The sequence below is a fragment of the Amaranthus tricolor genome, chromosome 1 (assembly GCF_026212465.1).
Source record: "Amaranthus tricolor cultivar Red isolate AtriRed21 chromosome 1, ASM2621246v1, whole genome shotgun sequence".
Classification (NCBI taxonomy): domain Eukaryota; kingdom Viridiplantae; phylum Streptophyta; class Magnoliopsida; order Caryophyllales; family Amaranthaceae; genus Amaranthus; species Amaranthus tricolor.
The window spans coordinates 16359837-16479836 of NC_080047.1; the positions used below are offsets into that span (position 1 = coordinate 16359837).

Genomic DNA, 120000 nt, shown 5'->3' on the forward strand with positions numbered 1-120000 from the left:
TAAAATCGCAACTTAACTTCTAATTTCTAGCATATGGCTATTATTTTCAATTCTAACCATTTCAACACAATAATATATGCCAAATAGTGTTGTGTGCCAAGTTTCGTGCATAACAAACAAAGTTTGAGCTACTTTACGCGCGAAATTGACAAAAACGCTTAAAAACCCTTAAAATCGCAACTTAACTTCTAATTTCTAGCATATGACTATTATTTTCAATTCTAACCATTTCAACACAATAATATATGCCAAATAGTGTTGTGTGCCAAGTTTCGTGCATAACAAACAAAGTTTGAGCTACTTTACGCGCGAAATTGACAAAAGCGCTTCAAAACCCTTAAAATCGCAACTTAACTTCTATTTTCTAGCATATGACTATTATTTTCAATTCTAACCATTTCAACACAATAATATATGCCAAATAGTGTTGTGTGCCAAATTTCGTGCATAACAAACCATGTTTGACCTACTTTACGCGCGAAATTGACACAGCAGCAAACTAGTGACCAGACCACCTTGCACGACACGTGGAGACCAAACCTATGCATCCAGGACCTAGGCTAAAGTGGAAATGAAATCTTGGTACTTGGATCTAGCTATCAAGGTCCTAAAACCATTCTAACAATCCCCGTGGACTCCTAGAAGCTGAGCTGAAGGAGGGCTGCTCGACGCACAACATTAATCCTTACATAACCAAGGCCTTAATCAGCCCCGGTTTCGCATCAAAACCAAGGTTGAGTACTTTACGCGCGAAATTGAAAAAAACGCTTTAAAACCCATAAAATCGCAACTTAACTTCTAATTTCTAGCATATGGCTATTATTTTCAATTCTAACCATTTCAACACAATAATATATGCCAAATAGTGTTGTGTGCCAAGTTTCGTGCATAACAAACAAAGTTTGAGCTACTTTACGCGCGAAATTGACAAAAACGCTTAAAAACCCTTAAAATCGAAACTTAACTTCTAATTTCTAGCATATGACTATTATTTTCAATTCTAACCATTTCAACACAATAATATATGCCAAATAGTGTTGTGTGCCAAATTTCGTGCATAACAAACCATGTTTGACCTACTTTACGCACGAAATTGACAAAAGCGCTTCAAAACCCTTAAAGTCGCAACTTAACACCTAATTTCTAACATATGACTATTATTTTCAATTCTAACCATTTCAACACAATAATATATGCCAAATAGTGTTGTGTGCCAAGTTTCGTGCATAACAAACCATGTTTGACCTACTTTACGCGCGAAATTGACACAGCAGCAAACTAGTGACCAGACCACCTTGCACGACACGTGGAGACCAAACCTATGCATCCAGGACCTAGGCTAAAGTGGAAATGAAATCTTGGTACTTGGATCTAGCTATCAAGGTCCTAAAACCATTCTAACAATCCCCGTGGACTCCTAGAAGCTGAGCTGAAGGAGGGCTGCTCGACGCACAACATTAATCCTTGCATAACCAAGGCCTTAATCAGCCCCGGTTTCGCATCAAAACCAAGTTTGAGTACTTTACGCGCGAAATTGAAAAAAACGCTTTAAAACCCATAAAATCGCAACTTAACTTCTAATTTCTAGCATATGGCTATTATTTTCAATTCTAACCATTTCAACACAATAATATATGCCAAATAGTGTTGTGTGCCAAGTTTCGTGCATAACAAACAAAGTTTGAGCTACTTTACGCGCGAAATTGACAAAAACGCTTAAAAAACCCTTAAAATCGCAACTTAACTTCTAATTTCTAGCATATGACTATTATTTTCAATTCTAACCATTTCAACACAATAATATATGCCAAATAGTGTTGTGTGCCAAATTTCGTACATAACAAACCATGTTTGACCTACTTTACGCGCGAAATTGACAAAAGCGCTTCAAAACCCTTAAAATCGCAACTTAACACCTAATTTCTAGCATATGACTATTATTTTCAATTCTAACCATTTCAACACAATAATATATGCCAAATAGTGTTGTGTGCCAAGTTTCGTGCATAACAAACCATGTTTGACCTACTTTACGCGCGAAATTGACACAGCAGCAAACTAGTGACCAGACCACCTTGCACGACACGTGGAGACCAAACCTATGCATCCAGGACCTAGGCTAAAGTGGAAATGAAATCTTGGTACTTGGATCTAGCTATCAAGGTCCTAAAACCATTCTAACAATCCCCGTGGACTCCTAGAAGCTGAGCTGAAGGAGGGCTGCTCGACGCACAACATTAATCCTTGCATAACCAAGGCCTTAATCAGCCCCGGTTTCGCATCAAAACCAAGTTTGAGTACTTTACGCGCGAAATTGAAAAAAACGCTTTAAAACCCATAAAATCGCAACTTAACTTCTAATTTCTAGCATATGGCTATTATTTTCAATTCTAACCATTTCAACACAATAATATATGCCAAATAGTGTTGTGTGCCAAGTTTCGTGCATAACAAACAAAGTTTGAGCTACTTTACGCGCGAAATTGACAAAAACGCTTAAAAACCCTTAAAATCGCAACTTAACTTCTAATTTCTAGCATATGACTATTATTTTCAATTCTAACCATTTCAACACAATAATATATGCCAAATAGTGTTGTGTGCCAAATTTCGTGCATAACAAACCATGTTTGACCTACTTTACGCACGAAATTGACAAAAGCGCTTCAAAACCCTTAAAGTCGCAACTTAACACCTAATTTCTAGCATATGACTATTATTTTCAATTCTAACCATTTCAACACAATAATATATGCCAAATAGTGTTGTGTGCCAAGTTTCGTGCATAACAAACCATGTTTGACCTACTTTACGCGCGAAATTGACACAGCAGCAAACTAGTGACCAGACCACCTTGCACGACACGTGGAGACCAAACCTATGCATCCAGGACCTAGGCTAAAGTGGAAATGAAATCTTGGTACTTGGATCTAGCTATCAAGGTCCTAAAACCATTCTAACAATCCCCGTGGACTCCTAGAAGCTGAGCTGAAGGAGGGCTGCTCGACGCACAACATTAATCCTTGCATAACCAAGGCCTTAATCAGCCCCGGTTTCGCATCAAAACCAAGTTTGAGTACTTTACGCGCGAAATTGAAAAAAACGCTTTAAAACCCATAAAATCGCAACTTAACTTCTAATTTCTAGCATATGGCTATTATTTTCAATTCTAACCATTTCAACACAATAATATATGCCAAATAGTGTTGTGTGCCAAGTTTCGTGCATAACAAACAAAGTTTGAGCTACTTTACGCGCGAAATTGACAAAAACGCTTAAAAACCCTTAAAATCGCAACTTAACTTCTAATTTCTAGCATATGACTATTATTTTCAATTCTAACCATTTCAACACAATAATATATGCCAAATAGTGTTGTGTGCCAAATTTCGTACATAACAAACCATGTTTGACCTACTTTACGCGCGAAATTGACAAAAGCGCTTCAAAACCCTTAAAATCGCAACTTAACACCTAATTTCTAGCATATGACTATTATTTTCAATTCTAACCATTTCAACACAATAATATATGCCAAATAGTGTTGTGTGCCAAGTTTCGTGCATAACAAACCATGTTTGACCTACTTTACGCGCGAAATTGACACAGCAGCAAACTAGTGACCAGACCACCTTGCACGACACGTGGAGACCAAACCTATGCATCCAGGACCTAGGCTAAAGTGGAAATGAAATCTTGGTACTTGGATCTAGCTATCAAGGTCCTAAAACCATTCTAACAATCCCCGTGGACTCCTAGAAGCTGAGCTGAAGGAGGGCTGCTCGACGCACAACATTAATCCTTGCATAACCAAGGCCTTAATCAGCCCCGGTTTCGCATCAAAACCAAGTTTGAGTACTTTACGCGCGAAATTGAAAAAAACGCTTTAAAACCCATAAAATCGCAACTTAACTTCTAATTTCTAGCATATGGCTATTATTTTCAATTCTAACCATTTCAACACAATAATATATGCCAAATAGTGTTGTGTGCCAAGTTTCGTGCATAACAAACAAAGTTTGAGCTACTTTACGCGCGAAATTGACAAAAACGCTTAAAAACCCTTAAAATCGCAACTTAACTTCTAATTTCTAGCATATGACTATTATTTTCAATTCTAACCATTTCAACACAATAATATATGCCAAATAGTGTTGTGTTCCAAATTTCGTGCATAACAAACCATGTTTGACCTACTTTACGCACGAAATTGACAAAAGCGCTTCAAAACCCTTAAAGTCGCAACTTAACACCTAATTTCTAGCATATGACTATTATTTTCAATTCTAACCATTTCAACACAATAATATATGCCAAATAGTGTTGTGTGCCAAGTTTCGTGCATAACAAACCATGTTTGACCTACTTTACGCGCGAAATTGACACAGCAGCAAACTAGTGACCAGACCACCTTGCACGACACGTGGAGACCAAACCTATGCATCCAGGACCTAGGCTAAAGTGGAAATGAAATCTTGGTACTTGGATCTAGCTATCAAGGTCCTAAAACCATTCTAACAATCCCCGTGGACTCCTAGAAGCTGAGCTGAAGGAGGGCTGCTCGACGCACAACATTAATCCTTGCATAACCAAGGCCTTAATCAGCCCCGGTTTCGCATCAAAACCAAGTTTGAGTACTTTACGCGCGAAATTGAAAAAAAACGCTTTAAAACCCATAAAATCGCAACTTAACTTCTAATTTCTAGCATATGGCTATTATTTTCAATTCTAACCATTTCAACACAATAATATATGCCAAATAGTGTTGTGTGCCAAGTTTCGTGCATAACAAACAAAGTTTGAGCTACTTTACGCGCGAAATTGACAAAAACGCTTAAAAACCCTTAAAATCGCAACTTAACTTCTAATTTCTAGCATATGACTATTATTTTCAATTCTAACCATTTCAACACAATAATATATGCCAAATAGTGTTGTGTGCCAAATTTCGTACATAACAAACCATGTTTGACCTACTTTACGCGCGAAATTGACAAAAGCGCTTCAAAACCCTTAAAATCGTAACTTAACACCTAATTTCTAGCATATGACTATTATTTTCAATTCTAACCATTTCAACACAATAATATATGCCAAATAGTGTTGTGTGCCAAGTTTCGTGCATAACAAACCATGTTTGACCTACTTTACGCGCGAAATTGACACAGCAGCAAACTAGTGACCAGACCACCTTGCACGACACGTGGAGACCAAACCTATGCATCCAGGACCTAGGCTAAAGTGGAAATGAAATCTTGGTACTTGGATCTAGCTATCAAGGTCCTAAAACCATTCTAACAATCCCCGTGGACTCCTAGAAGCTGAGCTGAAGGAGGGCTGCTCGACGCACAACATTAATCCTTGCATAACCAAGGCCTTAATCAGCCCCGGTTTCGCATCAAAACCAAGTTTGAGTACTTTACGCGCGAAATTGAAAAAAACGCTTTAAAACCCATAAAATCGCAACTTAACTTCTAATTTCTAGCATATGGCTATTATTTTCAATTCTAACCATTTCAACACAATAATATATGCCAAATAGTGTTGTGTGCCAAGTTTCGTGCATAACAAACAAAGTTTGAGCTACTTTACGCGCGAAATTGACAAAAACGCTTAAAAACCCTTAAAATCGCAACTTAACTTCTAATTTCTAGCATATGACTATTATTTTCAATTCTAACCATTTCAACACAATAATATATGCCAAATAGTGTTGTGTGCCAAATTTCGTGCATAACAAACCATGTTTGACCTACTTTACGCACGAAATTGACAAAAGCGCTTCAAAACCCTTAAAGTCGCAACTTAACACCTAATTTCTAGCATATGACTATTATTTTCAATTCTAACCATTTCAACACAATAATATATGCCAAATAGTGTTGTGTGCCAAGTTTCGTGCATAACAAACCATGTTTGACCTACTTTACGCGCGGAATTGACACAGCAGCAAACTAGTGACCAGACCACCTTGCACGACACGTGGAGACCAAACCTATGCATCCAGGACCTAGGCTAAAGTGGAAATGAAATCTTGGTACTTGGATCTAGCTATCAAGGTCCTAAAACCATTCTAACAATCCCCGTGGACTCCTAGAAGCTGAGCTGAAGGAGGGCTGCTCGACGCACAACATTAATCCTTGCATAACCAAGGCCTTAATCAGCCCCGGTTTCGCATCAAAACCAAGTTTGAGTACTTTACGCGCGAAATTGAAAAAAACGCTTTAAAACCCATAAAATCGCAACTTAACTTCTAATTTCTAGCATATGGCTATTATTTTCAATTCTAACCATTTCAACACAATAATATATGCCAAATAGTGTTGTGTGCCAAGTTTCGTGCATAACAAACAAAGTTTGAGCTACTTTACGCGCGAAATTGACAAAAACGCTTAAAAACCCTTAAAATCGCAACTTAACTTCTAATTTCTAGCATATGACTATTATTTTCAATTCTAACCATTTCAACACAATAATATATGCCAAATAGTGTTGTGTGCCAAATTTCGTGCATAACAAACCATGTTTGACCTACTTTACGCACGAAATTGACAAAAGCGCTTCAAAACCCTTAAAGTCGCAACTTAACACCTAATTTCTAGCATATGACTATTATTTTCAATTCTAACCATTTCAACACAATAATATATGCCAAATAGTGTTGTGTGCCAAGTTTCGTGCATAACAAACCATGTTTGACCTACTTTACGCGCGAAATTGACACAGCAGCAAACTAGTGACCAGACCACCTTGCACGACACGTGGAGACCAAACCTATGCATCCAGGACCTAGGCTAAAGTGGAAATGAAATCTTGGTACTTGGATCTAGCTATCAAGGTCCTAAAACCATTCTAACAATCCCCGTGGACTCCTAGAGGCTGAGCTGAAGGAGGGCTGCTCGACGCACAACATTAATCCTTGCATAACCAAGGCCTTAATCAGCCCCGGTGTCGCATCAAAACCAAGTTTGAGTACTTTACGCGCGAAATTGAAAAAAAACGCTTTAAAACCCATAAAATCGCAACTTAACTTCTAATTTCTAGCATATGGCTATTATTTTCAATTCTAACCATTTCAACACAATAATATATGCCAAATAGTGTTGTGTGCCAAGTTTCGTGCATAACAAACAAAGTTTGAGCTACTTTACGCGCGAAATTGACAAAAACGCTTAAAAACCCTTAAAATCGCAACTTAACTTCTAATTTCTAGCATATGACTATTATTTTCAATTCTAACCATTTCAACACAATAATATATGCCAAATAGTGTTGTGTGCCAAATTTCGTACATAACAAACCATGTTTGACCTACTTTACGCGCGAAATTGACAAAAGCGCTTCAAAACCCTTAAAATCGCAACTTAACACCTAATTTCTAGCATATGACTATTATTTTCAATTCTAACCATTTCAACACAATAATATATGCCAAATAGTGTTGTGTGCCAAGTTTCGTGCATAACAAACCATGTTTGACCTACTTTACGCGCGAAATTGACACAGCAGCAAACTAGTGACCAGACCACCTTGCACGACACGTGGAGACCAAACCTATGCATCCAGGACCTAGGCTAAAGTGGAAATGAAATCTTGGTACTTGGATCTAGCTATCAAGGTCCTAAAACCATTCTAACAATCCCCGTGGACTCCTAGAAGCTGAGCTGAAGGAGGGCTGCTCGACGCACAACATTAATCCTTGCATAACCAAGGCCTTAATCAGCCCCGGTTTCGCATCAAAACCAAGTTTGAGTACTTTACGCGCGAAATTGAAAAAAACGCTTTAAAACCCATAAAATCGCAACTTAACTTCTAATTTCTAGCATATGGCTATTATTTTCAATTCTAACCATTTCAACACAATAATATATGCCAAATAGTGTTGTGTGCCAAGTTTCGTGCATAACAAACAAAGTTTGAGCTACTTTACGCGCGAAATTGACAAAAACGCTTAAAAACCCTTAAAATCGCAACTTAACTTCTAATTTCTAGCATATGACTATTATTTTCAATTCTAACCATTTCAACACAATAATATATGCCAAATAGTGTTGTGTGCCAAATTTCGTACATAACAAACCATGTTTGACCTACTTTACGCGCGAAATTGACAAAAGCGCTTCAAAACCCTTAAAATCGCAACTTAACACCTAATTTCTAGCATATGACTATTATTTTCAATTCTAACCATTTCAACACAATAATATATGCCAAATAGTGTTGTGTGCCAAGTTTCGTGCATAACAAACCATGTTTGACCTACTTTACGCGCGAAATTGACACAGCAGCAAACTAGTGACCAGACCACCTTGCACGACACGTGGAGACCAAACCTATGCATCCAGGACCTAGGCTAAAGTGGAAATGAAATCTTGGTACTTGGATCTAGCTATCAAGGTCCTAAAACCATTCTAACAATCCCCGTGGACTCCTAGAAGCTGAGCTGAAGGAGGGCTGCTCGACGCACAACATTAATCCTTGCATAACCAAGGCCTTAATCAGCCCCAGTTTCGCATCAAAACCAAGTTTGAGTACTTTACGCGCGAAATTGAAAAAAACGCTTTAAAACCCATAAAATCGCAACTTAACTTCTAATTTCTAGCATATGGCTATTATTTTCAATTCTAACCATTTCAACACAATAATATATGCCAAATAGTGTTGTGTGCCAAGTTTCGTGCATAACAAACAAAGTTTGAGCTACTTTACGCGCGAAATTGACAAAAACGCTTAAAAACCCTTAAAATCGCAACTTAACTTCTAATTTCTAGCATATGACTATTATTTTCAATTCTAACCATTTCAACACAATAATATATGCCAAATAGTGTTGTGTGCCAAATTTCGTGCATAACAAACCATGTTTGACCTACTTTACGCACGAAATTGACAAAAGCGCTTCAAAACCCTTAAAGTCGCAACTTAACACCTAATTTCTAGCATATGACTATTATTTTCAATTCTAACCATTTCAACACAATAATATATGCCAAATAGTGTTGTGTGCCAAGTTTCGTGCATAACAAACCATGTTTGACCTACTTTACGCGCGAAATTGACACAGCAGCAAACTAGTGACCAGACCACCTTGCACGACACGTGGAGACCAAACCTATGCATCCAGGACCTAGGCTAAAGTGGAAATGAAATCTTGGTACTTGGATCTAGCTATCAAGGTCCTAAAACCATTCTAACAATCCCCGTGGACTCCTAGAGGCTGAGCTGAAGGAGGGCTGCTCGACGCACAACATTAATCCTTGCATAACCAAGGCCTTAATCAGCCCCGGTGTCGCATCAAAACCAAGTTTGAGTACTTTACGCGCGAAATTGAAAAAAACGCTTTAAAACCCATAAAATCGCAACTTAACTTCTAATTTCTAGCATATGGCTATTATTTTCAATTCTAACCATTTCAACACAATAATATATGCCAAATAGTGTTGTGTGCCAAGTTTCGTGCATAACAAACAAAGTTTGAGCTACTTTACGCGCGAAATTGACAAAAACGCTTAAAAACCCTTAAAATCGCAACTTAACTTCTAATTTCTAGCATATGACTATTATTTTCAATTCTAACCATTTCAACACAATAATATATGCCAAATAGTGTTGTGTGCCAAATTTCGTACATAACAAACCATGTTTGACCTACTTTACGCGCGAAATTGACAAAAGCGCTTCAAAACCCTTAAAATCGCAACTTAACACCTAATTTCTAGCAAATGACTATTTTTTTCAATTCTAACCATTTCAACACAATAATATATGCCAAATAGTGTTGTGTGCCAAGTTTCGTGCATAACAAACCATGTTTGACCTACTTTACGCGCGAAATTGACACAGCAGCAAACTAGTGACCAGACCACCTTGCACGACACGTGGAGACCAAACCTATGCATCCAGGACCTAGGCTAAAGTGGAAATGAAATCTTGGTACTTGGATCTAGCTATCAAGGTCCTAAAACCATTCTAACAATCCCCGTGGACTCCTAGAAGCTGAGCTGAAGGAGGGCTGCTCGACGCACAACATTAATCCTTGCATAACCAAGGCCTTAATCAGCCCCGGTTTCGCATCAAAACCAAGTTTGAGTACTTTACGCGCGAAATTGAAAAAAACGCTTTAAAACCCATAAAATCGCAACTTAACTTCTAATTTCTAGCATATGGCTATTATTTTCAATTCTAACCATTTCAACACAATAATATATGCCAAATAGTGTTGTGTGCCAAGTTTCGTGCATAACAAACAAAGTTTGAGCTACTTTACGCGCGAAATTGACAAAAACGCTTAAAAACCCTTAAAATCGCAACTTAACTTCTAATTTCTAGCATATGACTATTATTTTCAATTCTAACCATTTCAACACAATAATATATGCCAAATAGTGTTGTGTGCCAAATTTCGTGCATAACAAACCATGTTTGACCTACTTTACGCACGAAATTGACAAAAGCGCTTCAAAACCCTTAAAGTCGCAACTTAACACCTAATTTCTAGCATATGACTATTATTTTCAATTCTAACCATTTCAACACAATAATATATGCCAAATAGTGTTGTGTGCCAAGTTTCGTGCATAACAAACCATGTTTGACCTACTTTACGCGCGAAATTGACACAGCAGCAAACTAGTGACCAGACCACCTTGCACGACACGTGGAGACCAAACCTATGCATCCAGGACCTAGGCTAAAGTGGAAATGAAATCTTGGTACTTGGATCTAGCTATCAAGGTCCTAAAACCATTCTAACAATCCCCGTGGACTCCTAGAAGCTGAGCTGAAGGAGGGCTGCTCGACGCACAACATTAATCCTTGCATAACCAAGGCCTTAATCAGCCCCGGTTTCGCATCAAAACCAAGTTTGAGTACTTTACGCGCGAAATTGAAAAAAACGCTTTAAAACCCATAAAATCGCAACTTAGCTTCTAATTTCTAGCATATGGCTATTATTTTCAATTCTAACCATTTCAACACAATAATATATGCCAAATAGTGTTGTGTGCCAAGTTTCGTGCATAACAAACAAAGTTTGAGCTACTTTACGCGCGAAATTGACAAAAACGCTTAAAAACCCTTAAAATCGCAACTTAACTTCTAATTTCTAGCATATGACTATTATTTTCAATTCTAACCATTTCAACACAATAATATATGCCAAATAGTGTTGTGTGCCAAATTTCGTGCATAACAAACCATGTTTGACCTACTTTACGCGCGAAATTGACAAAAGCGCTTCAAAACCCTTAAAGTCGCAACTTAACACCTAATTTCTAGCATATGACTATTATTTTCAATTCTAACCATTTCAACACAATAATATATGCCAAATAGTGTTGTGTGCCAAGTTTCGTGCATAACAAACCATGTTTGACCTACTTTACGCGCGAAATTGACACAGCAGCAAACTAGTGACCAGACCACCTTGCACGACACGTGGAGACCAAACCTATGCATCCAGGACCTAGGCTAAAGTGGAAATGAAATCTTGGTACTTGGATCTAGCTATCAAGGTCCTAAAACCATTCTAACAATCCCCGTGGACTCCTAGAGGCTGAGCTGAAGGAGGGCTGCTCGACGCACAACATTAATCCTTGCATAACCAAGGCCTTAATCAGCCCCGGTTTCGCATCAAAACCAAGTTTGAGTACTTTACGCGCGAAATTGAAAAAAACGCTTTAAAACCCATAAAATCGCAACTTAACTTCTAATTTCTAGCATATGGCTATTATTTTCAATTCTAACCATTTCAACACAATAATATATGCCAAATAGTGTTGTGTGCCAAGTTTCGTGCATAACAAACAAAGTTTGAGCTACTTTACGCGCGAAATTGACAAAAACGCTTAAAAACCCTTAAAATCGCAACTTAACTTCTAATTTCTAGCATATGACTATTATTTTCAATTCTAACCATTTCAACACAATAATATATGCCAAATAGTGTTGTGTGCCAAATTTCGTACATAACAAACCATGTTTGACCTACTTTACGCGCGAAATTGACAAAAGCGCTTCAAAACCCTTAAAATCGCAACTTAACACCTAATTTCTAGCATATGACTATTATTTTCAATTCTAACCATTTCAACACAATAATATATGCCAAATAGTGTTGTGTGCCAAGTTTCGTGCATAACAAACCATGTTTGACCTACTTTACGCGCGAAATTGACACAGCAGCAAACTAGTGACCAGACCACCTTGCACGACACGTGGAGACCAAACCTATGCATCCAGGACCTAGGCTAAAGTGGAAATGAAATCTTGGTACTTGGATCTAGCTATCAAGGTCCTAAAACCATTCTAACAATCCCCGTGGACTCCTAGAAGCTGAGCTGAAGGAGGGCTGCTCGACGCACAACATTAATCCTTGCATAACCAAGGCCTTAATCAGCCCCGGTTTCGCATCAAAACCAAGTTTGAGTACTTTACGCGCGAAATTGAAAAAAACGCTTTAAAACCCATAAAATCGCAACTTAACTTCTAATTTCTAGCATATGGCTATTATTTTCAATTCTAACCATTTCAACACAATAATATATGTCAAATAGTGTTGTGTGCCAAGTTTCGTGCATAACAAACAAAGTTTGAGCTACTTTACGCGCGAAATTGACAAAAACGCTTAAAAACCCTTAAAATCGCAACTTAACTTCTAATTTCTAGCATATGACTATTATTTTCAATTCTAACCATTTCAACACAATAATATATGCCAAATAGTGTTGTGTGCCAAATTTCGTGCATAACAAACCATGTTTGAGCTACTTTACGCGCGAAATTGACAAAAACGCTTCAAAACCCTTAAAATCGCAACTTAACTTCTAATTTCTAGCATATGACTATTATTTTCAATTCTAACCATTTCAACAAAATAATATATGCCAAATAGTGTTGTGTGCCAAATTTCGTGCATAACAAACCATGTTTGACCTACTTTACGCACGAAATTGACAAAAACGCTTCAAAACCCTTAAAATCGCAACTTAACACCTAATTTCTAGCATATGACTATTATTTTCAATTCTAACCATTTCAACACAATAATATATGCCAAATAGTGTTGTGTGCCAAGTTTCGTGCATAACAAACCATGTTTGACCTACTTTACGCGCGAAATTGACACAGCAGCAAACTAGTGACCAGACCACCTTGCACGACACGTGGAGGCCAAACCTATGCATCCAGGACCTAGGCTAAAGTGGAAATGAAATCTTGGTACTTGGATCTAGCTATCAAGGTCCTAAAACCATTCTAACAATAATCCCCGTGGACTCCTAGAAGCTAAGCTGAAGGAGGGCTGCTCGACGCACAACATTAATCCTTGCATAACCAAGGCCTTAATCAGCCCCGGTTTCGCATCAAAACCAAGTTTGAGTACTTTACGCGCGAAATTGAAAAAAACGCTTTAAAACCCATAAAATCGCAACTTAACTTCTAATTTCTAGCATATGGCTATTATTTTCAATTCTAACCATTTCAACACAATAATATATGCCAAATAGTGTTGTGTGCCAAGTTTCGTGCATAACAAACAAAGTTTGAGCTACTTTACGCGCGAAATTGACAAAAACGCTTAAAAACCCTTAAAATCGCAACTTAACTTCTAATTTCTAGCATATGACTATTATTTTCAATTCTAACCATTTCAACACAATAATATATGCCAAATAGTGTTGTGTGCCAAATTTCGTACATAACAAACCATGTTTGACCTACTTTACGCGCGAAATTGACAAAAGCGCTTCAAAACCCTTAAAATCGCAACTTAACACCTAATTTCTAGCATATGACTATTATTTTCAATTCTAACCATTTCAACACAATAATATATGCCAAATAGTGTTGTGTGCCAAGTTTCGTGCATAACAAACCATGTTTGACCTACTTTACGCGCGAAATTGACACAGCAGCAAACTAGTGACCAGACCACCTTGCACGACACGTGGAGACCAAACCTATGCATCCAGGACCTAGGCTAAAGTGGAAATGAAATCTTGGTACTTGGATCTAGCTATCAAGGTCCTAAAACCATTCTAACAATCCCCGTGGACTCCTAGAAGCTGAGCTGAAGGAGGGCTGCTCGACGCACAACATTAATCCTTGCATAACCAAGGCCTTAATCAGCCCCGGTTTCGCATCAAAACCAAGTTTGAGTACTTTACGCGCGAAATTGAAAAAAACGCTTTAAAACCCATAAAATCGCAACTTAACTTCTAATTTCTAGCATATGGCTATTATTTTCAATTCTAACCATTTCAACACAATAATATATGTCAAATAGTGTTGTGTGCCAAGTTTCGTGCATAACAAACAAAGTTTGAGCTACTTTACGCGCGAAATTGACAAAAACGCTTAAAAACCCTTAAAATCGCAACTTAACTTCTAATTTCTAGCATATGAATATTATTTTCAATTCTAACCATTTCAACACAATAATATATGCCAAATAGTGTTGTGTGCCAAATTTCGTGCATAACAAACCATGTTTGAGCTACTTTACGCGCGAAATTGACAAAAACGCTTCAAAACCCTTAAAATCGCAACTTAACTTCTAATTTCTAGCATATGACTATTATTTTCAATTCTAACCATTTCAACAAAATAATATATGCCAAATAGTGTTGTGTGCCAAATTTCGTGCATAACAAACCATGTTTGACCTACTTTACGCACGAAATTGACAAAAACGCTTCAAAACCCTTAAAATCGCAACTTAACACCTAATTTCTAGCATATGACTATTATTTTCAATTCTAACCATTTCAACACAATAATATATGCCAAATAGTGTTGTGTGCCAAGTTTCGTGCATAACAAACCATGTTTGACCTACTTTACGCGCGAAATTGACACAGCAGCAAACTAGTGACCAGACCACCTTGCACGACACGTGGAGGCCAAACCTATGCATCCAGGACCTAGGCTAAAGTGGAAATGAAATCTTGGTACTTGGATCTAGCTATCAAGGTCCTAAAACCATTCTAACAATAATCCCCGTGGACTCCTAGAAGCTAAGCTGAAGGAGGGCTGCTCGACGCACAACATTAATCCTTGCATAACCAAGGCCTTAATCAGCCCCGGTTTCGCATCAAAACCAAGTTTGAGTACTTTACGCGCGAAATTGAAAAAAACGCTTTAAAACCCATAAAATCGCAACTTAACTTCTAATTTCTAGCATATGGCTATTATTTTCAATTCTAACCATTTCAACACAATAATATATGCCAAATAGTGTTGTGTGCCAAGTTTCGTGCATAACAAACAAAGTTTGAGCTACTTTACGCGCGAAATTGACAAAAACGCTTAAAAACCCTTAAAATCGCAACTTAACTTCTAATTTCTAGCATATGACTATTATTTTCAATTCTAACCATTTCAACACAATAATATATGCCAAATAGTGTTGTGTGCCAAATTTCGTGCATAACAAACCATGTTTGACCTACTTTACGCGCGAAATTGACACAGCAGCAAACTAGTGACCAGACCACCTTGCACGACACGTGGAGACCAAACCTATGCATCCAGGACCTAGGCTAAAGTGGAAATGAAATCTTGGTACTTGGATCTAGCTATCAAGGTCCTAAAACCATTCTAACAATCCCCGTGGACTCCAAGAAGCTGAGCTGAAGGAGGGCTGCTCGACGCACAACATTAATCCTTGCATAACCAAGGCCTTAATCAGCCCCGGTTTCGCATCAAAACCAAGTTTGAGTACTTTACGCGCGAAATTGAAAAAAACGCTTTAAAACCCATAAAATCGCAACTTAACTTCTAATTTCTAGCATATGGCGATTATTTTCAATTCTAACCATTTCAACACAATAATATATTCCAAATAGTGTTGTGTGCCATGTTTCGTGCATAACAAAAGAAGTTTGAGCTACTTTACGCGCGAAATTGACAAAAACGCTTAAAAACCCTTAAAATCGCAACTTAACTTCTAATTTCTAGCATATGACTATTATTTTCAATTCTAACCATTTCAACACAATAATATATGCCAAATAGTGTTGTGTGCCAAATTTCGTGCATAACAAACCATGTTTGACCTACTTTACGCGCGAAATTGACAAAAACGCTTCAAAACCCTTAAAATCGCAACTTAACACCTAATTTTTAGCATATGACTATTATTTTCAATTCTAACCATTTCAACACAATAATATATGCCAAATAGTGTTGTGTGCCAAGTTTCGTGCATAACAAACCATGTTTGACCTACTTTACGCGCGAAATTGACACAGCAGCAAACTAGTGACCAGACCACCTTGCACGACACGTGGAGACCAAACCTATGCATCCAGGACCTAGGCTAAAGTGGAAATGAAATCTTGGTACTTGGATCTAGCTATCAAGGTCCTAAAACCATTCTAACAATCCCCGTGGACTCCTAGAGGCTGAGCTGAAGGAGGGCTGCTCGACGCACAACATTAATCCTTGCATAACCAAGGGCTTAATCAGCCCCGGTTTCGCATCAAAACCAAGTTTGAGTACTTTACGCGCGAAATTGAAAAAAACGCTTTAAAACCCATAAAATCGCAACTTAACTTCTAATTTCTAGCATATGGCTATTATTTTCAATTCTAACCATTTCAACACAATAATATATGCCAAATAGTGTTGTGTGCCAAGTTTCGTGCATAACAAACAAAGTTTGAGCTACTTTACGCGCGAAATTGACAAAAACGCTAAAAAACCCTTAAAATCGCAACTTAACTTCTAATTTCTAGCATATGACTATTATTTTCAATTCTAACCATTTCAACAAAATAATATATGCCAAATAGTGTTGTGTGCCAAATTTCGTGCATAACAAACCATGTTTGACCTACTTTACGCACGAAATTGACAAAAACGCTTCAAAACCCTTAAAATCGCAACTTAACACCTAATTTCTAGCATATGACTATTATTTTCAATTCTAACCATTTCAACACAATAATATATGCCAAATAGTGTTGTGTGCCAAGTTTCGTGCATAACAAACCATGTTTGACCTACTTTACGCGCGAAATTGACACAGCAGCAAACTAGTGACCAGACCACCTTGCACGACACGTGGAGGCCAAACCTATGCATCCAGGACCTAGGCTAAAGTGGAAATGAAATCTTGGTACTTGGATCTAGCTATCAAGGTCCTAAAACCATTCTAACAATAATCCCCGTGGACTCCTAGAAGCTAAGCTGAAGGAGGGCTGCTCGACGCACAACATTAATCCTTGCATAACCAAGGCCTTAATCAGCCCCGGTTTCGCATCAAAACCAAGTTTGAGTACTTTACGCGCGAAATTGAAAAAAACGCTTTAAAACCCATAAAATCGCAACTTAACTTCTAATTTCTAGCATATGGCTATTATTTTCAATTCTAACCATTTCAACACAATAATATATGCCAAATAGTGTTGTGTGCCAAGTTTCGTGCATAACAAACAAAGTTTGAGCTACTTTACGCGCGAAATTGACAAAAACGCTTAAAAACCCTTAAAATCGCAACTTAACTTCTAATTTCTAGCATATGACTATTATTTTCAATTCTAACCATTTCAACACAATAATATATGCCAAATAGTGTTGTGTGCCAAATTTCGTGCATAACAAACCATGTTTGACCTACTTTACGCGCGAAATTGACAAAAGCGCTTCAAAACCCTTAAAATCGCAACTTAACACCTAATTTCTAGCATATGACTATTATTTTCAATTCTAACCATTTCAACACAATAATATATGCCAAATAGTGTTGTGTGCCAAGTTTCGTGCATAACAAACCATGTTTGACCTACTTTACGCGCGAAATTGACACAGCAGCAAACTAGTGACCAGACCACCTTGCACGACACGTGGAGACCAAACCTATGCATCCAGGACCTAGGCTAAAGTGGAAATGAAATCTTGGTACTTGGATCTAGCTATCAAGGTCCTAAAACCATTCTAACAATCCCCGTGGACTCCTAGAAGCTGAGCTGAAGGAGGGCTGCTCAACGCACAACATTAATCCTTGCATAACCAAGGCCTTAATCAGCCCCGGTTTCGCATCAAAACCAAGTTTGAGTACTTTACGCGCGAAATTGAAAAAAATGCTTTAAAACCCATAAAATCGCAACTTAACTTCTAATTTCTAGCATATGGCTATTATTTTCAATTCTAACCATTTCAACACAATAATATATGCCAAATAGTGTTGTGTGCCAAGTTTCGTGCATAACAAACAAAGTTTAAGCTACTTTACGCGCGAAATTGACAAAAACGCTTAAAAACCCTTAAAATCGCAACTTAACTTCTAATTTCTAGCATATGACTATTATTTTCAATTCTAACCATTTCAACACAATAATATATGCCAAATAGTGTTGTGTGCCAAATTTCGTGCATAACAAACCATGTTTGACCTACTTTACGCACGAAATTGACAAAAGCGCTTCAAAACCCTTAAAGTCGCAACTTAACACCTAATTTTTAGCATATGACTATTATTTTCAATTCTAACCATTTCAACACAATAATATATGCCACATAGTGTTGTGTGCCAAGTTTCGTGCATAACAAACCATGTTTGACCTACTTTACGCGCGAAATTGACACAGCAGCAAACTAGTGACCAGACCACCTTCCACGACACGTGGAGACCAAACCTATGCATCCAGGACCTAGGCTAAAGTGGAAATGAAATCTTGGTACTTGGATCTAGCTATCAAGGTCCTAAAACCATTCTAACAATCCCCGTGGACTCCTAGAAGCTGAGCTGAAGGAGGGCTGCTCGATGCACAACATTAATCCTTGCATAACCAAGGCCTTAATCAGCCCCGGTTTCGCATCAAAACCAAGTTTGAGTACTTTACGCGCGAAATTGAAAAAAACGCTTTAAAACCCATAAAATCGCAACTTAACTTCTAATTTCTAGCATATGGCTATTATTTTCAATTCTAACCATTTCAACACAATAATATATGCCAAATAGTGTTGTGTGCCAAGTTTCGTGCATAACAAACAAAGTTTGAGCTACTTTACGCGCGAAATTGACAAAAACGCTTAAAAACCCTTAAAATCGCAACTTAACTTCTAATTTCTAGCATATGACTATTATTTTCAATTCTAACCATTTCAACACAATAATATATGCCAAATAGTGTTGTGTGCCAAATTTCGTGCATAACAAACCATGTTTGACCTACTTTACGCACGAAATTGACAAAAGCGCTTCAAAACCCTTAAAGTCGCAACTTAACACCTAATTTCTAGCATATGACTATTATTTTCAATTCTAACCATTTCAACACAATAATATATGCCAAATAGTGTTGTGTGCCAAGTTTCGTGCATAACAAACCATGTTTGACCTACTTTACGCGCGAAATTGACACAGCAGCAAACTAGTGACCAAACCACCTTGCACGACACGTGGAGACCAAACCTATGCATCCAGGACCTAGGCTAAAGTGGAAATGAAATCTTGGTACTTGGATCTAGCTATCAAGGTCCTAAAACCATTCTAACAATCCCCGTGGACTCCTAGAAGCTGAGCTGAAGGAGGGCTGCTCGACGCACAACATTAATCCTTGCATAACCAAGGCCTTAATCAGCCCCGGTTTCTCATCAAAACCAAGTTTGAGTACTTTACGCGCGAAATTGAAAAAAACGCTTTAAATCCCATAAAATCGCAACTTAACTTCTAATTTCTAGCATATGGCTATTATTTTCAATTCTAACCATTTCAACACAATAATATATGCCAAATAGTGTTGTGTGCCAAGTTTCGTGCATAACAAACAAAGTTTGAGCTACTTTACGCGCGAAATTGACAAAAACGCTTAAAAACCCTTAAAATCGCAACTTAACTTCTAATTTCTAGCATATGACTATTATTTTCAATTCTAACCATTTCAACACAATAATATATGCCAAATAGTGTTGTGTGCCAAATTTCGTGCATAACAAACCATGTTTGACCTACTTTACGCACGAAATTGACAAAAGCGCTTCAAAACCCTTAAAGTCGCAACTTAACACCTAATTTCTAGCATATGACTATTATTTTCAATTCTAACCATTTCAACACAATAATATATGCCAAATAGTGTTGTGTGCCAAGTTTCGTGCATAACAAACCATGTTTGACCTACTTTACGCGCGAAATTGACACAGCAGCAAACTAGTGACCAGACCACCTTGCACGACACGTGGAGACCAAACCTATGCATCCAGGACCTAGGCTAAAGTGGAAATGAAATCTTGGTACTTGGATCTAGCTATCAAGGTCCTAAAACTATTCTAACAATAATCCCCGTGGACTCCTAGAAGCTGAGCTGAAGGAGGGCTGCTCGACGCACAACATTAATCCTTGCATAACCAAGGCCTTAATCTGCCCCGGTTTCGCATCAAAACCAAGTTTGAGTACTTTATGCGCGAAATTGAAAAAAACGCTTTAAAACCCATAAAATCGCAACTTAACTTCTAATTTCTAGCATATGGCTATTATTTTCAATTCTAACCATTTCAACACAATAATATATGCCAAATAGTGTTGTGTGCCAAGTTTCGTGCATAACAAACAAAGTTTGAGCTACTTTACGCGCGAAATTGACAAAAACGCTTAAAAACCCTTAAAATCGCAACTTAACTTCTAATTTCTAGCATATGACTATTATTTTCAATTCTAACCATTTCAACACAATAATATATGCCAAATAGTGTTGTGTGCCAAATTTCGTGCATAACAAACCATGTTTGACCTACTTTACGCACGAAATTGACAAAAGCGCTTCAAAACCCTTAAAGTCGCAACTTAACACCTAATTTCTAGCATATGACTATTATTTTCAATTCTAACCATTTCAACACAATAATATATGCCAAATAGTGTTGTGTGCCAAGTTTCGTGCATAACAAACCATGTTTGACCTACTTTACGCGCGAAATTGACACAGCAGCAAACTAGTGACCAGACCACCTTGCACGACACGTGGAGACCAAACCTATGCATCCAGGACCTAGGCTAAAGTGGAAATGAAATCTTGGTACTTGGATCTAGCTATCAAGGTCCTAAAACTATTCTAACAATAATCCCCGTGGACTCCTAGAAGCTGAGCTGAAGGAGGGCTGCTCGACGCACAACATTAATCCTTGCATAACCAAGGCCTTAATCTGCCCCGGTTTCGCATCAAAACCAAGTTTGAGTACTTTATGCGCGAAATTGAAAAAAACGCTTTAAAACCCATAAAATCGCAACTTAACTTCTAATTTCTAGCATATGGCTATTATTTTCAATTCTAACCATTTCAACACAATAATATATGCCAAATAGTGTTGTGTGCCAAGTTTCGTGCATAACAAACAAAGTTTGAGCTACTTTACGCGCGAAATTGACAAAAACGCTTAAAAACCCTTAAAATCGCAACTTAACTTCTAATTTCTAGCATATGACTATTATTTTCAATTCTAACCATTTCAACACAATAATATATGCCAAATAGTGTTGTGTGCCAAATTTCGTGCATAACAAACCATGTTTGACCTACTTTACGCGCGAAATTGACAAAAACGCTTAAAAACCCTTAAAATCTCAACTTAACACCTAATTTCTAGCATATGACTATTATTTTCAATTCTAACCATTTCAACACAATAATATATGCCAAATAGTGTTGTGTGCCAAGTTTCGTGCATAACAAACCATGTTTGACCTACTTTACGCGCGAAATTGACACAGCAGCAAACTAGTGACCAGACCACCTTGCACGACACGTGGAGACCAAACCTATGCATCCAGGACCTAGGCTAAAGTGGAAATGAAATCTTGGTACTTGGATCTAGCTATCAAGGTCCTAAAACCATTCTAACAATAATCCCCGTGGACTCCTAGAAGCTGAGCTGAAGGAGGGCTGCTCGACAGTTTTCTAGATCAGAATTTTGTTTAAGTGTTTGTGGTTGTTTCGTGTTCTTTTCATGATCATTTGTAGTTTTTGACTGTGTCATTAATCAAAGCTTACGCACAACATTAATACACAACTTTTAAACATATATACTTAACGAACTCTAACTAACCACAAAATTAAGTAATTATCATTCATTTAACACAAATTAACCCAAATAATAACACAATGTTTTTTAAACTGTCCAAATGATGTTTATTGTAGTAACCATAATTAATATTCATATAAAAACAATAAAAATAAAATTACATTCATAAACTTGGACAACTAATTAACATTCATATCAACAACGCATTCATTTAACCATAAACAACCCTAATTAAACCTAATTTACAAAATAGAAAAAAAATTACGATAAATTTAAAACTTAAAAACCACACACATTCATAAATAAAATGAAGAAATTACTTAAAAACTAGGGCAGCAAATTATTTTAATAAAGGTAAAATAAGATTCTGCTTCATGAAAGAAACCAGAAACATATAACTATGTAAGCAAAGATTTATGAAGATTGGGTAATGTTTCTTATAAATACAGTTCTCAGATTGTTTCTTCATTGACGCACAAGACCTTCTATCAACATATTCATCCTATTTTTAGGTCAATGGGGTAGAGTTTTATGATATCACATAAGAGAATTGCATTTGAGATGCTCCACCACAGGTTTTCTGATACGTTGTCTACTAGGAAATTAAGATCAAGACACACTAGGTTTCTTTCTAGAACAATTTAACATTTCAACCAAAAAGGACAAGAGAAAAAAACTTACAAAAAAGTCTACAGAAAGATAATTCATCTATCACATCCTAAAATCAAACATAATAAGAGATAATAGATGGACTAAAAAAACAGTTTTCACATTGCATATCTTGTACAAAGAAATCGAAATCATAAGTGAATACATATGCAAATGCAAATAAATTTAAAAAAACATTTGTTGCTTCCAATAATATAAGCAACGGTCCAACCTTGAGGATGCCACAACAAAATCTCCGCAATTGAAGTTCTTGTTGAACAGGAATTTTATCCCCCAACACATCATCATTGGTCATTGTTTATATTGTTGAACAGAAGCAACAAGAACAGAAGCAAATGCGACCAGCAACAAGAATAGAAGCAACAATGAGATATTTCAATGCTTATTGAAATTAAAAAGAGAAATAATACCTTAATTCGTGAGTTTTGAAGATGAACAAGCAAATGCCTTTGGTTTCAAACGGTTTTGAAGAATGCACACAGTAGAACAAACAAATGCACAAAACAAGCAAACGTTTGTGAACACAATAGAACAAGCAAACGTTTGATTTCTGGGTTTGTGAATGAAAATGAAGATGAACACGTACAGTAGAACAAGCAAACGTTTGATTTCTGGGTTTGTGAATGAAAATGAAGATGAACACGTACAGTAGAACAAGCAAACGTTTGATTTCTGGGTTTGTGAATGAAAATGAAGATGAACACGTACAGTAGAACAAGCAAACGTTTGATTTCTGGGTTTGTGAATGAAAATGAACGGTTTTTCAATGGGTTCGTTTGAGAGAACAAAGCAGCAGTTTAATCTTTTTGTGAAGGGTTTTGTGAAGGGTTTTGTGAAAAAATAAACTGATGGCGGGTTTTCAATTAAAATTCCAACAGTCATTTGCTGCGGTTCAAAGGAAACCGGAGCAATTAAGAAATTTTGAAGGTTTATTTGCTGCGGTTCAAGCAAAACCGGAGCAATTAAGAAAATTATGAAGAGCTATTTGCTGCGGTTTTGCTTTAACCGCAGCAATTAATGTGTTTTTGAATGATATTTGCTGCGGTCAATTGGTTAACCGCAGCAATTAAATTTTTTTTTCCTAATACATTTTCCTATTTATTGCTGCGAATATAAAATAACCGCAGCAAATAATGAGCAGCAAATACAATTTTTTCCACTAGTGTTAGGGCTGTGTTTGATTCTTATTTATCTTCATGGCGTATTGTTACGTTCTTGTGTATTGAGTAGTGACACTGTTTCAGCTGGACGCATTCACCTGACATCTTCAGTCATTAACAATGTCATTAGAATGTGTGTTGCTAAAGACCCATCCATTAAGGTATATGTCGTATGGCAAATGGTTAAAGATCGTTTTGGTGTGGATGTGAATTATAAGCGAGCGTGGTGTGCAAAGCAACAAGCCTTGTTGTCCATTTACGGGACCTGGGAAGGTTCTTACTCACTCCTTACACGCTTTTTAGAAGCTTTGCAACATTCCAACCCAAGGTTAGTACTTGAGTGGTATTTTTATGAGGACAATGACACGGGTGTATATGTGAGACCTAATAATAGGACCTTCGAACGTGTCTTTTGGGCCTTTAAACCTTGCATTGAAGGCTTCAATTATTGTAAACCTCTTATCGCCATTGACAGCACACAATTATATGGTAAATATCGTCATACCTTATTGACTGCCATTGCCCAAGATGGTGATAAGGAAATCTTTCCATTAGCCTTTGCCTTAGAGTATAAGTGCATGGTCGTGGTTCATGGCTTGTATTCGTAAGCATGTCTCATCTCCTGCTTATGACTATCATTTGGATGAGATGGACCATTCATACCCCATTAACGTTGCGGGGACCTCGCAAGCTGGGCCATCACAGCCATCACATTACCAGTCCCCTCCACTGCCAGAGCGACACCCGAATGCCTCTTACTACCGTAGCAGGCGTAGGAGACCAACTCAGTTGGATAGGGTAGATGAGGGTCGTGAGCGTTAAATTGTTTAACTTTTGTGTATTTGGATCGACTATATGTGTTTACTTATATATATATATATATATATATATATATATATATATATATATATATATATATATATATATATATATATATATATATATATATATATATATATATATATATATATATATATATATATATATGTTTATTTAGTTGTATATTTCAAACATTTGTATACATTTTGTTGTATATATATGTTTAATTACTTTATCATAGCCTCCAAGCTTTCACTTACGAATGATCGGAGTTTTGGCAATGAATCATGCCGCCTGAAACATACATTGACTTGTAATTACTTATTCTAATGTCTCTAATGCAAATAGAACAAATAACAACTCAAAAATTAGCAAATATATATATATATATATATATATATATATATATATATATATATATATATATATATATATATATATATATATATATATATATATATATATATATATATATATATATATATATATATATATATACACATATATGTACATAGCTGTTCGCAGTTAGTAACTGGGAACAGCTCCAAACCTCAGGTTTGGGATTTTCACGCTTACTTTTAAAATATTTTTGAAACTTGGTTTATTTGGTTCATTTTTTTTATTTTTTCACTTATACATTTCATGGTCTAAATCGCAAACTAAATTAGGTAAAATCGTAATTTTAGTATTTACTTTGGTTTATGGTTTAAACGGGTAGGTCTGGTTTTTTAGATATGGTTTCCTATTTAGTCTTGTTTTTTTATTTTTTAGACCAAATCAGACCGCAAACCATAAATTTTTTATAAAAAAATATATTTCGAGATGTAGTTATTTTTATAGTAATGTATACTTGAATGATGTTGACGCAATCGACTAATTAAATTATTATATTTGGTGATTGTGGGTACAAATTATTTGCATAAACACATGTATTATTTTGGAAAAAAATAAAAGTAAAAAAATGCTTACCAAACCTGACCAATTCATTGTAGAATGATTTGGTTTCGATTCATTATGATAATTTAACGATTCGGTCCGAGTCGGAAATTTTCATACCGGAATTTTGGTTTGGTCTAATTTTAGTGTCAAACCAGACCGAATCGGACCGTGTGCACCCTACTTGTGTTGTCTTGGTGTGATACCCATCCAACATGGTTTTTAACTTAAATCAAATAAAATTTTTTAAAAATTCTGGTTAATTACAACTTTTTAAATTTAAAAATCTAAATTTTATAGTTGTATAATTTTAAAGCACTTGATTCATTAGTGATTGATAGAAGAAATAAAATATCCTATGTGGCATTACCTTATTTTCCCCAAGACCTTCGAACCACACCCCTCCATTCAAACCTCACTTAGCCAAAACACCAAAACCACCATCGTTCACCTTGGTTTCAACAATCAGCCAGACCTCACTATTTTTTTAGAAGCTCGAATATTTTACTCCAGTGACTCAATACGTTGTTGGTTGGTGGAATTACCCTTGGATTTGTTCTCATACGAGAATGTGAAGTACGTGTAGGCAATTGATGAAGATAAAAGCAAATTGTACATGTAAGCAATCAGGTATAGTCAAATATTAGTGGTATTCCACATGGTAGCAAAGAAATTATTACTTAATGTGTGTAAAAGATTAGCCATGAGTGATTATGATAAAAGATCGTCTGCAAAGGTTAGATTAATAGTAATTTGGGAAAAAATATTTAAATTAGATAGCCATCTGGCAACATTCATCTGGGAAGGTCAAAATGACATTGTACGTATGTAGTAATATTGGTGCATGGGAAGCTAACGTGCGGTTAAGAGACACTTGTCCACTATGATGGATCATTATGAGATAGTGGGACACATGTTCGAAGGAGAAGCTAAGAATGCTACAGAAAATAAAAGAAAATCCACTAGAGTAATTTGATGGACACATTCAAGAAAAGCACGGTGGCAATGCAGAGAATTTTGGGGAATTAGTAAAGTATCAAGAGAATGTTTTGCACTCACAATGATGGGCTATAAATAAAGAACAAGAAACACATAAATAAGGTAACTAACTTCTACTATTAAGAGAGAAACATAAAGAACTCAAAGTAATTTATTTCTAAGCAATTATTACAACTGAATTTCAAGGACCCACTTTGATTTCAGAAGGATATTAATACTATTGTGATAAACCTAAAGTAAGAATAATTGTCTTGTTTGATACTCAGCGCAACAGTTAATAGTTAAAAGACCTCACGTCTAAATAAGTCCTAAGTAGTAATCCACCCTGCAGACACAGTGCTTCTGGAAGGATCTATTAGGCAAACTTGACTTAAACTGATACTGACTTGGGCGTAAAAGTGGGTTCTCGAAAAAACATTCCGGGCCTTGCTAACCCCTTTATTGCATTTTGCAGGAACAATCATCTTCTCAGACAGTCTTATTGCATAACTTGGCAAGATATCAAGAACAAGTCTCCACCAACATTTAACCTTTTGACTAATCACTAATCACTAATCACTAATCAAGAGCTTAAGTTTTTCGATTAATTATTCTATAAAATAACACAGGTACACTTAATAAAAACTATAGCATTTTTGAGCAAATAATTAGTATTTTAACGCTAAATGAACTTTAAGTAAGATAGGAGAACTAATTTACCTATTTACCCTAGTAATTAGCTCCCGCATTATAAAAAATCTTCATATTCGGTTTTCTCACCAATTTCAACTCTTATCTTCTTCCTAAAACGTGATTTGTGGGACACATATGACATTGAAAAAGTCGTAGAGCAACAAGGATTTTATCATCCATATCCCATAAACTGAGGTTGATCGTTATAATAACCTTAAATTATGAGCGCAAACATTAATTTGAATTTAATAATACTCAAGCGAAAGTTCAACAACCAACGTACAAGTAAACACTTTGACTAAACCAATCAAATGCATCACAAGATACATAAATGAAATAGAATTCTTAATTGTCCAAAATAAGGAAAATCAACCATATCGAATAAAGTCTCAAAAGTTCAAATTACAACTTTAATAAATATAAGTCTCTCTAATGAAAAGCATTTATTAACAATAATGGGCTCCTACTCGATCTCAAGTTCAATCATAAGTCCTCTTCTAGTACTCTTCCGAGGTAGCATGAGTGTTTAAAATAAAATCATTGAAAAGAAACACACAAAAGCATAGCATCAAGAAAAAAGACTGATATAATCATACTAATATCTGTTAAACAAGTTTATAAACCTTGGGTTGCATAAATTCATTTTGAAAATTTAAAAGTCTTCTAAGTCACTATTAAACTTGTAACCGAAAGGTCATGACTTAAACCAATGGTTTTCAAGCTTTTCAAAGCATTTTAAATCAGACTTCATGAGATCATACTTGTTTCAAACACTAGCTCACTTTATGACCAAAATTTAGTTTGTCACGGGTGCAATCATCTTTCGACTAGTGTTGGCATTTTACCGTCCGCCACATGTGCACAAAATATATGTTAGAAAAAAATATGTTAAATAATTCAACTTTTTATTGATTTTCCTACAATAATTCTAATTTTTATTAAACATTAATATCCCGGATCACTAACCTAAGAATATTATTGTCCTAATGGTGACTGATTTTTACAAGTTGTTGCTATATATATATATATATATATATATATATATATATATATATATATATATATATATATATATATATATATATATATATAAATATTAAAAGTTAAAATCAAAAAATAAACTTACTCTATTTCTTATTTTAATATTTAAATTTTAATCATTTTTTTTGGCAAGTAAGAGAAATATATTAACTCCTGAAAACCTCTTATAGCCAAGGCTATAAAAGGGAAAAGAACACTTCCCTAATTTTTTAATTTTTTATAATTTAGTTTAATATTTACTTTTTTATTATGTAAAATGACTTATTATATAGGTAATAGGTTACCTTGGTGTATTCTTAACAAGCAATCTTTATAAGTGAGATTATTTATGTTTAATTAAAAGTTAAAATTATTATAAGAAAATCAATAAAATATTAAATTATTCTAAATAATTTTTCCTATATCATTGTAAAAGTGAACAACTTTCAATTGTACATATATATATTGATACATGTGCACAATTCTACTTATCAATAATGAATTTTGTAACATATAAAAAATAAAATTAAATGTCTGAAACAAAATATTGAAATTCGCCACATAATCTAATACGAGTTGAAAAAAGGGTTATTCGCAATAGATTGTACAAATTCCAAATAATGAGAAAATAACATTCAATTTTTACATATAAAAGTGCCACTATTATCAACTCAAATACATGCTAATTAATTACAAAAAATAACTAATATTAAGTTATATTAAGTGAGAGAGGAAGAAGGAAGGTGGTCTTATTGAAAGTGAGAGTTGAAGAATAATGGTGGTCAGATAAATGCCAAGAAAATGGTAAGAATAAGGTAGAGAGCTAAATTAAGGTTATTATTGGAGTTTTCAAAAATTAAGGTTATTAATTGAATCTTAAAATTGTATAAAAGTGCCCACAAAAAGCTGAAGTTACAAATATACAAAAAAATAGAACTCTCTTTAATGATCAAACTTGCCCCACCAAATCCCAATCAATGTCCATTAGAGACACTTATAAATATTTATTTTTAAATGACATTTCACCTGCCTAGTATTACCTAATTCTATTTTAAGCTTCTCTTTATATCTCTCTTTAAACGTCCATAGCCAAACACCAAGATTTGAACCTTGAAACCCAAGCTTCTTATCCGAAAGTCATCCTATCTTACTTCGTTTCAGATCTTAAACTTTATGACTAACTTGACCATTAGACGAGATTTTAGAGAGATCACCCTGGACAGCTTTTCTTTGTGTGTGTAGATGATATTCTTTGGACATCTAAATCTTAGACATCAACACATATAAGTGGATTATTTTACATATATTATTATTTTAAACTAGACACATTTTATATTTTTGGACTGTACTTTTGTTTGAAGTTTCATATCAAAACAACACCAAACGTTGAATATTTAACCAGAACATACAAAAGAAGAAAAATGCAATTAATTAATAGTGGACAACCACCAATGATTAACAAATCTAGTAGTACCATATAAGCAAAACTTTTAATACTTTTTTTTTTAAGTAATTTTAAAACTAATTTAATAGTTAAATGGTACAAGTAAACCAATTAAATATGTATTGTATAAATATAACAAATTAATGATTAGTAGGAGTGCAGTGGTACATGGTGTGCCGCCCCAAAAATTAGTGGAGGCCTTCTTGTTCGTCCTTTTTATCTTTCTGTCTGGCGGGCAGTTTTTATTTCTGTTTTCTGTTTGCTTGTCTTTCCAAACAGGATTCCCGGATCATGTTGCCTTTCTTAATTGCAATATTCATTTTGACTTGCCCCCTGTCCCTCTCAACCCCTCTACACAATAATTGATCACATCAAGTATTTGTTAGCCAAAGCCGGCCAATAGACTAACATCATCAATACGCAAACCACCTAAAATATTTCTCCAGAATATTGAGTTAGTCAAGTAGTTAAGTAGGGTCGGTTTTTTTTTTTTTTTTTTGGCATAAACAGGGTAGCTGACCTTATAAGGGCTCCAAAAAAAATCTTAAATATTAAATGGTGTTATTCAGGCTTGTTCTGAGCAATATTTTTAAATAATTTGGTTGTTAATCTTTTTTATATTTTAAATAATTTTAAAATATAATGTTACTATATATCTTGTTTTGATTATTTTTCTTGAAATGAAATTGTTTTTATCTTTAGATATAATAAAGGATCTCCATTTTAAAAGACATCATAAAAATAAATAGGTGTTCCTATATTTGTCGTCGTCATCATCTTTATCATACCCAGTGTATCCATACCCATAAAGGAGAGCTCGACCAAAGGAATTCCCCGGCTCGAGAAAATTAATAAGACGTAGTTACACGGAAAAGATAAATGAAGTGCATATAAATAAAATAAATAAGTAGAACTAACTACACAAGAAAACAAAAAATAATACAAAACTAATAATAAAAGAAACGAGAGAAGCAAGATGGCAAGAACATCCAAAGGTAACCTAAAGAGACATCAATAGTCTAAAACATGTATATGGCGCCTCTAACTACCCCTATCCCTAGTCCGGCCCTCAGAGAGGTTTAACTCGTGTAAATCAACTCTTATTTGCTCATCCCAAGTTCTCCTGGGTCTTCCCCGACTCCTCTTACCCTCTACTATAATGCTTTGTGTGGGACACAATTATTTAAGAAATACATCAAGATTACTCCAAAAGTTATCCTTTTGCAAGGATTTAAACTAGATTAGAGGTTTGTTCTTGCTATCAAGCTGGATATTACAGTAAGACCACTCTTCCAAATGCCCTTATTAACTGCACAGACAACACGGGTTAGGAAGGCCCGAAATGATTTTTCGGGATCCTACTCCAACGCCCAAGTTAGTGTTGTACGTAGAATATAGGTTGCCTAAGAAGTCCTTCTAATTGCTCAACGGTAACAAGGTGAATTATTGCTTAGAGCTTGTTTAGCGTGAGACTTTTTATGAATTTAATGAATAAGACCTTGACTTATTCAATAAATGTTCTTAAAGTTTCAATTGTCTTTTGAAGATCAATGAAATTTAATAATTAGTTCTTATGCAATGCACAACTAATAAATTGTTGTTCTTTTATACTTGAGTGAAATTGTCTCTTTTGTAGAAAATTATCTTATTTATGGCATAAAATGGAGTATTTATAGCCTATTCTTGGTCTATTATGGAATGTCCTAAATACACTTAGCAGATGTCCACATCAATCCCAAAAATTCCTCCTTGTTTAGATTACAACATCTACTGATATGTTGAAATATTATTAGTCTCTCAGCGGTGCATTTAATGCCATAATTAGAGTTACTCTCCTTAGCGTCTGACATGCGTCCCACTATAGTAATATTTTGGCATTACCACTTGAGTGACTTATGTAATATAGAGGTACTTATGAGACAACTTTTAATTAATGCACCGTTCTTTTATCTCTCTTAAATTAAACCCCAGTTAAGTAATTATTTATAATCCCAGAATCTGGCAGACTAGCACCAAACTTAGTTCCCTTGATTATCTACTAATTGCTTCCTCTTGAATTACCTTATCTCAGAATTAGAGACCTAATCTTAACACATACAATAGAATCTCCAAAATCTTTATTTCATCCCTGTAGTTAAGAGTTTTCTTTGAGTATCACTACCAGCAAAATGAATTTATTCACTCTACCTTTTCCCTTACATTTCTCTAGAATACCCCAAATAAAAAATAATAATAATCCCCAAAAAAAATTCTCAACTAAATTCCCATATATATATATATATATATATATATATATATATATATATATATATATATATATATATATGGGAGGGATCCAATGAGAAGGGGTATGAAAATGAGAAGGATTTTGAGCCGTCGATTTCTCAAAGATCTAATGGCCTGGATAATGAACCAGAAAAATAGGGCAAGAAAAAAAAAGGTTGATTCGGTTTTTTTGAAGAACAATAGCGCCTTTCTCTTCCAAGCTATACTCTTCGAAAAACCTTTAATTCTTCTGCGAAAACATTCCAACTAAGAGAATTTATCCAGATCATATAGCATAAAAATGCAATAATTAATAATTTCATCATTTGTATTTCGCATGACATTGCCTATAATTGTGATAATCGCAGAATAAAACCAAATGATAAAACCTAAAAATCAAATACCAGAATAATACTCAAATAAACACCTAAAAATCGAAGAATAATCCCTAAAAACAAACGAATAATCACCAGTAAACAAACGAATAATCACAAACCAGTAAACAAACGAAGCTTCGAAGAACAAAAAACAGGGTAACCTTGAAATTGTAAACTAAAAACTCAATTACCAACCAGTAAACGCTAAAAAATTGCAGAATAAACCCTAAAACACAAAATAATCGAAGAACGAAGCTTAAAAAGCCTAAAAACTCAAAAAGAAAAAAAAGCAATAATCACACACCAGATCAATAATGGACGAACCTACAAAGCTTCGAAGAACAGAGTAGCCTTGAAGATAATCACACACCAGTAAACAAACGATCTTTAATCTGGATGGAAATAGAAGAGGAAAATGTAAAATTCAAGATCAAGAAAACGGTGAGAATGAAAATCGCATGAGAGAGAGAGAGAGAAAAGGAAAATCGCACGAGAAGGAAGAAAAATAAAAGTGAACCGCGTGCAAGGTTAAACCGGTTTGCTGAAAAAAATAAAAAAACCGGTTATAAAAGGCCATGAACCGCGTGCAAGGATCAAACTCATCCTGACCACCGATCTTTAATCTAAAGGGATGAAATTCCTTCTCACCCTTCTCATTTTAAGACCCCTTCTCATTTGATCCTATATATATATATATCTATATATATATATATATATATATATATATATATATATATATATATATATATATATATATATTAAAAAAACTTGTCACTTCATTATCACATAACATTATTCAAAAGTATAGAGATATAAAGCGTCCGTAAAATTTGTGCAAATTCCTTAAATTGTTATGCACAAAGCTAAAGTGTCACTAAACTCCCCACATTGTTATGTGCAGAGATAGAGTGTCAATAGATGTTAAATCACCTTCATATTCCTCTCCAAAACTCCCATCCTCTCCCCTTCACCATAATCAAAAGCACCGTAAACAACCCACACCAAATTCTACAACCACATATGATCCGCCATTGACAAACCACAACAAGCTCAATTCCTACACAGCTTCTTCTTCAGCATCTCACTCTAGCCGCCATTCTATAAGCAGTATTCGCAGCTCTCTTCCCGATAGTCCCCATCTCTACGACATCTCCGAAATCCGCACGGCTACCAACAATTTTCTTGCAAAAAGCCTCTCCAAATCTTCAAGATGTTGGCGAAGCGAATTGCACGGGAAATCCGTGGTGATTTTCCCAAGGAAATCGCACATTTCGGGTGTTTTACGCCCCTCGATTGTTCGACAAAAGCTTTCTTCGATCTGTAAATCTCACCATACTGCCGTCATAAATCTGCTGGGAGCATCGATTTCAGGGGATTATATATACCTCGTTTATGAATTTGTAAATGGGTCTAGTTTATCTGATTTGCTTGGAAATAAGAATAACCCAGAATACACTGTTCTTAATACATGGATGTCGAGGATGCAAATTGCTACGGATTTAGCAAATGGGCTTGATTATATTCATAATAATACTGGATTGGATATGAAATATGTGCATAATCATATAAAATCAAGTAGTATTATCGTTACAGAGCCGTATTTCAATGCTAAGATATGTCATTTTGGGACTGCGGAATTATGCAGTGAACCCACGGATGATAGAGAAAGAGATGAATTTGATAGCAAGTCTTCTCACAAATTGGAGGACATTATTGATGAAATTGAGGAAAATGCGATGGATTCATTTTTGTCTTCAACCGAGAAGAAATCTACTAGGACTAAGAGTGTCAAATTTAACGGCACTCAAGGGTATGTATGGTCCATTTTATTACTCTCATTTATTCAACGTTTCATCTTACTAAACACATTTAACAATGTACGTATTTTATTATTATTATCTTTAATTGCATATAATTAAAAATTATATTAATGATCTTTGGTCGAAAACAATCAAATAAGATTTTTCTTGATTATTTTATAATTTATTGATTAAAAATAAAATATAAGTTAAGAATGATTGATAAACAGTCTTAAAAATCATATGGGGCTATTAGGATGAACAGAAAGGAGTTCCTTTTAATTCTTTTAATTTGTCCCATTTAGTTTTCTAACTTTATTTATCGATTACTTTTAATTTGTATTTTATTCTTAATCTAAATGTTATAGTCAAGTGAGATCTTGTTTGATTTGTCTCAATGTAAGTTTTATTAATATTAAATTTTTGTAATCTTTAATTATATATAATTAGAGATATTTAAAATTAAATTAATGTATTGAACAGTGTGTCAAAATTAAAGGGGGCAACTTATAAGAATTAGAGGGAGTATGTTGCTATATTCTCACAATTTGTTTTTTATTTGTCTATATACAAATTTTAATTAATTTATTTATTTATTTAATTCACTAAATAAATTTAATAAATTAAATTGATAATTTTACAGCAAATTTAAAGAGACTGAGAGTGTTTAATCAAATTGACGCTACGTTGTTTAATCATGAAGTAATAATTTGGATGTATACAGTGAATTATTCATTAATTAATAATTAATAAGTAGGAAATAATAGGAGTATGTGATTGTTTAAGGGGAGATTTAGACTTTAGATGAATAGAGTTTAAAAAACTAAAGTCAAATTCACATCATTTGGAATATTATGTGAGAGGTAATATTTATTTTGTTTTATTTGTTATTGTTGACAATCAGTAAATAATTATTCATCAAATCTTGTTAAAAAGTGTTCACGAAGATAAAGAAAAATAGAATTTTTTATATAATAGATGTATTATTTTATTAAATAATATTTTGATGGAGAAAAAATAAAGAAAACATTGAAAGATATTAAAAGAAAGTTGGTGGAGAAATATTGGAGACCACAACTAATAAACAAATAATTTTATAAAGTTTGTGAGAAATATGTGGTTAGATAATCATTATAAAAATATTAAAATGAAGTTAGTGGAAGATATATGGGGATGTAAGAATTATTAAAATATATTAAAATGAGGATAAAAATGTTATTTTTTGTGCAAAATTTGTGATATAAATAGAAAGATTTTTTATTGGTACGAAACATCCCAAAATAACAAATAAAAACTTGTTTAAGAAATTGTGGGAGTATTATGTAAAAAAAATATAAATTATTGTTGAATTCAATTGGAACCTATCATTGTAAGGATCAATCTCGATCTAGGGAATCTTTGGCCGCATTCTCCTTCATGGGCATGGGATACCGCCTTTTTTCCTTCCCTAGACTCTGATTATGGTTTTCTATGGGCGAGATACACCGAGTACGATGACGATGGTTTGAGTTCAATTCAAGTTAATATCAATTTTGCACGTAAACTAAATTTTTTGGACTTTATAAAACGAGAGCCTTGGACGGTAGCCGATTTACCCTTATTAATCGATGATCATGCAGGTACATGTCGCCAGAGTTTCAGTCGACGGGGATAGGCACACGAAAATCAGATGTGTATGCCTTTGGAGTGGTGATGTTAGAGTTATTATCAGGTGAAGAGGCGGTGAAGTACAAGTATGATAAGGCTAAGCGAGAGTATATCAGAGTCTCTGTCGTAGATGCAGCTAGAGCAATCTTGGACGTAACCGGGTTAGACAGAGAAGCGAAGTTACGAAAATGGATGGATCCGCGACTTAAGGATTCATACCCGGTTGAGATTGCGGATAAGTTGACTCGCTTGACTGTTGATTGTTTAGATGTGGATCCTGACAAACGACCTGATATGCGACGTGTTGCGGGGAAGATTTCACGGCATTATTTAGAGTCTCAAATTTGGTGCGACAAGTTGAAATATCCCACAGATATTACGGTGTCGTTTGCTCCTCGGTAGATACTCGTGGAACTGTAGTGTCCGATCGTCATGGTGTGCTCTACTTATTATACATGTATATTTGAATAGCAAGTGCTATTGGTTGAGTTCATTAAATCTTATTTATTATTGTCCTTAGATATTTTTATTTAGTCGTGTTTGCAAATGGGGCTATACTATTGTCCTCTCTTTTTACCCTTTTAACCATGCCCCCCCAAATCCACTAAGCCTTTATATTATTATTATTTTTTTTAACTTAACCCAAACAAAATTCAACCTAAGTTCAATTTCTAAACTTTTTAGGATGTTTGGTAAGTAGAAATGAAAATTTAAGGATAAAAAGGTGAGATTCAGATTGGAAATTAATATATGAAAATTGTTAAAATATAACTCAATTTCTTGCTTGGTATGTTAATGGAAGTAATCTAAAAATTACAATATTTCTTGTTTGATAAGTGGGAATGAGATTGAGAATAAAATAAAATTTTTACCTATATACCCTTTTTAAAAATAATTTAAGAATTGCTATATCTCTTATTTGATTCGTAAAGTTTACAATTTACAAGAATATACATGTCTTTTACTTTTTTCCCCCAATTCCCACCAATCTAATACTACCCCTGATAATAAAATCATGAGAATTGGCCAAGATTTTATTCCATTTCTAATCCTAATTTTAATCCCATTCCCATAAACAAAACATGAGATACTTATACTTAAGAATCTTTAATCCACTTTCCACCCGTTAATCACTCCTACCAAACACAGCCTTTAGGTAAAAAGGCTTACATCTCTTATAATGACTTGTCAAAAACTTTCTTAAAATAATAATAACAACTTATTGTTACTCAATAATTTTTCTAAAGTTTATGAGTAATATTTTAAGAATTTCAAATATATAAATAATATCTATTAATACTTATCATATTAATACTTATCATATTAAGTCGTTAAATAATAGAGTTTTACATATATCCAATACCATCTCCATCCATCAACCCGCCTCATATCAACCTCATACACACTTCATTTCTATTTCATACTCACTTTATACATACCTCATATCCATCTCGCAACCACTTTAGCTTTATTAAGAAAATTAAACATTCACCTTTTTGATACTTAAGAATCAATTCTCCCATTCCACCTATATTATATCACTAATGTTTTTCTAGAGAATACCTCATCAAAATTCTCCCACTCCACCTTCCATGCCACGCCCCCCCCCCCCCCCCCCTCCATACCTATATTACATAATTTATAAAAAGTGATAAAATAAACACACTAGTACATAATTTATAAAAAGTGATAAAACAAACACACTAGGGTTTAAAGTTTCAATCTTTATCCCTAAAATACATCTAAGATCAATGGCAAGGGTGTTCAATGCAAGTAAACAACATTTCAATAATAAGCAATGAGAAACAATAAGAAACAAAGCAAAATCAAAGACACAAGATTTACGAGGTTTACCCCAATGTGGGCTACGTCCTCAATGCTAGTTAGCTTGCTTGATTATGTGAAAAAACAATGGACTTCTCAAGAACTCTTACAAAGAAGTATTACACTTGGAGAAAATAAAGAAGATGGGTTTGTGTTTAGCTAGGGTTTTAATCAATATTGAAGTGAGTGTATGAGAGTCCTATTTATAGTAGTAGCCGTATACCAATGATTGGGCAAAGGCCCACATTAAAACATTCCCGTAAAACTTATCGCGTAAGAAAACAGAGAGCATTCTGGACCCTCGCTCGACCGGTCGAGCGAAATGGCCTTGGTCGAGCGATTTGTATTCCAGTCGAGCAGCAGATCAGAATGCTCAGTGATTTGGTCGAGCCAATTGGATCGGTTGAGCATGCTACAATGTGGGTCGAGCGGCTCATCAGAAAGTCTATAATGACTTCCACATCATTATACACACACATACACACATCCACACAGCACCAACCTCATCATACACCATTGCTATACTCAAAGTCACACCAAAACTCCAACAAAAAGTTAATTTTGTATTAGTGTAATTCATTTTTAGAACATTGATCTGATATGTTTAATCGGTATAAAAAAGTTTTACTCAATTCGATTAAAAATATATAATTCCTTAAAAATTCATCACAATAACAAAACAAGAATACCAAAAGCATTAATCCGAAAAAATTGAGCTCGACTACATGAACAATATATCAGTTTTAATGGTCATCCATATGCATTTTTCTTCTCTATCCATTTTGTTACTCTTGATCTCAATTTGTAAGTCAACATCTTTTATATCATTTCCTACTTATGTCCTCTAATTTATCTTTAGTGAAGACAAAAAGTTAGAGTTTGAGAGATTTAAAAAAGGACAAGAAAGTTCAAATATGACTTGGAAGACAAAAATGGAAAAGGATATGAACGATCCGACGACTCGATATTTACTTGACCTTATAATTGAATTCGACTTTGACGCAACTATAAAATGAATTTAACATTGTAAACATCTACATTGATACAAAACTCAATATGAAATCGATTAGAAACACTAAATCCTAAATTGATCCAATATTCTAAACTCCGAATAATGGTTATGGATAGGGATGGGGCATGGATTGGATTTGGATCGGGTCCAACGAGACTCAGATCCAAATCCTATTATGTTTATTGGACTTTCACCCGAATCCTGATCCATAGGATATTGACAATTTGAGCTCAAGGTCTGGCAAGTCTAGGGTCTGGATTTAGATACAAAATAATAAATTTTTTTCTTAAAGCTTTAAAAAATATATTCTACAGTTTTCATTCATTCTAATAAAATTATTTGAAAATTTTCAACTAACAATGATATTTTAATACATTATACTAATTGAACGATCAAATATATAAAGCTTTCCAACATTCAAATTCATAAAACAAAATAATCATCAAGTATTTTGATTTTTTTAAAGTATAAATACAATGATCATATTTCAAATTACATAAACTGACAAACTTTCAAATCACCTAACTTTTTAAAATATAACAAAGTTTCAAATCTGACCAACAACAGCCTTTGACTTACCTTTGACTTATCTTTTTTTTTTTTTTTTTTTTTTTTTTTTTTTTTTTTTTAACCAACAATAGCCTTCAACTTAGCAAACATGACATCGATACAATTAGTTTACCCCAATCTGACCAAATAACCGGCTGAACCCTTTGACTTACCTTTGACTTATCTTTTACCTACCTTATTACCTTTGACTGAACCATAGTTAATACTTAGAATCCAACTCACAACTACCCATTAATTTCACAACTCTTTTTAAACCGCCATTTCACTCCTCTCATTTTCCTACTTCATCTTCTTCATTTCAGGTGCATTAAAGACGCCATAATTACATGTAAGTTCTCCCAACCTCTGTTACTGTTCAATTTAGGTTTAATCTCACATTAGGGTTTATTCACCTAACCATTCCTCTTCTGTTATTCTCTTTTTTTGAAATTAGGGTTTTTTCTTTAACAAATGTCGACATCCTCATTGAATTACGAAATTAATTCAAATAGAATGCTACTGTGGTTATGATGTATCTATGCAAAGGGGATGGACTGTTAAAAACCCAGGTAAAAGATTTGTCGCCTGTCCCAACTATGATGGTTATAACAACATAAGAAGCTGTAACTTTTTTCGTTGGGTAGACAAGCAAATGACTGATTGCCAAAAGGAGGTCATATTGCATCTTACGGATAAGAGAACAAAGCTGCAAAGGAAAGTTGATGCATTGAAAAGGAAACTTGATTGGGCCAACAACAAGATTAGGAAGACAACTTTAGAATCGGTCATGATGAAGCTGCTCTATCCTCAGCGGGTTTGGAGATGGGGATTGGTTGTTAACACATTCCTTGGTTTGATCATTGTGTCATGAATAGTTAGTTACTGTGTGTAAGATTTGCTTAAGAATATAGGTTTAGCATGATGTATTTTGGCGCTTGAATGTGGAACATCATGCTATAGCAAGTTGTAGAATGAGTGTAGGTAATTATGTATTTTGGATGATGTAACCATCAACTGTAAACTTGTTATTTTGAATCATAATATCAGTAAATGGAACATAAGCTTTATAATCATCAAATGTGCATCATAATATCAATGCTAACTGTCCATTCCAAATATTTCACCACAAAATGACAGTTAGTTAAAGCTTACAATACATAATACTTAAACAAGTTTAAATGCTAACAGTGTTTGCACAAAATAAATTACAACCTTTAAGCTAAACACAAATTGGTGTTGGGCTATCAGGGTACTCATTACTATTTAAAACATTTGATGCTTGGGATGCTTTTGTTACTGTTGATGCTTTGGTTGCTGCTACTTCTTGTTGTTTCTCTCTTCACACCCTTAACCTCACAATTCAGTCATCAGTCAATGGTGGCCTTCCTCCCTTCTTCTTTGGCTCAAGAGGTGCAGGTTTAGTGCTCTTGCACTTTTTTTGTTGTGTTCTAATTGCTTGGAAAATGAGCACTTGATTTGCTTACCAATCTCCCTCCCTACCTTATCAGCACTCGAATACCCTTTCTGCTTCTTACCCTTACTTTTCTCACTATGCTCCAATATCCTCTTTTTCTTTGAAGGCCTTCCAGACAGCCTTTGATTATTGGAGCATACGCCTTAGCATAACTGGCTCTGCTATAGTACTCATGTATGAACTCCTCACAATTTCCTCTACTGTTCATTATTGTTGCATATGTATGATGGCAGGGAATACCTATCAGTTGCCATCTAAAGAAGCTACAAGTCCTCTTATCCAAATCCACTAAACAAGTTTGGTCCTTAAAATCAACCTCAAACAATGTGCTACTAACTACTCTAACAATACAACTTTTGTATGCCTCAGCAAACCATTCAAATTGTTTTTTAACATAAGGCAAAATACCACCCTCTATTGAATTTAACCCTTCCCTTTTCTTATGGTGTCTTTGCATGATAAATCTCCTTATCTATTCCATATGTGTCAACACAACTTTGTCTCTACATGATTTCAACACAGCATTAAAAGACTCACATATATTGTTCAACAACATGTTTGACTTACAAACAGTGTCAAATGCATACCTACACCATGCATTTGATGGTATTGAAGCCATGTACTCATAAGCCTCTGCATTAAGGTTCTTCAGTTCATTCATCTTCTCTTTCAACTTTGTCTGCAAGCCAAAACAATAACAAATAAATGCCAAAGGTAAATATCTAAATAGATTGACAAAATAAATGCAATAGACATAATTATACCTCAGTGGTTGCTTTGGCAGCAGCCCATAACACAAACTTGTACGCATCTCCTGACCATTTCTGTTTGAAATTTCCCCAAAGACGCCTCCAACAGTACCTTGTATGTGCCTCAGGTACAATCTCATCAAAGGCTCTTATAAGTGCCTACAATGACATGTTGTAAGTGCAAACCAAAATGTTAACTTCAAATCAATCAATAAAATATACTAATGAAAAAATAACTTGAGACACGTGTCACACTGTCATTAAAAATTTTCCTGCATTTTTTCTATCATTGACAGGGAAACTTTTGATATTTGACTTGATATTTAAGGAAATAATTAACTCGTTAAAAGATATAATATTTGTTGATTCACTATAACTACATGTGATGATGTATTGAAATATTGTATTTCCTTGTCAATAAAATATACTAATGAAGAAATAATTTAAAACATGTGTCACACTGTCATTAAAAATTTTCCCGCATTTTTCTATCATTGACAGAGAAATTTTAGATATTTGACTAAATACTTAAGGGAACATACAACTCATTAAAACATGTAATATATGTCAATTGACTATAACTACATATGACGATCTATTAAATACTGTGTTTTCTTATATAAACCAAAAAAATATACATGTAAATATTTATTTTAACTTACATAATAAATCATTATCACATAATAAATAAGCAAACTAATTTGGCTATTTTTTCAATTAAATCCTACTTCCTATCTATCATGGTTTAAGACTTTTTATGTATATTTGTCTTAATTATCAATAATTACTGTGAGCGAGTGTTTTAATGACTAGTTTTTTAAATTTAAAAGTGCATTTAAACTATATCACATTATTATATAATAAAAAGTAAGACTCAATCCATTAACATTATGCATCTAGCTTAGCTTAACTTACATTTAAAGTGTATGCCCAATTTGTTGCTATTTGTAATTCTTTTCCTCAGATTGATGAATAATTTGTGCCCCCTCATTCGAACACTTTGGGAATTATAATCTTCACAGGTTTTTCTTTAATTTTCCTTTTTTGGTTTGCTTTTTGCTTGAGTTAATTAGGTCAAGTTGTATTAATATGTGAGACCATTTTAAGTATTTGGATCTATATTAATCTATTATGATATTGTTGATCACTTTATCCAAAGTAAACAAACATTAAAAACCTTGCGAAATAGAATTCAATATCATATATATTCACAAAAACTGATAGAGTAATTCGTGAATATCAAGGCTTCTAAAAAGTGGTTTCATATATTTTATGTAAGCTAAATCAATGGCTTATAACTACATAAAATCAGAATGACCATAAAAAGGGTATGACAGGGATTAACCCTATCCTATAAATTTGTAGCATCAGAACGACCATGTAATCATTTAAAAAGGATATGGTGAAAATTTAATTTAACTTCACTTCTTATGGAGTAAATCACTATTAGGGGTGTAAATAGAGGTGTCCAAACGGAAATTCGGATCGATTTCGAAAGAGTAAAAGATCAGTTCAAGTGAAATTCAATTTGGTTTCATGTTTTCATTCGGTTCACTTCCGACCGTTCTTTTCGAGTAAAACACAACCCTAAAAGTAGGAAGGATATTATTTTTTTTGAATTAGAATTGGTTACTCACATTTTTTTAATCCTTTCTCGTTATTTATAGAGCATGTTTTAATTAGTGGATGATCAAAGTCAAATTGCCGTTAAATGAGATAAAATAATAGTATAAAATATTAAGTAATCTTTATAATTAATTTAAGATTAATTTGTTCAAGTTTTAGATCTATAGTGTATTACCCATAAATTATACGCAAAAAATAATAGTATTTTCAATTATTTATTTTTTAAAATTTAAAGTTCAAATTTGATTTTCAAATTATATTTTAAATTGAAAAGATTTAATTAGTCAAATTTATTTTGAATTATTCTTATAATTCTGAATAGTAATAGAAGAAAAATAAGGAAATTCAAATAATTAGAAGTGTCACATGCACGCATACAAATTATAGACGTTGTATGCTACTCCTAATTAATTAGAAGTCTAATTAATCTCAGCTTATTATTCATTCTTTGTCTTACCAAATTTATCTTGTTTTGCACACAAATTGTTTTTTCAAACGAGAACATTCAAATTGTGCAAGACAACAATCCTCGAATCGCTCCGAATTAAGGTATATATTATCCTATGAGTTTATGTGACTATATAATACGTGATGTTGAATGTTATTTTGTAAGAAACATTTTTTCCATTTGTAGACTAAGGACCAAATTCTTCGATAAATTAAGTAGTTATCAAGTGTTTTCAAAACGGAAATGGTGATATCTGTTTTATAAAAATTAAAAAAAATAAAAAAGTGGTCATTATATTATCAATAACGTATATTTAACAAAAATTTAAACCTTTTGATTAGCGAGTGGAAAAGCTAAAGCTTAGGGTCACAACACGAATTACAAAAACATTTGTCGAACACGTAGAAAAGCCCAAAAATTTAGGGCTAATTTTTTATATATTGTTTTTGACTACGTATTTCAATAAGTTTAGTGATATTAAACTCGACTATTATTAAATAACAATTCAATGGTTTATTGGTATCTAAAAAAAATAAATGTCACTCAACGTAGTTAAATTAACTGTCTCATTATATACGTACCAACTTAATAACCTTAAAATACCTACAAAATATTCAATTGATAAAAAATACTAATCCAACTCATCATTTAATTCTTTGTTTTGTTGAAAAATTTAACAAGGCAATTAGTTATAGAGTAGTTAGTCGCCCCTCTCCATTGCAACTGATGATCTCTATGTATTTCAACATTTTCTATATAAGATAATCTTTACAAAAAAATACGTTTCTAAATAAATATAAAATTACCCCAAAAAGTAAGATACGTGTTAACTATGTAAGCCAATGCATTTAATTCATCAGCGTATAATTTTTTTTAAAATTCTATATATTGTTTTTGACATAAAAATGATTCGTAGATACAATAATTAAGTGTTTGTGTTGTAGTACCCAAATTTTATCAAACGAGGAAGTTCAAACTGTACAAGACAGGTTCGAATTAAAGTATATATTATCCTATCAAATTATGTGACTATATAATACGTGATGTTGAATGTCTAGTTTTTTAATTTGAACTTACATTTGAAGTGTTTCACTATATTATACTAGGTTAAAAAATTCCGAAAATCTCTCCTGACTTACTTTCAAGGAGTACGAGATCGAAGAAGAATATAATGGAAGAAAACAAAAAGGATAATTCACAAAAGAAAGTAAAGAGTTGTACAGTATGCAAACATCGAAGGACGAAATGTAACAAGGATTGTCCATTAGCCCTATATATACTTCCCAGCAGACAATCCCCAATTGTTCAATAACGTCCACAAATTTTTTGGCGTTACTTATATGACAAACGCTCTTAGATCAACGCCTCCTGATTTGCGTGATGATCTTATGACATCCATTATCTATAGTGCTAATGCCCACGTTATAGATCTCGTTCGTGGGTGTTTAGGTGAAATTCAAACTTTGCTTTCGAAAAATACGCACGCTCGGACAGAGCTACATTGTTTGGTTCTCTGATTCAACAATTTGCTAATCAAAACGATCAAAATCAACGCTTTGATAATCAACACTTTGAGAATCCACAATCTATTCCCTCGTACCACCAACCTCAACCAGTGAATACTCAACACAGGTTTTTCTTTCTATTTTTTTCCTTAATTGATATTAGCTTAGCTTAGTTTTTGTGATTTTATTTAATTAATTAAGGTCTTTTTGTTGCAGAGCCAGTAACGATGTTCCACTTTTTCTTGATGATTACGTTCTTGATGAAGCCGTTTTCGTTGAAAGCCCTAATCAACAATTTCAAAATCAACACTTTGAAAATCAACAATATATGCCAACATTCCACCACCATATCATGGGAATAACCAATGCAGGTTTTCTTTCTTTTTGTTTCCTTAGTTATTGGCTTAGCTTAGCTTTTGAGATTTTATTAAAATACTTAGGGTTTTTTGTTGCTGCAGTGACATTGACAATGACCCTCTTCCTTCTTATGATTACGTCACTGAAATTGATTTATTTGGACGCACTAATCAAGAATTTCAAAATATACAATCTATGCCCTCATCGTTTCCCCAACTTCAACATGGGAATGCTCAACACAGGTTTTTCTTTCTATTTGTTCCTTAATAATTATTGGCTTAGTTTAGCATAGCTTTTTGTGATTTTATTAAATTAATGCGGGTCATTTTTGTTGCAGAGCCAGTAACGATGCTCCACTTTCTGTCGATGATTACGTTGTTGATGAAGATGCTTTCTTTGAATGCCCTGACCAACAATTTCAAAATCAAAACTTTGAGAATCAACAATATATGCTATTATTCCAACAACACACAACATGGGAATAACCAATACAAGTTTTTCTTTCTTTTTATTTCCTTAGTTCTTAGCTTAGCTTAGCTTTTGAGATTTTATTGAATTACTTAGGGTTTTTTTTGTTGTTGCAGTGCCATTGACAATGACCCTCTTCCTTCTTACGATTATGTCACTGAAACTGATTTATTTGAACGCACTAATCAATAATTTCAAAATCAAAAATCAATGCCCTTATCGTTTCCCCAACCTCAACCTGGAAATACTCAATAATTAAGGTTTTTCTTTTCTCTTAGTTTCTTTTCTTAATTATTAGCTTCGCTTCTGAGATTTTATTTAATTAAATAGGATTTTTTTTGTTGCAGTGCTGGCGCGATAACCAACTTTCTTCTTAATTACAATTACGTTGTTGAGTATCAAAGTTATTAATATAATAATTTAATTCTATTATTGATTGATTGTATTACAAATTAATTAAATTAAGTTAGTTGTTATTGTCCTTTTTCATTTGTTTTCCTTGTTCTTATAATACGAATTTCTTTTAAAATTTAAAGTAATATAATGGAAGTGAATTGGTATACTGTTAATTGTCCTCGTTTTCCTCTAATCCTCTTTGTTTACTTACTACTCAAGTTTTAGTTGTTGGATTATCAAAGTCAAAATTCTTTACATGAGATAAAATAATTGAATAAAATGTTAAGTAACTTATGATTAAGTTCAAATTAATTTTGTTCAAGTTTCACATACACTGGTTCATAACCTGATCATCCTTAATTATAGTGTATATCACATAAATTTAGCTAAAAATTTATAGTTCAAATTTGATTTTTAAAATTATATTTCAATTTGTAAATTTTGAATTAGTCAAATTTATTTTGAATTCTTATACATAAGGTGAGAGTTTGAATCTCGGATATAATTAGGAAAAAAAATCTCAATTAAGTTTTAATAAAGTTAAAATCTTTAGGTTAAAAATTATAATTTTAATTTATTAAACCTAATGTTTTTAGGCTATTAATGTTGTAGTTGTTCGTATGCTAATCAAAAGTCTGATAAATTATAGTTGTTTAAGTTTTAAATTTAGAAAAAACAAAGTGAATTGGAAAAGTTTATTTTGATCAAAAGAACAAAAGAACTAAAGAATGTCATGTGGGAGTTGATTGTTCCTTTAAATATATTTTATACCGGCAATATCTTAGTCTCAAAACATTATAAACAGCTAGATGCCAATGTATCATTTACCAATTTCAATAAATATGTTTTGAAAGTAACTTTTATAAGCACATACATTGTTTCATACTATTAGCTAAAGTCAAAGTAACAACAATTAAAAAAAAAAAAAGAAAAAAAAAACTTTATAAATATAAATATAATATTAAACACAAACTTATCCATATAAAAATGAAATTATGTTCGCACACTAGTTTTTCCAATATTTGCATATGCAATAATGCTATCTAAAATTGTTAGGTCATGAAAAACTATAACAAAATGATCTCTTAAAGTTAGTGAGTCATTATATGAATGTATTTCTTTTGTAATTTTAATGAAATACGACGTGTATATACTTTATCATTCAACGAGATATCATTCCAAAATTATATTGTTATGGGAGTAAAGGTTTTAATAACTTTTAAAATGTATACACCATCTATAATCAATCAACCAATAAGATTACAGATTAACACAAAAAATCTTGCTCTCTTTTCTCTCCTTTTTTTTGCCTCAAAAAAACTCTAGCCTCTATTGTTAACTCTGGGGTTATTATCAACCTTATGGTTGATGATAAGCCCCTAATCTCTTTATTTTTGTTTTTTTTTTCTGTTTAATTACTTATAAAATTTATTTTCTTTATATTATAGAGTTATTTTATCTATTTATTGGATTCGATATATCCATATATATTGGATTTTAAAGTCTCTCATAGTGAGTGTTTATAGTATATCATAACTACATACTTCAAACAATATAGTTCTTATTCTCTTCACTCCCTTTTAGTATTGGCAAATCCTCACTTTATAATTCTCATATATACGACCTTCTCTAAAACAATTTGTAGAAATGACAATCAGTCAATCACACGTAAAACACATTTATGTTATAACAATGATGTCTCTTATCGTAAAACCTTACAAGTAATGATCTACAGTCATCCACAATGGTATTCTATTGGTTGTTTCTGTTAAATGTTTCCTATTATCCGTAATTTCTCACGATTACGTTTAAGTTTAATTTTTTAAAAAATTAAAAATTTTAATATTTATAAATTTAAAATTATTTTATTTTATTATTATTTTTATTCCAATAATCTACAAAATCCGCCTAATATTTTATTATTTAATTTTTTTAATTGTAAATTCAAATTTCTAATTTCTCAATCAACAATTTCACTAGTCTTCAATATCTATTCTATTGCTTACTTAATTAACTAATTGAATCAACAGTAACTCATTGAAGTGGGTACAAAGCATTATAGTAAAGGGCAAGAGGTAGAGGGTAAGAGGAATTGGTTATCCATTCATACATATTCGAGTTCAAACAACTCTAGGAATTAACCACTCCATAATAAAAATAGCATTGGCAAACTAAGAATGCTTCTGAAAAGCTTTGTGCGTTTTACTTCAGTTTTCAGGTGGCCAATGTTATGCCTTTTTGTTTAACTGCATTAGGCAGCTTACTAGCAAGCGCAAAACTCTAGCGAAATAACTTGGGTGTTGAAAAGGTTCGTGCAGGAGGGAATGTAGTGTTGCTGTATGCTGCTAAATACCACGGTGTTCATAGAGTTGTTAATATTTCTAGTCGTTTTGATCTGAAGAAATGCATTGAAGATCGCCTGGGCAAGAATTATCTGGAGAGGATGGCTAACACTGGATTTATTGACATTTTTAGTAAAACTAGTAAGCTAAAGGAAATATTATTTAGATTGCCGATAAACTGATTTTGTTATGAAAGATTTTGTTTATTTGCTCTTTTTGGAATTCATTATAAATTGTAGTTGTTGGTCTTTTATTGGTAATGTACTTTTTAATTCAGTATTCAACTTAGTGGTGTCTTCTTGATGGGAAATTTCAGTACCGTGTAACTAAGGAGAGCTTAATGGATCGCCTTTCAACAGATGTTCGAGCAGCATGCTGTTTAATACCCGAGAATTGTAGGTCAGTGTTGTGTAAGTTTGATAATAGTTAGCGATTTTCATATCATAGCTGCTGAATTATTAGCTTTCCAGGCTTTCAGCAATTGATCCGTCTTCGTGTAACAATGAAACCGCAATTCTTTTTTTGAATTTGTGTTTCTAAAATGATAGTTATTGCTCATCTGACTGGGGTATAGGTTAATATTAGGCCATTAGGGTATGATATTGGCGATCTGGAAGTAAGGTTTTGATATTCAACACTTGTGTAAAGACTTGAAGCGAACGCACACCCTTGTGGGTTGGGTTCACCATTCACCAGAACAATACCAAATCTTTAATCTCATAATATACAAAAATTAATTGCTTGGATACGTTGCAGTGTCCAAATTTCTTCAAGCGACGACGTTTAAATAACTGATTCAAATCAGGACGTTCTAACTTTGATAACTAGACAATAAATAATCGAATCAGTCCGAATGAAAATATATACATATGTATTACCCTATGGATTTATGTGACTAGCTAGCTATATAATAGGTGATGTTAAATAATGTTATTTTGTAACAAATATTTTTATCAAGTAGTTATTAATGTAGTATGTATTATTTTGCGATGTAGTACTAATAACAGTAGTGTAACAAAAGTAGCATGCTATTTTTGGTGACTTCATCGTCATACGGCGAGTATATAAGATAGTTACACAATTTTAGTGCTTTGTATTACCCGCTTGTTAAATAGGATGAGAATTTTAGTTACCTTCTTTTTTTTAAAATTTCTACTGAAAATTAATTGACGTGTCAACATATTTCAAACAAGCTAGTTTAATTTACATTTTATTGATTTTTTATTAATCAAAATATAAATAGCTTATATTTTCATAATGTCATAATAAATAGTTAAGATATTGAGGGTGTTTGACAAATAGCTGATAGCTATTAGCTGATAGATAATTACAGTGTCTGATTTGACCAGCAAATTTTATTAACTAGTTTGACCAGCTAATTTTGAAACCTCTGTTATGAGCAACTTGTTTGAAAGTAGCTTATTTATATCAATAAGTTGTTTCAACCAACGAGTTTATCAAACATTAAAATTGACTGATTTGACCACTCAATCCTTTATTTATATCAAACTAAGTTAAAATTGGTCAATAATCCATTTTGCCAAGCACCTCGGCCCATTAGTTTTACATGTAAGCTTTAGAATTTCACTTGACAATTGTGTGGAAATAGACTAACATACACTTGATAGGCGGAGGGTCCAATTGTGACTATAGTACTACTAGTGTCTCATATACACTTATAATGTCAAATTTACTCAAACCTCAAATTCACGAAGATTTATTTAAGATTCCATTAAATCGATTATCATCAATGGCATATACTCACTAAATCAAAGTCCTGACCCTGGGTAGGCCCAAGGGGCAACCGCCCAGAACCCATATTCAAAAATTAGTATTAAAGTAATATAAAAGGGCTCGTAAGAGAATTATTAATACTCCCTTCTATTCACCTTAGGTGTCCCATTTACTTTTGAGACACTATTCATTTATCACTCTTAAATTGCATTTTATTATTAATCTATAAGTTAAAACATAGTCATGTGGGATCTTATTTGATTCGTTTTGATGTAAAGATTATTAATATCAACTTTTTATAATTTTTGATTATACAGTTGTGCTTAATTTTTTGTGTTTAATTATTTTGTTATCAATTTATGTAATTAGTCTACTTTTATTTTTATTTTTTTTCAATTTTTTTACAGTTGCTCTAATCATATTGTTAATAAAGGCCATAATTTAAGAGCACAAAAGATAAATTTATTTACTTTGTATTTTAATGTGATATAATAATTTAAAGGGCCCTAAATTACCAGTTTGCCTAGGGCCCCGAAAAGTTCAGGACAGGTCCTGATTACCAAATTGATAGTCATAGGATATCATGATGATCATCCTCAGTGTAAAATAATAGTTTAATTAAAAATATTCTCCTCAACAATAAATAGAATTTTAGTGTTCTAAAAAGATTTATTTTGAAAAGTTTATGATGTTAGTAAAATGAGATTTATCTTTATTCTTTTGAACTATGCATTATATTTCTGATTTTGCATCTCAATAACCCTCTTATTATCCTTGGCATTGTTTTTTTTTTTTTTTTTTATATATATAGTTTTGTATGTACTATATGATTTTCATGACCCAGAGAAGTGGATATGTATTATATAATTTGATGATCAATAGTCTATGATGTTAATTAATCATAAGTGTTGATGTTCTTAATAATTTATTATGAAAAGTGAATACAAATCTATTCATATGTGATCATTATGGTTAAAAGGGCAATGATATTATTAATAATATAAGATAATTTATATATTATCTAGAAATAAAGATTTATATTGTTGGGATGGGTTATCCTACATCGACAAATTGAAAATGGTGTGCACACTTTATAAGTTATTAGAGTCTTTTTTCCCATTGCCATATGGTTTTGGGATGTTATATATCTTCTTGGCTTATGAAGTGTGTGCACCTCGTGTTTTCCCATTAATATGCTGGTATTCACAATAAGTCTAACCTAATTTAACATGGTATCAATGCCGAGAATTCGATCAAAATTAAAAATGGTAGGTTCGAAAAAAATAGCATTCCTACCCTAATTGATTACTCCCACATGCGAACTTGACGAGGGTTCATATATGAGGGGGTGTTGAGATGGGTTATCCCACATCGACAAATAGAAAATGGTATGCACACTTTATAAGTTATTAGAATCCTTTTTCCTATTGCCATATGGTTTTGGGATGTTATATATCTCCTTAGCTTATAAAATATTGCACCTCATGTTTTCTCGTTAATATGTTGACATTCACCATAAGTCCAGCCTAATTTATCATATATTATATCCAATAAAAAGCCTATACCAACAAAAATAATTATTGAAGGTAATGAAATTTAAGAAAAAATGACTTGCTGCAAATAAATAGATTAAGTCACTTAATAAAGACTCTCTACAAATCGACAATCCCATTAAACTTAAATTTGGACGTACATTAGAAGTATATCCATTATTATATTCTCTCTAATTCTTTTAAGTTGTTCAATTTAGTTTTGTCACACTATCTAATGCACTAATCAATTCTAAATTATTTCTAATTATGTATAATTAAAAATTATAAAAATTTAATATTAATAAAATTTATATTGAGACGAATCAAACAAAATCCCACTTGACTATATTTTAACGTCCAGTGACAAAACAAAAATCCAACAGCATCAGCAAGTTTGTCAAGGCCAGCTTGAAGGCAACCCTTTAATTCTGAATTTCTGATTAAAACCAATTTCTTTTGTGGATACTCTAATTATAATAGTCACTATAGTTGACGAAACAAAAATCTTTTTCATCCTTTTTATTTGATCTTTTATATATATATATATATATATATATATATATATATATATATATTTGTTGACAACATGATTGCTGATGTTATTTCCTATAGATTGATAAAGGGTACATATCTCCACAGTTCATTACAAATCCTGAAAAGGCAATTGTTGAATTTGAAAATGCAAGAGTGCTGGTTACTAATCAGAAGATTAACCCACTATTGAAAAAGGCAACTCAAATGCGAGCCCCTTTGCTAATTATTGCTGAGGATGTCACTGGTGCGGCATTGGCAACTCTTGTTGTAAACAAGCTGCGGGGTATTATCAATGTTATTGCTATCAAGGCACCGAGTTTTGGTGAGAGGATAAAGGCCATGCTTTAAGATATTGCTATCTTGATAGGTATTGTGAGATATGGTTCAAGAGTAAAGTTTCAAGCTGGTATATTAGTTCTTATAGACGATTCAACAAATTGTGATAGCTTAACAGCTACACATATTTAATTTCATTTCTATTTCATAGTATGAATTTAGTTATTTCATGATTTCTTTTTCTCATGTTCTTTCTTCCCTTTCTTTGTCCTTCTAAAGCAATCTAGTGTTCTAGCATTGCTCGATAGATACCATATGCCAATAACAACATGGAAATAAATCAGGTGCGGAGTTTCAAGCCAGTGATTTAGGATTGTTGGTGGAGAATACATCTGTTGAGCTACTTGGTATAGCAAGGAAGATGACAGTTACCAAGGATTCCACCACCCTCATTGCTGATGTCGTATCCAAAGATGAGCTTTAGGCTAGGATTGCACAACTTAAGAAAGAATTGTTTGAAACAGATTATGTCTATGATTCTGGGAAGCTCGCTGAGAGAATTGCAAAACTGTCTGGAGGTTTTGTAGTTATTAAGTTTGGTGCAACCACAGAGACTGAGCTTGCGGATTGTAATTGCGTATTGAGGATGCAAAGAATGCAAGTTTTGCTGCCATAGAGGAGGGCATTGTGCCTGGTGATGGTGCTGCTCATGTTCATCTCTCAACTTTTGTGTTTGTCATCAAGGAGAAGTTGGAGGATGCTGATGAAAGTTTGGGTGCTAATATTGTGCAGAAGGTATAATTCATTTTTGTATCATGTACTGGTCTTTAGTATTATTCTTATCTATAGGATTAGGTGTTAGCATATTGTTGGTTAAGTTCTGGACCTGGATATAGTCATGTAGTAATGGTATTGAGCAGATGTCTATATCATAGGACAATCCTGACAATTGTGTGATATAATGAATTAGGGTGAACACTCTGCATTAGGAATGGGCACGGGTCTTGGACCCTAAGGCGACGCGACCCTAATTTTAAGGGTCTGGGTTCACCTATTTTTAGACCCAATGGATCTGGGTCAGATTTGGGTTCATGACCTTAGGGTTTGGATCCGGTTCTACACATTTGAGACCCAGATCCGACCCATGGACCCAGTTTTACATTTTTTTAAAAACATAATATGTTAGCTATTATGTGTATTTAATTGTTTGATTTAAAATTTTGTTATATTTTTGAACATTGCGTGATTTTAAATTTTGTCGGTTCATGTAATTTAAAATGTGTTCATTTCGTTGTATCCATACTTTAAGAATTAAAGACTTGATAAATATTTTGTTATAAAAACTTGAATGTTGAAAAACTTCATATATTTGGCTAAATAAGTATAAAGTATTAGAAGATCCTTGTTAGTCGAAAATGTTTAAATAATTTTATGCGAATGGTCAAAAATTGTACTGCATAATATATTTTTAAAAAAATTTTAGGAAAAAAATAAAATTGTTCCGAACCCAAATCTAGACTCTAGACCTGCCAGACCTTAAATCTTTGAATCTAGGACCCATGCACATCCCTACTCTGCGTAATTGGTAATTACGGCTATAACTTACATTGTGTTACATTATTTGGTGAAATTTTATGTTAGGCTTTGGCATTGTTTTGTATCAACTATTTGGAAAGTATCTTGTCGGGATCAGAGCATTTAAAATGTTTTCACTTCAATATGCGTCAATAATTTGTTGCTTGCCTTGGTGTGGGCGAATTTCACTGTACGAAGATAGCAAACCCCCTTGATAATTCTTTACTGTAGACTCTAAATATGCTTCCCCATTAATGCAGGCACTTGAAGCACCAGCATTTCTGATGCCTACAATGCTGGGGTTGAAGGAGATGATTGTGGGGAAGGTGATGTCTAGCGAGTGAGAGATTGGTTTCAATGTAATGACCTACAAGTACGAGAATTTGGTAGACTCAGGAGTAATTGACCCTGCTAAGGTGATAAGATGCGCTTTGTAGAATGCTTCATCTGTTGCTGGAATGATATTGACAACTCAAGCAATCGTAGTGGAGAAACCCAAGGTTAAAGCTGCAGCAGCAGCTGCTCAACCAGGTTTGACTGTATAAGGTTTAGGATTGTTTAGGCCACAAACGGTAGGGCATCCACAATCCATATATTGTTTTGTAGTAATTTGTTGGAAAGTTTTTTGTATTGAGAATAATGATTATTGAAAAGAGTAATTAATTAGTGATTGATTTTTAAAGCTTTCAACACATCGGTTTAGATGTGGCGGTGTTAGGTGTTAATGTTAATGTGTTTTTATAATGAAAATCCACTTATTTTTCATCAGATTCTGATTTGAACTTTGTGGGTTTTAGTTGATTTGAAGGTTTTTTTCATGTTGTTGGGAAATAAGCAATTGCCTTTTCTAAACCACCCACAACTTTAAAATCCTAAATAACCATATATATATATATATATATATATATATATATATATATATATATATATATATATATATATATATATATATATAATATTAAATTAAATTAAATTAAATTAGAAAAAGATAAAATAAAATATCAGAAACCCTCCTATAAAATGGGGACATATAAGGGTGATATGCTACTTTCATAAAAAAAACGTTATTAAAATTATGTAAAAAATCAAATCAAATCGGACCTTTTGGTATTCGATCAATCATAAGTATTGTAATGTCCGTGAAACTGATATTTATCTGATCTTATAATCGAATTTGATATTGATCGATTTTAAAATGATATTAAAATTATGTAAAAAAATAATGTTGATATATATATAATTATGCACCGATCTGAGACGTTCAATTCAAAATGAACCATAATGATCTAAATAAACACCTCTTCTTATAATGACATTTAAAAAGTGAAGAAACCAATAAGCACAAGTACATCATAACTATACTAAATGAATTAATGAATATCTTATAGTAATATAGATTTAGTGCACACTAATTTTATTATTGTGCACTACTCTTAACTCTCTATTTTATCAACTCATATGCGTTACCTCACGATTCACTAACCTATACTTCTACTCTCCACTTCTCTAGTTTATTATCATATTAAGGTTGGTGTACTCTATTTAGTATGCGCTAAGTCAACATAAAACTTTCTCACATCAAGAGGGGGAGGAGTGTCGATTTTGCTGCAAGTGGTAAGAATTAGACTTCATTATAAAAAGAACATGTAAGTTTTTTGGTGAAAAACCAAAAACCAAACCAAAAAAAATTAAAGTAATTAATTTGGTTGGTTTTGTTTCCCAATTCGGCTTAGTTTGAATTGAAAAAAAAAATTATTCTGGCTTTTGTTTTGGATTTGGTTTTTGTACAAAAATAGAACAATGTATCAGAATTTTAAAATTTGTCTAGTTTGGTTTTGTTTGGATGCTTTAAATTTTAAGTATTTTTTATTGTATCAATTTTTTGATTAATTATTTGAGAATTAGCTTAATTGTTATAATTTTTATATTTGGTTGTGATAATTTGGTTTTATGGTTTGATTTGTTTTCTATAGGCTAATTCGATTGAGTATGGTTCGGTGTAGTAAAAATTTGTTTTGACTTAGACCGAAAAATCAAAAACCAAACTTAATGTGGCTTGAATTGGTTTTTTATCAAAACCAAACTAAAAACAAAGCTTTCATTCATAATAAGTGTGGAAGAAATAGTCTTTAAACATACATCAATTATCATTTTTGAAAGGGTGTGTTCGACATAACAAGTTAAGTAGTTGTGATTATTCTCAATAAATTTTTTCTAATTTTTAATTAAATGATTACGTGAATGATTTGTAAGTTAATAATGATATTTCAAAACTTTTGAGATTTTTGCATTTTCAAAAAAAATTTGATTCATATTGTCCAAACACCGGTTTAAATACAGAAGTGGAATCTGTAGTTTACTCTTATTTCTGGAAGACATAAATAATTAGTAATGAATTGGTGAACAATAATACAAATTTTCGTCAAGTATAGTTAATTTGACAGTTTACTTCAGGTCACGGTTTAAACCCGCTATAGACATGCAACTGCATCTGCTGCTAAGGTGTCATAGACCAAGAACAATCGCATCCCTTCAATCCAATATTTTCTTCCCTGTTCTCTCTCTGTCAAAACGTTCCTTTAATACGAATGCAAACCAACGTCAAACAGATTTTATCTCCAACGACAAATCCTGCTCAGACACATTTTTATGGATTTCTCACCATTCACACCCAGAAATATCTCAATTCCGTGTCAATGGTTTCTCCAAAATCACCAGCAAACTCACTGGAAAGGCTTTGCATTGTCTTTTTTTAAAGGGTATGATCCCTTTAAGCATATTCCATTTAAATACTTTGATAAGCATGTATATGAGATTTGGGTGTGCAAATTCTGCCTACCATGTGTTCGACAAAATGGCGCTGAGAAATGAAGCTTCTTGGAACACTTTAATTGCTGGAGTTGTAAAAGCTGGTTTATATTTTGATGCTTTTGAATTATTCAATAAAATGAGGATTTCTAACTTTGATTTAAATGGGTTTGTGATTTCAAGTTTGATTTCTGCTTGTAGTAAATGGGATATTATGGTTATTCAAGGATTTCAAATACATGGGTTTGCTCTTAAGTCAGGTTTATTGGATGATGTCTTTGTTTCTACGTCTTTATTGCATTTTTATGGATCAGATAGGTTTCCATTGGAAGCGAAGATGCTTTTTCAGGATATGCCTTATAAAAATGTAGTTTCATGGACTGCATTGATGGTTGTGTGCTCTAATAATGGACAATCCCAGGAAGTCATTGAATTGTATCGAAGAATGAAGCAAGAGGGGCTAGACTTTAATGAAAATACGTTTACTATAGTGATCAGTTCTTGTGGGATTCTTGAGAATCAGAATTTCGGTCTGCTTGTTCTTGGGCATGTTATAAAGTCTGGGTTTGAGTCGAATCTTTCTGTTGCAAATTCTCTTATATCGATGTTTAGTAACTTTGATGATTTGGATGCTGCGTCTTATGTGTTTGATTTAATGGAAGTACATGATACAATATCTTGGAATTCTATGATTACTGCCTTTGGGCATCACAAGCTTTGTGCAGAAGCCTTTGGATACTTCAGGCGGATGCGTTTTGTTCATAATGAGGTTAATTCTGTCACACTTTCTAGCTTGTTATTGGCTTGTGGTTCTATTGGTAGTGTAAAATGGGGCAAGGGTATACATGGTCTTATACTTAAATATGGACTTCAATTAGATGTTTGTGTTTTTAATACTCTCCTTACCATGTACTCTGGAGCAGGAGAACTTAATGATGCTGAGTTTTTATTTATGTCAATGCCAGAGAAGGATTTGATTTCATGGAATTCAATGATAACTTGTTATGCCCTGAATGGCATGTGTATAGATGCATTGCGGACATTGAGCGGCCTCTTAAGGGCCAAGAAATCAATTAGCCAAGCCACTTTTGCCAGTGTTATAGCAGCATGCTTTAACAATGAGTTCCTTGCTGCAGGCAAAGTTGTCCACGGTCTAGCTGTCAGTTCTGGTCTTTACAATAAATTGATTGTTGGCAACTCATTGATCACCATGTATGCAAATTGTGGCTTAACAATGAATGCTAAGCAGGTTTTCGATGTCATGCCTGAGCATGATATAGTCACATGGAATGCGCTGATTGGGGGTTATGCTGTGAACGAAGAACCCGATCAAGCATTTGGAACTTATCAGTTGATGAGAAGAAGAGGCTTGCAAGAAAATTACATAACCATTGTGAATCTTCTTTCTTCGCTTTCTTCTGTTAGTAGTCTATTAAAATATGGGAAGTCTGTGCATGCTCATGTCATTTGTATAGGTTTAGAGTCAAACGAGTATGTGAAGAATTCTCTTATAACTATGTATGCCAAATGTTCTGATCTTGACTCGAGTAATGTATTATTCAATAAATCAAAGAACATAACCCCTGTCACGTATAATGCCATAATTTCTTCTAATGCTCGACAAGGACGGGGAGAAGATGCTTTGCATATATTTACAAAAATGTATAGTAGTGGTATATGTTTAGATCAATTTACTTTCTCTAGTGCTTTTGCTGCTGCAGCTAACTTGGCAACGTTGGAAGACGGTAAAATGCTTCATGGTTTGACTGTGAAAATTGGGTTTGACTTGAATTTGCATGTATTAAATGCTGCTATGGATATGTATGGGAAATGTGGGGAATTGAAAGATGTCTTGAAGTTACTTCCACAAAAAGTTAATAGGTCAAGGCTATCATGGAATATTCTTATTTCAACATATTCAAGGCATGGTCTTTTTCAGCAAGCTCGGGACACTTTTCATGAAATGATTCGTGCAGGGATACAACCTGATTTTGTGACCTTTGTCTCTCTTCTAACTGCATGCAGTCATGGGGGCCTTATTGATGAGGGTCTTGAGTATTACTCTTCCATGACAAGGGATTTTGGAATTTTGCCGAGAATTGAGCATTGTGTTTGTGTAGTTGATCTTCTAGGGCGATCTGGAAGATTTTATGAGGCTGAGAAATTTTTAAATGAAATGCCAGTTCCTCCAAATGGTTTCATCTGGAGAAGTTTATTAGCTGCTTGTAGGGTTCATGGTAATGTTGAACTTGGTAAAAGAGCAGCGCAACAGCTAATTCAAATGGGACCCGATGATGATTCAGTTTACGTTCTCTACTCAAACGTATGTGCATCATATGGAAATTGGGAGGATGTGGAGAGTATAAGAAATCAAATGCGATTGGGCCATGTAAAGAAAAAGCCAGCATATAGCTGGATGAAGTCGAAAAATAAAGTCAGTTCTTTTGGAATGGGAGATCAAACTCACCCACAAGCGAAACTGATAGCTAAAAAGCTCAAAGAAATTAAGAAACTGATCACTGAAGCTGGTTATGTCCCTGATACAAATTTCTCTCTGCATAACACTGACGAAGAGCAGAAGGAACACAATTTATGGAACCACAGTGAGAGACTAGCGCTTGCATATGGATTAATTATTTATCCTGAAAGCGCAGTCATAAGAGTATTCAAGAATCTTCGTGTTTGTGGCGATTGCCACTCTGTTTACAAGTTTGTAAGTGCAGTACTTGCTAGGGAAATTCTATTGAAGGATCCCTACCGGTTTCATCATTTCAAAGAAGGCAAGTGTTCATGTGGGGATTTTTGGTAGTCAAGACGCAATTGTGTAGATTCACAATTTCACTTACGCGCTCTAATTTGTCGAGGACTCTCATGTAGTGGATGGTAAGAAAAACATTAATTCAATTGCCTTTATACTTGCTACTGTTGCTTAGTGCTTTCTCACATAATTTAACATCTTGAGTTGGGTTATAATCATAATGAATAAGGACCATTAATACTTTATAGTTTTGTGTATGCTTGCTACAGACTATTGCAACCTTGTACTTTAAGAATTCTGAATGAACTGAGCATACAGATATGGCTAAGGGTTCTAATTCTTGACTAAAATGCATGGATACTCATTCATACTTCTCAAACAATGCTTTTATGTAAAATTATAAAGAAGGGATGGTTAACATGGTTTGTGGCATTGATGCTTTCATGCTAACAGCCTTGTAAAGCTACGAAGAATCGCCTGATAGCTTTTATCACATGGCTGTAGCCTTGTTGGGCTATAGGGACTGAGATTTGGGTTAAGATTTTGCTAATATCGATGTGTGTATTCAGTATATGAGCAACCAAGAATTAGGTGTTCCAAGTAATTCAATTATTTAACTAAATTTAGGGAGTTCTTGTTCTATTTCTCCAATTTAACCTTCTAACTCTGTTTCGTACATTATATAAGAAATAAATATTAATTCTTACATGTATGTTTTCAATTCTCTATTTTTTCGGCCTATCGCTTCAATCATGTTTTGTCTAATAAGTGATATTCAAATCGCCGAAAGTGTAACTTTTCCTGAAAGTTAGTATTCAATGAAATGAAAGATCACCATTAGGCATACATAAGCTAGCATGTTGTGTTAGGATTTTGACCAGAAATGCTGAACCTGATGAGGGCAGATCTGAGGCCTTTCCATCTTGGATTGCTTATGTATAATCTAAAGTATGAAGTATGAACATGGGATGACTGTGCCCTGAAATAGCTGAATTTTGGCATACATGACTTGTGGATTACCCACCTAGCATTTTTCCATACCAAATTGCTGACTATTTTAGTTGCACTTTTTAATGTTTTTCCTTAATAGCATACCGCATTACTGACCTGATACAGCCATTAATCCAAATATATTTACTTAATGAAGGTGTCCTGGGGAGAGGATATATTTAACGACATGTCTACCAACTGTTTATTTAAATGGTTTTTCAGATTCTTAGAAGTTATTAATTATGATCTTAGATGTAAATGTAAAGTAACTCGGACTGGCTGCAAATAGCCGTAAAATATATAACATTTGCAGTTTCCTGAACATCAATTCTGTGAAGGTTGATAGGTTAAAAGCACTACGGGAATTCTGCTACATGAAATTGACAAGGAATATGATGAATAAGTTTGCATGATTACATGTGAAGTCAAGAAATACGATTGATGCACATTATAATCATATACAAAAGTCAAGGGGACGTTTATTACTTCTTAATTCATAGTTATTGAAATTCCCCTATGATTCTATTATTGTAAGAGATGAACTTCTATGTGTAAAAGGCTTCAATACATATATGTATTTTCTTCAGACACCTTACACTTCAATTTTCTGCTGAGCCATGTTTTGCTTCAATGTACGTCTCTCCTCTGCAAATTAGTGTTGCCATTGAGTGTAAGCAAATTGAAAGTGTGTGAATGATTCATGGAACAGATTTCTTTGGGAAAATGAGTTGAATCTTGTACTTGGACATGTGCTTTTGTCCAATATGATTTCACGTGTCTGCAGCTCAATGTATATGTTGAGTTAGTTATATAAGCAAAACTGTGTGAATCAAAGCACTTGCTATTTTTATTTTTTACATGTTTTTTAGTCTGTATTCAATGTGCCTTGAATTCCTTTATAAATGCCTTATACTCTGTTGAAAACCTGCAGAGCAAACCATCACAAAGATGACTGTCATTTGCTATATGTCGTATGAAGCATCGGAGATGGAAGCATGAGGCATGTAAGGAACAAGCATTACTTGAAGCTGGAAGTTAAGCTGCTACACCTCATGAAATTTCTTAAGACTTGGACGCCTGAAGAATACAAGCAAAAGCCTATAGGTATGTGATATGCATTCATCGTAATATATTTAACCCAAAGAGATAACACCCTGCTTTTCTCACTATGATAAGATGTTCATAAAGAGAGAGTTTAGTTTACTTATTAAAAATCAAGTTCAAATAAAGCCTATTAGGTTGAAAGAAGTTGAGATGAATTTAGGGTGTTCAGACATATTTATACAATACTTTTCTAACCTAAATCCACTTTAACCTAGATCTAACAGGTTCCCTAATAAAGTGGCGGCATAACTGATTCAGTTATAACACCTTTTAAAATGATTTAAAAGTTAAAATACAATTTTAAGCCTTTATTTTCTACACTCCCCCTCAAGATAGGTGGTAGGATCTTGACACCAATCTTGCTAATTGTCTTTTCAAAGATTTTAGAACTCACAGCTTAAGTGAGTATATCAGCAACTTGATCTCTTGTTCCTCCAAACGGAAGATTAATAATATTTTATTCTAGTTTTTCTTTTATAAAATGACGATCCACTTCAATATATTTTGTTAAATCATGCTAAATCGGATTTTCGGAAATGCTAATTGTTGCTTTTTGTCACAATAGAGTTGACAAGCCTTTGTTTGAGAAAAACCAAGTGCTTTCATTGATTTACGAAGCCATAATATTTTTGTTATCCCTTTAGCAATCCCTCTAAACCCTGCTTCAACACTTGATAGTGCAACCACCTTTTATTTTTACTTCTCCAAGTGAGTAGGTTTGTACTAACAAAAGTGAAATTAACTGAAGTGGATTTCATTCCAACTCCATCACCAGCCCAATCTGCATCTGTGTTGCTAATAACAGATATTGATTTCGTTTAGAAAAGATACCTTTACCACTAGTTTCTTTGAGATATCTGATAATTCTTATGGCTGCTTCAAAATGTTGAATTTGAGGAAGATGCATAAATTTGCTTATAACTCCTACTGCATATGCAATATCTTGTCTAGTATGGGATATATAGATAAGTTTTCCTACCATTTGGTATTGTTCTTTGTCAGCAAGAATTTCATTTTCATTAGTTTGTAATCAGTGATTTATAATGGTAGGAGTATCTGCCGGATCATGACTCGTACCTATTTCTACAAGAAGATCTAAGATATATTTTTGTGATTTATAAAGATTCCCCTTTTGATCTACAATCCCAAGAAAATATTTTAGATTTCCTAGATCCTTCATTTCAAATTCTCAAAATAACATTCTTTTTAAATCTATTATTTCTTTTTTATTATTCCCAATAATAATAATATCATCGACATATATAATTAAGCACGTAGTTTTCTTATTATCTCCTTTTAAGAATATAGTATAATCAGAGATTACTCTGTTTATAACAAAATCTTTTCATTGCTATAGCGAATCTTCCAAACCAAGCTCTTGGAAATTGCTTTAAGCCGTATAAAGCCTTTTTTAAATTTATATCCCTCATTAATTTTAAAATTTTCCAAGATTGGAAGAGCTTTCATTTAAACTTCTCCAATTTCTCCATGGAGAAAAGCATTTTTAACATCAAATTAGTGGAGAGGCCAATAAGATATGCAACAATAGAAAGTAAGACTCGTATAGTAGTATCAATTTTTGATACTGGGAAAAAGTTTCTTTATAGTCAACCCCATAAGTTTAACCCCATAAGTTTGAGTATATCCTTTAGCTACTAAGTGAGTTTTATACCTTTTAATTTCACCAACTTTTTCGCCATTAGTCATATCTTCTTCAAAGGTTTCATTTTCTTCTGTAGTAGGATGTTCATCAGGGGAAGGAGCTGTAGGAGATGGTACTATAGGAGATGTTATAGGAGACGGAATTGTTGGAGATGGTACTATAGGAGTTGTTGTAGGAGATTGAAGATTATTATTAACATATGATGTAGGATTTTGACTTTAAATTTCATTTTTAGAACATGTTAACCAACTTAGATCCTCACTAGTATTCTCTCCTAGAGATCTAATTTGGTAGTAATAGATATTTTCAAAGAAATCACAGTCCTTAATAACATACATTTTATTATTGATCGGATCAAAACACCTATACCTTTTTGATTTTTTCCATAACCAACAAAGACACATTTGAAAGCCCTTGGGTCAAGTTTATTTCATTTTTTCTTTGAAAGGTGAACATAAAATCCAACAACCCGTGGTTGAAGAAAATGAGCTTGAAAATTTTTAATGAGACTTAAAGGACATTAGTTGCAGCAATAGCCTCAGGCTAAAAATAATGAGGAACATGTGACTCAATCATAAGGGCTACAGTAAGGGCTAGGAGTGTGCAATTTTTCTGTTCAATCACACCATTCTGTTGTGGAGTGTCTGAGCATGAAGTTTGGTGAATAAGACCATTTGTAGATAAAAAACAATTCTCCATATTATGGTTAATATGTTCTCCGCCATCATCCATTCATAGAATATGAATTTGTGAATTAAACTCGGTTCGAATCATTTTATAGAAGTTTACAAACACATCAAAAACTTATGACTTTTTCTTTAGGAAATAAATCCAGCTCATGCTAGTACAATCATCAATAAAAGTCACAAAATAGGAAAAATTATGAGTATTACTAGTAGAGATTGGTCCCCAAACATTAGAATGAATCATAACAAAATATTTACTAATTTGAGAAGTACTAGTAGAATAAGAGTGTTTATGACTCTTGGCCATAACACAAGTTTTAACACCGTCACATTTTTGGCATATATTTTAGCGTTCATTTTTGGCATATATAGCTGAGGAATGCTGATCCACAAACCAGAAGCCGTTGTCTATGTTCTATCAGGTTCTTTTGTTGGCCTTTGTATACATTTTGTTTAGATATTGTATTGGTTGATATGCTACTGTTCAGGTTTGTGTTTGTCTAATGAGGATAAATGTTGCTTCCTTATCTGATATCTTTCAGTGATGCTGTCGCTTGGTCTATTCTCTTCAATTTAAAATTAAACTAAGCTCTGATTCAATGATTTTGAAACAAACATTAGGAATCGACACACACAGACTACACAAGTTTACGAGTTTCACTAGTATTGGAATTTCGCCTCCATCACTTGATAAATTCTGAGAGCGGGCAATTATTACATTGACAAATTCCATAATTAAGGATGATACAAAAGGGTATCACAGTATCAGTAAAAACGTCATTAACGGATAGCTCCATATTGGCCGAAGCAGCATTTATCCTCAGTAGACAAACATGTACCTGAGACTGGCTACTGCCAAGGGATGACTGATCTTCTGTCTCCCACTATATCAGTCATAGAGGAGGACCACGAAACATTCTGGTGCTTTCTTTGTTTCATGAGAAAAGTGAGGCGCAATTTCCGACTTGCTTGGTCTTATATCCAAGAAGTGCTTCCTTATATGATATCTTTTATTGATGCTGCCGCTTGCTCTATTCTCCTCAATTGAGTGGATGCGTTTCTGATGGTTGATGCAATGACAAAATTTTGCTGCTGCTTCTTCTGGGGCATGTTGTATCACTTGTTGCTGCCTTGATCTGTTGACTTAAGGTACCTACTCGTGTGCCTGGTTCAGGTGCTGGTGTGATGCTACCGTCTTGATCAATTGTGCTTGTCTAAAGTGTTGTGCATGCTGCTGGTCCATGGACATTTTATAGGGTGTTGGTTATTTTTTTGTTTGGTAGATGGTGGTGCTGGTTGTGATTGATTGTATGGTGATGATGCATGATTCTAGTCTTTTCTGCACTCACTTCGTGCTTTGGAATGATTGTATGATGATGAGCATGGTTTTGGAATGTCTACAAGGGTTTTATGATTTGCTCTTGTCGTCTGTTGCAGAATATGTTATTGTTTATGTAAAAGTTTCTAATTTGATAGACCTTATATGGGTTAATTATCCTCTTTTCTGTATAGCCTTGAATGTGGCTTTTGTTGAGATAACTTAGATGTTTGGATTTTATCCCATCTTTGTAAATATTTTGATCTTTTTGGTAAAATACTTATATTTGCCAAAAAAATAATTAAAACAGAAATTAATTATAATAATTGCTATAATAATAATAATAATAATAATAATAATAATAATAATAATAATAATAATAATAATAATAATAATAATAATTTATTATTATTATTATTATTATTATTATTATTATTATTATTATATTTTATTTAATTATAAGGTAATTCATTTCATAAAGAAAAACTCTACAAGGTACCCACTTACTTTTATTATTATTATTATTATTATTATTATTATTATTATTATTATTATTATTATTTGAAAAAAATGAAAATCCATTGCAACAAAACAAAAAAAGAATACATCATAGTTAAGCATTTTAACCTACTTTAGTTTTGCATCGGTGTAAAGAATGTATCCACCTTCTAAGAAGGATTATATCAGCTCTTTCTTATTATTATTATTATAAATTAATTAAATTTTCCCGTGAAATGTAGCTAAAGATATAGATAATAACTTTTGAATTTACTTAAAACCGTGCCAAAAGTAAGACAACCAACATTGTAAGAGGAAGGAAACAGTTGGTAATGTCTATAACTAAAGGACAAAAAGTTAAATTCTATCTCCCTATTTTCTCAACTTCTATAACCATTTCAAAAATAACAACTACAAATTTTGAATTCAACTACACTCAACAAATTAATTTTTTTCATGTCTTCATAAGATTGAAAATGGCATTATCATAGCACTTGGTATACTTTGTAAAACATTTTAAAAGGAGAGAAATTTGAAAGGAACGGAATTAGAGGGATTGATATCCCCAATTTTGTAATGGACAAATCTTTTCAAAATTGAAAAATTTTGGATGTTAAATAAACTATTATCAATTAGTAGAATATTTGGATAGAAGAGAGAAACTCTTAGCAAGGAGAAAGAAATAATCATGTAGCATGTACAAATTTTGACAACATTTCTATGTCTATACTCTACAAAATTTAATTTGGAACTCTTTCTCAATTTTCTTTTGCCTTTTTCAATTCCCTCTTCCTCACTATTCCCTCTCGTTTCCAAATATAGCGTTAAAGAAAGAAAAAGCTACCAAAACTAAAAAGTAAAATGGCCTTCTTTTTCCTCCTTCAATGTAATCAAAGACATACAACTTGTAAAGCAATGAAACCATAAATTTTCAAAACACCTAACTATTTGTGGTTGTCTTTTTAGAAACTACTTAACTAACAAAGTGGCATAGACACGACTTTACAACTACTCTCGACAACAATGAAACATGACCCTAAATCTCAAAAAGTAGAATTTGATGAAATGTCTACTTGGATCCGTACCCCAATGAACACCCATACTCGAGTTTAAGCACAATTTAGTCCCATATTCTACTCATGATCAGATGGGAATCGTTTTCATTGTACAAAGATTGTCATGATTTGTAGCCTATGTGAATCTGTGACCTACGCAACCAACAAAAGGAACCAGGGAGTTTAGCTAAGAAGCTAACAAGGACGAATAGTGACACCTATAGGCTATAGCAGAAAGTACTGGAACATACAAAATTTGTAAATAGATGCTCTATACAAGCAAAGTTGGGGACTGCAGCTAAGTACAGAACCATTTCATGAATACCCTGAATACGGCTAATCATAAAGATACATAAATGACTAACGAGTTGAACCCACTATCAAACTAGGCGGATTTGAAAATCGAGCAAGTTTGAGCCTCACATATCTCTATAAAACGCAGAAGCCCATCAGTCTCTGATCGTGCTATGCAGCAAATAAGAGGCTCGATTACGTATCTGCAAAAATGAAATATACAATGTCAGTCAAAGAAAAGCTACAAAAAACACTGCAGATGTGTGAATAATCACCTCTTGAGCACAAGGTCTGAAATCGGTGTTGGAAATTTGGATTGAACACTTGCGGATAAAGCTGCTCCACAGTTCACTGACCAAAGGTTTTGGTTCAGTACCAAAAAGGAGGCAGTTCTCAGTAAGAACTAAGCAAAGATATATCTCGAAAAGATTGCACTTCTTGTCTTTCAGATTTTTTGATATCAAAAAATTTAGGACATCCTTTGTATCAATCAGCTGTACCTGAAAATCATGGTATGTAAAATCATACAACATTAACTACACATTGGGAAATCCGCGTCATGCACTGAAGCAAATCCACATGCACTAATACGGAAAAGATCAGGAATATGATGTCAAACAATGAATCCATCTATGCACCAAAACATTATAATCCCCACTGGCACCTAAGAGTATCAAGGCAAGTGACATAGAAACTAACAAATGATTCGAATAACATTTAGTTAAAATCTAGGGGTTTAAAACTTTAACGTTATGATTTTAATTAACTAAACGGAATTCATTAAAGTCAAGGTCTGCTATCAAAAACATAGGCACTTTGTATAATAAAACAAACACTTAAGATTTCTGACTAGTATATATTTGCATCATTTCCTAGCAAAAAATTGAAGATTAGCAACCCAAAAAGAGAAAAAAAGGAGCATCACTCAAACATCTAATTTGAAGATTTGCAAAAAACTTAAGAACATAAATAATTTGTTATTGTTCATCTTCAAGGCACAATAAGTTTTGAGTACCTACCTCAGAATAACAGCTTGTCAAGAATTGAAAAGCCACAACACTTCTTAATTGCTTGCTGCGAGAATCGACTCCTGAAATACAATCAACCGCCTTCAAGCAATTCAAATCCCTAGGTATCCTGAATGCAGCAGAAAGAAAAGAGATTAACATTATTCACTAAAAGATTAGCAGAATTCAAAGTAACATTTCAACAGATAAAAAAAAACTAACCTAAAATATGAGTTAGCTTCCAGAGAGAGAGGCTACATCTCTCCACAAAGAACTGTAATAAGCTAACACATCACAGAAAGACCTAGTCTTCTACCCTACAACATATTCAAATCCGATTTTTCTTCTTTCTTTGCATCATTTAAGTATATGTTTTTCAGCTTGCATTACGTATTATCTAATAACAATATTTTTATTAGAATCAAAAGCATGAAAAGACTACAATCTCAGCTAAACATCCAGATGACAATACCTTGAAGAAATATGCAAAGGCATCAAAGCAAAAGATGTGACAGCCCTTATAAGTTCTAGGTAGGTTGGTAGGCTATAAGCCTGTAAGAGACTGAATCTAATAATTTCCTCGATCAACTGCAGCTTATTTTAATGACCTTAAGCACATCAGCTATTACATGAAGTTTTGTTATATCAACCTGTTTAACACAGATCATAAACGTGTTCTGCCTTGTTACAGCAGTGATACAATTTGACATGCCAAAATCTTCTAAGGATACTTTCACGCTAAATGTATAATACTGTAACGGTCATTGGAATTCTGTACAATTGATTGAAATCAGAATTTCTTGTGAGTTAATATATGCAGCAGCAATGCTAGTCATTAGACAACTCAAACCTGATAGCATTCCTCTCCATACATAAGTCATATAGTATCATCAAAAGAAGACATGATTAACAATGCCTCTACCTCTATCTATTAATAAATAGTGGAGCGCACTATCATATTTCATAGATCTATCAAAGATAGCTAATCTCCCTGATAAGGTCAACCAGCCATTCAAAGGCAATCAAGAGAGCCTAGTGAAATAATGTATTACTGAGAGAACATTATTTATAGTTATTGTCATGTGAGGAATCATATCCACTACCAGGCTAGTCTTCTTTCCTAAGAAACCCTATTACGCCTTGAGAAAGCTATACGTTATTAAAACAATCCCGCACAAGTAAATTTTGGGGATGAAATCTTCACTAAATGAGTAGGCAGGCTTCATAAGTAAATATACTGGCCACTTAGCAAGTTCAATAAAACAACAGCATATAGAGTGAGATTTTAAATGTTGACCGATGAATAACATCTAATTCATTGATGTCCATCGACCGTCGATGAGACATATGTATGGGCACAAGCCTTCAGTGAACTTTTACAAATATTACATGCGTGTACCTTGTATAATAGCAACACAAAAGAAGCTATCAAAAGAGTTTGTATTCTGGAATAATTCATTATCTCACGTCACCTAGCTGGGAAGAAATTCAGAATCCACTTTCTCCTATTATCTAAGATTTGAATTAGAGAAAGACACTTCCCTAGGTTCTCAATAAACTCCATTAACTGTATACTAGATTTGAGACACGAGAATCAATCATAAAGAATATAGACAAAATGATGAGAAAGCACATAATATTATGTCTTACCACTAATGAACATTGACCAGTGTTCATCTTTGATGGGGGCAAATTTCTTTTTTTCAAATTCAGAAAATAATGTACTATATAATAAATGCTTGTCAAATCATGTGCACTTTTTATTTATGTACAAATCATATTTGTTATCAAGGGATAATCATAAACAACCTCTTGCTTGTCAAAAGAAAAAAGTTGCAAAAATGCAACCACTCGAACTCCACTTTGGTGGGATCCCCTTCATGGTAATAGGGTAATCAAATGTTGTTGTGATGAACAAGGATAAGGTATTGTATCCTTCTAAGCCGCTCTAACCCTGGTTGTCTCTCCTATACACATTGCATATACAATACAATGAAGAATCTAAGAGGCCAAAAGCGCATTGATGGTAAAAGTTAATAAGAAAATTCTTTTCAACTATGATTATGCTAATCTCCATACATGTAGGTTCCTTAGGCCTTTAAAACCCATCCAGCCACAAGAACAATCAACATGGCGCAAAACATGGTTTTGTTCATGGTAGTGAAAAGACATTTGCAGTCAATGTAGATGGTTTAGCAGTTATCACGAACCATATTTCGGTCCCACTAAACTCAAAAACTTTTACAAATAACGATGCAAGCTATATTTTGATAGCTATCAGTGATGAGATAATGAAAATTCTATCAACATCTAAGATAGCCACGCAAAAAAACATAGCACACAATAAGCTAAATCATTTAAGACAAACAACATCTAGACTCCAAATTTTATAAGCATTATATTATATAAATCATAAGTAATTAGAGAAACATGAAAACAAAAAATTTTATTTCTCATTATAGGTCTTATGAACTCAGCAGTCAAAAACAACAATCTTGCCCAAAGAGACTTTGAACATCTCAATATGAGAGCAAAAATTCCACTGTTTTAAAAGTAAAGTAGGTGACAACAAAAAAAAACGAATTGCAGTCATAAAAAGTCAACGAACATGGACAAGAAAATCCTCATAAACAGTCATGAGATTTCAACATATATATGGCATCACTACAACACTAGTGCAAATAAAAGCTAAAAGACTCCGATTTAATCCTCAAAGCTAATTTTTTTAAAAGCAAATATACAAGTGATGATAAGAATTCCTTAACCCATTAGCCTTTCTAGCACATTACTATCCACTGGTTATGTAGTCGTTTTTAAGGGAGAGTCAATTCTATAGGTTAGGATTGACTATTTTTATTGATTTATATGGTGGGTTGGACTTTGACACAAAGGGTCATCAATGGGTGATGGAGGATCAATGTCAAAAAATAAACAAACAAAACTCATGTAAGACTTTGAAAAAATCACAATATACCTACGCTCATCCTTGATTTGCTAATTGCTAAGTCAAACCAAGTCACTTGCAAGCTAAATCTTCATCAATAGGTAACTTAAAAGTAGGTTTCATAGAGTCGAGTTTATTTCATATATCTATCTCTCTCAAATGGTAAATTAGGATTGTTCGAGTTAATGATAAATGTTAAAAAAAGCAACAGCCCAAGATGATGAACCCCAACATACGGGATTAGTTTGGTGAAGTCACAACATTGAAATTTTTTCAAGAAACTCCCCAAGTTATGATAGGTCTTTATATAACTTACAAGTGAAAAATAGGCATTGTTGCATTGTATAATTAAGATTTCATGTGATAGACATTTCCGCATGATATTCTAGTCCTTTCACCCTATTTATCTCGATAGAATCAATGCTCTAACTTCAATTCTCCTTTGCTTCATTGTTCTTGATTTCTCGGCATTTCTTAATCCTTATCCCCCACCTATTTCTTGCATTTTCATTTTTCTCTCCCTTTTAACAAGGCCATTAACTATATTTTGATAAGTTTAACTCATTAAACTGTGATTTGTTCATTCTTTAACTATTTTATTACGGAATGGTTCAAGCTTGGGTCTACATAACTTGCTTAGAAGAAAATGGTAAATTTAGGGGAAAAGAGAGGGTTCTTTTAGCAAAAAATGAGACAAAATGACCGAATGGTCGTATATTGAAGAACACTATCAGGTTACTAAAAACTCTTTCCCTTAATGGCATTTTTATTCTAGTTATTGGTACTAAAGTTATTGCTCTTAATTTCTTCTTCAATGTGTATAGACTGTTATATGATTGTTTTATAGTGTGAAAATATCTTACATTGATTTATGTTTTTTATTGATTATTAGTATGAAAAGGTTGCAAACTATATTTTTTTGATATAAATTTAAGAGTTTTTATTCATTTTAACCCTATTTTGTTTTATTCTCCTTGAAATTTAGGAATAAATTAGTGAGTGTATAAGTCTAAAGGCCCTTTTTCCGAAAAATTAAAAACTTGAATAGAGCCTCATAAATCTCTGCTTCGCCCCTGTAACCAACCCAAATCATCCCATTCACCAAGTCTAGCAAATTGTTACAAATTAGTTTATTTGATGCTATATGCGAGAAGTGTCATTGATATTTCAAGGAAAAATTGATGATATAAACAAAATTCAAAGTATTCTATCATATAGGTTTTACTTGAACAGGAAACCTATCTTGAGTTTTATTCTTATTTAGTTGTAGTATAGCATAAGAAGATTTTCTTACCTAATTCTTACTCTTCTGTTACAGTCTTAATCATTTAGGATCATCATAGTTTTATTTTATGCAAGTATTTTGTCTCTAACTACACGAAAATAAGAGTTGTTTGGGAAGTTCAATTGTGTGATTAGACCAAGGTCAATCAAGGTAGAATAGCCCATATAATTTACACTATGGAAAAAGTTATGATGGACTGAAATGCAAAAAAAAAGTACCTTTCTACTATTTCTTTTGCCACTTTCATACAGCTACTACACCATTCGGTCTTTTCAAAGAAGTTAATAGCTGAGAGCAAGCAATCGTGCAAAGCTCTAGTAAGGCCTAGTAATTTCCTTTCTAGAAAAAGACACATAAGTAACGTTATTAACTCTTCTGCTTCACTTGTCGACAATATTAAATATCTACCCCTGCAATAATGAAAAATCAACACAACGGTAAATATATAAACAAAACCAAGCTAAGCATCATAAAGTATAGAGTAATTCATTAAGTCAACAAATATCAAATAATAAAGGTAAGTATCATAATCAGAAAACGACAAAATCACTCTCTCAAATAAATTATAACCAAATTCCTCTTCTTATGACAATGATTGTCAATTGTAAACATTCCCTTCCTTATATAGGATTGCATATACTTCCATATTCTTATCTATTTGCAACATATCATTCCTAGACAATGTCCAATAATTATTCTCAATAAGTAAAACTTATAAGAAGTGAACATTATAAAGCATATATTAAGATGAATCAAACAAATTTTTCAAGTTCATGTTTATATACATTAGAGTGAGATTTGAAATAGGTTGATAGAAAAATAGTGTCCTATGCAAATATTGCGAGTAGACAATAACGAGGGAACAATAATAAAAATTCTCCAAGGGCCAATATTACTCCAACCGACTCAAACTCGATTCTAGCCTAACCAAAAAATTGCCATAAAAGTAAAATTTAATTTACATGTTGACCAAGGTATCAAAAACACGAAATTCATGTGACTCAAAACACACAACCTAATGATCCGGATGCCTACCTATAACTCCACCTCCCCCGCCCTCTTTTTCCTCCGTTTAAGTCCACATTTGCAAGTTTGACATTAAATGTATTTGTAAATACCAAACTTTGTCATGCGAAAAATACATGACATGTTTGGAACCTAATAGAACAACCTTCATAACAGAAATATAAATATATAATTAAAGGAACTCTTAGTCACCTACATCCATGGAATAAAAATTTGCCCATTACGTTATATAACGCTCGTTATTTAACCTGTTACGTAAATATCGTGTATAACGGTGCTTGAATTTTCACGATCAAAACATTGCTATGACCGTTACGTAACGTGCAACTCACGAAATTTCTCCTTTGCAACGATATTAAGCGTTTAAAAGTTATTTGTCGCGAAGAGGATATAGAAAAATTGCTTCGAACATCTTTCTAAATTGTAGAAATAGTAATTATAACATCTCGTCAAAATTTCATTGATACCCATTAACTATAGCTACTCAAAATTTTAATCGTCGTGCAAAATAATTAACTATAAATAAATTAATTAAACATTAAAAGTACTTCATATAGTGCAATGCAATTATATTAGCTATGGGAATATTATTGCATAACAGAAGAAGTCCCCCAACAAAAATGCAATTATAAATTCTAAACATTCCTCGTGTGATTTTTCTTTTTTTCAAAAATTCAGACCGCATAGTTTCGATTCTCATTATTAATCCATTAATCTTTTTCCGCGACACCGCAATCGTAACTTTATAAGTAATTAAATGAGATCTTATTTATCATGTAAGAAAATATAAGTAATTTTATATATGCTATGAAATTCATTACCATAAAATTCAGAACCATAAGATTCAAAACAAATTTCATGACTTCTTTGTGAGGTGTTGTTTGTATTCAACCATGGCAAAACCATGTTAAAAGTCCTAATCCTAAAAGATGAATTCGGCTTCATAATTAAAAATTCAAATTTTTGGTTTTCCCTGCCATAATTTATATACTCTATTCATTAATGTTCACAATTCAATTAGCCAAATATTTCACTATTCTTTCGTCTTATTTAATTTTGTATCTAAGTAAGAAAACACATTGCAATGCCTATCATAGGGTACATAAATAAATCAAAATTCAGTGTGTTGCAATTATAATAAGATCAGTGTCATTTTTCATCCCCGCTATCCACATTCTCTTTATTCCTAGACTTACTGAAAGTCAACATAATTTCAAATCCCCATTTTTCAAAGCAGTGTATCATTTAGTTGTAGCTAAATAAGCAAACTTAAGTAATTAGTTCTCTTGAATCTTCTTGTTATCACCTTTCTCGAAAGCTAAATATTTTAACCTATAACATAACATTGGCTCTAAGTGTTGGACCATAGGATTCCCCCAGGTTATGTTGTGAGGTTGTTACTTTGACTAAATGTGAAAATTTCATGGTAATTGTGTTTAAATTAACAACCCTTTTACTTCACAGCAATATGACGTAATCATGTTTTGTTTATATATCAAAGCAAACTTTCAATCAAGTCTTCAGAAAACCAATAACATTTCTCATCATCATTTTCTCTTGCCTCTTGCCTCTCTTTAATCCTAGTTTTTGTTCCTCTAAACAATCTTCTTTTTCTCAAAGTTTTTCCCCTCTAGTTTATGCTTATTGATCCTTAAGGTTGTTGATATAATCTCTGATCTTTACTCTTTTACGCTATTATATATGATTAAGAGGAGCACAAGTAATAAACAAAGGATATACTTTGTACAACAAGTTCACAATGATGATAAACTATTTCCTTCCCAAGTTAACAAAAAAAGTTCATAGCCCACCAAAATATGCACTCATACCTTGCTTGACAGAAAACATCAACAATTTTGATCCATGCTCTGATATTAGCCGGTGGCCCTCTGCATTCTTTGGATTTTTCTAAAAAAAAATGTAGTCTGTTCAAAATCAAATTATCAAAAAATATAAAAGAGCAAAAACTTATAATCTTTTGCAAAGTATTAAAATAACAAATGGGTTGTTTTGATATTATACTCTGAAATTTAGTGGCTTTACGAGCCGAGCAACAACACAATAACAATGACAATCCCTTGATCCCAAACAATTGGGGTCAGTTACATAAACCATAAATCAGTCTCATTGGTCATCCACATCAATTCTCCTTTACTATTCATTTTAATAAAATACTATCTCAACCAGTAAATTTAGTTTCATCATATCGTTTTCCAATCTTACCCTTCAAATCATCATTGGTCTTCTTCCTCTTTTTAAATCTCATTAGAGTGAGCTTTCAATCTTCCTTATCGGTCTGTCAACACTTTCTCATTGCATATTCTAAACTTTCTTAAATTATTCTCTCTCATCTTATCCTAAATAGTTAAGCTTTTTCTTATGTCATCCTTCGTATTTTACCTTCATTGAGATAAGATGCTAATTTGATACCTCCTCCTTTATTTCGTAGTTTGTCATATCTCCCTAAGATGTAAGAACTTTTTAGGAGAAATGAAGCACTAAAAAAGCCAAGAAAGTAATCGATATGGAACGATAATGCTACAAGAGAATACAGATTCAAGGACCGCATCCATCAAAAAAAAGGACAATGTAAGTTTCAAAAAATACCCCTTCCGTTCCTTTTTGATGTTCTCATTTTCCATGTTAAGTAGTTCTGTTTGTTGATCTCCTAACGAATCTTTCTATTTATATCACATTTTTGGAAATAATTAGCCTGTCACCCTAATGTAAATATTTTTTAATACTTATGATTTTCACATATTTTCACTTAATTTTAACATCTTTATAATGTTTATAATCTCCACATGTTCCCCATAACTTTTTTAATGCTTGTGGCCCTTATTTTTCTTCAACTTTATTTTATATATTTTTAAATGCTGATGGTTCCCACTTTTTCTCCATTAACTTTATTATTCAATAAAAAAAATTCTTCAATCTAAAAGATTCAATTTTCTTAATTCCCGTAAACATTTTTTATCGGAACATTAAATAAGAATGGAGGGAGTATATCAATATAAACAAAGGACAGCAATTCACCAACAATAGGGAGTCTTAGTACTAGCAACATAATTTGAATAAGATTGCTTACCGTCAAGACTTGATTCGACAAGAGACAACATATTTTTTGATGAATGCGGCTCAAATCCATAGCTTTGAAGAGCTCTATTTAATTCCAGAAAGCTAGGGAGCCATTCAACCTTAACCAATGGTGCATCAACCTAAAAGACCAAAACAAGAGTAAGAGAATTTAAACAAAGACCATATGTTTTTCTGAACTGAAGAAAACAGGATATGCTCTCGTTGGTTTCACTCAAAGACCCAGCTAACCTTATTGCACAAAATGGAACTCCAAAAGTCACAAGCAGAATCCATTAGAGATTCCTCCGTTGAATATAACACTGGAGATTAAGAAAGTATAAATGAACAGTGATTTAACATCCCTAGCAAAATCAGAAAAACTGGTACATTTGGTGAGAACAGGGTACTTACACACATTCATTGTCCATTTTGAGATTGATTTTTCCAGATAGCCACATGTTATGATCACTTTTGAAAGCCAGCCATTCAAGAGTAATCTTTTGAGAAATGTCTCTCCTGCAAGGTTTCAAAATAATTAAAGCATGGTTTCCCACTTGCCAAAACACATACTTTAAAGCATATCCAAAAGTAGTTTATACATAGTATCAATATAGAGACAGTGTAGCAAATTGGTACCCATCTGTGAGCTATGATCTAATAGTGAATTAAGTTCTATCTTCAGAGAATTCTGTAACAGTGCACAATCTTCTAACTGAGGAACAGCCAACGGGGGAAGAGTTCTCTGTACAAAAATCAATGTAAAGTTTACATGCCAGCCCAAACAGAAAACTTAACAAATGCAGATAAAATAATGTTGATAAACAGAGGGAACCTGAGTCCCAAAAACTTGCAGACCCCAGCTTGGGGTAGTATCTTCTTGTCCAATATCATTTGAAGCACCATCATGACCATCAACTTCACATATCTACACAAATTCAGCAAGTTTCATGTAAGTACATTATATGATTAAAAAATATATATATATATATAAACAAAAAAAAAAGAAAAAACAATACAATCAACCATACAGTCTTCTTAAAATCATGAAGGGCTTCAGAAAGTTTATTTTCAGTCTCATTAGCCTCGTCATCATCTGAATCACAAAGTCTTGAAGCCTTTACAGGCTTAGACTTTATCTTTTGAATTTTGTCATGCTCTTTCTTGTGATCATTGAAAAGATCATCCAATCCAATCAACGTCTTCCTGGACTTTTGCTTTCGAATTTTCTCATATTCTTTCTTGTGATCATCCATTCCAATCAACATCTTCCTGAATTAAAAAACAAAACCAGACAAGACAGTCAAACATGCCCCATATTGTTGAAATTAAGGCTTTGATATTGTTACATTGTTGGAGGACTAATGCAAATTCATACAGCATTTGGTAAAACTAGGTTACTCATTGCCACACAAATGACAAAAACCCTGGCCAAAATACAATTAATACAGTAACACTTAACATTTAATGTTATTGTTAGCCCATAAATATAGCAGCAACGAGAAAAATCAAATTAAAATTATTCAAATATTAGAAGTACATAGTCGGATTTCAACATGTTTTTAACGGTCACTTAGAAGATTAAAAAAGCAGAAAACATAAAAAAATGCAAAACCTAATACATTAACCACAGCTTCAAAACAATACAAACTAGTATAATGAAATAAGAGTTCATGAAAATTTCAATTCGTCAATTAAACATCATTATACGGTAAAAGGAGAAGTCCTTGTACCATACATCGACAGAAATACTGCTATGTAAGAACACATAATCATACCAAAAGCTCCTAGAAAAGTGAAAATGTCAAATTAGTATTACAGAAAAAAATTGGTAAAAGGTTCAGGAGCAATTGATACTTCATAAAAATTGAAAAGTGAGAATCAAACAATTCAAAAAAGAGAGAATTATAAACCTTTTCTTAGTGGCAAGAATGGGTGGATCATTAAATTCAAAATCCAGATTATCGTCGGAATACATGGTTCAATTAACAGAGTAGGAGTAGTTCGCACTAATGATATTTTGCTCTTGCTCGCGAAGTAGCAGACGAAAATGCGGTTTTGAGAAAGTGCGACGAAAAGGAAGAGATGAAGCGCCAACTTATCAAGTGTGTTTTGAAAGTTTTGGCCTTTGTGGCGGTAATTGGTAACTGCCAAGAGAGTAGTACCAACTGGCAGGCGATTTAGGATTGTACGAGTAATTTTTGGACGCAGGAAACTAGAAACAAATACAATGCCGCCTACCTCTTTATGCTAAAAGGGAAATTTAGGATCTTGCTGAAATTTAAAGTGAAAATGGCGATTTTTGAGGTTTTTCATGTAAATTTATTTTTGGAGTTAGGTCGCATCATGTTCTCTTAGAAGATTAGATAAATGTTAAATCGTTGGTCTGTGTAGACGATTTTAAGCAAATTCAATTTTGTTATTCTGTTAGTCTTATTTTCGCGTTGAATAATTCATTTTAAATGTCTTAATTCAATTTTAGATTATGTTTTTCACTTATCTATCTTTAAATATATCATTATTCACCTATATTTTGTCAAATGCACAATTGTTATACGACACATCTTTCACTACCAAACTTAGTCCGAGTATTAGTAGCTCCTTACTTTCGTGAAACTTACTCCAAGTCAAAAGCAACATTCTCCACTAGTCCACTAATATTTAGTGAAGAACAATATTGGTTAACATTAATCTTTATGTCCTCAATTATTTGGTAAGATTGGTTAACATAAATGAAATCATGTAATTTGGGAATGTGGTGTTAATTCATAAGTGAGAACAATTGTCAACTCTACTTAAGCACAAAATATATGATTTTTTATTCCTACTAGTTGTACGCATGCGGCCCCCAAATTACACTATCGAATATTTAACCCTAACTCAACAAAGCATTTAGTTATAAAAAAATCAGTGAAGAATTTAGAAACATAGTAATAGAATTACCTAGTAAATAGATCAGCTATAATCAAACTCAATTCAAATAACTCTACAACAAACCCTAAATTCTTACCCTAAAAAATTGTAGTGATCAATAGAAATGAATTGAAAAGAACAGAATTCATAGCAAGAACCATTATCTATACCTAAAAATGAAGTTGCTTAGAACATCAAATTGCACTTCATCTGAAAAGGAATTAAAAATCCAGGTTAAAAAGATTAAGGAACTAGACTTTATTAATTCGAAGCCCTAAATTCATCCAATTCATTAAAAATGAATTTTTTTTCATTTGAACCCTAATTCCACCAAAGGAAAAAAACAGAAAAAGGACGAAAATGAAAAAAAAAAAAAAAAAAAAGCTAATAGCAGAATTCATAACGCAAACCATCATCCATACCAGAAAACAAGTTGAAATTAGAAAGAATGTAGGAAAAAAAATGCATTTTCTTCATTCGAACCCTAAATCCAACCAAAGGAAAAAAACAGAAAAAGGACGAAAATGAGAAAAAAAAAAATAACAACAGAATTCATAGCAAAACCATTATCCATACCTGAAAACAAGTTGAAATTAATTGAAACATCTAATTGCGGTTCACCTAAAAATGAATTAAAATCTAGGAAAAAAAAAATAATGAACTGGACTTTATTAATTCGAAGCCCTAAATTCATCCAATTCATCAAAAATGGATTTTCTTCATTCGAACCTTGATTCCAACTAAAGGAAAAAAATAAGAAAAAAATAAGAAAAAAAATATAGCAAGTTAAGAATCAAAAGTAACAGTGAAAAATTAGGAAATCCTAAGATTTGAGAAAATTAGGAGTAGATGATAAAAATCAGGCAAATAGCAAATATGAGATGAAAGGAGAGCAAAAAAAAAAAGCGAAAAAAAGGTAAATGAACAGGAAAAGGATAAAAAAACACAGCATAAAACACTTAGATGGTGATGTGGCCAATAAGAAGATGAAATGACGTCTGACATGGCAGCCTAATGTCAAAAACACTATTCATTTGCAAATGATGAATAGTGTTCACCTCTTAGAGGCTTTTTATAGTTTATGGATTATGGATTATGGATATGGATTATGGGTTATGGATTCATCCTAACCTTTATATGACTCCAGTATAATAACACAAACTTCATGGAAAATTTAAGCAAATAGCGTCCATTGAATGCAAATAGTGTCCTATCTATTTTCTTTCGTCGAGAATACTGAAAATGCAAAGGATTGTTATGGACCCTAGTAATTGAAGGAAATTAGTGTCCTTTGATCAAGTGTAATAACTATATATAAACGGGACAAATTATGGAGATAAAACACATTCAATTATTTTAGGTGGTCATAGTGTTTTGCTAGAAACCAACTATGATTTGTATCTAATATGATTAGTTTACTACTATTATAATCGGATCTTATGAAGTCACACATATAAGTAAGTGATTGGATATATATTGGCACCAAGAACATAAGATGCTCATGGAACACTTAAGTATGAGGAGTATATTGCGTATATTGATGGTGTGTTTGAGAATTAAACCACGCATTTAAATTATCATTAGTGTTTGTAACTTTCATTTGTGGAGTTGAAAGGGTGATGAAAAGTGTATAAATAGTGCCCTTGTTCATCTCATTTCTACAACACAACATTCTAGTATTCTCTACATATTTTCCACCTAAAAAGTAGTGAGAACATGAGTCTTCTTATTCCGCACTAGCATCCGTTCGATGCTTGTAGACCAACATTAGAGGAACGACATTTGACGTTCTATTATCTCAATTTTGGTTTATTTCATACTCAATTATATAACGTGGAATTCACGCATCAATGGTATGATATTCTTCTATATTTGATAATTCATATTATGATATGCATGCGATTCTGTTTAGATGTTAAGAAATAGTTTATTGCAATTCCGCTTTAGCATCTATATTCCTAAAGTAATTTCTTCAACTAACTCTACTACTTCAAAACGTACTCTACAAGAACTCCTTCAGCAGCGTTCGATCACAAAATTGTTTGGATACAACAAACTTAATCGACTTCTGCTATTCACACACAAAATAAAAGAATTATCAGTAACACCAAGGAAACGTGGTCATTGGACAACAAAAAAAGTACTCGCTTCGTTCCTTAAAGAAGTTCTCATTTTCCATTTGGGGTGTTCCGTTTGTTGTTCCCTAAAGAATCTTTTTATTTATATCACAAACTAAATAGTGCCCGTGCGATGCATAGTTTTATTAAATTTTCCGACAGAAATTACATTAATTTATATAAAGTATTACAACTATTAATAACATATTTCAAAATCAAATTCAACATAAAAATATGCAAAATTATTTTATAAAAGTTTAAACAAAAAAAATAATTTTTGTCATGAAAAATATAATTGACTTACGTAAAAATAGTCACAACTTGAATCATATTAGAATTAAGCATTGCAAAGAAGTAACCAATTGTATAAATAACAAAAATCCTAATAAAATTATATTATGTTTTAACCATCTCAAAATACCCAATACACTAAATAATACTCATTTAATAAATAAAATTAAAAAGATTTTATAAATATTTGAAAAAAAGATATAGTATATATGATTTTGTAATACATTAAATGATGTGAGTAATAAAGTCAATAATAAAAAAAAGTAGTCATAAAAATAATGACATCATCGAGGGAAAATTTTTGTTAAGGTTGTGACACGTTAGCAATTTTAAGTAGTGATGATGTCAACAGTGTTTTGTTTTAGTAATAGTTATAGATTATAGATTATAGACAAAAATAACCTTGTTCATCCTCATTTTAATATTTAATAATGTTTATGGTACCCACATATTTTTCATTAACTTTATTTTAACATTTTTATATTTATTAGCACTAACTTTCTTTTTATATTTTTTAATGTTTATTGTACCTACTTTTTCTCCATCAAATTTATTATTTAATAAAATAATATTTTCACTATATAAAAGATACTATTTTTTTAATTCTCCTGAACATTTCTTTGGGAACTTCATTAAGGAACGGAGAAAGTAAAACAATATGCTATCAACTAGATTTCTTTTACTGTATTCTCGACAACGACCAAAATTTGACAACGGTTAGCCATATTACCACTAAAACAAAGATATAATTTATATCAATTACTTTGAGATTTTTGCTCTTAGAGCAAGTTGGGTCCAACACAAGAAAATGAGAATTATAACATGATTTTTAATTTACTCTTCATGGTGGAAGGTTGGTGGATAATGTTCACTTCTATAAATCTTTAGAATTAATGACCTTTTTTCAAATTTATGTTTCGGGATATATGTTTATCAGATAGTATTATTTCTTGGATAACGAAATGTTATTCTTTGTCTCATACTCTATTTTGATAAATTTAAAACATATTAAGTGGAATCTACTCTCACCTTATCTTGCTCAAGTTTTCAAACACCTATCCATGATGATCTCTTTCTTGGTTCATAACAAAGACTTAAGGTTTCATACTAAATGTTAAAGAGTGTGTCCCCTTCAACTTTTATTTCTTAAGACTTATTATTATTTTCTATTGGACATGAAAGGTGAAATACCTTATAGACACCTTGTTGTATCGTTGAGTTCTAGGAAACTTAAGTACATTTTTGCCACAACGCAACTTCAAGGAAGTTTTCACCAATACTAGCAATGTGGGCTCTAAGAAAAGGTCAAGTTCGAGGTTCGACAAAAAACCTCAAAGTCTGACAAAAATGTTTGAAGTCACACATCCCAAGCACCTCGAATATAATAGCATCAATGCCCATTAAAGAAACAATTACTACGTAAGTTTTTCTCCGTAGCCCCTAATATCATTAGCTCAAGTCTTAGTGTATATACTTCAAACGTGTATTCTTGTCTCTTTGCTTGAATTTATACACGATCCTTTGAGTTTTTCTTCCATGTAACAAACTCTTCCGATTCCTCATTTTTCTATCTCCTGCAATTTCACTTGCAAGTCTTTTTCCTCGAGCAAGACACCAAGAAAATACACATTTGAAAAGGAACAATATCGATACTCCACTAAAACACTGAAATTCATCAAATCTATCCATAAATTAATCATCGCAATCATAATTAAATCAACATTTTTCACAATGCTTGGACCTTTTATAACCAAATGCAGTTATGCATTCACTTAATGGAGACACTTCTCAATTTCAGAATTGAAACTTTGCTAACAATTTGAGGAAGAACCAATTAGATTGTACGAAGAAGACATTGTTAAGAGAGAGGGGAAAAGTGTTAAAAGGAAGAATCAAGTTAGGTTAAACAAATCAACGAGGAAGAAAGATATAGATTGAAGATCTAAAATGGTGTAATGACTTGAGAATTAAGTTTTGTATAGTTGAACAATATCACTTCTTCAAATAAGATCACAATTTTATTTCAATACTTATTTCTTTTTGTTTTAAATACCTGAGTACTTCCTCTAAATTTTGCACTTTTTGAGCACCGTTCACAAATCGATTTTAATTTTTATTTTAATTCTTAATTTATAGAGTGGAATTTTATTTGATTGTTTTCAAAAAGATTTATTAATATTAATATTTTAATAACTTGACCATCATAAAAAGTTCAACCACTTTAATATGGATTTGCTTTTGAAAGGTTAAATTTGGAGCTTCCAAAATCATATCTTTTCTAAAATAAATTATATTCACTATATGTGAAATGAAAAACATTTGGTCGTAAATTTCTATTGTCGTCTTCCATGATTGACAATTAGCATCGCCATTTGTATACAATCATCCTCACGACTGTTCTAGCTTTCTCTGACAAAAACTTAACAATCATCCTCTCCATTCTTGCACGCAATTTCCTCTTTTTCTCTTCCATTTGTATACAATCTTACAGAAACTTCACTTGCATTCAAAGTTAGCTTCCATTAATGGCTTATTCTCTCTCTACCACAACACCAACTCCTTCAACCTTCACTAAACCCTTCCCTCCTCTCCCCTTTCTTTCTTTACAAAATCGGAAAACCCATTACAATTCCTCCAAGAGACTCTCAAATCTTCCATTACTTCGAGTCACTGCTCCTTCTAGAACAATTACTGGCTCTCCTGAAGAAGAACAAGAACTACCCACTTTCTCAAACGATGGAGTTTCCCCTGATACAGAAGAAAAAGAGGAATCTTCAAAATTCACTTGGCGAGATCATTGGTACCCAGTCTCTCTAATCGAAGACCTCGATGCGCGTGTCCCAACCCCTTTCCAGCTTCTTGGTCGTGACATTGTTTTGTGGTTTAGCAAATCCAGTAATCAATGGGTTGCTTTGGATGATAAGTGCCCACATCGTCTTGCACCTCTTTCTGTAAGAATTTAAAACTGGATTTTGTGAATTCTTAGTGAAATTCATTTCCTTTTTGGACTATTTGATTATGTGAAATTTGGGTTTTCCTTTGTTTCTTTAGGAAGGGAGGCTAGATGAGAATGGAGATTTGCAGTGTTCATATCATGGTTGGTCTTTTAATGGGTGTGGATCATGTACTCGGATTCCCCAGGCCCGATCAGAGGGTCCAGAAGCTCGTGCTGTAAAGTCTCCTAGAGCTTGCGCCACAAGGTTCCCAACTATGGTGTCTCAAGGCTTGCTTTTTGTTTGGCCTGATGAGAATGGGTGGGAAAGAGCTAATACTACTCAACCTCCAAGGTAATCTAGTCACTAAATTTGAGGAATCTGTAGTTTAATACTAGTACTGATTATGATTATTCTTTGTTTTTTGTATATTATATTGATTAGTCTTTAATTAGTAATAAATACATACTAGTATCTAGTAAATGATTGGTGGTTGTTTGTTAATTGGTTTTTATATTCTCCAATATAGTGGACTAGTGGTACATTGATGATTGTACAAATGAATTATCTAATTTTGGGTGGTACTTTTTATTTGGTAGATTGCCAGATGACTTTGATATGCCTGAGTTTGCCACAGTATCTATCCAGCGTGATCTGTACTATGGTTATGACACTTTGATGGAGAATGTCTCTGATCCCTCACACATTGACTTTGCTCATCACAAGGTTTGACTTTGCTTTGGACTTTTGTGCCTGTGTTTTTTCTTAATTATGTAGAGGTGATTCTGATCACTAAGGACATAGACATAATGGTAGCATGAATTTAAATTCATGTTGAAGGCGTTGAATGGGTGCTGACACTCCGTCACCAATATACTTTGTCGGTCCCTCTGAGTTTGCAACATATGTTCGTGCTTTTTGAGTCTTGTTGTCAACTCAAAGGGTCGAAGGTAGTACTTTCCTAGTTGAGATAAGAACTTTGTGTTTCTAAATACTCGTTAAATAGTTCAGTCGAAAAATAAGCAGGTGTATTCAAACTTTATGCAAAACAATGAGACAGTGCTAAAACATTAACTGACTGCTTGACTCTTACGGACCGTTTGGTAACCGGTACTAAATGGTGGGAATGGTAATGGAAAATTAGTGTTAATTTAGTAGAAATATCTCTTGACAAATTTAATGGACATGTATATTTTCCTTCAACAATCTCATTTTCTTCACAAAATTTATTCCAATACATTACCATTTGAGCTTGTGATATTAGGTGGTAATGGAAAATTATGAAGAAAAACACTTTTTTATGATCAAATTTTCATTACCATGGGAATGAAATGATACATACCATGAAAATTACACAACAAATCATTCCAATTACCACCAATAAGTACCGTCAACTAAACCGGCCGTTAGTTTATTATTTTAGTTGATCTGTAATTATGATTTTGAATAAACATTTTCTGGTATTATGCTTCCATATCTTGTCAACAAGCACATGTAGATACATGGCATCAAAAGGGTTCCTTTGTTTTTTCTTTCAAACAACTTGACAAGGGGTACTTTGTAACAATTTAACAATGACTACTATAGGTTACTGGAAGGAGGGACAGGGCCAAGCCTTTGCCATTCAAGGTTGAATCCAGTGGTCATTGGGGCTTTGCTGGAGCTAATGATGATAACCCAAGAATAAGTGCTGAATTTGTTGCACCTTGTTACTATATGAATAAGTAAGTTCTTTATTGTAACTACTTTATTGATAATAACTGTGTTATTTGTGTTGGAATGTGGTTTGAGAAAATTTAATTGCACTTCTATTTTTGTTGTGTTCGCCTTGTTGTGTAACCCTGAAAAGGCTTTGCATAGGTCCTAGAAGAAGTAAGCTAGTATTGACTGATTGAGGGGCTAGTCTCCTTTTTCAAGAACTTTTATTTCATCATGATTCGTACGCATGTGTTTTGCTCCATATAGCATGAACTTCCTTTTGTCCTCTGATATGTATCCTTTATAATGGTATGAATTCTAAGAAAATTAAGATGAAGAATAGTTGGCTAAACAAGTACTCCTGTATGTCGGGTTTTTTGTTCATGTTACGGTAGTTTATATAATCAAGAAAGATAATGTCATGCAAATGTAAAAGTACATGTTGGGTAGAAAGCGGGAGTAGGGAGATTGAGATTGCAAAATCTCAGAAATGAATGAATAAAGATTAAAATTTGTTGAACCGCATGTAGGAAAATTGAGGATATATTTGGGATGCTTGTGTGCTAGAAAACATCAAAGTAGCAAAAAGAAACAAACTAACACAAAATGGTGGACAATTAAAAAGACATTGGATGAAGTATGTTGTTTTTGGGTCATAGAAACATAGCAAATGAAATAGTTGGTGAGGAAGTGAAGGCAATTTCTTTTCTCAACTGAAATGTGACATTTTATCTTTCAAATAATATTGGTGTACAAACTCATTTCCTATGGTAATCTGTTGATGTGTCTATTAAGGTTGTAATATACAATGTAATTATAATGATGATGACATTGATACGATTTTAGGACATGTTTCACTTCATTCTCATTCATAGGTGTAATGAAGTGTAATAAGTACAAGGATAAGAATATTTTAGTCTTGGATGAACACATCAAGGATCGATGGAAGGAGTATTTTAATGATTTATTTAACGGAGAACAAGAACATGTTGTAGAAGACACAACAATCATTCCCTTGGATGAAAATAGTGATTTATGCGAAGAATATAAAAATCAAAGGTGGATAAGGCTTTGAAGAAAATAAAGGTAAAGAAAATTGTTGGGCCTAATGTTACACCTACTAAAGTATGGAGATGCCTAAGGATGATTGAGGTGACTTGGCTAACTGATGTATTCAACAAGATTTGGAGGACAAACAAGATGTCTAATGACTAGAGAAGAAGTTCTTGAATACCTATTTACAAGAACAAAGGAGATGTCCAAGATTGCTCTAACGTTTGTAGAATGAACTCATGAGACATACTATGAATTTATAGCAAAGAGGGATAGAGACACGTATGAGGAGATGTACCTTTATATCAGAGAACCAATTTGGATTAATGCTAGGGAGATCTACCATGAAAGTGATTCATCTTATGAGACAAATGTTAAAGTACTATAGAGGTAGAAAAGAGACTTGGATACTGCTATATTATTTGATTGAGGTGTGCCTTTAAGTTAAAGGGTACGTTTTATCGAATGACTATTAAATCGGTGCTACTATATGGATCAATATGTTCGATTTTTAAATAAGATCATAGTAGAAAGATAGGGTAGTGGAAATGTGAATACTTCGATCGATGAGTAGACATACTATGAGGGATAATATTGAGGAAACGATGAAAAATAATTGTTTAAGATGGTTTGTGCATGTGCAAAGATGGGGTATTAGCGAACTAGTAAGGAAGATAAAAGTTAGAGCTTAAGAGACTTAAAAAGAGGGCGAGGAAGACCGAAGATTACCTAGAGGAAAGGAGTGGAAAAGGATATGGATGACCTAGACTTACAAATTGAGATGGTAGAATATCAGAATCAATGGAGAATAATAATCCATGTGGACGACCATTGGAACTGATATATTGGTTCTTTTAGCCCACCCTAATCGTGTTTCACTTAATTCTCATTGGTAAGGTGAGCAATATGATGTAGTTATTAGGTAGATTTAATGTTTTTACATTGGAATTTATGGAAGCATGAGTTGTGCTTCATTCAATCTTCTCTTGTTGGAGTGATTAGTACTTTTGTAATGACTTTAAGATTACTGTGCTAATATACCAATGATTAATACATAGTTTTGCTGCATGATCTGAAAATTTAAGATGTATAATAATTTTTAGTTTTGTTAATGGGCTTTTAGATGATTAATCTTATTTTGTTTTTCTCTGTTCAGGATAGAGATTGACACAAAACTTCCCATAGTTGGTGATCAAAAGTGGACAATATGGATTTGTTCCTTTAACATACCAATGGTGCCTGGCAAGACACGTTCAATTGTTTGTAGTGCTCGTAACTTTTTCCAGTTGACAGTGCCAGGCCCTTCTTGGTGGCAGGTGAGTTGTTAAAGGTTTGAATAATGATCTCCCATGTAGGCTTATGATATAACTTAGCAGAAAATCTGGCAATGTTTCATTACTTAAGTCATTGCTACTGTTTCTACTATCTACATCTAATATCTTTTGTTGGTTTATGTTTAAAGCTACCATCACCGTGATACTGAATAAACGGTCAATCTCGATTACTACCATCCCACCTTTAAATGTGACCCTATAGACTAATATCGAGAGAGTATAGACTAATATCGAGAGAGTGACACCACCATCCACCCCAATATTGTATGGCTACATTTGGTCGAGTGATCATTTACTATGAGAGATCTCTAAAACTGAGATCTTGAACTCTGATGGTGCAATTCAATCATTTAAGTATGGTGGGGCGCGGGAAGTAGGAGTACCTAATGCTGGTAGATGGACAGTAAGAACGAGAGAGAGAAGGTTGGAGTAATTCACAAGTTCAGAATGCTGAACTGTGGTGGTAGCTATGTGTGGGAAAGGGTGGCTTGTGTTTTGGTTAAGTAGGGTAACTAAGAAGCTAATTTGCAACGACATCTAATCATCTCTTTTTTATTTTTCTTTCTAAAAGAGCAATATATTCCATAATTTTTTGCAGAAGCTGGGTATCTTTTGTTTACGAAAAACGGGTTTTGACAGTTATTACCTAGCATTTGTTAGTAGCATTTTTGGACACACCGGCAAGATGTACATTTGTGGTTGTGCTTGTCGCCAAGTTACAGCTTTTCTACAATAATATAATCTCCTTGCAATAGATCCTTGATTGTTTGCTTGGCAGTATACATTTCACTTTCATTATGAGAGAATTTTGTGTTGGAAGCTTCCTGCAAAATTTTCATTGTTCTTATCGACTATTATAAACATTTCACTTACATTGGCAGTATATAATCGGCCCTTACTGTTCTTTGTAACTTGAATTTTTGTGATTATCTATTAGCAGGAATCTTGGACTCCTTAAAGAGGGCTGGAGGAAAGGAATATAACCTTGTACTCTGTCAGCAATTTCTGATTTGTTGATACTTGTGATTGTTTTAGGTGGTACCTAGATGGCATGAACATTGGACATCAAACAAAGTGTACGATGGTGATATGATTGTGCTTCAGGGTCAAGAAAAATTCTTCCATTCTAAATCAACAGAGGGTTCTGAAGATATTAATAAGCAGTATACAAAAATTACATTTACACCAACACAGGCAGATCGTTTTGTTCTAGCATTTCGTAACTGGCTCAGACGGCATGGCAATGGCCAACCTGAATGGTTTGGTTCGGTGAGCCAACAGCCTTTACCATCAACGGTTTTGTCCAAACGTGAGGTGAGTAAGCTTCTACGTGTAAAAATTGCTGTGACTTTATTTATCTCATCGTACTCGATCATGTATACTCTCGTTTGTTTCATTTGTTGGTGTGCCTAAGATAATTTGTTCAGCTGCATAGGCGACAGAATATGTAAAAGTTGTGTGGTGGTTGTATTACATGCAGATGCTGGATAGATTTGAGCAGCACACTCTGAAATGCTCGTCGTGTAAAGGAGCTTATGAAGGTTTCCAGTTATGGCTAAAAATAACGATAGGCACAACCGTCATTTTTGCAGCAACAGCAGGTATCCCTGCATCCTTGCAGTTACGTATAATTTTAGGTGGGCTTGCCATTGTTAGTGCTGCCGTGAGTTATGCTTTGTATGAGCTGCAGAAAAACTTTGTGTTTGTTGATTATGTACATGCTGATATTGATTAGTACTATGTTGCTCTCTCAAAGGAAGAGTGGTGGACACAGCTGTAGATAAAATCTTTGGGAAACTATTTTTGACATTGTCTAGTAGTTTATGTCAATGTTGGTATTGTCAAATATGTAAGGACTTTTGGATTGCAATAGAATACTTGTTAGTTAATCTCTTCGTTGCCATTTGATATTTCCATATAGAATATTCCATTTTATAACAGAGAAGTTTGTACATGATTTCTCATGAAAATCTATAGGTTAACTTATATTCATATGATATGCTGTTAGATTCGTCTCATTTTATAGAATTTTATTATATACTTTTTATGATTTTTGTAAAATGTATTGATATACGTATAAAGCGACAAACGCATTCTTTGAAAATTTGCAAATTTCAAGTTTCAAAATAATCTGATGCACATTCATTATTGAGGCCATTGAATGCTTAGTCTTTTACCGTCTCAGTATAATATTCGTGGGACTTCGGTAGTTTGAGTTTGTGTAGGAACTAGTTATCTTTTGGGGTTGCTAAATTAATCAAAGAGTGATGGATTTTGATTTACCATACCCTCTTCTCTTTCTTTTGATATCTCTTCTTCAAATTCCCCTTTACGGTCTTCACTAAGAGTAGGTGATTTGTTAGGATTTCCTTCTAAGAGCCCTATAGCTCTCCTCACTTGTCTATGGTGACTTAAGTATTAAAATCTTGAGATATAAGATCAAACCATGTTCGCCCAGGCAGTCGGGCTAGACTTCCCTCATTCCTCTTCTTCCTTATGTGCAACTTTTTTCGGTTATCTTTTTGTAGCATTCGGGGTAACATGTCGACCTTGCATTTCTTCCTCCTTCGGAGCGTATGATCCCCGGGATAGAGTGCCATACTGCCCTTTCTTTTTGGCCAAAATACGTGCATATGCATCTCAACTAGGGGTGTGCAATGGGCCGGGAGCCTATCGGCCCAGCCCTTTATTCGACAGGTTTTCAATGGGCCGGGCTTGAAATGGGCTTGAATTTTAAAGGATTAACTTTTACTATACACAAAGGGGGCTAAAAAAGGCTTTTGACGAGCCCTAAATGGGCTTCCTATTTTTATTACTTAATATTTTTACCAAATAACCCAGTATTTCAGTTGTTGCTGTATATAGATGGAGGATTCATAACTAGATTTATCCTATATTTATTATTGTAATCCTTCCCATATATATATATATATATATATATATATATATATATATATATATATATACATATATATACATATATACATATATATATATATATACATATATATATATATATATACATATATATATATATATATATATACATACATATATATATACATACATATATATATACATATATATATATACATACATATATATATATATATATATATATATATATATATATATATATATATATATATATATATATATATATATATATATATATACATATATAAATATATACATATATATATACATATATACATATATAGATACATATATACATATATATATACATATATATATATATATACATATATATATATATATATATATACATACATATACATATATATACATACATATACATATATATACATACATGTATATGTATATACATGTATATGTATATATAGTCGATCCAAATACACAAAAGTTAAACGTTAACGCTCACAATCCTCATCTACCCTATCCAACTGAGTTGGTCTCCTACGCCTCCTACGATAGTAAGAGGCGTTCGGATGTCGCTCTGGCAGTGGAGGGGACTGGTACTGTGATGGCTGTGAACCTGTGATGGCTCAGCCTGCAAGGTCCCCGCAACGTCAACGGGGTATGAATGGTCCATCTCCTCCAAATGATAGTCATAAACAGGAGATGAGACGTGCGTATGGGCGGTAGTCGGTGAGGACTCTGCAGCGACTTCTGGTATGAAGTGCTGGAACTGCGAGCCGACGAGCATGCCATGTGCAATCTCCCTCACCGGCTCCTCGTGGCTGTACCGCATCACTGCTGCCGCACCTTGTGCCTGCAATTAATATTTAGTTAATGTAACTTTATATTATTTAATTGGCAGCTTAATCATATAAATGCAAATGAAGACTTACAAATTGGGTCATCGTAGGCGTAGCAGGTGCGTAATGTGCTGCTGCGAAGATGGCACATGGTGTCATCCATCGGCGCGTGATGGAGAGGAACCACGGCATGTAGTCTGGTGTAGTAGGTGCGCCATGTACATCGATCGGCGCACCTTGTGCCAGGAGCTCCAGTCTACCATCCCAACGAGCGATGTGACGCCAGTTGATCTCCATCCAGTTTGCCCCACCTTGATTTTTGCGCGAAATCAGGTGTAGCTGGGGTTCAGTGTCAAAAGGCGGTGGAATGCCCTGTACCAACCCATATTGGCGCATTACGCGCTCTGGTAGATGTACTTCGACAATGTCGAAGCATATGAGTGGCACAGAAGCCCGCCACGCACCTGAATGAATCCCCCAGTGTTCGGGTACAGCTGCGTAGGCTTCCGCAGGGTATGGGTCCCACAAAAACTAAAATACATATTATGAAAATGTAAGTGATATGTTAATTAAATTGTACTAATGTTAATGAGTACTGAAATGTTTACTTGGTTAGGTTGTAGCAGGTCTAACTCGGTAGAATCCGAGACCGGTGCCGGTGTGTTTGCGCGTCCGGCGTGCAAAATTCCACCTTGAATCGCACGCAACATCTGGTGGGGGTTGTGGTGGAGGAGCAGTATCACCACGACCAACGGTTCTGTAAGGTTAGCCGATGAGAATATGCTCCCACGCCCACAGCTGAACATTTGAAATGAAATTAGTATATAATTCTACTGCACCGGATTAGAGTTAATTGTTAATTTTATTACCTGTAATATGACTATTGGCCCCGCAATCTCCTTGACGTTCTTTTGGGCAGCACCACATATCCTCCTATATAGGTATCCAAGAGCTGCGGAGCCCCAGCTATACTCGGCGATGCGCTCCCACGTGTCGTCAAGTAAAGTTAAGTAAAGGAGCTGTATTTGGTTGTTTGTTTTATCGGCAAACAACACAGCTCCTATCAAGTATGCTGGCGTACCTCGAAATGGTGCCTTCATCAGCATCTTCGAGGAGATGCGAGAAGGTCTGAACTAATCACGTGCAACGCAAACCGCTTCCCCTGATCACTTCCGGTGGAGGGCGCTCTCCCAATATGCGATGCACCATGTCACGCCAGCCTGATAGCTAGCGTCCGGCTGTACACACGGCACGTCCCTCGATGGGAAGCTGCGTTAGTAAGGCTACATCAAGCAATGTGATGGTAGCCTTACCTAGAGGGTGATGAAATGTATGCGTCTCCTGTCCTGACGCCATCTCTCGACCAGTGCTGTGATAATGGCACGGTCAACTCTGTCGTATGCAACGAGGTGAAAGTCGTAGAACCTCGCTAGCTCTAAGTATGGGATGATCTTATCATCGATCACCCATGGAACGGAATCTAGATGCCTGGTGCCTAGCGTTTCTGCATCAGACACCTATGAATATTGAAATATAAATAAGTTACTTGTATGTTAGCATTAGTAAATGTAAATCACAACTATCGTACACCTAACATGGGCATCCCAAAGAGGAATACTCCTGTGCTGATGCTGCATAGTCAAGACACTAGGATCTAGGGGTCCTGGAGCTGCTGGATCCATCTCCTTTATGTGACATGCTTACGAATACCAGCCATGAACCACGACCATGCACTTATATTCTCCTTCTCTACCAAGGCAAAGGGTAATGAAAATATTTCCTTATCACCATCTTGGGCAATGGCAGTCAATAAGGTATGACAATATTTACCATACAAGTGTGTGCCGTCAATGGCGATAAGAGGTTTACAATAATTGAAGCCTTCAATGCAAGGTTTAAAGGCCCAAAAGACATGTTGGAAGGTCCTAATATTAGGTTTCACATATACAGCCGAGTCATTGTCTTCTTAAAATACCACTCAAGTACTAACCCCGGGTTGGAATGTTGCAAAGCTTCTAAAAAGCGTGGAAGGAGTGAGTAAGAACCTTCCCAGGTCCCGTAAATGGAAAACAACGCTTGTCGCTTTGCACACCACGCTCGCTTATAATTCACATTCACACCAAAACGATCTTTAACCATCTGCCATACGACAGATACCTTAATGGATGGGTATTTAGCAACACAATTTCTAATAACATTGTTAACGACAGAAGATGTCAGGTGAATGTGTCCAGCCGAAACAGTGTCACTACCCAATACACAAGAACCATGCTTACCCTTATAGGTAACAATACGCCATGAAGATAAATAAGAATCAAACGTAGCCCTAAGTTTCCACGAACAACCCTGCTTGCACTTCAAGGTAAGGACAGTTTGGTTCGAGGTCTCTGTTCTGTACTCCACATTTCTGCGAATATGATACACTCTGATAGCTTCCAACAACGATTCCTTGTTATCAAACATCATACCCTTCTCAAACTCTCCCTCTTCGGTGTATGTGGTATCACAAGCCCAAGTCCTCCATGAGTTGTCCTCCTCATACTCGTCTAAAGGTGGACAGAGGGCATAAGGTGTTGGAGGAATGATTGTAGGAATGTTGCCTAGGGTCATGTCATTTGCTAGCGCATTCTCATCGACATCCACATCGTCCTCAGAAGGATCGTCAATGAGCTCATTACTCTCATTTTCATCATCCCAAGGTCCCATCTCAGCAGTTTCTCCTAAGTTAACCATTGAATTAATTGGAACTTGATTTGTAGGGGGTTGAGAAAAATTACAAGATGCGGAAGAAACGATGGGATTTATAGTTTTCTGAGTTAATATAGGCATAGGTATGGGAGTAGGATTAGAAGCAACTACATTCCCTAATGGTATACTTCTACGTATAACTCCAAAGAGGGAATTTGGGTGGACTTTGAATGCTCCCACATAGCATCTATAGCCTCATAATCCTCAACAGGAAAGGCAAGCAATTCTCCACTCATGTCATATTTAAAGCTTATATTTACGGTATATCTAGTAGGGTCCAAACCAATATTAGAACATATAAAACGTTTAAAGTGGTTCAAATCCATGTTCGAATTGCAAGCAAACAGCTTACGTCTTCCCCCAACATAATGAACTTTGACACTACTTTCTCGAATACAACCATTCCAAAAACATACTATAGTCACGCGAAATGATGCCATTTTCTACATTAATACAAAGAAAATCAACATCAACATCAACTCATGCCCATACAAGTACATTACATTCATTTGATTATAATCTTTTTTGGTCTAAAAATTATTAAAATCCATAATCTAACTAAGTTCATACATATGTAATACACATAAAATCCAAATAATAAATCAATTCATAAGTTCACAAATAATATTTCTATTACCAACATCAACATCAATATTTCTAATAATATTATCAACATTGAATTCAACTAATTCAAAAACATTACTTCAAAAAACAACATAAAGCTATAAAAACAATTAAAAATTACCTCCAATACTTATGGATGATTAAGAATAGTCTTGATTTAACAACTACTAACCTACACTTGAAAAAATAAGCAAATTTGGTTAAAACCCTAAAAAACTACGTATACACCAAAAAAACACAAAAAAGTTTACCTTTGGGCAAGGTAGAGTATCCCACACTAATTTTGAAGTGCCAAATTGAAAGAGGAATGCAAGAATTGATGGATTGAATTAATGGTTTTAGAGGGAGAATGTAGAATGTGAAGTAGGGTTTTGAGAAATGGGGAAAACTGCGAAAAACAGAAACTGATCTGCATATTTGTGGAGCAGGTCTGTTCGTAGTTAGTAACTGCGAACAGCTCCAAACCACAGGTTTGGGATTTTCACGCTTACTTTTGGAATTTTTTTGAAACTTAGTTTATTTAATTAATTTTTTTTTGTGGCTTAAGGATTTCTAATTTTCACTTGACTCAGCCTATTTAAAGTCAAGTCCGACCCGCCTCTTATCCAGCCCATTACACAAGTCTAATCTCAACACATGCTATGCCAAAAATATAAAATTTGTGGGAAGAATTGAAACTAAACTAGTGTGTAAGGACATAAAGCAATGAAAACTTGCCAAGAAATAATGACACCATTTCATGCTCATATAAAAAGAAGAGTTTTTTTTTCAAGACCCGAATTAATATAATAGAAATAATAAATCGAAAAAAGAGTAAATTGATGAAATACTTTTAATTTCAAAATCAAAAGAACGATTAGGTTGAATGATCTGAACAGAACAAGAAGAGTCGGTCTTTAGATGAAAGAAATTAAAGACCGAAGATTCGATCTAGAATTAGAAAATAAAGGCTTGTGAAGACTCAAGATGTTAATTCAAACATATTAAATTAATCAAGAAATTAATTAATTGGTCCAAAATCATATTTAGTATGAAAAGGGATTTTATTTATGTTTATTTGGTGACAATTCATATGTATTCCTCTAATTATTAGTCGATTAAAATGTGATTTAAATAAGTTAAAATAATCAAAGTCATATTATTATTATCACATGTTATTATGTAATGGATTAATTATTAATTTGGTGATACGATCTTATATGTTAAATAAAATGGACTAATTATTTATTTTATTTTAGTCACACGTTTTAAATAATAAAATAATATAAATAAATATTATTAATTTGGTCACACGTTTTTATTGTTAAAAGAATTAAAGTATTTATTAATTTAATTAAGAATAATGTGTGGAATGTAATTCCTTTATTCCTAAATGTGTGGAAATAGTCCTTATTGTTACTAGGTTCAAATTTAAAATAAACCTAAAGTTTTACTAAGTTAAATTATTTATCCTATAAAAATCAAAAATTAATTTAAAATATTATTCATTGTTCCAATCGGTTTTAATATAAATTAACCGATTTAGAAAAATAAATTAGATTACTAGGTTGTTGCTATTTTTGGAACTAACATTGTAGTAATGCTATATATTTGAAGCTTTATCAACACTTGAAGAACATTGGCCAACAACTCTAATACATCTAATGTTTAGAATTTGCTTAAGAATTTTAATTTATTCTTCAATTGTCTGTCTCTCATCTATTGTGATAGGTTCTAATGTTTTAGAGAGTTAGATTAGAAATTGTTTACGCCTCAAAGTTAAAATACTTTTGAAAGTATTTCGTTTGTCACTAAAGTATGAGCGTGGGATTTATCTTTGGTTAAGATGGAACTTGTAGACCATTTATAGGGGAAGAATGTTGTATGAGAAAATAATGGGTTTTCTTAGTGGTCTATGCTCTGATTAATAAAAGAGGATTGAATCCTAAGGGTTGACAAAAAACCCCTAAGCGGAGAGTAAGCTATTGATAGTCAAACCTCAATAACAACCAATCGTGTTTTGTCTGCCTTTGAATTATGCACTTTAATATCTTTTTTTAATAAGTTGTGAAAATCGACCTGATGCGTGTTTGGGTTGGAATTCTTCAATGTAATGTGAAGATGCAAACCAGCCTTCAAATCCACACAATATAAAAACAAAACAAGCCCAAAACACACATGAAACAGTGATATGATTCACACAAACAGAACAATGTTTGTAAGGTGTATCTTGAATTGAAAGACTAGGAGTTTTGATCCTCCAAGGCCATCAATTCCCTTAATACAACCAAGGACTACTCTCAGTTGCAAAAGGCGATGATCTTGCACTACTCAAGATCGTTGAATGTTCATACACATTCAAGGAAGAAACAAAGGATAAAAAATCCAATGAATTCTGATTTCTGAAATTTTCAAACTTAAACTTGTTTATTACAATGCTAGGGACGCCTATATATAGACTTGGGGAAAGGGGAAAGTACATTGGCAAGCTAAGGACACGTATAACTAATTATAACGGCCATTAAAAGGACACGTGCACAACATGTGCTTATTTAAAAGAATGAAAAACACCCTAAACTAAGCATTCTGATTTCTGACAACAACTTGCTGACCAGGTGACCTTCCACACCCTTTCTTGTGTCCTTCCAACGGTTTATAATGGTCACTAAGAGTCTTGGTAGCAAGTTCCTAGTGTAGAGATTCCATTTCTACCCTTGGTGGCACAAGATACCATGAAACATGATCGGGCCAAAGCATGCTAGGTCAGCTGGTCACAACAATTCTGAAATGCTGATTTGTTCCTTTCTGGCACACCTTGCGACTGGCTGACCTTCACAACTGATTTCGGTGGGTTGTCTATGATGTATAGCGACGGTCTTGGGCCAAGGCATGAAGGTCCATGTACCAAGATTCCATTTTCATCTTCCATGGCCTCTGAGTCCCTCTTGGTTACGCTGTGCAAGGCGTGCAAGGTAAGCTGTTCGTCAGTTGTTGCTGTGCCCTACTGTGCTTCTGTTTGGTGTCTTGTTTCTTCTTCTTGTGTTGATGAATCAGTCTCCTTGCTTGAATTTGACTCTTGGTTTAGCTCTTCATCCATGTTGCTCATGTGAGTCATCCTTGAACCATCCCAAATTGGTTCAATCCCCCCTTCTTTTGAAGGAATTGTCCTCAATTCCACATCCCCTAAGTAAGGAGCCAAGTCCCTTGCTTTGAAAGTAGGAGATATGCCAAATCCTTCTGTTATGTCCAATCCGAATGAGTTGTCCCCATATTTAATAATTATCTGAAATGGTCCCATAGCCTTGGGCTTTAACTTATGCTTCCTGAAGTGAGGAAACCTTCTTTGCTTGAGTAGGATCCATGCAAATTCACCAAGTTGCATTAGTTTGCTCTGCTTTACTCCTCTGTGTTTGAATCTTGCTTTTGCTTTCTTCATCTTCTCATGCACTAGTTTGTGGGTTTTCAGGAGGTACTCATCTTGCCTTTGATCATTAGTGTTATATCTGTACAAAACAAAGAGATCAATTAGTGATGAATCAGGAGGAACAACTGAAAACTTCTTACTTATAGGCTTATCTTCCTTGGTGCTCACTGTCCAACAGTGACCTGCTGCCTTATAGTTTTTCCTCATTATTAAGTGTGTAGGTTGCTTGGTTTTGGGGAGAGGTATAGCTTTCTTCCCCTTAAGGGTGGTGTGAAAGTTTTTCCTAATCACAACAGCCCTATGTTCTTTTTCCTCAAGGTATATAAGCTCTCTTTCTGATTCTGAATCAGAAACATAAGGTGCTACCTCCCTTGATTCCTTCTGAATGTAGGTTGCATCAGGTTCATCGTTATTAGTAATGGTGCCCATCTCTTCCTCCTTACCATTGATGCTAACAAGGATGGTCTTAGGCCTCTCCTTGCTCCTAATTTCATCCCACTCAGCTAGGGTGAAGGATCTATTGTTAGGGCAATTGACTTTTAAGTGACCATAACCATGACACTTAAAACAAACAACATCTTTGATTGGTGTGACTCTCTTACTCTTAGACTCAATGCTACTGGTCTTGGTGGAGGAACTAGTGTTCAAGTGCTGTTGATTGCTACTATGCACAGATGGTTCATTAATTTGTGTAGCTCTTTTCTTGGAATATTGCTCTAATAGCAGTGCATGTTCACTATCTTGGGTGAGTGTGTTCCATTGCATAGAGAGTTGCTGTGTGTAATTGCTAGGCACATACTTCCTCCTCATCTTTTTCTTAAGTTTCTCCCAAGATTTCAGCTTCTCTTTCCCTTCCCTCAACCTCTGCCTTTGAACTTTCTCCAACCATGTGGCAGCTAGTTTAGTGAGTTTTAATTTGGCCATTTTGAATTGCTTGTCTAAGGGTGTGTCCCTAAACTCAAAGAAGTTATCAAGGCTGGTCTCCCAATCAATATAGTCCTCGGGTTTTAAGGATTGGCCACTAAACTCAGCTACATCTACCCTCAAACTCCCATCCTCTTGTGTTCTGTTTTGATGGTTTCTATTCTGGTTCATCATGTTTAGTTCAACAAATTTGTGATCTATGGCTGCTAAGGTCTCTTGAAGAAACCACCTCTTATCCTCCTCATTCATGATGATTAATATAAGAGAACAACACACACAAATGTACAAGGACAGAATAGAATGCAGCAATAACACCTAATCAGCACAAAATCAGATTCTTAAGAATCTGTATGTTGTGCACAAAACAGCAAAAATAAACTTGCACTTAGAATTAAATGAGATGCTAATGTGAAACTCTATTCTATCTAACTATTAAAGATAGAACATGCAATAAAGAGAAGAAAACAACAATAATATTGCAAAATCAATGACACCAGATCAGAAAAATCAGATTCTTTAAGAATCTGACTTCTGTGCACACAACAGCAATACCAATTTGTATTTAGGATTAAATGCAATGCTAATGTAAAGCCCTATCCTACCTAATTATTAAAATCAGAATATGCAGCAAAGAATAGCAATGAAAACTTATGACAATTAGAAGACTTAATCACAAATCAAACAAAATCAGTTTCTTCAAATCTAATCTTTGTGACTGTATGCAATGTGCATTCTTAATAAAAATCAAGTTGCACGTGAAACAAAATGAAAACTAATTGCAAACCTCTATTTTATATGATTATTAAAGACAACTAATGTAGAAAAGAAAAGAAAACAACAATGAACAACAAAATCACTTGATCACAGAAAATCAGTTTCTAAGGATTCTGATTTTTATGAATACAATGCAATGCATAGCCTTAACAAAAACCAATTTGCACGTAATATAAGATGAAATGTGATTGCAAACCTTTATTTCTTCCAATTAAAATGTTAAGATATGAAAAAAAGATCAGAAATAACACCTATGATAAACAGATCAGAATCTTGAGTTTTCAAGATTCAGTTTCTGCAGTTTGTGCAAACACTTACGCCAAATTTTGCACACAACGTGAAATCCAATTTTTCTTTCAAGAACTCAAAGTTAAGACACTAACCTTGATTAATCTAAAAGGATTTGATGAAATTCTACATCTACAAAAAGATATGCATAAATTTCTCACCAGACAGATTGTAAAATCACAAACAGGATGAATGATGCTTTCTTGATTTTCCGGCCTTCGTAACCAGTGGCTCTGATACCAAATTGATGCGTGTTTGGGTTGGAATTCTTCAATGTAATGTGAAGATGCAAACCAGCCTTCAAATCCACGCAATATAACAACCAAACAAGCCTAAAACACACATGAAACAGTGATATGATTCAAACAAACAGAACAATGTTTGTAAGGTGAATCTTGAATTGAAAGACTAGGAGTTTTGATCCTACAAGGCCATCAATTCCCTTAATACAACCAAGGACTACTCTCAGTTGCAAAAGGTGATGATCTTGCACTACTCAAGATCGTTGAATGTTCATACACATTCAAGGAAGAAACAAAGGATCAAAAATCCAATGAATTCTGATTTCTGAAATTTTCAAACTTAAACTTGTTTATTACAATGCTAGGGACGCCTATATATAGACTTGGGGAAAGGGGAAAGTACATTGGCAAGCTAAGGACACGTATAACTAATTATAACGACAATTAAAAGGACACGTGCACAACATGTGCTTATTTAAAAGAATGAAAAACACCCTAAACTAAGCATTCTGATTTCTGACAACAACTTGCTGACCAGGTGACCTTCCACACCCTTTCTTGTGTCCTTCCAACGGTTTATAATGGTCACTAAGAGTCTTGGTAGCAAGTTCCTAGTGTAGAGATTCCATTTCTACCCTTGGTGGCACAAGATACCATGAAACATGATCGGGCCAAAGCATGCTAGGTCAGCTGGTCACAACAATTCTGAAATGCTGATTTGTTCCTTTCTGGCACACCTTGCGACTGGCTGACCTTCACAACTGATTTCGGTGGGTTGTCTATGATGTATAGCGACGGTCTTGGGCCAAGGCATGAAGGTCCATGTACCAAGATTCCATTTTCATCTTCCATGGCCTCTGAGTCCCTCTTGGTTAGGCTGTGCAAAGCGTGCAAGGTAAGCTGTTCGTCAGTTGTTGCTGTGCCCTGCTGTGCTTCTGTTTGGTGTCTTGTTTATTCTTCTTGTGTTGATGAATCAGTCTCCTTGCTTGAATTTGACTCTTAGTTTAGCTCTTCATCCATGTTGCTCATGTGAGTCATCCTTGAACCATCCCAAATTAGTTCACGACCTTAAAATATTTTTTAGAATACTTTTAATAGCCTAGATAAAGATGGAGAGATCATAAGAAACAAAGCAAGGTTAGTAACATAGAGCTATAATTAAGAGAAGATACTGATTACGATGAAACTTTTGCTCTCATAGCTAGATTAAAATCTATTCGAATCATATTTGCTTTTGTTTCTTACCTGAATATGAAATTATATCAAATAAATGTTAAATGTGCATTTTTAAATGGCTATTTACAAGAAGTTTATGTTAAACAACCCTTGGATTTGAAAATACTAATCTGCCTAATCATCTAATTAAACAAAATACTAGTATAGGACTCCGTGCAAAGCATGGAATTATTAGCATTAAGATATGGAAGTATTATGATTTTAAAAAAATATATTGTTATCAAATATAATATATTATACTAATTTAATGACGATTTAATGATAAAAATATTGTTTTTCTTTCCCTTTAAAATATATTACCCTTTTTTTAAAAAAAAAATTTTTTGCAAGGTAAAATGAAGTATTTTTGAGTGTTTTACTTTTTTAGAAGAAATATAATAAATTATGGTAGAATAAAATCAACTTTACTTTAGTAATAAAAAATCCTTTAGATTTTTAATAAATATCTTAATTAACCATTTTGATTATTTCATGTGGAAAATCGTTGTAAAGAAATCTTTTAGTTAATTGTATGATATTTTGTTCAATAAATAAAACAATTAAACAATTTGATTTTTTCATATGGTAAATCTTAGTAAAGATGGAATTTTTCAATCCTTTTAGTTTATTGTATAATTAGTTTAGAAACTCATGCAATGCACAATTTTCTTAATATTAATCCATTAAAATGTAATAATCGATATAATATTATAAAAATTTTACAACTATTTTTATAAGTTGGGATGGAGTTAAATTAAGTTAATTTCACCATTTTTCTAATATTCCACAAATAAGACCTTCCAAATCCCTCTATTTTGTGTAAATTTATTTAAAAAGTTAATACTCCCTCCGTTCCTTTTTGATCTTCCACATTATTATAACGGGTAGTTTCAAAAGTTCTTCCACTTTAGAATACTTTCTATTTTTAGAAAATTTTTATCTCACTTTTATCCCTTAAAATCCCCCTTTTCTTTTAATGTACCCATTTTCTTTTATTTATAATTATTCTCTCTCATACTTCCAATACAATCATTACTTCACACTACTATTTAATTAAAATAATACCTACTACAACCTCATACTTCCAATACAATCATTACTTCCCACTATTATATAATTAAAATAATACCCACTACCACCAAAGATTCTCTTTTTCTTAATCTTTGTGAAATACCCAAATAGGAAGAACAAATAGGAACGGAGGGAGTAGTAATCATAACTTTTAATAAATAATAGTTTAAAAACTTGGTTGTATATGACCAGATTGGAGAACAAAGACTAATATTCTCATAAGAAATAATACAGAAGGTGCAAGTGTAGATCGAAATATGTGCTATTTATATGGATGAAATAGGTAATTTGGTAATCTAATCTAAGTCTAGAAAAAGTGTAATATATATTTGATTATTTTTTTGTAGAAGTTTTTAATAGCAATGAAAATTAGATAATGACTACACAATTTCATTAGAATGACAATATAATTTTAAAATAACATAAAACTTCTATAAATTTAATTATATCATTTTTAATTTGATTTGACTTAAGCTTTTATCTTTTCCAAAAAATATAATTTATGTTTTCCTATAACTAACATTATTCATCGTAAATCTAACGTGATTCTAAGTAGAATTTATATTTTATATAGATAGACAATTTCTTTAGTATGGTAGCTAATTTTAAGAAATGATTTTTCTTAGGTTTGAATAATCACTACTAAACTATTAAAATTAAATTATTGTATAAAATATTAGATTTTAATAATCAAGGATTACATGATTTTTTATGGGCAAGCAAATAAAAGTAACATTTAAAAATAATATTCAATTTATTTCTTGAAAAAGTTTAAACAACTACAAAATAATCAAAGATTAATATTAAGCTTACATGTGGCAAATTAGCAGAGCTTCTCAACTCTCATTGTAGATTCAGCACGTGGCAAAGTGGTTGTTGTATTATAATTAAATCTTGTTACACTTGCGAAAATAAAGAATGAATATGAATAAATTGATTTCGAAAATGATAAAGTACCAAATGTACTCGTTTGTATCTTGTAAAATGTGTTTAATATTATTATAGTTCTTAATAATTAACCATGAGTAATTTAGCTTGCTAGGAAAGTTTTATAATTTTTTGAAATGAATTATAAAGAGGCCACATGGCAGCATTTAATTCATTTACAACTAATTCACTAATTGCCATGTGGCAAAGGTGGTTATTGAATTAGAGTATTATATGATATGATATGATTTTACGGTTTGAAACAGCTGTAAGAGCTTGGTATGATATATTTAGCTCAGATTTACTTGTGAATAACTTTCAACAAGGTAAAATTGATAAAATATTTTTTTATTAAAACTTTAGGCAAAATTGATGATTCAAGGTGGAATGATTCATTGTCGAAGCCTCTCAACATAAATAAATAAAATAAAATACAATATAATAAACATAATATAAGTATATATTCAACAAAATACATAGAACAATTCAATAAAGTTTGTAAATTAAATTGATCTAATACTTATGACCCCCATATACCCTACTAACTGTGATTTTCTATTACGCCTCTCACAATATTAAGAGGCAATGAATGTGACGATTGATTGAAGGGGAGGTGACTGGTATTAGACAGTTTCTAGTACCTATCTAACAATGGTGTTCTACACCCGTAGCACCAAAGAGACCTTGATTCACGGGTCTTGAGCAACACAGTTTCTAATAAAGTTTTTAATCATAGAGGATGTCAAATGAATGTATCCAGCTGACAGGATATATTGTTACTAGCTAATACACAAGACTGATACTTCCCTTTGTGCGTTACAATGTGTCATGCAGATGAATACAAATTTTTTTATTCCCTAAGTTTCCAACTACATCTCCTTTTACATTTCAACACTATGTCAATTTGATTGGAAGTATTAGTTCTATATTCAACATTTCAACGGAGATGATACAATCTAATGGTTTTCAACAAAAAGACTCCTTATCATCAAACACCTAACCCTTTTGGAACATTCCTTCTTTAGTGAAGGTCGTATTACATGCACAAGACCTGCCAGAGTTATCCTCTGTATGTTCATTTAGAGGAGGAACTAAAACATAATTTGTAGAAGAAACAATTGGAGGGATGTTGCCTAGAGTCAAGTCATTGCCTTAAGCATCCTCATTCACAGCCACATCATTCTCATAAGGAGCTTCCATTAATTCATTAATCTCATTATTTGAGTCTAAATATACTCGCTCATTTGTTGCTCCTAAGTTAACCCAAAGTCATTTGAAAGTTGGATTTGAGGATATTATTTGAGTCTAAATATACTCGCTCATGTGTTGCTCCTAAGTTAACCCCAATGTCATTTGAAAGTTGGATTTGAGGGGGTTCAATAGGAGTATAAGAGGAGAATGGAACAAAGAGATTTTGAGTTTCTTGGGTAAAAAAAATGGCATAAGCATAGGGTAACGAGTAGATGAAGTTACATTCAAAACTTGATATGTTTCTACAACGTTCACATATAGATTTCCTAATGCTACATGTTCTACATAAAACTCCAAATTAGGAATAAGGGTAGACTTCAAATGCTCCCACATAGCCTTTAATGCCTCTTCATTCTCAATAGGAATGACTAAGAATTGTCTATTCATCTCATATTTATAACTTATACTCACACTACTCATTGTTAAGTTAATCTGTATTGTTGAACATATATGAAGTTTTAATTCATTCAATTCCAAGTTCAAATTGCATACGAAAAGTTTATGCTTCCACCAACATTCTCAATATTCCTGTTACTTGTTCGAATTTCACTATTTCAAAAATATAATATAATCACACCATATGATCCCATTTTTGACAAAAATACATATAGAATCAATATCATTATCAAGTTCATGACATAAACAAGTACATATTAACATAAACATCAAGTTCTAATTCATTTAAACAAACTAATTAGAAGTACTAAAATCATGAACTACAATTCACCATCAAAATTTATAATTCAAAAAATAAATAATTAATTAGTAAAATCAATTAATAAGCACCATAGTCAAATGCGAGTGAGCAACTGGAGTATTACTTTGCAAATATGTGACCTACATTTGAATGAACAATGGACATTCAACAAAACCCTAAATTAAAAAAATGCATAAAATGAATTTACCTTAGAGCAAGCAAACTATGCCTCAGATTACTTTAATAGTGCTAAATTGGAAGCAAGGGAAGGAATTTAAGAGGTTGAGGAATTTTTAATCAAGGTTTTAAGAAAGATTAATGTTGTTTTTTAAAAGTTAGAGTTTACTTTTTTTTTTTTCTCAAATGAGGAGAAAAAAAGATTAGTTGTTGGTTTTTACCCCGTGTCTGTTTGTTGTTAGAAGCTAGTAAAAAAAGTTAAACTCTTTTGTTTGCTGTTACCAACAGTGAGCACAAGTGTTTGACTTTTTTTGACATTCTCTTTTGTTCTTTGTCAAACAAGAAATAAATATTTTATTTGAAATTTAAACTGAAAGTTATTTGCAAGCTTATTTTGTAATCTTTTTGGTTAACATTTGTCAATTCAAAGTATAACATGCTAATAATGTTACAATTTTCATATGGTTTGATCCAGGTTCAACAAACATACAAGTTTGATCATTTTAAACTTAAATTACGAAATTTTAATTCAATTTTGCAAGAGGAATATTAAATCAATTTCATCCAAGTTAGCCCCATCCAGCTCCATTGACAAAAAATTTTAAGCCACCCTATGGAAAATTAAATCTTAAGTTACAAGAGAGTTAGTTCGTATGGACTTAATGTATACTAAAATAGCATGTACCAATTTTTATATTTAATACTCCCTCCGTTTTCATATAAACTTCTCAAATGAAATTTTCGAATTTTAGTGTTAAACTTTGACTACGATTTTTCATCTATTTATTAGAAAAAACATATTCATGTGGGATCTTGTTAAATTCATCTTAATATGTACTTACTAAAAATCAGTTTTTTAGAATTTTTAAAAACTCACAATTAAAATTGTTTAATTTTAAAGTCTGTATTGGAATTTGCGAAAAAGTGAATGGAAATAATATTTGAAAACAAGAGTATATTAGAATTTAAAAAGTGTGATTAATTGAAATGGAGAATGAGTAGTGTAAAGTTGGAAATGAAATGCTTCATTAGAAAAGAATTTAAAAAAACATGGTCCGGACCAAGTTCATTTTAAACTTAAGCATGTTATAAGGTGCATGAGGTACACTTTTTGTTGATCTATATTTATGAGAGACCGTCTGTCGAAAAATTCAAATAAAGAGTTTATATTTTCATAATATATATGAAATAAGCTATTTAACCATTAATGTATGAGACGAGTCTCTCAATGATACACATTCGCGGATGCACTATGTGACAATAGGTAGCATAGGCTACCTATGTTTTTTTTTTAATTTATTGTCCTTTGTTTTTGTTACCTTGTACTTTCTCCGTTTCACTAAAAATTATAAAAAGTTAAGTTTACGTGTTTAGACGATTACAACAAGATTTCACTTGCCTTACATATAAGCCATAATTTATAAAATAAGCATAAATGATGAATAGTATCAATAACTATAATATAGCGAGTATTTCATAACGGAGGAAGGAAGAAAGTATTTCACTATGTCAAACTTTAATCTCTTGTAATCTGTAACTTTGTAGATGCGGTGTTGATGACGTTTATCGCTTTTTTATTTTGTAGTGGCAGTGACATGAAATTATTATTGTAATATTTTATTTGAATAAGTCAATTTGGAGTAATGAAAAATTTTTAAGTTACTCATTTTACAAATAAAACTCCATCGAATTTTTAATTAATTTACTCTAATACGTTAATTCTACCCGTAATTTTTATTTCTAGATCTGTGATACGGTCTCGTACTCGTAGAATTGTTTTTTAATCATGGGGTATCCATTTTAATAACGGGCTAACGGCTTTTTTCCCAGAAGGATAAGGTCTTAACTCTTAAGTCTGGAAAGAGATTACAAGCCGAAGAAGAGGTAGTGTTGTAACTTGTACGTGATAATCCACAACTATGTCATCAACAACTTCTACGCTCTCGCTCTCATGGAGCAATTCTTTCCACAACTTTGCAGGAGCCACTAACGAACCTCTGAAATCCCCTGAATATGGTAGATTCATTCTTCCAATTGTAGCTCAAAAGAAAACCAAGAAAATCCGCAAGGTGACTCAACTTCTCTCCTTTCATTTCCCTTTGATTGTTTCATACTTTTAGTTTCCTGGGTAGCAATTTCTTTTTAATTTGGTACTGTTGCTAGTTCTTAGTTATAAGTCATTGTTGAATTATGTGTTGTTTGTGCAGATAATATTGAAGGATGATGTTCCTGATTTGGGGAAAAAGGGCCAGCTTTTGGATGTAAGAGCTGGTTTTTACAGAAATTTCTTGTTTCCCATGGGTAAAGCTCAGATTGTCACCCCATTATTGATTAAGTAAGCTCTTTATATGTTTCTATTAACTCTACTGTGATTTTATTTGGGGATACAATACTATCATTTTGTGTCTTGTTTATATGAATTATCGCACTGCTGTTGAGATGGTAGACAATTGGAAGAAATGAATAAGGGAAATCTATGTAGTCGACTCTAATCTTCAAGGATTAAGGTTTTTGGTAATGAACATTGTACTACTGTGTTTCCATTTATTGAAGTTGGAGATGTATGTTGTTGTGGGTATAGTCAGCATATTTCTTGGGATTGGATACTGGAAGCAGTGTAGAAATCTCAGAATAGATGAATCACTGTAGTTTATAGTTATAGTGTTAGAAAATCACCCTCTTCAGATTGGGGTATGAGCGTGGGTTGGCATTGCTTCTGATGAACTCTTGTTTCGTAAACTATTGTAGTGTCGATACCATCTAGCTGTAGATTGGGCTGTGAACGTCTTTAACTTACAAGCCTATACAGGTAAATCCCGACAGTAGCGAGATGTGGGAGACTAACGACGTTTAAGTAGGTCTATGACATTATAATTAATCAGTGGCAAATCAGCTTTATACTGTGAATTGTTTGGATGTCAAAGTCTGTCCGGCTGAATTTTTATCTTTCCTTCAAGGTTGTTTTTGTCTCTTGTTTATTCTTGTCTCCCTACTCTAATCTCATCACAGTGATAACCATAGATTCAATCTTGAATAGCCCTAGCTGGTCAAAAATCTAAGTACTCAACTTAGATAAGAAGCTCACTCATAAACAAAGGAAATTTGACAGCTTGAAAGGATGAGGGAAAAGACTTTTCATACAATGTATATAGTACTTGTTGGAAAATAACCCACATTTGATCCCACATGAAGAATTAGTGAGAGGTTTACGAACATATATATTTGATTGGTCATTTCTCCTAATATCAATTGGTTTTAGGATGGAACCTCATTGGATTTGTGTGCAGCCTACTCTTCTTTTATATAGGTTTTGTGTACAAGTCCAAATTTATCAGTACTAATATAGTGTTTATAGCGGACAATTTGAAATCTTTTTCATAATTTTACTTGTGGGGTAAATGAACTGAAAGGCTTCCCTAAAGTGTGGATTATTGACGATGGAACTAGATCCATCTATTTCTAACACATGGAATTTTGGCTTGTTGAGTTTTAGAGGGTGGAAATTACGACTATTGCTTTTCTTTAGCAATGATCATAGCGTCGTGAAACCTTTTGTGTCCATATTAAAAAGGGATCTTGTAAAACCTATATTACATGCTTTCATGATGTAAGAAAGAAATACAAGGGAAACATTTTGATTTCTGCACATTGAAGAATTTTTTGATTAGAATTTCAAACTATTTACTTAAAACAGTTGCAGCTGCGAAGCAAATTTGTTTGAATTCTTTGTTTTTTTTTGTAAAGGGAGATGAAGATGGAAGAAGAAAGAATTGAAGCTGAGAAGAAAAGGGTGAGTCTAATTGAAGCTTTAAATGGAGATATGTTTGTTCAAATTCACAGCCAAGATGCATCGGATTTAGAAACGCTTGCATTTTTAGATTTAATAATAATTCTAAGCTTTTTCTACTATTCAAATTATGTATTTTTGTTGTATCTCATTGAACACTTCAGCAAAACAACATTGCATTATTCGTGCATTAACCCGATGCCACTAACTAGCTCGTCTGGATGGGGTCAGGTCAGCTTGATGTAGGATACCGTACCCTCATAAAACAACTGGTTGTTCAGTGATGTTGCTTTATATGTTTAGGTAAAAGAAGAGGCACAACAACTTGCTCGAATCTTTGAAACTGTTGGAGCTTTCAAAGTTAAACGCAAAGGTGGAAAAGGAAAACAGATATTTGGAACGTAAGAAAATCCTTATTTAACATTCTTGTCCTGTCTTCTTCTATTCTCATAATTAGTTTTGAACTTCTGATGTATTTCTGATGAACTTGACAGTGTCACTGCACAAGATCTTGTGGACATTATTAAGGCGCAACTTCAAAGGTACCATTACGAGCACATTACTCGCATCCATATCATTACGATTCTCTGCGACAATGAACAAAGTGTAAAGGACTTCGATAGACGTTAGTTTTCATAAAATATCGTACCTTTTTTAGTCATCTTCTAAAGTAAAATTGTTCCTAGGTGGTTTAATCTATGTGTGCCTTACGTTTAGAGCAATAGTGATATTATAAAGTTAATACATGTCTGAGAGTGGATAACTTAGTTTTGTCGAAAATATGAGAAGTGACCCAAAAATCTAGTCTTTCTCCTGCCTCCCCACCCCCTTCCCTGCCCTTCATTCTCTTCCGGAGAGGCATCAGTAAGACTTCAATGGACTAGTGAGTTCTGAACTTTAGTGGGAAAGTTTTTAAACACGTGAATAGATGCAATATTGCATCTATGCCTTCTCAACCTCTGCCTTCATTGAAAGGAATGTTAAGAGCAGAAAAGGAACAAAGGAGACGGAAGAGATGTATTGGTGGAGAACTATTTATAAATGCATCTCATAATTTATAAAGAGGCATGAAATCGGGATTCAAGGAGATGTGACAATGAAAACAGAAATTACTTATAAGCTGTTTCAACTTGTTACTAAATTTATATGAGCTCTCATCCGTGCAAAGAAGGCTAAGTAAAACTGTCTGCTTGGACGAGTTTTTGTTACTTCATTTATCTTCAAAATAAAACCATAGATTTGTTTACACATCGGTTTCATTTTGGTTCAGGGATGTGGACAAAAAAATTGTTTTCCTCCCAGAAATCAGGGAAACGGGGGAGTATATTGCCGAATTGAAGTTGCATCCAGAGGTCACTGCACAGGTTCGCATAAATGTGTTTGCCAACTAACAAAGGTTCTTTCGGAGTATTTCACCAGACAACCCTGCTTTTGGATTCCACTCGAAGGTAAGAAAACTTTTCTTATTAGGTCATTCGAAGGCAAAAATGACTGGTGTTTCACCAGATTTCTGTGTTCTCTATACCTTACGAGTTACGAATAACCGGACTTAATAACTCCTGGTCACTGTCAAACTGTAAACCACGAAAATTTTCATGCTCGGCAAAAACCAGTTCAGACCTCTTGGGGGCTCAAGGCCAGTATTTAGTTTTTCCATGGTCGTGTATATCTTTATTTGTCTTAAAAACACTTCTATAAATGATAGTTTTTGGTTTCATCTCACACAAATATTTATATTGCTTGTTTGGTCTTTTGCAGGAAAGTTACAGGTATTGTGATACATTATAGATGCCCATATGCACCAACAAGTGTAATTTTTATGTGTCTAAATAGTTTAGTTAGCCAGCCTAAACATTAATTCTGTCTTTCCTCAAATCTGATAGTGCCATTTTTTTTTTATTTTTTTTTATTTTTTGGCTGTATGAGTTGAAAAGTCGACCTGATATTATTGGGATTAAGAATTTAACACTGTTTTTTGATGTATGTAATCCTTCTCCTGGCTCTTTCAGGATAAAGAAAGTGTTTCTTTAGCTACAATAGCCAATTTACTGCCCAGGAAGAGTGCCACCAGAAGTATCGGAGAAAATCATGGTTTATTTTAGTGATAAAAAGTATTAAAGTCTCCGAACTTTCGTAAATATAGAGATTCGGGAGCCTACCCACAACCAAAAAATGGAGATTTTCGAACGGGAGAAAATTACTTTCGTTCTAATTTAAGATAAAAATATTTTTAAAAGGATATAAAACACTTTTCTATTTTAGGTCGCTTAATAAACTATATAAAAAAATTGAATAGTAAATTTCCTCAGAACGTTTTTGGAAAATCAAACATCACTTAAGCTAAAACAAATCAAGCTAAAATTTTGAAAAGTACCTAATAAAAAAAATTTTTAACTGATGTAATAATTTGTTAGAATAATGAAAGCTATTGTATACTCATAAAAAAATTTTAGTTTCAAATCATAGATGCTATAGCAATTGTTTAAAGTATTTTCAATGACTTTTTCTGATAATTTGTGATACTTAGTTCAACTGATTTGTTACTATATTAGCTAATTTTTAAGGATTGAACTCAATTTTTATAAATTGTAATTGATTTTTATTGATTGATACTAATTTGTATTTAATGAAACTGATTATTTAATTGTAATTGATTTTTAGTTTGTTAGATAATTTAGAGTATAAAAGATATAAAAGTCTTAAGTATATGATGTATATTAAGGTATAAAAGTTTAAGTATAATTATAAGTTTTGATTATACTAAGGTTTAATTCCATGAAAATTATTGACAAGTTTCTTAAGGACAGGAAGCTAAAAACCCGTGTCCAAAAAGAATAAGAAAATAGAGCTTTATTTTGAATAGGATTTATTAATTAAAAGTTACATTTACTTTTAATATAAAACCTAATAAATAAAATTTCCTATTTTATTTCCTAAAAAATAGGAAGGTGAGTAAATAATTAAATCATGGGTAGTTAATTCTACCATCATATACATAGATTTAATATCTCTTACGTGAGATGATACAATTCATAAGTGCAATTTCTTAATTATTTTAAGTGAATGCAATATTATTCCTCTCAATCTCCCCAAGTTAAATTCTTTACAAATTATTAAGTGTCAAGGAGATTGATCACTTCTTTTCATTCTATTTCTAAGATTGCTCAATATTTCTCTAATACTTCATAAAGATTTATCATATAGTGCTTATAATTAATTGCAAACCGTTGTATCTCAAGAGTGTATTCCAAGTTTTAAGCCTAAGCACTAAGTAGGCGGAATAACGCGTTTAGAAAACTAGATAGTGCCTTTGTTTGGTATCAAATTTCCGTAGACAGTATTGTTTTAAAGTATCTTCAATTTAAGGAATTTTTTTTATTTATTTTAAGTTAATTAAATACGTTGTAATTTCAATTCCTAGAAATTTATATTAGGTTGCAAAGACTTGTAATTTCATAGTGATGCCTATAATCTCTTCAAGTTTTATCAACATAAATTATTTAACAATCTAAAAGCGTTACTTTAGATTTAACATAGTTAAATTATAACTGAGTTTTAATTTTAAAATTGATTTTTACTCATAACAACTATTTTTACTGATGCAATTTATTTTTACAGATTAAAACTTCTTTATACGAATAACTTATTTTTTAGAGAAATTATCAATGGTACCCCTGAATTTTGGCACTTTTATCAATGATACTTCTAAGTTTTTTTTTATTATAAATGGTACCCTCGTATTATTGAGGTCTTACAACTATAACCTTTCTTAACTTTTCCCGTCCAAAACCGCTAATTTTTTTTTCTTTTATTTTTCAATTTAAAACATAAAAAAGTTAACGGTTTTGGACTGAAAAAGTTAAAAAAGATTACGCTTGTAAGACGCTCAAAAACACGAAGATACCATTAATAATAAAAAAAACTTATTAGGAATACCATTAATAAAGCGTAAAAATTTAAACATACCATTGATAATTTCCAAGGTGTAGGCAACTAAAATAATAATGCCTTTGTCTTCTATACTCCGTAAGTCCGTTTATAGAAATGGCCGGTCATAGTCATACCCTGGCCTTTTCGATCGGCTTTACTCATTCCATTTTATTCCGCTTGTTTCTTCCAAACAAAGACATTGAGATCACACTGGACTGGGTATTATCCTTTTCAGCAATTTGCTCCATAAATCCTTTAAGATTCACCAACAAGTAACTTTATTTCCTCAATCGTCGTGATATTATGAGAAAATGTCACTAATAAAAACTAATCAAGACCGAAGATATTATTAAAGTATATAATATATTTTGGATTATTAGTAATTTAGGACTTCAACTACCAGATTAAACTTTTTGTTTAGTTGATTTTTTAACATGATATCAAAAGTCACATGACAAGTGACCACAACTTACAGATTCACTTCAAATCTACTCATTGAACATGAAATATTTAAGGAGGGCTCTCAGGCGGCGCGGGTTGCTGGTCTAGGCACTTTCAGCAGGGCTTGATTTGGCTTTTAATTAACCCAACAGGTCAAAGATTTTAAATATATATATATATATATATATATATATATATATATACATATATATATATATATATATATATATATATATATATATATATATATATATATATATACATATATATATATATATATACATATATATATATATATATACATATATATATATATATATACATATATATATATATATATATATATATATATATATATATATATATATATATATATATATATATATATATATATATATATATATATATATATATATATATATATATTATATATATATATATTATATATATATATATATATATATATATATATATATATATATATATATATATAGTATATATATATATAATATATATATATATATATATATATATATATATATAATATATATAGTATATAATATATATATATATATATATATATATATATACTATATATATCTATATATATATATATACATATATATATACATATATATATATATATATATATATATATATATATATATATATATATATATATATATATATATATAGAGAGAGAGAGAGAGAGAGAGAAAATTCTAACAAACTACCTATTCTATACATGATTTTGCAAAAAAACTACCTTTTTCTAATTTTTTTTGCAAAAAACTACCTTATGTAATGTTTTTGTTTGCAAAAGACTACCTCTTAACGGATAGGTTAGTTTGACCGTTCAAATAAACGGTTGACTCTCACGTGTGACGCACGTGACCATGAATATATGTACCATCTTCATTGCTGCTTTTCAATTCAGTACTGCTCTTCTTCCCATTTCATCCCTCTTCTTCGAAAAAATCCTAATTTTCTATCCTTCCTCTTCGAAAAACCCTAAACTAATCAGTAATGTCTTCTTCTTCTTCAACGCAAAACTCGATAACTGAAAGATGTGGGTGTGGAGTTCCCTTTGCAAGGAGGGTTTCATGGACCAAGGAAAATCCAGGAAGAAGGTTTAAGAGTTGCGTTTTTTATGATCCTGATACAAATTGGAGGGGATGCAAAAGGTTTAAATGGGTTGATCATCCTGAAATGGCTGTATGGCAAAGAGAATTGACGAACAAGCTTGTGGAGGAGAAACGACAATTGGCAACCGAAATCAAGATTTTGACATCAAAGGTTTGTTGCTTGGAACATGAAAAGGAACAAGCAATTTCAGAAATTAAAAGGATTAAGAAGAAATGGATGAATGAGAGGAAGCATGGAAATCAGTTTACAAGCTTTGTATTAGGGTTTTTCGTTTGTTTTTTGTTACTGTTTCTTGTATTAATCAAGGCTAGTATTTGAAGTTTAGGACATATTTAAGATTAATTGTAACAGTGATTTGGGTATTGTAAATTGATCATGATTATTCAATGAATTAAGCTTTTATTTTTTCTATTTAATTTCTATTGCAAGAACTGTAAATACACTTGTCTTTATGTAATGTGTATTTGCTCTTTGCTGTTAGTTGTATGTTTGGTGTTTGCTGGGTTGTTTTTCTTAAGCTTGTTGCTGTGTCTTTGCTGGGTTGTTACTGTTGCTGGGTTGTTTAGGATGCACTTTGCACTTTGCACTTTGCTGTCATATGTAAGCAAGTTGCTGGGTTGTTTTTCATGATGAATGTTTTCATTCAACACTTTGCTTACATTGATACATGCTGGTTTTCATTACATGCTTACATTGATGCAGCTGGTTTTCATTACATGCTCAACACAACCAGACATACAGCACAGCACATACACCATTTAATGATTCAACTTTTATACAGCATGTTGCTTTGATACAGCTATTATACTTGATCAGAACACAAATATGTCTTACCATGCTTGTTCAAACATCAATTATACAGCATATATCAGAACACATATATCAGAACACATTCTTACTGAATCAACTCTGATCTGAACATCCCTCTACAGCTATTTGAAGAATGATAGGCTATTTGAAGTACATGCTATCTGATTCAGCACATGAATATATTAATTCAGCACATGAACTACAGCCATTTGATACAGCATAATATATGTCTTACATGATCTCAACAACATAATATGAATCAGAAGCACAGCACAATAAATGTCTTACAATAATTCAGCACAAATTACATTCTCAATTACATATATCAGAACACAGCTCTATATTTGACTTTGTTGATCCACTATACATGAAGTGGATGCTGTTGTTTCGGTTTGCGTTTGTTCACTGCTGGTGCAAGGAGTTCCCATTTTAGGCCTTCCACCCTTTGACTTCCTCCCTGTTGGATGTGGTGCTCTTGCATTCTTGCATTTTCTTTTGTTGTGGCCTAACTCACCGCAATTACCACATCTTCGTTGCTTGAATTCTCGAACAGCATTTACAGGCTTGTTACCTCCTTTACCTTCATCGTTTTCCTTTTTTCTTTTCTTCATTTTAGGCCTTCCAGGAATCTTTCGAAATGGTGGAGGAAGAGGTTTTGCTAAAGTGGTTGTCGGCCACATTTCACGTCCTGGCATACCATAAAACTTAGGAGCATACGTCTTTGCATACATTTCTACAAGATACGCCCGATGGACAAATTCACTAGCATCCAATTTTCTAATACAAATACAAGCCATGGCATGTTTGCAAGGGATCCCAAGAAGATTCCAACTTCCACAAAGGCATGTCTTATTGGTCAAGTTCACAACGTAACTTTTTTCATCATCATCCACCTCAAACTCAGACACATCCACTGGGATTACCCTCAAACCATATATTTCCTTTGAATTTTTTTCAATCATTTTGGAGATAGCTGGCATCAACACACCTTTAAAGCTACCCAACCCTTCTCTTTTGGCTGCACTCCTTTGCATCACATATCTCCTAATCCACCCCATAAGAGAAATAATGGGCTTCCCCCTAGCTTCTACTAACACATTATTGAATGACTCACAACAATTATTTAACAACATCCCAGACTTACTCCTAATAGGAAAAGCATGCCTAGACCAGTGTTTAGCAGGAATAGCAACTAGATATTCATATGCTTGAACAGAAATATTCTTTATTTCATTCATTTCTCTATCAAAATCAAACTGTAAAAGGTAAATTATTACTACTTAGTTCGACATTAAAATAAAACTGTAAAAGGTAAATTATGACACATCCATACCTTGTTGTAAGCTCTTGCTGCTTTCCAAAAGTGATGCTTGTACAACTCTCCAGGGAACTTAATCTTAAAGTTAGCCCATATATGCCTACAGCAGAACCTAATTTCGGCTTTAGGAATCACTTCGTTTAAAGCTTCAATCAAACCCTACATTGTGAACACATTAGTATTTAGAAACCAATTCCCTCAAACCATAGAAATCAAGTAATTACGTTCATACCTTTTGCCTATCGCTCATGAAGGTAAAATCTTCACATCCTGCTTGCACCCAACTACTTGATGAACTAACCGACTTTAGGTCTTCTACAAGGAGATTTAGAAACCAAGTCCAAGTTTCTACGTTTTCTGTTTCGACGACAGCCCATGCAACAGGGAAGATGTTATTGTTCCCATCCTTACCTACATCGGTAAGCAAAACCCCAGGAAATTGTCCCTTCAAATGCGCCCCATCAACACATATAATAGGCCTACAGCCAGCAACAAAACCTTCCTTACATGCTGGCAAACATATATACATCCTTTGAAACAAGGGTGGAGGTGTCTCTATTCCGATGCATTTGATGATTGCAGTGCTTCCAGGGTTATACCTCCTTATTGCTTCCGCATAATCCCACACCCTGCTATACTCTTCACTAGCATCACCAACTAACATTTTCTTTGCAATTCTTTTAGCCATGTAGCACTTAGAGTATTTCACTTCACAACCTAACTCCCTGTTTACCCGTTTCTTAAATGCCTTTAATTCCCAATTTGGATTTTCCCTCCAATCCTGTATATATTTCTCAGCTAAATACAAAGCAATGACTTTGTTATTTTGGTGCTGGTGACCACAAGTGTGCTCGGGAAAATAACTCCTTATTTGAAGTGTCTCCTCATCTTTCAACTTCACAGCATGAACCTTAAAACAACACTTCTTATCGTTCCCACAAACACAGTTCACAATTATACCTTTCGATTTAACACAATCGCATCTATTGTAGCAATACACAGTTATCCTATTTCTACCATTATGCAGGTAATAATAATTGTAACCACATTCAATAGCATGGTACCTTAACGCTTTTCTAAAGACATATGTAGAAGGAAACTTAAGGCCTAAAGACAAAATGATCTTACCCTTAAAATCAACCTCAGGATTGAATGTAGGATAGCTTGCTATACCTTCCTCATCAACATTCAATGCACCCAAATCAACATCATCAAGCTCCAATTCATCATCATTAACGTATATGTCTCTATTGTTTTCCTCATCAACCTCCTTATCTACTAACAATCTAATTTCATCATCACCTATAAACACATCATCGAGACCATAAACAATCTACTTTCATGCTCATATTCATCCTCATCACCGCAACTGTAATCATCATCACTGCTAACCTCAGATTCAAAAA

The 120000-nt window shown here is 33.2% G+C and overlaps 5 protein-coding genes and 1 pseudogene across 12 annotated transcripts; 5 read left to right on the forward strand and 1 right to left on the reverse strand.

Annotated features, from left to right (window-relative positions):
* The first annotated feature begins 33175 nt into the window (after window positions 1-33175).
* Window positions 33176-36497, forward strand: LOC130806165 (probable receptor-like protein kinase At1g33260). The gene is made up of 2 exons (XM_057671122.1): window positions 33176-34194; window positions 35803-36497. The coding sequence occupies exons 1-2, from the start codon at window positions 33278-33280 to the stop codon at window positions 36230-36232; spliced, it is 1347 nt and encodes a 448-aa protein (XP_057527105.1). The 5' UTR covers window positions 33176-33277; the 3' UTR covers window positions 36233-36497.
* Window positions 36498-44852: 8355 nt separating this feature from the next.
* On the forward strand, window positions 44853-54801 carry LOC130801260 (ruBisCO large subunit-binding protein subunit alpha, chloroplastic-like; annotated as a pseudogene).
* Window positions 54802-56541: 1740 nt separating this feature from the next.
* LOC130806175 (pentatricopeptide repeat-containing protein At3g24000, mitochondrial) lies at window positions 56542-65863 on the forward strand. Of its 8 annotated transcripts, XM_057671170.1 has the most exons (4): window positions 56542-59922; window positions 61719-61891; window positions 64591-64662; window positions 65134-65861. In XM_057671170.1, exon 1 carries the CDS (start codon window positions 56711-56713, stop codon window positions 59846-59848), a length of 3138 nt encoding a protein of 1045 aa, XP_057527153.1. In that variant the 5' UTR covers window positions 56542-56710; the 3' UTR covers window positions 59849-59922; window positions 61719-61891; window positions 64591-64662; window positions 65134-65861. The 8 variants fall into 8 exon arrangements, with proteins under 8 accessions (XP_057527153.1, XP_057527145.1, XP_057527125.1 ...); XM_057671162.1 differs by having other exon boundaries at window positions 61719-64662; window positions 65134-65863; XM_057671142.1 differs by having other exon boundaries at window positions 64591-65861.
* Window positions 65864-67159: 1296 nt separating this feature from the next.
* On the reverse strand, window positions 67160-79023 carry LOC130806206 (uncharacterized). Its single transcript, XM_057671204.1, has 12 exons — window positions 78656-79023; window positions 77774-78014; window positions 77578-77670; window positions 77382-77487; window positions 77157-77261; window positions 76995-77065; window positions 76756-76885; window positions 75497-75575; window positions 72860-73051; window positions 68425-68542; window positions 67681-67905; window positions 67160-67608 (listed from the first exon to the last, which is right to left on the reverse strand). The coding sequence occupies exons 1-12, from the start codon at window positions 78718-78720 to the stop codon at window positions 67561-67563; spliced, it is 1473 nt and encodes a 490-aa protein (XP_057527187.1). The 5' UTR covers window positions 78721-79023; the 3' UTR covers window positions 67160-67560.
* A 5293-nt stretch (window positions 79024-84316) lies between these two features.
* LOC130806216 (pheophorbide a oxygenase, chloroplastic) lies at window positions 84317-91035 on the forward strand. Its single transcript, XM_057671214.1, has 7 exons — window positions 84317-85014; window positions 85115-85350; window positions 85596-85722; window positions 86584-86720; window positions 88904-89063; window positions 90117-90395; window positions 90562-91035. Exons 1-7 carry the CDS (start codon window positions 84589-84591, stop codon window positions 90814-90816), a joined length of 1620 nt encoding a protein of 539 aa, XP_057527197.1. The 5' UTR covers window positions 84317-84588; the 3' UTR covers window positions 90817-91035.
* A 17887-nt stretch (window positions 91036-108922) lies between these two features.
* LOC130806225 (50S ribosomal protein L9, chloroplastic) lies at window positions 108923-112968 on the forward strand. The gene is made up of 7 exons (XM_057671227.1): window positions 108923-109231; window positions 109370-109497; window positions 110907-110952; window positions 111253-111350; window positions 111444-111491; window positions 112220-112397; window positions 112708-112968. The coding sequence occupies exons 1-6, from the start codon at window positions 109082-109084 to the stop codon at window positions 112338-112340; spliced, it is 591 nt and encodes a 196-aa protein (XP_057527210.1). The 5' UTR covers window positions 108923-109081; the 3' UTR covers window positions 112341-112397; window positions 112708-112968.
* Window positions 112969-120000: the final 7032 nt, after the last annotated feature.

What these genes read in the sequence shown, in the direction of transcription:
- LOC130806165 (XM_057671122.1), top strand. Translation starts at nt 33,278, where the DNA reads ATGTGCAGAGATAGAGTGTCAATAGATGTTAAATCACCTTCATATTCC. An exon ending in AAATTTAACGGCACTCAAGG is followed by an intron (nt 34,195 to 35,802) that starts GTATGTATGGTC and finishes ATGATCATGCAG; the next exon opens with GTACATGTCGCCAGAGTTTC.
- LOC130806175 (XM_057671132.1), top strand. Translation starts at nt 56,711, where the DNA reads ATGCAACTGCATCTGCTGCTAAGGTGTCATAGACCAAGAACAATCGCA.
- LOC130806206 (XM_057671204.1), bottom strand. Translation starts at nt 78,720, where the DNA reads ATGTATTCCGACGATAATCTGGATTTTGAATTTAATGATCCACCCATT. An exon ending in ATTCTTGCCACTAAGAAAAG is followed by an intron (nt 78,015 to 78,655) that starts GTTTATAATTCT and finishes TTTTTAATTCAG; the next exon opens with GAAGATGTTGATTGGAATGG. An exon ending in GATGTTTTCTGTCAAGCAAG is followed by an intron (nt 73,052 to 75,496) that starts GTATGAGTGCAT and finishes TCATTATTGCAG; the next exon opens with GGGTAGATATTTAATATTGT.
- LOC130806216 (XM_057671214.1), top strand. Translation starts at nt 84,589, where the DNA reads ATGGCTTATTCTCTCTCTACCACAACACCAACTCCTTCAACCTTCACT. An exon ending in ATCGTCTTGCACCTCTTTCT is followed by an intron (nt 85,015 to 85,114) that starts GTAAGAATTTAA and finishes TTGTTTCTTTAG; the next exon opens with GAAGGGAGGCTAGATGAGAA. An exon ending in CAGGCCCTTCTTGGTGGCAG is followed by an intron (nt 89,064 to 90,116) that starts GTGAGTTGTTAA and finishes TGATTGTTTTAG; the next exon opens with GTGGTACCTAGATGGCATGA.
- LOC130806225 (XM_057671227.1), top strand. Translation starts at nt 109,082, where the DNA reads ATGTCATCAACAACTTCTACGCTCTCGCTCTCATGGAGCAATTCTTTC. An exon ending in AAACCAAGAAAATCCGCAAG is followed by an intron (nt 109,232 to 109,369) that starts GTGACTCAACTT and finishes TTGTTTGTGCAG; the next exon opens with ATAATATTGAAGGATGATGT. An exon ending in TTGAAGCTGAGAAGAAAAGG is followed by an intron (nt 110,953 to 111,252) that starts GTGAGTCTAATT and finishes TTATATGTTTAG; the next exon opens with GTAAAAGAAGAGGCACAACA.